The 137,397-nt window shown below is 35.7% G+C and overlaps 10 protein-coding genes across 13 annotated transcripts; 7 read left to right on the top strand and 3 right to left on the bottom strand.

The window, feature by feature from the left end:
• Window positions 1-9,427: 9,427 nt before the first annotated feature.
• On the bottom strand, window positions 9,428-13,140 carry LOC136815552 (uncharacterized). Its single transcript, XM_067072005.1, has 3 exons — window positions 13,012-13,140; window positions 10,695-10,743; window positions 9,428-10,275 (listed from the first exon to the last, which is right to left on the bottom strand). Exons 1-3 carry the CDS (start codon window positions 13,087-13,089, stop codon window positions 9,806-9,808), a joined length of 597 nt encoding a protein of 198 aa, XP_066928106.1. The 5' UTR covers window positions 13,090-13,140; the 3' UTR covers window positions 9,428-9,805.
• Window positions 13,141-21,055: 7,915 nt separating this feature from the next.
• Window positions 21,056-22,845, top strand: LOC136815566 (tripartite motif-containing protein 3-like). Its single transcript, XM_067072019.1, has 2 exons — window positions 21,056-21,344; window positions 21,839-22,845. Exons 1-2 carry the CDS (start codon window positions 21,064-21,066, stop codon window positions 22,620-22,622), a joined length of 1,065 nt encoding a protein of 354 aa, XP_066928120.1. The 5' UTR covers window positions 21,056-21,063; the 3' UTR covers window positions 22,623-22,845.
• Window positions 22,846-23,062: 217 nt separating this feature from the next.
• LOC136815565 (axoneme-associated protein mst101(2)-like) lies at window positions 23,063-34,962 on the bottom strand. 2 transcript variants are annotated; one of them, XM_067072017.1, is made up of 12 exons: window positions 34,797-34,961; window positions 33,933-34,265; window positions 33,228-33,440; window positions 32,611-32,688; window positions 31,627-31,817; window positions 30,962-31,135; window positions 30,424-30,637; window positions 29,998-30,102; window positions 29,285-29,694; window positions 26,279-27,467; window positions 25,150-25,319; window positions 23,063-24,700 (listed from the first exon to the last, which is right to left on the bottom strand). In XM_067072017.1, exons 2-12 carry the CDS (start codon window positions 34,249-34,251, stop codon window positions 23,450-23,452), a joined length of 4,314 nt encoding a protein of 1,437 aa, XP_066928118.1. In that variant the 5' UTR covers window positions 34,252-34,265; window positions 34,797-34,961; the 3' UTR covers window positions 23,063-23,449. The 2 variants fall into 2 exon arrangements, with proteins under 2 accessions (XP_066928118.1, XP_066928119.1); XM_067072018.1 differs by lacking the exon at window positions 33,228-33,440 and having other exon boundaries at window positions 34,797-34,962.
• A 7,248-nt stretch (window positions 34,963-42,210) lies between these two features.
• Window positions 42,211-48,042, top strand: LOC136815564 (calmodulin-like). Of its 2 annotated transcripts, none has more exons than XM_067072016.1 (5): window positions 42,211-42,480; window positions 45,145-45,261; window positions 45,862-46,011; window positions 46,290-46,446; window positions 47,670-48,042. In XM_067072016.1, exons 1-5 carry the CDS (start codon window positions 42,478-42,480, stop codon window positions 47,699-47,701), a joined length of 459 nt encoding a protein of 152 aa, XP_066928117.1. In that variant the 5' UTR covers window positions 42,211-42,477; the 3' UTR covers window positions 47,702-48,042. The 2 variants fall into 2 exon arrangements, with proteins under 2 accessions (XP_066928117.1, XP_066928116.1); XM_067072015.1 differs by lacking the exon at window positions 42,211-42,480 and adding an exon at window positions 44,762-44,866.
• A 2,894-nt stretch (window positions 48,043-50,936) lies between these two features.
• On the top strand, window positions 50,937-53,665 carry LOC136815563 (asparagine-rich protein-like). The gene is made up of 2 exons (XM_067072014.1): window positions 50,937-51,115; window positions 51,387-53,665. The coding sequence occupies exons 1-2, from the start codon at window positions 50,979-50,981 to the stop codon at window positions 53,473-53,475; spliced, it is 2,226 nt and encodes a 741-aa protein (XP_066928115.1). The 5' UTR covers window positions 50,937-50,978; the 3' UTR covers window positions 53,476-53,665.
• A 5,280-nt stretch (window positions 53,666-58,945) lies between these two features.
• On the top strand, window positions 58,946-62,014 carry LOC136815562 (uncharacterized). Its single transcript, XM_067072013.1, has 4 exons — window positions 58,946-59,141; window positions 60,354-60,434; window positions 61,102-61,242; window positions 61,614-62,014. Exons 1-4 carry the CDS (start codon window positions 59,012-59,014, stop codon window positions 61,805-61,807), a joined length of 546 nt encoding a protein of 181 aa, XP_066928114.1. The 5' UTR covers window positions 58,946-59,011; the 3' UTR covers window positions 61,808-62,014.
• A 7,387-nt stretch (window positions 62,015-69,401) lies between these two features.
• LOC136815560 (uncharacterized) lies at window positions 69,402-71,198 on the top strand. Its single transcript, XM_067072012.1, has 4 exons — window positions 69,402-69,617; window positions 70,062-70,169; window positions 70,510-70,650; window positions 70,902-71,198. The coding sequence occupies exons 1-4, from the start codon at window positions 69,470-69,472 to the stop codon at window positions 71,081-71,083; spliced, it is 579 nt and encodes a 192-aa protein (XP_066928113.1). The 5' UTR covers window positions 69,402-69,469; the 3' UTR covers window positions 71,084-71,198.
• Window positions 71,199-75,162: 3,964 nt separating this feature from the next.
• Window positions 75,163-78,746, bottom strand: LOC136815557 (uncharacterized). Its single transcript, XM_067072007.1, has 6 exons — window positions 78,519-78,746; window positions 78,268-78,333; window positions 77,963-78,048; window positions 77,583-77,700; window positions 75,815-75,873; window positions 75,163-75,527 (listed from the first exon to the last, which is right to left on the bottom strand). The coding sequence occupies exons 1-6, from the start codon at window positions 78,720-78,722 to the stop codon at window positions 75,422-75,424; spliced, it is 639 nt and encodes a 212-aa protein (XP_066928108.1). The 5' UTR covers window positions 78,723-78,746; the 3' UTR covers window positions 75,163-75,421.
• A 4,408-nt stretch (window positions 78,747-83,154) lies between these two features.
• LOC136815616 (uncharacterized) lies at window positions 83,155-89,223 on the top strand. The gene has a single exon (XM_067072070.1). It carries the CDS (start codon window positions 83,155-83,157, stop codon window positions 89,221-89,223), a length of 6,069 nt encoding a protein of 2,022 aa, XP_066928171.1.
• Window positions 89,224-92,213: 2,990 nt separating this feature from the next.
• On the top strand, window positions 92,214-133,188 carry LOC136815559 (eukaryotic translation initiation factor 4 gamma 3-like). 2 transcript variants are annotated; one of them, XM_067072011.1, is made up of 25 exons: window positions 92,214-92,290; window positions 92,437-92,500; window positions 96,114-96,151; window positions 105,736-106,045; window positions 109,062-109,504; window positions 117,298-117,742; window positions 119,203-119,372; window positions 120,106-120,214; window positions 120,874-121,027; window positions 121,316-121,553; window positions 121,979-122,179; window positions 124,781-124,915; window positions 125,370-125,477; window positions 125,738-125,878; window positions 126,240-126,486; window positions 126,693-126,814; window positions 127,124-127,323; window positions 127,536-127,824; window positions 127,988-128,160; window positions 128,349-128,559; window positions 129,020-129,118; window positions 129,350-129,475; window positions 129,749-129,836; window positions 130,141-130,281; window positions 132,068-133,188. In XM_067072011.1, the coding sequence occupies exons 2-25, from the start codon at window positions 92,494-92,496 to the stop codon at window positions 132,265-132,267; spliced, it is 4,395 nt and encodes a 1,464-aa protein (XP_066928112.1). In that variant the 5' UTR covers window positions 92,214-92,290; window positions 92,437-92,493; the 3' UTR covers window positions 132,268-133,188. The 2 variants fall into 2 exon arrangements, with proteins under 2 accessions (XP_066928112.1, XP_066928111.1); XM_067072010.1 differs by having other exon boundaries at window positions 120,868-121,027.
• The last annotated feature ends 4,209 nt before the right edge of the window (window positions 133,189-137,397 follow it).

The raw sequence follows: 137,397 nt of genomic DNA, 5'->3' as shown, positions 1-137,397 counted from the left end.
AACAAATATATGAATGTTGGGATTTTAAAGCCGCCCGTCGTGCAAGGCACTGAAAGGCAACGGGTGCCAAAAAGAAGGGTCGTTTGAAATGTGGCAACCTCATTGGTGGAAATTTGATAAACAGCTGCATAGGAGCGCTGGGAAGCAATCAGTAGAAGAGACCACTTTCGTTTTTATTGCAGATTTCTATAAAAACTTCTCTCGGGATTACTTGTCAATGTGTTGTGTCGACATAGCGTCAGCCCCCCCCGCTAGTTGTGGGTGGGGGTTACACCCTAAATCTTGGCTAAAAAAGGAGGGGGCTGGAAGAACACCACTTTTTTGGGGGGACCTATGTAATTGGGGGGAGCTAAAATCTCATCACTTAACATGGGGGCTAAAATAATTCAGCTTAATAGTTGGCTTCAATTACCCAAATTGAAGCTCATGAATCCGAAAAAATTTTGTCTGCGGCGCAATATTTTTATAAAAAGTGTGCAAAATATTTTATCTTTAACTTTGAACTGAATGCAAATTACACTGGAAAACTTTAATGGATCAATTTTTTGAAAGTGTCAAAAGTCCTGGGGCTGACAAAAAATTCATAAATCTTTGGGGGAACTTAAAACTCAGGGGGGACCTAATTTTTGCCTGGGACCTAAACCAAGGCTGACGCTATGGTTGACTTGTCAGCATTGTATTGTTGTAAAGGAAAAAGTAAAAGAGGTAAGGCTAGCCTAGTTTCTAATCCTGATATAGGAGTTTAAGTTTAGACTGTCACTTCCTCGTTTTTTCTCTTCGCTCCGTAACGGTCCGTCCAATCGCGCGCGTTCGTATTCAATACATCAGATACGCGTTGGACAGAGATGTAGTAGTACTACCGTGAAATCGGGTAACTTGCATCAGTGGAGGCTAACATCCATAGCCCTCAAATTAATGACCAATCAAAACAGCAAAATTTCAAAACAAATGAACTAAGCGCAGCTCTGCTCACAGCTCTATTCTACAATTTTTGTTTTGATTTAACTTTGTATTTTAAGGACCAGACAGGTCATTCATTTGAGGGCTATGCATGTTAGCCTCCACTGATGCAAGTTACCCACCTTCACGGTACATGAACCATGTCCAGTACATCTAATATTTATTGAGGCTATAATGTGCGTGATTCGCGGCTGAAGACGGTATTGCTCCACAACAGTGTTTTTTTTCCGAGTGCTCATTTCTAAAATGCCGTTATTTCTAATATTGTGTTGTTTTTATTGGCTTTATTTCTAATTTTGTATTGTTTTTATTTAGCCATTCCTACGCCCCAAACCCCCAGCTCAATCAGTTACATCAATATGCCTTCTTACCTGTCTTTGAAAATATAAATAAAAGTAATCACGGAAAAGGACGCGAAAAAAAAAGACATAAGTGTGAGAACAGAGTAATCAAACTCGTTAGAAAAAGTACCATTAGAAGTCATAAAAAATCAATCTGAATAAATGCAATCGAAATTCCAGAGAACTTCATAATTCCCCAAACAACATTACATTACTATGTCAAACTCCCATCACGTAAATTTTACAATTACGTCAGAGTAGACTATGCTCGCCACCGAAGAGGTTTATTTGGAAAGGGTAATTATATTTTATTGCTCGCTTCTTTTTTAAAGATTTGCCGGGTTGGAAGAGTATGAATTTCTTTCAGTTAGCCACACTAGCGTCCCGCCAAAATACGTATCAAAGATTAATGCTGCGAAAGCGCTATATCGTTTACTTGACTCCCAAGCAAAAAAATGCACCGCAAAACTTCTAAAGGGATTCATGAAAAAATAACCCGGCGCTTTTTAATGAAATTAACATTTTCAAAAACTTTGAGAAATTGCCTAAAATTTGAGCCATAGATGAAAAAATTTGAGCCAAGCCAACCTTGAAAACTAATTTGAAGATCAACTTACCAAGAAAAAGATCTACGGGGGAGGCGGAACCCACCTAGATCCGTGCACTACCGGATAGGCTATCTCCCGGAAATTTTGCCGGACCTCAAACAATGACCCATTTACATGTGCGTAATTGTTTTTACTTTAGCGTATAAACAAGGCCTTAAAAATCGAAGCGCTGTCTCGGGAATTGAATGACAAATTTTGGTTGGTTGATTTTGGCTGCTGCACGTTTTATTTTGTTTCCAACTTTCAAGTTTTAATTAATATTGTCTTGCGAACTTGATTCAGGTAACTCTCATCCTTGTTGTTGAAATGTATCCTGTAGATGACTGATGTTTTTTTTTCTGAAAGCTAGATTTCCTAGTGTGACTAACTGTCTTTGTACATATTTTACCAACCCAAATATTTAGGAGGCTGAGTTTTAAACGAATCGTCAAGTTGAAACGAACGATAAATGTATCAAAGTCTGTTTTATTTACCCCCTGTTGACTTAACAAAAGAGACTTAACTCGATGTTACAATACAATTATTGAAAGTTTGTGTCGGCCTTTTTATAATGAGCGAGACATACGTTCTCTGATTACGCAATTTCCATATTGACATTTTCGAGGCATTTTGTCAATTTTTCTCAGTCTCTCCACTCCAGTTAGTTAGCTAATTATATCTGTTTTGTACATGGCCCTAACACAAACCACCGTACAAATGCCATCTTGTAGCAAAATGGTCTATTCATGATATGCACCACTGGATGGAGAGTCTTGTGAGAACTTTTAAAATTTTCCACCCAATACGTCACTTAAATAATAGAAAAAGCGACATATTGGGTGGAACAAACACAGAAAAGTCAGTCAGGCATGCACATCCTGGCAAATGAACGGGGTATTTTTCACTTGCGACCATTGGCAAATGAACGGGGTCAAAAACGAAAATGACGTAATAGCGCCAAATACCCAGTTTAATTGAGCCGGGTTGGAAATATTTTGCTTCATTTCAAAGAACTGCATAGATGAAATTTTTTTTCCATGGGTCAATTTTGTCTTCGAAGATTGAAGAAACTTTTAACGAAAAAATAAAGTTCCCAGTTTTCTTCCTTTTTCCCCTATTTCAGTTTGAAGTTAATTTTTATACATTTTCGCGCTTTTAGCCTGAGACGTCCTATCTCATTTACACTGGGTGACGAATACCCCATGCAAATGCTCACCCTGTTCATTTGCCAGGATGTGCCTGACTGAAAGTTGCATAATATCGCGAAGTCATTGCAGTGGTGCATATACTGAACTGAATTTGTGATTTTTGGTTTTTGTTCCATTTGCCATTTGCTGTTTGAACTTTTTCCCATTTGGCCCATTGCATTGACACTGTCTCAAAACTTCCTCTTTATAAAAATCAAACCTGTTGTAAAAGTTATGTTTGTTCATCTTTTTCTGTCAGTAGTGATCAAAACAAAGCAACCCTAGCAAAACCAAAAATATTTTAATTTTCAAACTATTTCTGTGGTGACGCTCTGTGGTGTTATTGTCCACCATATTGAATCGCTCCGTCTTGGTCTCAGCAAAAAAAAAATTCAAAAATAAAAATTCCGAGAATAAAAATACAGGGGGTTAAAAGTGATAATTGTTAGATTAAAATTCGAAATTGCTTCATTTAGAATTCTAAAATTCTAAATTGTTTTGCTTTTAAAAATGACATTGAAATAATTGAAAATCAAAAAATTCTTATTAAAATCTTTAATTTTTATACTTGTACTTCTTATTGATTTAACTAATTCTACATTGAGCCCCCGGCATAACATCGAGTTCTAAAATTAAACTTTCCAAAAATTGCGCGGGAAAAAGAAGACAAAATTAATTGCCACCGCAGTGGAGTTTCAAATCACCACAGAGTTACCTTCGGTTGTATCATGGATTTATTCATGATTTGATAGAGACTCTGGATAAACATCGAATGAAACGGTGGAGAGCGAAGTATTGTACTTCCATTGTTTCAGAAAACAATCGATGTACAGGCTTTGTTCGCAAATGACATCTGCCATGGCGGCTCGAAGGACTCTGATTTTGGAAAATGATTAATACTCTTATTTCTAAAAAGTTTCTCTATTCGTACTTTTGCTGGCCAAAAGTTTGAAAATGAATTCTAGAATACCAAACAAATACATTTATGAAATCTGGTGTGAGAACAAAATCATCAGAGGAGTAAGATCAAACAAAATGCTTATAATGACAGGAAATTTTGAATTGGGAATATCTTTCCAATATTTCTCTGAGAAGTGCTGACATTGACATATGTTAGACGTTGAGACGTGACTCTAATAGCTTTACTGTGGTATGAAAATCTTTTGGTGGCACGTGGTGGCACGGGTGGTTTTTTTAAGGTTGAAGTTTGAAAATTTCTGGTGTCAATATTCAATTTGCATGTTTTTGCATTATTCTCGCAATATAAAACGTTATAACGACATATCATTAGCAATTAACTAGCTGAGTTTGAATCTCAGAGGAAAGCTTAAAGTCTCTTTTGGGAATTGGATAAGTGCTCTTTGATGAGGAACTGCAAAAAAATCATTTAATGGTGGAAGGAGGGTGAACAATATTGTCATTACTGCGGACAAGGCTTGTACACGAGAAATTGGCAAAAATCAGCTAGTTGTTTTTCCAGTGTCTATAATAATTCCTTGGTTGTATCAAGTGCATCTTATACCTTTTCCTTCTTCATATGAGTATGAGTGAGATTAATCACAGACCGGCGGGCATGTCTACCATGGAAAGGTATGAATTTCGAGACTCTTTTGAGAGGGGCCCCACCATAAATTTTAAAAAATGTTGTGACTACTAAATCAAAACAAAAAGAAGGAAGAAGAAAAAAGTTCGAAGATAACAGTGATGGGTTTTATCTTTTTTGTTTATATACAGTGAGACTTTTAGAAAACCAGTTATTGTTAGCTGCAAATTGAGATTAATCTACTATGATGAGTAAATAGACTTAGCATACTTTCGTCAACGACAAAGAACAAAGGTAAGATATTTCATTTTTACTGCAGAATGCCCCCTCCCCCTGAAGCTAGATGTCGTGCTTTGGCTGAAAAGTGTGCCGTAGTTAGGAGTAGGAAATCTTACCTAGGTCACGTGACATTGCAATAAAATTTCAGTGCTTGACCAATCAGAAGCTTCAAGGGTTTTCGAAAACAATAACAAACTACCGTGAAAAGCACAGGTCGATAACATATATTGTCCTGTGCCGACGAATCCAGATTCTATTCAGTAACCATGACGACCAACCAAGATCTTGGATGATTTTCAAAGTTAGTTTTTTTTCCGTCGTTGAAAACACAACTAAAAAATGTCCTTAATGCTTTTTAAAACGAGTCAGTGATAGAGAATCATAACATAAAGTCTGCCTATTATTTCGATTCAATTAAATTGACATTTCCATGATTAAAAGTTATAAATTTGGGGATCATGTAAAAGATTTCTTTTCGAAAGAAACTCACTTCAATTACACTTGGACTTGGAGGTTTCTGGGGAATTCCTAAATAGTAAAATGCATACTGATACAGTCTGCTACATATTAATATGGAAATATTTGCTCTTCATCTTTGATTATTTCTACAGTGATTAGTGTGACACATGCGCGATAAAATTTATATCTTTGGTCTTCAGAGGTTAATATATTCTTTGAAAACTTAACCTCTGATACTCAGTGTAATAACAAACAGCAATATTTTCTGCGATATTCACTTTTTTGCTTGGCAGAGCTTAAACTAAAGCGAGGCTGAAAGAGGCCCCCCAGCGGACCCAAAATTCACGCCATTACGCCAATTTTTTTCGATTTCACGCCATCATGCCTGAAAAATTTGATTTTCACGACATTACGCCTAGAAAATTTTTTCAATGTTCTCACGCTTATATTCTCTGGATAAATTCAGTTTTATCATGATTTTCCTATCAGAAACACCCGAAAAATCTGAAAGGAATTTGACCTCTGTTTTTCTATTTTTAGTAATACACAGTTTTTAAATTCCGGTTTTTTCGGGTGTTTCCGATAGGAAAAATGACGTAATCTTGACTTATGCATATCCAAAAATTGTTTGACAGCTGCGGTGGGTCACATCAAAGGGCACCGGTTTGAGGGCTGAGGTATATTTGAGTAAAATGACAAAGCCCACTATGGTTGGGCAACGGAGAAAGTTTTTGAATTTTGAAGGGTTCAAAGTGCTATTTTAGGACCCATTTCAATTCAATTTGAAAAATAATTCATGCATGTCAAAATCATATATTTACGCTGTGCCGACGAATCGAGATTCTATTCATCGCGCAATCAGCGAAGACAAAAGTAACCATGACGACCATCCAAGATCTTGGATGAGCGTCATAGTCGATATTTTTATTCCCGTCGTTGAAAACACAACTTACAAAAAGTCATCAATGCTTTGTAAAAAGAGTCAGTGATAGAGAATCATAACATAAAGTCTGTCTATTATTTCGATTCAATTAAAGTGACATTTCCATAATTAAAAGTTTAGTAATTACATATTACATTAGGGGATCATGTAAAAGATTTCTTTCGAAATAAACTCATTTCAACTACACTTGGAGGTTTCTGGGGAATTCGTAAATAGTAAACTGCATACTGATACAGTCTGCTAGACATTAATATGGTAATATTTGCTCTTCATCTTTGATTTTTTCTACAGTGATTAGATTGACACATGCGCGATAAAATTTCTATTATTTTCTTTGAAAACTTAACCTCTGATACTCAGGGTAGAACGAGGGGGCGCGACCATGGTTTGCGCCGACGGGAGAAATTTCCAATTTAGTATGGCTAAAATCGCCCTCATTTACTCTCTTTTTTCCAAAATATGGTTTAAACATCACAGGGTTCCTTTGATCAATACCAATCTGCTCAAAATTACACCTCATAATAGACCTGTTGCTTCTTTCTGTTTAAGGCTTTGCTACAAATATAAATTTTCCTGAAATAAAGGACCTGATGTCTTGGATTTATCTAAGAATAAGCATCTAAGAAAGAGAGGAAAATGTTAGTTACGGAGGAAGCGCAACCTTGGTTTGCGACAACGGGAGAAATTTTCGATTTTCGATCCTCTCATAGCATTCGACTTTATTTTGAAGACTAGCTAGCAACTGCTAAAGACAATTGGAAATTGCCAAGGATAAATGGCAGATGAATAAAACTGTTTGCACCGTTTCTTTTATGTTTTAAAATGAGGACGCCGACCAAGAAAATTTTGAAATTTAAACCCTCTAAATTGGCTAAAATGGACATGGAATTACGATTCAAGTAATAAATATAATTTTCACGATCACGCTGAACTGCAAATTTCACGCCATCACGCCTAAAAAACTCGATTTCACGATCACGCCGGCACTTCATTTTCACGCCATCACGCCGTTTTTTTCAAAATTTCTTTCCATCACGCCACGAAAAACCCCCCATCACGCCATCACGCCAGCCGCTGGGGGGGGCTCTTTAAAGCACGACATCTAGTAAGCTTCTGCTCATCCTCTAGCGAAAAAAGTTTCTTGTATAGGAAGTATATCTATAGAGGTCTGCAATTCAGACTAGACATCTAGCCCTTCCGGACTTTATCTAGCCCGTATGCGTATCGTATATAAAATTCTTTGCCGTTTTGAGTTTTAGAAACTTGGATTAACTTGATTAGTAAGTCTTCAAGAGAGAGATCTTCAAATTTCATTAAATTTTAATCAAAGATTAATGTTAATACAATTATTAGATTTCTAAAGCTTTTAAAGAAAATTGGAACAGGTTACCCCCGGAAAAGAAAATGCCCGCGCAGCAGATGGCGGATACGGTCGAAAAGGTGTATTGAATTATCATATCACATAATACTTTCATAAATTTTACTATCTTGATGATTACCGTAATTTCTCTAATTTAATACGTCCTCTAATTAATGCGAGGAAATTATTTTCGTCATTTTGAACTAATTTAAATCCGCTAATTATTAGTGCGAGCACCCATTTACCTACTTTTGATTTTCCTCTAATTTAATACGGTAAAGTTCAAATTTTCCTCTAATTATAGTACGAACTGATGACCTGCCTAAAGGAGGAATGGAAATTCCCGCAAGCTTTATTTTTAAGACTGAGAACGCTGATCTTTTCGCCCAAATGAGGCAGATGACACGTGAAAAGTTGGAAGAGTTTGAAAAGAGAAGAAAATATGGGTTAGAAAAAAGCTTAAAAAAGAAAGAAACAAAAAACAAAAAACAAAAAACAGAAAATAAAAAAAATTGTCTTTTTTATTTTTCCTCCAATTTAGCGCGCCTTTACAAAGTTTTTCCTCTAATTATTAGTACGATAAAAAGATTCCAGATTCAGAGCAATTTATATCCTCCTATTATTAGTGCGACACCTCCAAAATAATTATTTTTTTGGTCGTATTAAATTAGAGAAATTACGGTATGAACATCTTATGAGAACAAAGTATATAAGAACATAAGGCTTCAATGGCCAAAATATTAATAACAAAAAAACTAACCGATTTCTAGGAAAATGAGCAAAAATACTAACAAAATGGTGAAAATAAGAACATTTTAAGAACAGTCTTAAGGCTTAAAACAAAAAAAAGTTAAGATCATCTGAAGGCTTCAAAAACTTTTGATGTTCTTATAAAAAAACATGTAAAGGATGTTTCTATTCGCGAGGAAATTAATTGTTTGGAAATACATGGTCGGGCTTCGAATTTAAGATTAGAGTTTCCACAGTCACAACGGCAACCGCAACGGCAAAGTAAAAATGTGTGAAATGGCATATAAGTGTGAAAAAATATCAGCGTTCCTGTTGTGGCTCATTTTTGTTTCCGAAATTATTTCTCAACAGCAACGTCTACCATTTTTGAAAAGTAACGACAAATGGTCTTGAAAATCTTGAAGAAAATCTCGTAGCTTTTCTCTCCCAATAGAAACAAAAAATACTGTAATAGATTAGAATCATTTCGAAATATTGTTAGTAACAAACTATGCACAAATTTAGAATTAGGATTTCAAAAAATCAATACGTGAAACTTACACATCTTGTACAAGAAAAAAAGCTAATTGTTAGCTTAAAATATTCTGAAATATCTTTTTTCAAAACTGTCTTACTTTTTGTTTGACGTTGATTTTTATGTAGAAATATCACGTTGTCTGACAACGCCAAAATGAGTGATTTGCCGTCGGGCACGAGAAGAGAAAACGGCTAATTGGGGTTTACTCAGATTTTTGACAGCTTAAAGGTGTGAATTTAATATTTTCACGTTGCCGTTGCAGTTGCCTTTATGACTACCAGTCTGTGCCGCTAACTCGATCGGGAAGAATCTTCCAAAATTGGAAGATTCTTCCGAAATGGGAAGAATCCTCCCGAACGGGAAATTAACTTAACACCAAAACGAGTTAACGGACTTCCAGATCGGGAAGAAGCGAGAAACTAAGGAAAAATCGATCGGGTTAGAACTTGCCGTTTGGGAAGTTTACGCAGTTTTTTCACAATTTACTCTACGGTAAAAGTCTACTTTTCTTTCGGTGAAAAACCTTAAAATTTGATGCTTCTTCACCTCCAAAAAGTTTCAACTTTCGCCGGTCATCGTACAGCTTCGCCGAGATTCAGTCAATTTTCAACCTCCCAAAGAGGAAGAATCTTCCAAAACGGGCAGAAAAAAATAGAGTAAGTTCTTCCCGTTCGGGAAGGTTCTTCCCATTTCGGAAGAATCTTCCCGATCAAGTTAGTGGCACAGAAACTCTCTATTCTGTCAAGATTTGAGGATTAGGGTTAGTAAGGGTTACGTTTCGAGATTGGGGTACGGTACAGTTTGAAGCCGTCCTCCCTCCGTTACTAAGCTTGGAATGATGCAATTTTTTTAACAGTTATTTAGATTTTAAGATTAATTTTACAAAAAGTTTGTAACTTTCAGATAACTTATAACCCCCGTGCAGGATAATTGAGATGGAAATGGATGCCCTGCATAAACACCAACGTTGTAAAATTGAATAGCTTGTGTGTTCACTTCCGATGCAATCTGATCACCATTAACGATGATGGAATATTGGTATATTCCATTCCCTTTGTAGGATTGGTCGACTTCGACATCATACCATGTATTGGTTTGAAATGATGTTAACTTGTATCTGTTAGCGTTGCCACTAACTGCAGAAGCAACGATTAGCTTTGAAGTTTCAGTGTTAACAGAGATGGCTGGTGTGCGTGTACCGTAAACGTCACCATTCGACATTCTAAAGATGGCACAATATTTGGAATGTGGGACTGGGAAGCCAGTGATTAAAAATTTGATTTTGACGTTCCACTCAGCAGATAAAACTGGTAAACTAAGTTTTAGATCACCTGATGTTACTGGTTGTTCTAAGAAGTAAAACAAATACAAATGAATTCATGGTATTCATGACATAATATTTTATACGGGAAAAGACTGGATGTTTGCCACTAGATTTGAATGTTACAAAAATTAAACTAGTGGCAAACGTTCGGGCTATTTTCGGTGCCTCCGTATAAAACATAACGTTATGAATATCATGAATTGAAGCCCTCAAAAGTTTTCTAGAAATCCTACGACATATTACACTCTTTTTTGTTACTATGGGGAGACCATGTCAGTCTAATTGAACTAAATCTCTCGAAAGTGGTTTCCACATTCAAGCCAAAAAAATTAGTGCACACTTAAGCGAATGTAGAAAATAAACTTAATGTTTTTATATGAATTCGCTTTACCAAATAATGGTCAAATGGTTTTGAGAAAGCATGAATAGTTGAAGAACTTGTACCTTCCTTGATGACAGTGTGAGACGGAGCTCCATGGTGATTGTCAGGGACCTAAATTAATGAATTAGTGAGTGAAATTTATATTTTAGGGTGTTGAATGCTCGCCTGAGCACCCCTTGTATACAAAGATATACTGTACAGTTAGTTTCATAGTGTAGATTATACAAAACTCGAACCCAGCCCCTTAGAGTAAACGAATTATTTATGATTCTGACTGTTAGCGCTTACGAAGGTGGATTGTACCACGTCCATCAGTAAAATCAAAAAGTGAGATTATACAAAACTCGAGCCCAGCCCCTTAGAGTAAACGAAATTTTTTATGATTCTGACTGTTAGCGCTTACGAAGGTAGATTGTACCACGTCCATCAGTAAAATCAAAAAGTGGTGTATGTGGTTTTGTGTACGAAATTGATACTACACGTTTTTTTATAAGAACAAACTATATAAGAACATAAGACTTCGATGGCCAAAATATTAAGAACAAGTTTAGAACATTTTAAGACTTAACGGACTCGAAAAACAGCCAATTTCTCGGGAAAATTGGCAAAAATACTCAAAAAATGAACATTTAAAAAAAATGTTTACGCTTAAAACTCGAAAAGTTAAGAACATCCAAGGCTTAAAAACTTTTGGATGTTTTTATAAAAAAACGTGTATACGGACTACAGTATATATTTACGCTCCTTGTACGTTCTCTAGCTGAGTGAGAGAATAAGCTATTAGCGAGGTTAAGCAAGAAGCTATCTATTACGTACGGAATCTATTACGTGAGTTTTTCGCGAAGATGTAAGTGTAATAAAATAATCTTTGCTGACTTTTTTATCAAACCAAAACAAACTGAAGTTTCTTTCTGGTTCTTTTGTTTTTCTTCTCTTTTTTATCTTATGCTTTTTATATGCTCTCAAAGTCCAAATACATTCAAAGTAACCATTACAATGAACAGCATGTAACCATATTTCTTTTTCATGTTTTCAGTGTTTCTTTGGTGCCACCATCAAGTGCGAAGAAGCTTTAATGTCACCCACACCCAAAAAGCAACAAACACGAAAAAGACTGCTCTGCTAAGCTCAAATAAATTTACCCTTCCACCCGAAGCATAACAGAAGAAATCTTTATTTATTGTTCCAATTTCAACTGCTGCAACTAAGCAACGAGATTCAATTTCTGCTCTCCATCATCAACTATATATTGTACGTACAAATCAGCTTGAAATTATATAAAGCTCTATCTATCTTCTGGACAACCGCTACTGCTTTAAGTTCTCAATCCTTTACTGAAAAATGTTTATTGACTGGTCATCCTTCAACTTCTTCGACATTATAATGTTATAACGTTCCAGAAAGTTTGGTTGATTCTAAAGAGACATCTCCCTTCCTAAAAAGGTGATATTGATACCTTGGAATGTAAAGAAGCAGAAGAAGGAACACCTGCCATATATGAAACTCGAGACCTGGTTTGCACACTTTTTTATAAAAGTGTTTTTATTGGTAATGGTAATGGTGAAGCATTCATATAGAAATGCAGCTGAATAAGGATGACAGACTGTACACTATGCTCTTACAGATTATTGTTTTGTTTATAAATAAAACAGTAATTTTTGATTGGTACCTATGTAAACTAGGAATGAAATTATGAAATTATATATTTCTATTGCAATGTTAAGAATTCATTGAAATGATAAGTCATAGACATATTTTTTGTTTATAAAAATGTTGAATAAAAATAGTAAAAGTAATACAGAGAAAACTCTGACTATGCTTGCCTAGTTTTAATTTTTGTAAAAACATTTGTCTTGGGAAAAACTTAGTAGATTAAGATTGAAAGTAAGGGGATTTTATAGACCAAACCACCAACAAGAAAGCTGGAAAAGAAAATTTTATAAGTTGGGGCCGAAAGTGAGATACGGAAAAATAGACATTACGTCATACGTAATAGATCGCCTTTTTTGCTTAACCTCTTTTTTCTCTATTCCGTGAAGCTTTAGGAATCAGGCTAAAACGCCTCGGATCCAGTCTAAAGACTCACGTAATAGATTCCGTACGTAATAGATAGCTTCTTGCTTAACCTCGCTATTGATCAAATGATGAATAAAATTATAGTTTTCGAATGTGTTTATGAATTAGAAAATAAAAACCTTTTACGAGGGACATTTGAAACGCCTTTTCGGTGCCCTTTGTTTTTTCCGCCCTTTATCAAGAGGGCTCTGCTAGGAAGAAGGTCCTAGCCCTCTGGCTCTTTAGCTTACCCTGTCAAACACTTACATCTAGCGATAAGAATTCAATTGGAAAGAAATTTGTATGAAAAGTGAAAAAACTAACCTTCCTTTTGCATTTAGATGCGCCTACATATGACACTATTGTCAATAACGCAAGAACTAAAATTGATGAGAAATTCATTTTTTACATCTCAGACGTTATGCATTATTTCGAGAAAAACAAATGAAAATAAATTTTGACGAAGATAAAAAGATTACACCACAAATAGAGTCAATTCAATTTTTCATTCGCAACGTCATCATTCATAATTCATCATTTAAAAAGTAGAAGAGATTTTAAAACCTTGGTAACAAATATTCTTAAAGCAATTAAAAAGAAACCATGACTTTCGCAATTTTGTTCCCGAATTCACGCATTCATGGAATTTTTTTTCCAAATCGCACAATTTATATTCATGCAAAGTTTTCCAATTCACGCATTCACGCAAATTTAAAGATTTGAATTTTTTGTTTATTCCTTTTTAATCGTATAGAGGATGCTCTAACTTGAATTTTGATCTATCATACCATACTATGATCATACATTAGGTTTGAAAAAGTTGTTCAAAAATTATTTTTAAAAAACTGACTTTTTTTATGACAAAATTTCAAAATCAAAATCATCAAAAATAGCGAGCAAACTTTTCTCTTGCCACTTACCTTTTTTACACATAGAAATACCAAAAAATGCAACTGTGTTCATTAAAACTCGTTACGGAATTTAAAAATATGGTAAAACAATCTATTCCTATGTGGGATTATATTTTTGTAAAAGCTGAAATTTTTTTTTGGAAATCTCCAAGAGAGGTTTTGATGTTATGTGAGCCCCCCCCCCCAGCGGACCCTCAATTCACGCAATCACGCAATTTTTTTTCGAAATTCACGCATTCACACAAATTTTCCTCGAGTTTCACGCAATAACCCGATATTTCAGAAATCGGAAAAATCGGGAAAACTGCATATAATCGGTAGAAAAAAGGGAAAATTCACGTATTCACGCACAAGATAGCCCAGACTCATGCTTTCACGCAATCAAAAAGTGCATTTTCACGTTCAAGCAAGTTTTTTCAATTCACGCATTCACGCATTTTTTTTACAATTTTCACGCATTCACGCAACCAAAAATGCACGCAAACCGCTGGGGGGGCCCTTATGTGTGTGCTCGTGTTGGAGATAAGATGGAGAAACTGTTGGCAAAATATAAAAAAGAAAAAAAAAAGAATCAAAAAACAATAAAATTGTGTTTTTGTTTATTTTTTCTTATTTATAGCGTGATTGCTGTTTTCAATGATTGTTTGAAATTTCGACATGGAGAAAAAGTCGGTTTTAACTTTCGAACTACTTTTTCTAATTTAATGTATGATAGCTCAAAATTCAAGTTAGAGCATCCTCTATACGATTAAGAAGGAATGAAAAAAAGATTCAAATCCTGAAGCTCACAATATCTCGACAAACTTGTATTTTTTTTTGGTACACCCGAAAGAAAGTTTCGGTTCCAAATGACAATTGAATCATAATCATGCTTGATGGTTTGATGGTGGGCATTGTTATCAATAATGTTTTTGTGTGAAAAAAACAAAGAAATATTAGGAAAAAGTCCAATGAAAATTTGCAAAAACGGCAATTTCCGGTATATTCTGTCGGAAAAATTTTTTATCAAAAATTGGACTATTTCGAGTATTTTGGCCGGAAGAAATTTTTAAGAGAAAATATAAAGTACAGCTCGAGAAATTCAAGAAAAACCGTTTTTCTGGCGATTCTCGGCTGTTCCGGGGATTTTTAGAAAGTTCCGGACGCAAAAATCAGCTTTATTGACAATTGAATTATGCTTGATGATATAACTTTTATGTTCAAATACCAAAATCAATTGTTCGACTATGGTCAGAACCCTTAAAGTGACGTGTGAACGGAAACCGTTTTAAACATAAAGATACTTCTAAAGTTACTTCATCGAAAAAAAAAATCTGTTCAACTCATCAATTCTTTGATTCTAGCGATAAACATACGAATGAACATAGGGTTTGACAAATCTTCGTAAGATAAAATAAAAGACCCATCGATTCGGAGTCTTGGTGACTCGCTAATGGAGTCAAAAACATGAAGGGTAAGCAGCTGACGAAAAACAAATCCACGTCTGGCGATCTGAGAACCTGTAAGATGTTCGATGATATTGATGTTTAGAACGCCAGGGTCAGGTTGTAGAAACATGTCCAAGAATTCAGCTTTCGAAAGAAAACGAGAGCTCATTATTTTGCTGCTTCTATTAGATTGAAAAAGATATTCGGCAAACCCACCAAATACAGAACGGTTATGGGTACGAAGAACAATCAACATCTCCATCTGAATATTGAAGAATGAGCTGAAAATACTCAAGAAGTAATCATACAGCGAACCGGATCCATAAAAACGTTGACGGATCGCAAACCGCAAAACAAGTTTGCTACTTCTATCCCTGTATTCATCAAGAGAACCATAGTCTTTATATCGATCATAATCGGAGTTCATCATCAAATCGTATAAAGCTTTCTGAACATAACGGTTTGCCCTTCTGCCTTGAAAAGTAATGAACCGATACCTTGGCATCCAACCAAAATAATCTTGATGGTTTTGCTGACATAAAGAAGTAATGCTTACGCACCAGACCACAACACTCGTATTTGGGACACCATCTATTTTTTTTAACAAAGAGGACGATTCAGTGTAATAGCATTCATTTAAGTGTATCCAAAAGAACTGTTCGATGACCAGAAGCGTCTGTATCTCTCTGCCAACCATCATTGAAAAGTCGCGTAGAAATTCAACAAATAAACTCCTGACTGGTGATGAAGTCATAATCTGCATTTCCGTAGTTAGAAATTGTTTATAATTATGTCTTTGTTGGCGAATCGAACGTGCTTGTAAAGGTGAATAAATCCAAACCATCACACATGGTGTATCCAGTAATGATTTCACCAGGATTGCTACAGGTTGTAGCATATCTGCATTTTGTTCCTGATACCGTGAAAACTCATTGTGAATATTGAGCAAGAGAGTTACATTTCTTATTTCGTCACATGTAAAGAATCCTTGTTTAACGCCGTCAAACATTCCCTTCACTGACATCGATGACCAAAGAAGAGTATTAATAATGAACATGTAGAAAAATGTTTGTTTCATTTTCGAGCTTGAAAAGAAGCTTTTTTTTCAAATTCATGATACGCACCACTGCAATGTCTTCTGACATTACATCACGGACCCAACAGCTGATTGTTTGTAAGTGACGTAAAATCAGTTAATACGTCACTTTCAACCAATCAGATGTTGGGTCCGAGGAAGACATTGCAATGGTGCATGTCATGAATATTCAAATTGAACGATAACTCCCTTATAAATTGAGGTGTTTTTTAAAGAGGGTAGTTCATCTTTCCTTACTTACAGAGAATATGGAGTTCTCTTGATGCAATACTTGCAATACGAGCGAAATATGACACTTCTACTATTTTGTTTATTTGCAAAAATGACACTTTGGCGAGTGCAGTGGTTGGAGAGCATTGTTATTGTTTTGAATTGATTTCAAATTAAGTAACTTCTTGTAAAGCTGATCACTTTTACCACTTAGCTGTATAGAGATGACTCTCGCTAATTCGAACTCAAACGAGGAATATTATTTGGTCGAATTACAGAGAGATTCGAATAATAGGGACCCTGGGGGGGGGTACTAGGGTTACGAGCTGACGGGGGGTGCCGCCCAACTTTCAAACTTTGGACCCTTACCGGGACTAAAATGGAGAAAACAAAGGAAAATTTTGGGAATTTTACGATCCTTAGTGGGACAAATTTGACCAAATTTCGATCTTTCTGGGGTAAAAAGTTGAAATTTTCCTATTTTTCCGACCCTTAGTGGGACTTTGGATGTCCAAAAAGGGTATCCCTAAGGGCGGCACATACCGTACCCTCCATTTGCCTGAGTACCCCCTCCCCTGGAGTTGGAATAAGCGAGAGCTTACTGTAATATAAAATTTGTAGTTTTTTGTAAAAATAAGTAAATCATATAAACTTAGTTTAGTTTAAGAAAGTATAATAACACCCCTGTCTGGACCCCAGCCCCACTAGAAAATTTGGCAAAAATTTCGTCCCCGGTGGGAAAATACCCTGGAATTCTAAATGTACAAATATGTATAGGATGTGAAATCCCATCCTAGTTACCAAATTTCGTGAGAATATTTACAGCTGATTTAGAAAATTTCATGATAATATGCTGATTACGTAAAAGAAGGAAGGTCTAAATAAAATAAAGTCAAGAAAGCCTCAAAGATTATTTTATTTTCATGCTGGGAAATACTTTGAATATTGAAATCGAATATCGCGTTTTTTATATAAGTTTAAAACTCCCAGAACCTCGCTATAGGTTGCGATTGAGAAGATCAAATTAAACTCTTTCCATGTTACGATTATCAAAATCACAAATATGAAGAAATAAGAAGACTGCCTGATTAAATATTAATCCTAATAAATTAAATTTGATTTTATGTATACTGGGACTAGTGTACCCATTTTCAAAGAAACTTGTCTAGCATAAGGAAGGAAAGGAGAAAAAGAAAAAAAACAGTAAAAGAAAAACTCACATCTAGTTACAGACATCCCTGATGAATTATCCGTGGTAATAATGGTTTAGAAAGATTGTTCTATCGCAAAGAAGAGACTTCATATAATAATAATGTTTGGGAAAATCAATGCGTATTGACGATTCCATACCATATCGACATCACAATATCAAATGTATCACGGACAAAAAGGAGTGGAAAGTTGCAAGATGAATCAATGTTACGCAATCATACCTTTTATCCTTTGGGCAGCTTTAATTCAAGTCGATTCCCAAAAAATAGAGCAACAACCTTTCCGAATTATTGGAATATACTCTCTATGCAACAAACGACCCTACATCAATCAAACATTTGATAACACCCGAGCTGAGATATTCCACCAATCTTTTTTATCATGGCTTCATATAGATATTCCGAGTCATTCCGAGTTATTCAAACTTTATCCAGGTGTAACTAGATTCGATGAACTTATAAACTACGAATATTACGATGTTTGTGACCATTCAGAATTATTATCCAAGGTTATCAGCGATGTTTTTCTTGATATCAAGTACAGTCAAAATATGACTAACAGTAACGTGTACCATGCTGCAGATACTAATATCGTACTCGTGTTATCTTACCTTGATCAAATAGAGGAAGTTCTGCTTGATGGTTTATTGGAAATGGAGCGTGTCTTTCCATTGGTGGTTTTAAACCCGACCAATCAACGACATCTCTTTGATTATCATCAAGAATCGGCTCAATCAATATCTATAATAAAATCCAATATAGAAAACCTCAAAAATCAGTTCGAATACTTTCAATGGAAGCATGTAGGTCTTATAGCTTTAATACAACATAAAGATTGTATATATTATGATTATTTTGAAGACTTTTTAAAGTATCTACATCAATCGAAAAATATTTGTTTCTTTGCTCAATATGTGAACACGTCTGCAGTGGGTTTCAATATGAGCACTGCGATACAGAATCTCAAACAGGAACTGGATGTCAACGTTACCATTTTATTTGGTCATCCGAACATGCAGTACCGATTCATTAAAGCTGTGACTGGCGATTCCCCGATCCAGGGAAATCGCAGGATTTGGGTGTCCCATGAAATCCCATATGTACCTCACGATTTCACCGATGTCAATTACTTTATATCCAACCTAAACAATGTGCGTAGAGAACGTTTTGCCAATTCACGGATCATCAAAACTTTTCCTTAATAATTCACACCTACAAAAAGCTGCAATATTTGAAATGCCACCGTATCGAAACGAAGATGAATCGGAGAAACGAAAGCGAGAAACCTATCAAGAAAGTATAGGGCTATTTAAACGAATCATGAAAGTTATTTATCAAAACAGACATGGCAGCAAGACCTTAAGACTGTATAAACGAGTTTGTCTCTTCTTGAGAAGTACAGTCTGGCAATATTATAGAACGCACCTATTGGTGAAAATTCAACGTTTTGAAAGTACATTTTCGGCACCTTCAGATCTTTACCATAACATTAATCCTGATAATGAAAATAACTTAGAACTGGCAAGTTTCAAACCTAGACTAAGAAGCCCTAAGTGTTACAGCATAGTCTGTCAACCAGGGAAAACCAAAGTATTTGGTCAAATTCTGAGACAGAGAACCAAATGGAGGTACCATTATGGATGGACTTGTGAGAAGTGCCCGAAAAACACAGTCAAATCAACTTTTGGAAACGGACCCTGTGTCTCTTGTCAGGGAAGATTGATTCCTTTAGGGGATCAGACAGGATGCTTCGATCCTTACAAAGAACTGCGTATGAAGTTGACCGATACTAAAGTCATGTTGAGTTTAGCATTTTCACTGGTTAGCCTTTTCTTGACAGTTTTCACTCTTTTCGTGTTGGTTTTACATCGAAACACACCTATAGGGCGAATAATTGATTTCAAAACTTCCATATCACAACTGGGAGTTATATCTATATTTTTATTGGTGTGCCTTTTGTATTGTTACTTGATCGTACACTTGAGATATGTATATTACGTATCTCGATCATCTGTCCGGTCTACACCGTAATCACTTCAATTATACTGATCAAATCTCAGAAAATTTTGACCGCTTTCAATGCGCGTGTACGCATCAGCAAACGAGAACATTTTGTGACTTCCATAAAGCAAGTTGCATTGGTTGCTTGTTTATCATCGGCAAGTTTTCTTATATTCGGTTTGGTGTTATTATTTGATTATCCTCGAATCGAAATGATAGCTTACGAAGCAGAATTATGTACTGAAAGACATTGCTTGAATATTCTACATGTGAGGTTTCAAGTGATATTTTTCATCTCAATCCATTTGGCATGTATTATCCCTGCTTATCGAGGACGAAACTTACCAAGCCTTTTCAATGAAGCCACACCCATTATCTACCTAAGTTTTATCTCCATAATGTCATTTTTTGTATTGCTGGGGATTGAACCATTTCAAATACATCAATATAGCAAGGATGTGACTTTATGGGTAGTAACAACGAATAACTGTATTTGTGTTTTGTTGCTTTTGTACGGGAAAAAGATTTATATTATATTTTTCAAACCAGAGAAAAACACGAAGGATTACTTGAAAAGTCAGACACTTGCTTCGATGGCGAAACGAACAAATAAGCGGATGGCTCGACGTGTTCTGATGTTGGGTAAAATAAATATGGCAAATAGAAAATAATATTAGATGGTATCCGGAAACATGCACCGAAAGACAGAATCGGAAAAATGTTAAGGGTTAATTTGAAGTTAATCTCTTTATTTCTAATTTTGCAAGTTTCCTAGAATCCTTTTGTCAAATGAAATCCCATTTCAAAGATTTTATATGTTTTAGTATCCGTTAAAAATAGAAGTATCATACCAACCGAGCAGAAATAGAAATTCATTTTTTCATTGCACATGCGCGTTGGTGGAGGAAAACAAAGTCAGAAAAATGTGATAAAACATTCACAATACATTCAATACATTTTATTCTTATAAGAAATCAAGATAAAATATCAGTTCAATGTTTCCAGAGAGAATCATTTGATTCAATGAATGGAAATCTTTCTATCAGTTCTGCATCGTGTAGTTATCAATCGGATTTCTTGATGAATGCAATGAATATACGCATAATGAAGATATAATACATCTGAAAGTTGAATTTGACAACTGGTGTAAATCAATTCAAAAGCAGTATGTGTAGGTGTAATGCTGTGTATGTTTCTATATTTTGCAAAGGATTTACTTTTTGTATAGCTGTTAAGTTTTTCTAAATATGACTAGACTAATTTGGAAAAAGGAAAAAGAAAAATAATTTCTTCAGTCTCGCGTACAAGCAGGCTGTGGTAACTTCCATTAGAGCTTGAATTTGATCTTCTTTCACCAGGCTCTTCATTTTAAATTTTTTATTTATTTGACTAAGTCGAAGGTAATAGATGATATATTAAGGAGAACGTTTTCTAAATTTATGCAAATAATGTTAAAGACGTTATGGGCGCGTTAAAAATCAAACTATAGATTTTTTATACAATTCTAGGCTTGTAAAAAAATGACGACTGAAGAATTACTGAATAAATTGGATCAAATATGCAAGTGTGGGGTATGTTTAGAGCGTTTCCATGAACCAAAACAGTTAGTATGTCAACATATATTCTGTCAACAATGTCTAATGCAGGCTTGTGTCACCAACAAGATGGGTCTTATGACGTTGTTTTGCCCGACATGTCGAGAACGTCAGCCGTTAGTTTATCGATCATTTGACGTGATGAAATTGAAGCCGTCATTCTTCGTGAATCAAATCTTAGAAGTATTGGTAGAATTTGCAGTTGGGTAAGAAATACTAAAGTCTTGCATCCAAACTTGTGTAGTTTTGTGAATTGCACTTTCATATAAAAGATGTCGGTTTTAAAAATGATTCAATCTGTTCAAACCATATACGTAAGGTATTCGAGGTAAATTTTCCATATCACCACATAACTTCCAATAGCTTAGAACACCCCTGCCTCACAGCCCTGGTGGAACTTTTTCCTCAGTGGGAAATCTCAATGGGGATAGAAATTTTATTGTTCCAAGGTTAAAAAATCCAGTAGAGATGGTTTTGGAGTGCAATTTTTAAACATTAGATCTAGAATGGGGATGACATCAAAGTCAAATTCCCAGTGGGGCTGAAATTCCAGGGTATTTTCCCACCGGGGACGAAATTTTTGCCAAACTTTCTAGGGGGCTGGGGTCCCAGCGGGTCTGTGACATAGGGGTGTCTTAGAGCAGTCGTAACATTTTTTATACGTCATTGATTTGCTGAGATTGTTTCCATTGATTTTCAGGAACGGCAAACTGTTACCACACTCCCTGTCGACACCACAGAAACTTCTCAACACCAAGATCACCAGCGTTTACAAATCCATCAATACTGATACTTTGGAACACATGACTCAAATCAGAACGGACGAATTCGGTGTCCGAGATTTGAAAGTCCAAGAACTCGAAGAGCAAGTACAACGCTCGAAAGAAATCAATTCTCAACTACTTATTGATAATTATATTATGAAAGCTAAACTTGGTGAGCCATTAGATCAGTCTTCAGACTCGAACTTAAAACAAGCTTCACGCGAAGTGTCCATAAAGAAGAATATATCACAAGATAGTGAATCAGTATCGAATACAAAATGCAAACAATTACAAATTAGTGATATTGAAAAAACACAAGGTACCAGTCATATTGAAGCAAAATTGAACCGATATTTACGAAAAAAGGCTTTGAACAATATTCAAAGAGAGGTTGACGATCAGAAATGTGACCAGGAAAAATCTAAAATTACTGAAAATGAAAATGTTATTCCAATTAAAAAAGATACTAAACCTAAGGGCAAGAAACACATAGAGAAGGATAAAGTTGAAACACGAAAGGAATCAAATGTCGAAGAGTCACCAAGAGATTTTTGTTGGCGATGTCTGAGACGTGGTCACACAGGAGTTGAATGCAAGGAAAATAAAACAATACTAGGTCGATACATTTGCAGCAAATGTGATAAAGTTGGACATAACTCAAATCATTGTCAGTTAACGGCTGGTCATTCGATCGTTGATTCAGTGTCTAGTACTGGATAATTTGTATATTGTTCTTCATTGTTCTTATGGTTTACAAGCTGAAAATTTATTAGCAGATTGCAGTAGCGTAGACAGGAGGGGCGCAAATTTGCTGTAGGAGAGCAGATTTTTATGACACTGTAATTATCTATTCATATCACAAATTGATAATTACTGTGTCATAAAAATCTGCTCTCCTACACACATTTGCGTCCCTCCTGTCTACGCTACTGGATTGAACTAAAGCTAGACCTGGTGATGTTCGTTTCTATGTGTAGTTTCCCTCACCTTGAAATTGGACTTTTCAATCAAATCAATTCAACTAAATTATGGAGCAATACAGTTCTTCAGTGTGATTAAAACAGATGAATGACAAAATCGAAATAATAGCAGCAGGGCCAGATTTTATAAAACTCGCATTATTGTCGGGTCCCTACGCATCAACAAATGATGAATAAAAATAAGCTTTCTTCGTTTTTTCTGGAATTCTTACGAATAATAAATGTATGATCTATATATCACTATTTACAATCTATAAATTGATAAAATTTCTATTTGTTAGCAAAGTATTGGTATACATAGAACTCTAAAATTATTTGTTTTAAAGGTCCCGAAGCTCCAATATACAAGTGTTCTCTTCGCACTTTTAATTGCAATGCTACAGTAGAATATTCAACTACAAGGCGTCCCTGATGTAACACCAAAGAAGCCTAAACGGATTCTTGGGATTGGAAATGATAGTTTTCCTACTCTTCTTTCTCTAATTGTTTTTCTTGCGTAAACCATTGTCTGTCAGGGGGTCTTGCTAGCCTCTTTCCTCTATCAAGAGTCTTAAGCTCGTTTCCATTCTACCCAACAAGAATAGCACATACTAAGAATCCATTATTTCCAGATCTAACAGAGAGCTGGTGATCACCGGGTCGAATGTCTTTTGCTATATATTTGATGGTGGTTCCTTCCAAGAATCTTTTCCCTGTTTCTATGGTCTGAGTTGGTTCTGCATCAAATTGAATATTTGCACTTCTGTTATCGGTGAAAGACATGATTCCAAGTCTTCTGTAGGGTTGGATTCCACCTCCAGGATGTGGGGGTAGGTGGATAGTATAGCTGACGTGTTGATCGTTATCTTGCGTATTCATACCTGCTATCTTATCTGAACGCACTTTGAACGCGCGGACAACTACACTTTTGAATGAACCACTTGCGGATGTATCAAGCTGTAGAGTATTGTTGGGCATTTTATCATCAGTCAGCATGTAAGTGTAACAGAGAGGTTTCCATGTAACTGTATCACGGAATAACGGGCGTGGCACATAGACAGAATGTGGGATTTGTAGACGTGTGACGGCATCTTCAATATTCGTCGTTCTCATTTTGACCAGATTCTTCAGGAACTCTGTTCGGATGTAATCAATGAGAAGATATGCGACTTGTGCATGCCCTTGGATTGACGGATGGAATTTATCTTCTGAGAATAGCCTATCTCTTGTGAAGAGAGGTGATCCAGATTGTAGTTCAGGGCAAACCATGTTTCGCCAGCTGAGACTTGTGATTTTGTAGTATTTAGCAATATCGTCTCCTCCTTCGTCTTCGAAGTTACGACAATGAGCGGCCATATCGGCGTCCCAATCCAAGTTTGCGAAAAAGTTGACGAATATTAAGGATGGTTTAGCACGGTACGAGATGACGTTTCTAACGAACTGTTCCAAAGGTTGAGTTCTACTTTTCCCAGATTCTTCAAATCGTTTCATATCATTTGCCGATAATTCCCAAAGGACAATATTGGTTAATTTATCGTCGGGTAAATGACTTCTTAAGCAGTATGAATAATAATCAGTTGCGATACCCCCAATGGAGCAATCCCGGACAATCAAGGAGGAGCCAGTGACCGGACGAATGATCTTATTCCAGTAATCCTCAATAGCATAAAAATATGATTTCAAAATGTAATCAATTCCTTTTTCACTGAAAGGACCTCCTTTTGAGATCGAACCACCGACAATTGCAAGACCGACATCTTCGCCTCGTAGTGCTCGATCTAAAGCTCTTCTCAAACTTAACCCGGATAATGATCCTAAGTTGGCATATGCATTGTGGACCTGTAAGAAAATGGAGAATCATTTTTTATATAATTGTTCTCGGCGCTCAAGTATATATTTCCTGTGCAGGGAAGGAGTATGCATGTGCTTAAGAAGAAAAGTATGTCTTCTTTTGCCGCTGAAGTATAAACTAATGGAATATTTCTTTTCCATTCATGCTTTGAAGCTAATGGTGTAAAAGTGAAACTGACTTAATCCTGATTTCACATTCTTGAACTGTGACAAATTTGACACATCCTCATCCTCAGGTGTGGCACTCTAGGTAAAAGACTGGTCGTGTGTGCGGTCCTTAAGGCTGCGTTTTCAAGCTTCACAAAGTGCATTGTGTTAATTTTAAAACAAGTGCCCCCCTCAGGGGCCTTATAGCTTGCTTGAAATTGCACATAGGTCTAAAAATTTTTGTTAAAATACAGCCTTAATTTCTAAATTAACAATTTAAACTTAAAAACCTTTTCGTTGTCTAATCCAAGAGATTCTGCATTTTGGAATTGATCTTTGTATGACCATACTTCAGTGATATCTCTTTCCAATGCATCGATCAATGTGTTGACAGGCTCTGCTCCAGCCATTGGTTTTGTTTGATCTGGATCGAAATCAGGTTCTGGTGTTTCGGCTTTGGCTGGAAAGAAATGATAAAAAGATTTGTTAGTATTTCAATTCTTGTTATGATCTTGTAACGGTCATCAAATGTCCAATAAGGTGCATAAAACGTTAGATGAACGTTGAGAAAACATTAAATGCATTCAAATCTCAGAGAAAAAACATCAATTTCCAGACCATTTTTGCAACTCGACCATCGAACGCAAAAGATAATACTGCACTATAAACTTTCACTTTGACATACTATCATATTTGTATAATATAACAATAGCGTTCAGTTTGAGGTCGTTGTTGTTATTTTCTGCCCGCACAGTTTGATTAATAGCCCGAGAGTGTCATTTGGGCCCGACGCGAAGCGGAGGGCGCAAATGGCACTAGAGGGCTAATAATCAAACTGCAAGGGCAGAGTTAATGACAACAACGAACGATAGCTTAACGCTATTACTATTATTATCTATATCGGAAATTCAAACAATGTTTTTTTCTAGCATCAGCCAAGTCTTTTCGCTTCAATGCAATGACTTCAACAAGTTTTAAGTACCCTTGCGAGCGGGCCGCAAATGACCAAAAAGTGTTTTTTTTCTGACGTCGGTTTAGTCTCACCGCTTCAATGCAACGACTTCAATAAAGTTCCGAGCGGGCCACAAATGACGTTATTGCCCTATAACCAGGGCGGTTAATGATATTTCAGCCCTCTGAAGCACGACGCCTTAGTTTTCTCAGCGCGGGTATGACTATTTGAGTCATAGAACCTTTCAATACCGCCCGCCGTTCGAATCTTTAATGGCTTACTTAATGACCGCTATATGGATAATAATTTTGGTTGGTGAAAAACCTTAAAAGAATTACATCATGGATTTGCCGTGGATTTGCTACCGCGATCTACACAGTAGTTGGTAATCAATTGTCGGATCAAAACAGGGATATTTCAAACATCACTTATTTATTAATCAAGAATTGAATGTATGATTCTCTTACCTAAAGCTTGAGCTTGGTAAGGAGATTTGGGCAACAAAAGAGATTCTCCAGGTCTCGGTTTGAATGCTTGGACAAATGAGGATGGTACTTGAACGGCTTGACCTGCTGGGTTCATCCCTTGGATTTGGTGAAGTTGATCATAACTTTGTTGTCCTTGCCCTTGTTGTTGTTGAGGCTTCTGCATGAAGCCACCATGCTGGAAAACCTTACCAAGTTTTGAGTTTAGGGAAGTTAATAGAGATTTCATTTTACTGCTTTGGCTTCCGACAAGTGATACGTTGCTGGATTTGATTCTGGTCAAAGCATTCTTGGCAGCCTGCAGAGTCATTGATTGTTGGAGTAAATCATTGTGTGGTGAGGTAGCCGAAAGTAGGGTTTGAGCTTGGTTCAAAACTTCTTTTAAACCTTTATGTGTAACAGGTGCTGGAGCGAAACCATTAGTAGCAGCCTTAGTAGCTTTCATGACTTTCTTGTGGTATGATTTCGCATTTTTGATTCTATGTTTCAGCAGGTTACCCAACTCCTTGATCTCCGGTGCTAATTTTTTAAACGCATTTTTATCCAGGTTTCCATTCTTCAAAAACCCTTTCAATTTCTTTTGAACCATTTTTCGGATATCATTCAATTGTGGATCTGGCTTTCCAGTCTTCTTCTTCTTCAATCGTTTAATTTCAGCTTTCAGTAATTGTTGAATTTCTTTCAATTTGTTGTTTCCTCCTTTCGATTTTCCAGCAGCTTTGGTTTGCTTAGTATCGTCTTCAGAAGAAAAACCTAACGTTTCATCAGGAATTGTTTCAGAATCACTCTTAGCGAATTGACCAAAAGCTTTCTGGTCATGGTTGGCAGCTTCAGCTTGCTTGTGTTGATTCTTCAATCTGCCTTCCAGTTCGCTGACAACCTTCAAATCTTTCTCCAACACTGATCTAGCTTCGGTCAGATCACCAGCCCCTTTAGCTTTAAAACCATACTGTTTCTGCAATTTACTGATTTTCTTGATCTCGCTGAGAATTTGTGTTTTGAATTTCAGTAATTTCTTCATATTGGCTCCATGAGATGCATCTTTGACATTTGAGATGAGTTCATTTGCAGTCTTTGTCAATGCATGGTGATTCAAAGAGATTTCGTTGGCTTTTCCACTCATCACGTTGTTCACAACGTTTGAAAATGCTTTCTCAGCACTTGCTGCTACCTATAAGATACAAATGACAATGCAATCTTAATAACATAGGCAGTTTTTCTTCCAACAAAGTTTATAAACTCAACTTTCATCATACTATAGTACATGCCCTTTTCTTAGAATACTTGATAAAGACAACCGTCGAAACGTCGCACACACTACTGTGTTTTTAATGTTCACTTTTAATTTTTGACACAAATATACATTGACTTTTACGTTCCCTTTTCTTAGAATATACTAGTACAGTGGCTGAAAAGTCATTTCACCCACTGGTGCGACCGCCCTGAAAATTTGATTAAACTCATTTTGATTTTTATAATTATCTTTCCACCCGTCTGTTTGATTTTTGAGATTAAAAATTTGCAAACTAAGTAAAGTTGCTTAAAATACCAATTGATCAAACCGGAAGAATCTCACATTTTGTTAACTTAAGCAGTCAATTAATTACTCAATAGTTCTTTGTTTACTTCATAATAACTAATTACCGAAAGGTAAATTGCCTTTAATCAAGAGTTATTGATTTGATTCTTATAAAGTAGATGCTTATAAGAAAAATAAATATGCTCATATTTTTCGCCATCCTTTGTTTACTTTGTAAAAACTAATTACCGAAAGGTAAATTGCCTTTAAGCAAGAGTTTTTGATTTGATTCTTATAAAGTAGATGCTTATAATAAAAATAAAAATGCTCATATTTTTCACCATCCTTTGTTTACTTTATAATAACTAATTACCGAAAGGTAAATTGTTTTCAATCAAAAGTAATTAGATACCCGAGAGTATTACACGTTAAAAACTATTGAGTGACTTGCAAAAGTTCTTTCCCGCGTTTTATTAAATTTGGTCACGCGGTTAATATATTACGGAGGTAATCGAAATTGTTATTATCTCCTCAGTATTGCACTCATATGCGACAATTGGCCTACCGATTTCGAGCAAATGAGATTTTTCACCGTATACAAAACTGGTGGGACCGCCTTCAGGGCGGTCGATAATATATCCATAGGTTCCGATCCTATCCTTTAATCAACGATGTAAAAATAATAGATAACCAACTTGCCTTGATTCTCGAAAAACATCCGTGTTACGGTTGTAAAAATATTAATGACATTTTGCATCGTAAAAAGTGCAATTAAATAAAAACTTCCTTCATTTGCAACCTTCTATTGGACAGAATCGATCACGTGATGTATATTTTTCCAAAATTTGGGTTAGAAAAAGTGTATTTTCCTATAGGCAGCCTCACAGAAGGAATTTTTTAATTAGATATTATTGTTCTATACACATTCATCTGTTTATTTTGTATCAGGCAACCTTCATGCACTTTTCATTCGTGAGGTATCGCACTTCAAATCACACATATATTTTTCAGATAACAGCATTTTATGAGCGTTTATTTATCCAGATGATTAAGTGGTATCAGGCCGATCCGTAGTCAATTTGTCTAAAGATTGGTACCTTTATCTTTTGAAAACAATTCCAAAATTTGCAGTAAATAACAATTCAAATTTTCTATCAATTCAGTGGATGTCAAAAAGTGTGTCAAAATCTAGCTAAAAGCATAACACGCACTGCACACAGAGCTTTTTAAAGGAGTGCTCATTTCAATAGGAAAACAATGGTTGTTCTCTTGGGAGAAGTGCCTTCTAGAGGTAGTTGGTTATCTATTATTTTTACATCGTTGCTTTAATCCTTCTTCTACTCGTTGGTTGTGGACCATATAGGGGCCAAACTATATATCGCATGGAGTCTCGCATGCTGAAGTTTCATCAAAAAACGCACGAAAACTTCTTCTGTCCGGAAATAATTAAGAAAAAATATTTTCTATACCTCTTTTACATCTTTTTCTTGCGATTTTTTCAATTTCTGTACATGTGCGGATGTGGTGACCGTATCAACAACTTTGGTAAATGCATCGTCAGCACTTTTGGTGATATCACTGGCTTCTTCAGCTCCTTCGTTTTCTACATCTCCACCTTCTTCGTCAACTCCCTCCATCAACGGATTCTTCAATTTCCGGACAAGTTTTTGTTTTTCTTCTTTCCAACTCCTTGTGGTGCCTTCATCAGATTCGACATCCACATCTTCGCTTTTCTTGTTTTCTTGCCATTTCTTGATGTGTTTACCGACTTCTTCTAATGACATGTCTTTGGTTGGCTTTGGAGCAAATTGTTTGGTCGATTCAGATTTTTTCAATGTAGCTGCTTCTCCGTTTTCACTTGGCTCTTGAGCATTCGTGGCTGAATGAAGGAAATTGTCAATATTTTGAGTATAGATTTAACTTCATATTGGATCGATATCATCTAAGCTATGCTACTTTGATTTTATGATTTTCGTTTTAATCTGCACGTTTTTATAAGCAGTTCGCCGATTTTTGACTTAGGGCTGGAGTTAGCATTTAACCTTATTGGGTCAGAGGCTGTCCTTTTCTGCATATCTAACAGGCTTTTCATTTTCAAAGATAGTTATTGGCTTGTCTCAGGGCTGGTTTGGTTGTTAATAAGGAAAAAAATAGTATTTACGTATTATTACGATTCCCTTACCAGCTGAAAGTGAGCTGTTCTTAAAGTCTGGGTGGACATTATTTCCAAGTTTTTCTGTATTTTCCTCAGTTGTAAGTTTTGAACCAATCAATCCAGCATTCTCTCCTAAAGAGGGAAAAATAAGAAATTGAAGATTCGTTTCCAGTCTTCCGTTTACTTCATTGCATCTCCCCACTGGATAAAGCGGCCAAATAATTGAGAGTTTGAGAGAAAAATACCTTAAAAATTCTTCTCCAGAACTACACTGACTTCACATTCCAACCAAGAACGCAATTTTTACCAAAAAAACCTTGGTCTTTGACAAGAGAGGTGGCAACCTTATTCCTTTACCGTTAACATAAAACTTCTTTATTAAATCCTAACTAACTAAAAAATCCTCATAGGAGCCACTGATACAGAGATGTTATTTGTTAAAATGTTTGTAACCTTTGACATCGTTTTTCTTATCCGTCGCCATCATCATCGGTGCAGTTTCAACATGTCCCGATCCCGACGTATCATCTTCATCATCATCGTCATCATCATCTCCTTCCGATGTTGAGTCATTCTCTTTCTCTTCTTCTTGTATTTTCTTCTTCAATTGATTGACCAAAGCTGGTGGTGCTTTAACGTCCTTCAAATGTGCTAATGTACTGCTCACCTATGTAGAAGAAATTACTGTTTGATCGAATTTGAGTAGTTCAGCTGGTAAAAACCCTTTAAAGTATATGAAAAAGTGATTCGAAGGTTTTCGCTTTCACTTTTGGCTTTGAATGAGTTGGTCCTAGCAAAGGTACATTCACTTGTAATTCTCACAGTCATACGGTAACATTATAAGGGGATTTCACATTCCAGTCAAAAAAAAAACGAACGCAAATGGTACAAATTAACTGGCAATGTTTTTTCCCGGCCATATAGTCCAGTTCCATTAGTGGCCTACCATATTTAGCTCTAGATAAAAATTTTTATGATCAATCTTATATACCTTAGTCTTAGCTTCGGTTCCCTCATGTCGTTTATTTTCACTGGTTTTCTCGACATCTTTTTCGTCATCCTCGTCATCATCATTATCATCATCACCATCATTATCGTTGTCTGCTTGGACACCTCCTGTCACCTTCGATAGCTTGTTGTTGTTGGATGTAATAGTTGGCGATACCTATGAGAGGAGAAAAAGACGTTTTCCATGAGTGAAGATATTTACTACGTGTACAAACTTGTATATATGATTCAATGAAGAGTTTTGGTTGGGAAAAATATGAGCAGGCTGGCGTAATTGACCCCGTCTTCAAAGAAGACACAAGTAGCCAGATCGTCTGTCTTCATTCGCTTTTTACCAAATCATGACATTGAAGATATAGGCAGACAGCTACTGGCAGTCACTGAAGTTTCTTTCTAGTTGAGGCTAAAAGGGGTAAATTATGAAAATGTGTAACCATAGATTGTGATATAGATTTAGGATGCCCTAGTTTTAAGCATTTTAGGTTTTCAAGGTTGACAAAATAGCTACAGTTGACGCTCTATAATTTGATCTTCAAGGGGAATTGGATTTTCATCGAATAAGGGAGTGTATCGAATAGGAGAACGTAGAATTAGAGAGCGTCAACTGTAGTTGACAAATACGATTTTGCAGCAAAGCGAGCACAATACCTTATTAGCGCGAACGATACTTCTTTTGTCCGCAGGTTCTTCTTCTTCTTTTGTCGAGTTTAATGTTTTGGTAGGTGTGTCAGATTTCTTTGATGACGTAGTTGATGTTTCGACTTTGGATTTCTTTTTCTTGGTTTTTGGAATTCCATTGATGTTAACATTGACTGTGACGTCAATCTTCTCTTTGTCTCCTGAAAAACAAATCAGATTGATCATTCATCGGAACAAAGATTAAATGCATATTTTGCTTTGCATAACTATATTCTTTAAAGGAAGAAATTTCATCAAACTAGAAAAAACAACAAAAACCAACAAAACCTCTCTTTAAGAAAGGTTCTTGAGTGAAGATATTTGGATAAAAATCTATGAGTTGAGTTTCACCATGAAACCATGTTTAGATAGGATGGTTGTACTATTTAATTAAAGATCTTTATGCATCGCCAGAGCTTTGTTTTAACTTAGTTGACAAACATTAATTGCTCTATCAACTGTGTCAACTGTTAACCCTTTAAGCATGCTTATTTTTATATAACTGCAAAATCCGGGGGGGGGGGTACTTAGGTAAAAATGTATGATGGGTATGTGCGGACGGTAAGGGTCGGTTTTTTCACCTTTCAAAGTTTCTCTAAGGGTCGGAAAAATCAGAAAGTTTTAAATTAGTCTCTCTAAGGGTCGGAAAATTCAGGATTTTTAGGAAATTTTTTGATTTCCAGAGAAAGAATTGTAATAAACTCTCTCTAAGGGTATGACTTTTTTCAAAAATCGTAAAAAGAAATTCAAAAAGTCTCTCTAAGGGTCACCTTTTCAGCAAAAATCAGTCTCTCTAAGGGTCGGTTTTCGGAGGTCCCGTCCGCACATACCCCTTATTCGCCAACCCTAGTACCCCCCCCCCCGGGCTGCAAAATCAGTATACATATTCTCTGTGAACCACATCTTATACATCTTCAATTCTAACACATTATCAAAATATCCAAATATCCTTACCTTTGGCTTTGGAGATGATTGGTTTGATGTCATCTTTCTTGGAGCCATCGAGGTCCATCAAATCGTCATCTCCAGTATCTGAAAGAGAAAATGAAATGAAAACATTGAAATATCTGCACCAGGATTTGCAACCTCGTTCGATTTACCTTTCATTGTCAGTCACAATAACCTTTGCTGTTTTTTTTCTCAGTAATTCTCAAATGATAACATGGATGGTTCAAACAGATGACCTTTCATTCGTTTTGTTCTATTGGTTTCAAATCCCCCTATACCACAAACACGTCAGCCCTTTTTCACGTTTTAACGAATTATTATCTTACTGTTCAGCTTGTAACTGTTCTTATTTCTAAGAATTAGATAGACGATGTTATCTTCCGTTACAGTGATAGCAAAGGCGGGAAAATATGGCGGCATGGCGTTATGGCGGTTTACGGAAAAAACTCTTTTCGGCAAAATGCCCGTTTGCGAATTTTCTTCGGCTTTGGGCCTATTTCTTAGATAGTGAAGTGATTTGTCTTAGACTATATAGCATAGTCTAAGAATTAGATTAATAATGTAGTCCGGAAAACAAGACAAAGCTCGGATTTTTTTATTGCATGAAGAATAATTTAAATTACGTGGTCTTTTGTGTTTCTTCCCTTTGAAGTCATATAATAAACCGATCAAATTTTTCGTCACTTGAAGATTCTGGTCTTTGTCGGATACTTTGGAGTCGTACGGATCGGTATTGTCGTTATTTGTCGTTAATTTATTAGCAGTGTCGTCAAGATGTCGTGTAATTTTGTCACGTACTGTCAATAAGTCACGGTTGATGTTGGCCAGTTTCATTCCTGGAGATGAAAATATGTTAGTTACATATATTGTTTTTGTAAGTGGTTAAAATCTAAAAGTTTTTGTAGATTTTGTCACGATGATGAAATTTCTCCGTCTCTCTGTTCACTGCAAAAGTTGAGATTATCAGTCTTGATAGGTTTTGTTAAAAGGAGGAATTCTCCCATCCGAATGGGATATCGGGTTAGTGTAGAATTTCAATCTATCGAGATATATCAAAATTAATGCGGATATTTATTCAAAATAAAATGATAGTTTCAAACAATATTTACTCTTCAATATGTATCCCCTCAATAACACCGCATTATCAATTTGATGTGAAAGCATAAGGACACAGAAATAAAACCATGTGGCTTAACGTTGAAGTATCCTGGCAAAATTTTTGAAAATAAGGTGGTATCCGCATTGACTTTTATGCTTTTCACGAAAGTTTTGATGAATTTCACACGATGAAGTAGTCTGATATTTCAATTTCTGAACATTTTGCTTACCTGTGAACAGATTATCATCTTCATCAACCGATTCGATTTTACTTTTCTTCTCCTCTTTCGCCTTCTCCATTTCACCATCCATCATTCCTGGTGATTCCTCATTAGAGGATGTTTCTTTCTCGTTGTGTCCAACAGAATCGAATTCCGATTCATCACCATCATCGAATTCCGTGTGAGGGTCCATAAGGTAAGAGACAACGTCATCTAAATAAGGTATTGATTGCACTCCTTCACTGTGCTGTCGATTATCTTCGATTTGAATGCATGCGATGCATGGTATCAGAATCACCAGTAATGCAAGTCCTTGCAGTGTGTACATGTTTAACGTCAATCCTGTTTAATGAAATCATGAAACAAGTTGAGATAATGGGCTTTTTCAAGGAAAAACACTGTGTAATACCTTTAAAGAAGGCACCCCTGTGTCACAGACCCGCTGGGACCCCAGATCAAATGGAAAACTTGGCAAAATCTTTGTCCCCGATGGGAAAATACCCTGGAATTTCAACCCCAACGGGTTGAACGGGTTTTGAACGGGTTTCCACTCGAAATTCAATGTTTAAAAGTTGCACTCCAAAATCAGTCCAATGGATTTTTAAACAATAGAATTTTTATCCTCACTAAGGAAAAAACTGGAGGTTTGAGACAGGGATGTAAGAAGACAACCTTTAGCATTAACCTAGACAAGAAGGGTCCAAAATTTGTGTGGGAGAGTAGATTTTTATGACACTATTATTATCCACTCATAAGATAATTCATGAAGTTTTACTCTCCAGTATGAATTTTTGTCTACGTTTAGTGACCCATTGTCAAAACAATATCCCCTCTAGAATTCCAGACTTTACTGAATTTCAACTTTGAGTTTACCTTAGATCAATTTTCAACAGTTCATTATAATAATTATTGTATCTATCCACCTCGTATCTTTCCACATGCAGCAGTAAACAAAAACAAATCAATACAGTAATCAAATACTATGATTTTCAATTTCAAAAAAGAAAATCTTAAATTTTCATCAAAATTTTGAAAAAAAATTCTAGCCGAGATTTTCAGTATGATAAAACATTGTTTAGATTTGTTTATAATTAAAACTCATAAATACAATAGCAAAATGAACAGAAAAATGCTCAATGTGAGATCAAGCAAAACAACTAATTCTTCCCGCCCGTTAATGGGCGTTTTTATGGTGCTCTTTCTATGCACATGCGTATTTCCAAGTTTACACTGTCTGAGAGGGAGGTGCTCGTTTGCCTGTTTATTTGTCTCGTTCAGTAGTTAGGGGGGGGGGGCGTACGGGATATCGGTACATCGGTATTGGCCTTTTTTTAGATCGGTAAATCGGTATTACAGGAAAAAAATGATCGGTACTCAGTATTTCAAAATCATCTCGGTATCGGTAAAAGACCCATTTTTATGTCGGTATTTCGGTATTTTCGGTCAACCATCGGTATCAAAGATCATGAGCCATTGCGCCCCAAAACCAAATTATGTGAGATAAATTTTAAAATCTTGCAATTTTTTTCGCTCGCTTCGCTCGCAATAAAGTTCTTTCACAATCTTCCAATACATTCTTTTCGAGATGCATAAATAAGCATTGCAGGCCTCGTTTTCAAATATTGTTGCCTAAGTAACTCAACGTCATTTGACATGTAAATTTAATGTTGAATAATTATTCTGCTTGCGAACGAGGCCAGCAATGCTTTCTCGAGAAGAGTGTATTTGGCGAACAAAAAATTTAAAACAAAAAAATTTAATTTTTTTTCTCGCTTCGCTCGCACTAGCTTCTTCGATATCTTCTTGATAAGTATCAAATTCATGGCGTTTTTAGAGTTTATGTTATTTGGTTGACTTTCAAAAATTTTCTATTTGGCCATAGCCTCCTTTACTATTCGATTATATGAACGATATGTTCTGAGCGCTGATCTACTAAATAATCCCTCCCTTATACGTAAATTAGTACAAATTAAGGAACACTCAGGGGCGGCGATTTGAAAAATCATTGCTGCAATTTTGATAAGGCAAGAGGCTCTGCCAGGGGTCTGCTTGACACGTGAATGACCATTTTTCTGCCTTGAATACAGTTGACGCTCTCTAAATTGACGTTCTACTCTTTGATAAGCCCCCATTTTCGATCCATTGGCGTTTTGACAGGGGGCCACGCCTCCCCAAGTTGAGCTTTTTTGAACGCCAAAATCTTGAAATTACCCTAAACTGTAATTGATCGCCCCCACCAAAGAAACAAATAATTGACCAAAAAGGTCAAAGTTTTCCCAACAGAATGTGCCTTTTTCTGGCTACCTTTGACCTTTTTAAGGCCTCCTTTAAGCTGTTTGATATTTCTTAGATCAAAATTTTCGCCTTCGGCACCAAGATTACAAAGCAAACTCTCTGCGACATGAAATTTTATGCTTTCTTCACTTTTTGTGACCTTATTCTCGCTAACTTTGAGCTTGCTTAGAGCAAAAATTTACTCTGAAAAAACTTTCTCTGAAAATTTCCCCTAAAAAAGGTCAAACTTTTTCCAATCTCCGGGGGACGAGTACCTAAAAAATGGGGAAAAATTGATCGGTATCGGTATTTGAACGAAAAAATTATCGGTATATCGGTAATTGAGAGAAAAAGTGATCGGTATATCGGTATTACGAAGTCCCGTACGCCCCCCACTAGTTATAAACCTAGCCGGATCGAAAATAAATCTAGCAATTCTAGAGACTGTCTTGACCAAAATTGCGAAATCAAATCCACCAGAATTTCTCAAAAACGTACTTTTTGCGCAAAACCTCTCTAGATCTTCATCAGCTGCTGTTTTTTTAAGGTCTGTTGGAATGTCAAACTCAAGAGATATCTTTTACAATCTGTCTCGAATGGAGGAATGGCTCAGTTGGACAGGCTCTGTTAGGGGAAAAGCACGAGTTCAGAGAAATTGTCTCAAGTTCGCCATGTTTAGACGTCACGGTTTCGCTTTGCTCCGGTATGGTATTTGTCACAAATAAGAAGCGTCCGCATTGGTTTCGGAACGTTTCGGGGCAACGAAACGAAGCAGTTCCGTTTTAATGAAATTAGTGGAGCAAAAACCGTTACGATCTGTTTTTGCTTTGTAATGTCTTTTTTGACAGTTGGTAGCATGGTGATTCGGAACCGTTCGGTTTAGAACGACGTCTGAAAATGGTCTTAATGCTTAGGAGCATAAAATTCTAGGCTGAATTCAAATAACACTGATTTTAAGCTGGTTTGGATTATGAAGTAATTCACATGTTCATCAAGCGGTTTTAGTACTTCTTAAGTTTGCATTACTAATATCTGAGTGATTTATTGACCTTATTAAGAATTGAGATTCTTCTAAGATGAATTTTGATTCTTTTGCTTTTGCGTTAAGTCCTGACTTTCGTATGAAATCAAACTATACTGTAAGGGTCAGAGAGGTTCGGTAAAATGTACTGTAAGGGTAAATTTTCACTGCTTAAGGGCTGCACTGTAAGGGTCCTATTTTGAATGTCATTTTTTTGGCGGCACATGCAGTCGTTTAGAAATTGAGTGCCTACTCCCCCCCTCCGGGAAATTACAGTCTTAAAAGTATTACCGAACCCAAACGTTCCATTGGCTTTGAGAGAGTCTATAAGATGGACACACCTTACAAAGATATCTTTGACAAGAAGTTGGTAGTCATTGTCTTCTTTGGAGATATTGAAAATGAAATGCTACTTCACGTGTCACACAATAGAATTTCTTTCATATCCAGTCTAGCAAGCTAGACGACTACTTAATTGAAATAAAAGTAATGGAGGGAACAATTTTATACAAACTAAATCCCGTAACAATGACTGTACCATATAACGCCTATATATACTACTGTATTACACGCATTATAAACGTCTAAAGGTGAGAAGAAGACAAGAAGAGTGCGGACTCAACACTTACTACTTGATAGCCGGTAGTATGCCTTTCGAAATACTATTATCTTCTGAATGTGGGGGTAGGGTGTATATAGCGTCAGTGAAAACCGTATTGGTGACAAGGCTTGCCGAATGTGTAGCTAATAGTATCCCAGAGGCTTAATACATTATTCTGATCAAAATTTGATTGGTTCTTACCATTCAGCTCCTGTGTACCATCGAAGCGTTTATATGCCAAGTGTCATGAACGATGGTATTGTCTTAATGTATGCTATCTTCATCTTAATAATAGTCCTCGTTGTTGTTTCCTCATCGTCAATTCTTAACAAAAGAAAGAACTTTTCCAGTGTTTAGCTGGACATTAATAACATGGTCATTTTATATCTCATCTACGGTCCACAGGCTATCCAAATGCTTGTCTATCCGTAAGCAAAAACTAGTCAGTATTTTCTGGAGGAGATAATGAGAGAAAGAAGACAAGTTATCTCTCAAACACTTCAACAAAAAGGACCTTTATCTTCTCCCAGATAAATAGAAACGACGGAGTTACACTTGAAAACACTTGCTTAAAATTAGCTTAAAGTCCATTCGCTTTAAGTAAGAACTCTATTTTGGTGAAAAGCCACGTCAGTGTAACTAGACTAATTCTATTTAGAGTGGTTTTTTCATGATAGCAATTTTTAAGCATTGTTTTAACTATACAAGAAGCTGGGCCAAAACAATCTGACTCATCTAATTCTTTTTCATACTTCATCATCATCACTTTCGACCACGGTCGAGATGATTGATTCCACCCTCTCGCGCCAAGAATCGCAGTCGCGTATGGCATTGCGTAAGCGCAGTGTCCCTGCTAACTGCATTAGTGAAAGTTAATTTCCTTTGAACCAGATGCTTGGCTTCCAGAGCAAGAAAGAGATTACTTCTGTGGACGCACGAAGGCAATGACCAGCAAATTGAATGCGCCTAGCCCTTAAGATGGTAGAGATAAGCTTAAGCAATCCATAGATGGTGTTTTTGGTATTTCTAAGTAGGGGAAGCATTGACCATTGCTATGATAATTGCTATGACCTTAAAATTTTGAACGGTGGTAAATATGGATAATTTGAGATCATTTGCAAAGTTCTAGTTCGGCCACTTGTGTGGTTTATATACAGGTTTGTACAGGCTAGAATATAAATTAAGTATTTTGACCATTTTAGGACAATTGGCTCGACAAGCCAGATAGGCCGAAAAGTTGGCGAGATTGAAAAGTTATGGGCGTTTTAGTGGTCCAAAAAGAAGGAAATGAGGAATTTCAAGTTTGGACAATGACCGGTCCATTAAAATTTGAGGCCCTAAAATATTTTTCTGGAAACGCAAAAATAAACATCAGAAAAATGCCAATTTTACGCAAATAAGTCTGTGGTATTCATCAAATCACCCTTGGAAATATAAAGTAAGTTACAGACATGTCATTTTAAGGAGTACGATGTGACAAAAGAAAGATATTTGTTGAATATCAGGTTGATATGAATGGAGTGTCGCATATGGATGACCATTTTGTCATCTATCAGAATGTACGAATCCCTATATCAATATCAATCATAAGCAGAGGGAGTCGTTAAAACAAAAATTAATCAAAAAGTTTCCTCTTATCTAAACAAATTGTCAGAACAACAAGAAAAATAGCCTTAAACTTTTATTTGTGATGTTTGACCTTTTTGGGGTTCGATAATCTACTGTAACGAGATATGGATTATAAGATGTAAACATTACACGTAATGAAATATATTATTTTTCAACCCTTTTACTCCCCTGCTTTTGGTCCAGTTCAAATTGGATTTCGATTGTTTCGTGTGTAACTATAAGGGGATGAGCTTCTAACTTGTGAAGGGATAAAAAAGGTTTAAAAAGGTCAACAAGCTTAAGTAATGGAAAAATATTGGAAAACTTTTGGAACAATTTTTGTTTTTTAGTTCTCAAGAAAGAGATCGTGACTGGGAAATCAATTGGCTGAAATAAGGAAATTGATTGGATTTGATTAGTTTGGAGGCCCTCTTTCATTTAGTTTTTAGACTAAATTATTTTCTTAGCCTTGTTTGGAAGGTTTGGCTCGAGTCTTGTTATTTTTTTGCTGATTGTTTGTTGTTCAGTTTCTATGTGTTGTCCTGTTAATAATATTTTCATCTCTGTCATCGCTTGGTGAAAATAAAGTAGACAAACTCCTCCTCTTATTGATTTCATTTCAAACTTTATGAATTTTGGTTTGCATGGATTGTAAAGAGATTGACTTTGAAACTTCCTTGTGATGAACACCATGATTTTGCCAAGCTCCTGAGTTGACGAGTGACAAAGGAAGAATTTCACCAATCTTGTCTTGATTGTTTTAATTGACCAAATCTTGTAAACCGTTAAAATATTCCGAACTTATTTGAATTTGCTTAAAAATTGTTGAAACAAGAATAAGTTGTCAGCTCTTTTGTCAAGTCAAGTTTTTGAGATTCCTTTTTGTGAAAATTTAGATAATCAGAAGAAAATTTTTGATCTATGTGAATAATTAATGTTCCAGGATCTTTTACCACTGGGATCACATCAAGATTATTTTATTGGAGTTCTATGATAATACTATAAGAAGGGGAAAGATCATAATTAGCTTTTTCTTGGATTTTGGTTTCGACTCATTTCACTTTTTGTTGTCTGGTTATTTTCAGATATATTCGGGATATATTTTTCAAAAACATTTCCTCTTTAGAATTTCATGCTGTCCTTTACTTTTTTTCTCAAAAAGGAAGAAGGACGAATACTCATCCTGAAGGATAGGGCGTGACATCATCTTCGCTAGAGATATGTTCAAGAGTTCATCTCATGGACTAAAAAGTAGGTTTCGTAGAGTATAAGAATAATCAGGGAAATAAAAATTCGAATCTTACAGCATCATATGAAGTCCTTAGTTTATTATTTTCGCTAATTAAGGAGTTTTTTTTAGGTTCTTACATTCTCCTCGAGGGTTACTTACAACGATTTGAAGATCTATAATGTAAGGTTATCACATCAACTTAAATCTAGTAATCTAATTAATAATTTTACTTATAAATGTTAGTTTTTTATCACCAGTTGTTTTTCGTCCAACTTTCTACACCACGCTAACGCACTGCGTGATCAAGCAACGTCTTTTGTGAATGACCGGAAGAGCTCATGATCACACAGAGATTTGATTTCTTTCGAGACTCATTTTTTTTGAGTCCATTGATTGCAGTATGATAGATTCAGAACAGAGTTTTTGACTTCTTGACAGTGGAAGATATATTTATGAATTTAAGATTTTTATTTAGATTTTCATCAATTTCGGTTTCATACAGTATTAGGAATTCTATAAAAAATTTTCGTTAGATGACTTGTAAACCCGATGAATCTCATTCCGACCAGAAGCATTTTAGAAAGTTCCAGCGAGATCATTTTTCTAGTGTGTATATAGTAATAACGAGGTTAAGCACGAGTTTATTTTGACCGTAAAGTGCGATACCGTAGGCCTGTACATAACTTGCCAAAGCAAATCATACAAGTGAAATCTTTTATGTACAGGCCTACGATATCACATTGAACAGTCTAAATAAACACTTGCTTAATCTCGCTAATACCCATGGAGAAATTATTTTTTGGGCATAGGCGGTTTTAGACCATGTCGAGCTCATCAGGGGAAGGGATTTGTAATTGTAATTTTATTGTTTTTTAACGAGCGTTGCACTCCTTCACATGTTTCCGACGTACTTGCTCTATTGTCTTAAATCCGCCAGTGAAGGGAGGCCTACTGAGACAGGGATGTAAGTTGAAAGATGTATCACATTATACTTTGCTTTTTTATTAAAAATGGTTACAAGAAATTTTTCGTCTGATTTCATGGGTTCTTCTTTTTATCCATATTTTTTTAAACCGACGTCTTCCTCACACCTAGAGTTTTGTGTATCCACGAAAAGAAAGACGCCTTTATAGTTTTAACCGCATGAAATCTCTTGATTAAAAATTCATTATTCCAAACGAAAAAATATCAAATATTTTCGAGAGTTCTGGAGAAAAAAGAAGGAAAAAACCCAGAAAAAATTCATATGTTTTTCGATGATTTTCACTGCGTTTTTTCACCTCGGTTTTTCGATTTTCTTTTTTATGATTATAACACTATATGATTTTTTTCTGTGTTTATATATTATTTTTCATCAAACTATCTACTTTTTTTTCGCATATTTAATTTTATCATGTTGTAATTTTTCCCATGGATTTCTTTCTTCCATATCGAGCATTTGAGCTCCTTTACCTGTTTGCGATACAGTATAAAACCGAAAGATAATTTTGATAAATCTTTATCTATTGTATTGGTTTTGTATTTTAATAATAGGTGATATATACAAAAAAAACAAAGCTAAATGCACCATTTTGGCAGTATAGAAAATTGTGAAATTTTCTCGTGTAGATACAGTTGATCACAATTAGACGTCAGGAAAATTACTTCTGAGATTTCTCATAACTACTTTGGAATTTTTTGAAATACAAACATTCAATTATTTTGTCTGTCGGCATACAACACGGAAGATTGCATCTTTGACAAAAAAAAATATTACATCCGATGCTATATTAATGGTCATTTTGATTTCGTGCTGAAAACTTGTGACGATTTTTAAAAGATGGTAAGAAATATTATTAATTTATTGGAAGGCAAAAATTATCCAATATTCCAATACAGCAATAGCTTTTTTGGGCGTTTCTCTATCGCGAAAGCGCCAAATAAAGGCTTGGGGACACGAGAAGTTTTTTTCACGTTGGTGCAATGCAACATGCTCCGTTCCACCAACACACAAAAAAAGTGCGTGTCCCATGGTTTGTTTTTTTGTTTCATTGGACAAAAAGTGAGAGGAATACCCAAAAGACAGGCTGATTTTGTCCCTGGGACACTTTTATTGGTAGAAAGAAAAATGGGATGGTGACACAAGAAAGTGTTTTAGGTTGGTGGGATGGAGCATGTTGCATTGCAATAAGGCGAAAAAAACTTCTCGTGTCCCCAAGCCTTTATTCTTACTTTTGGTACCATAATATGATAATCATCTCTCCTAGCTCCCGTCGAGGTACACGTTTTCTATAAGAACAAACTATATAAGAACATAAGGCTGCGATGACCAAAAGTTAAGAACAATAAGTTTAAAACATTTTAAGGCTTTGGAGACTCTAAAACATCCGATTTCTTAGGAAAATAGACCAAAATGCTCACAAAATGGCTTAAAATTCAAAAAGTTAAGATTCCAAGGAACTTGAATAAAAAGTTTCTTGATCATCCGAAGGCTTCAAAAATTGATTTATTCATCTTATGAAAAACATGTAACACGAAAACAGATTGTTATTGTTATTGTCTCAGGTTGAAGTGCTGAAAGGGTGTAATGTGGCGGAATATGGGCACTATTGGTAGGGAAGGAGCATGAATCCAAACTCTACCCAGAAAAAGTCATCTTTAACATTTTTAAGGTGCAGGTTCCTTAATAATCATGCGCATTTTTGACTGGACACTATTCTACAGACTCTGCTACCCTATCTCGTACACACAGAGCTCCTCAGATACATTGAAATAAGCATTTCTAAGTGATCCATTTACTCGTCATCTTTATTTTTCTTCTTCGATTTTTGATTTTATATAAATCTTTTATTTTTTAGCATAGTCCGTATAAAAAACTCTGGAAGCCTTTTGTTTATTTCCATTGTTTCTTACTTGAACTACGTAAGTTCAAGTTCAAATTAGTTTGTTTTGCTCACTTTTTGATCATGTGATTAAATCTTAAACCAATCCCAAGAGGAGTACTTGGTAACGTGATCAAAAACTGAGCAAATCGATTTTCATCTTTTGATGATAGCAAAGGAAGAAATAACAAAAATTTAAAACAATAAACTTCCAGACCAGTGTTTTTTATATGGACTATGCTTTTAGATAATTCTAGACAAGAATTGCTTGAAATTGAGTAATTCCAAGCTCAGCATTTTCTTTTAGAAATTCTTCTTATTTTTTTGGCGATTTTGAGCCTCATTGTTCTTATAAAAAATAAGTGTAGTTAGAAATAGACACCCATATTCCAATGATATCCAAATTTGATTGAAATGATCCGCATAAAAGTTTTTTTATAAGAATATTAGCTAAAATTTGGTCTTAAACTAACATCAAACTAAAAACTAAGAATTATTAATTAAGAAACCCTTTATCTTTTATCATTTTTTAAGGAAGGATCCTAAGAACATACACTGAAATATTCCGTGAAACCTGATGAAACTAAGAATCGCCTAATGAGTCCAAAACTTACTTGATTCTTATAAAGAAATGCACGCTTAATCGTGTTTCAGAAAACAATATACGTTAAGATTGATAGTTTAGATATATAGTCTCTCAATCTCAATCAAACATTGTCGGATATACTTTTTTCGCCATATCAAGTACATAGAGAATAATAAATCAGCAAAATATCAATTTTTATTTTATTATTGTATAAATATTGAGTTGCCTCCATCCCTACCAGGCGTGGTTTAAAGTGATTGCATAAATTTTGATGAAGGGTGGTCTCTTTTGTTCCATACATAGTCCTTATATAGAAAATTTACGCTCCCCCGCAAATTATAAAAGCTACTCTACATGTATCCCTTCCTAGATCAAAACCTTTTTATAAGCATGATGTTTTTAAAACAGGGGTATCGTACAATATATCTTTTGTTAAAAAGACAATATTTCGGGGCAGAACGAGGTCGACATACTTGATTCTTATAAAAAGAGATCAATCTTTAAACATCTGTTAATGGATGGTCGTTGTCTCCACTCTGAAATCTAACTATCAGGTTCTTTTGGGCGTCTACCAGCGAAAGTAATTTTTGAACAATATTGAAACTGTTTTGCTCTCGAGAAGAACGACTGTTTTAGTCTCAGTGGGGTAGATTTTTGAGAAAATGTCCGTTATGGATTTGTATGAAATTGTTAAATTAGAAAGATTGATGAAAAATCTGTTACGAAAATCAAAAAGAATTCCAGTCACTAAATCTGACGATGTAAGTCATAATTCAAGAGTAGTTTATCATGCTGAAAGGAAAACAAGGGATTGCGCGAATTAGGCAGCTTTGCTTTTTCCAGGTGGCTAGTGTGCTGGATTTCATTTTGTACAAGATTTTACTTTTATCCGGCGGTGGCGACCCATACAAAGAAGCCCGTAAAGGAAAAAACTGTCTAAAACATCAGAAGATGAGCTCCCAGACCCCTTATTTTTTGGCAATATTTTACGAGTATGAGATTAAAAACTATAGCCCCTCTTCTTCTTTTTGTGTTTCAGGTTGACCATTCAGATTTGACGGATGATCAGATCGCGGAATTTCGTGAAGCGTTCGCCTTATTTGACAAAGATGGTGATGGAACCATTTCATCCACTGAACTTGAAACTATTTTAAAGGTGCGTTCTGATATACTATTTTGTGACACGAGGTTCAATTAAACTTCCAGAGCAAATTACCAACAACGATACAAGCCTCAGATTCTAAAACGTTAAAGCTAAGAAAAAGCCTCTCCAGTCCGAATGATCTCTTGTTCAGTCCATATGAAAAATATGAAAGGATAATAAGAACAGCCCATGGGATGACGTACAGAACATACAGGTAACAACATTGTAACAACGATAGATTCAAAGTGCTACGTGGCTGTTGGTGCGAGTTTTTTCAGATAGCTTTTAGTCACAGTGTATTCCATTACCAGATAAAAGAGGATTGGGTAAATAATGAGAGAACTCCGTCACGGGAATATTTTTTTAGACGTTTATCTTCTGGATCACGGCTTTCATTCAGCTTGAAATGAAATATTAAACCTTTAAAGTTACTAAAATATTTCTTAGTAGAACTGTCGATCTTATCCCAGCTAGCACACAACGTTGTTTTAACGTTCATCTAACGTTATATGGACGTTGTGAACGTTAGATAAAAGTTGACACAACGTTGTGTGTCAGCTGGGATGGGCCAAGATTATACATTTATGCAATGTTCTTACATTTTTTCTCCAGAGCTTAGGACAGAAGCCAACACAATCAGAGTTGAGAGATATGATCAATGAGGTGGATGCTGATGGAAATGGAACAGTGGATTTCAGTGAATTCTTAACCATGATGGCTACCAAGAATAAAGGATCCAGTGCTGATGATGAAATTAAAGAGGTTTGTATGTCCAATCTAAGATAAATGATTCGTCATATCCTTAATTTAAACAATAAAATTAATGGCAAAAGCCCGAGCTTTTTTGAGTGCTTTCACTAAAACATTACGACACGAGCATTAACAAAACATTAAAAAAAATTCTCGGAAAATTGTGGGTTTGCTAAGTCTTTTCTGACGTCACTATCTATCTGCGGCAAAAAGATTTTACCATTTTTTCATTAATAACTCGTCATCTAAAATAGATAATTTGAATTCCTTTTCAACACTATTATTCACAGGCGTTCAGTATTTTTGACAAAGACGGTAACGGCAAGATCAGTGCAGACGAGTTGAAGAATGTGATGATAAATCTTGGTGAGAAATTAACCGATGAAGAACTGGATGAAATGATTAGAGAAGCAGACATCGATGGTGATGGAGAGGTCAACTATGAAGGTCAGTATTCTTGAATTCGTGTGAAAAGATGTTGAGGTCATCAAACATCAGAGCTAGTCAGGAAAAATTCATAACTAACTAATTGACTCCCTCAAAGGGTCATAAATTATTGAAATTTGGACTAAAACTTGAAAACTTTGCCTGAAACTTTGGGGAAAAAGTCTCTTTAAGGGTGAAAAAAACGTTAAAAAATGGACAGACTTTTCTATAGGTTTCTCTAAGGGTCGATTTTAGGAATATGACGTACCCGTCATCTCGAAAACCTAGTAACCCCCTCCCAGGAAAGATGCTGCCCAGCTGGCACAGAAACGTTGTTTTAACATTCATCAAATTTTACATGAGCGTTAAGCTAAGGCTACACTGATAGATAGTTTTTTCAGGCAGCTGCAATGCAATTAACGTTGCGTTGCAAGCGCGCGAAAATTGCAAAATGTAGCACGTCAATTTTTTCTCCAATTGCTCTGCAACGCAATAAAAATATTGCAGAACATATTGCAAGTGTCTGCAACAAAACTGTTTTTTTGACGTTTTTCCTGCTTCCTTTTTTTAGATGGCTAGAAAGCAACAATTTTCAGGCGGCTGCAATGCAACAATTGCATTGCAGCCGCCTGAAAAAACTATCACTGTAACCTTAGCTTTAGATGGACGTAGGTTGTTGTGACGTTCTGTGCCAGCTGGATGAGGGCTAGTCAGGAAAAGATCCTTGTAAAAACAGCACGATCACGAAAATATTTTGATATTGACTGAAAACTGCTAATTCTAAGGTGGTAAAAGGCATAGAAGCACCGAAATTTGTAAGAACGAACAAGATTCAGTACTTAAATACACAAGTCTGAAAATTTCCCTTAAATTTCTCTATTCTCGTGACCACTGAAGAATCTGGAAGATCCAATATTCCCCAATATAATGAATATGAAAGTGCTACCAAATGTCTAAACGTGTGTTGTGTGATTTGGACTATTTTTATTATAGTGCACACTGAAAAACTTTTGATGACTTTGGCGATAAAGGGTGGAGGCGTAAGAGTTTGCAGGGTTTTTACGTTTCATCAAATATCGAAAATTGATCGATCTGATTTGGATTGAGGGCATAAATATGACCATTTTTTAACAGAACTGAATGCTAGTCAGGTTTTTCTTTGAAAATTGCACGTATTACGATAAAATCACTAGGATTATCTTCAGCATCAACTTTATAAAGCCGTCTTTATTTTTTTAATTCAGAATTCGTCAAGATGATGTCTGCTGGGACTTAAAAGTGAAATGACATTTTAAAGAAAAGTATTCCAAATGTACATTTTTATATAATAATTCAACCAGCTATCAGTCGATATGACCAATTGGATTGACTGTACGGTCACTTCCTATTGATGTTAATCTGGAACAAAAAATCGCAGGGATCCAGATCTTGGCTTCGCGTATACAAGGAGGATTTGACATTGTCTTGGGTTATTATAAAGAACTTTTAGTTATTTTTAGTCTAACCATAATAATTTTGAAATAGTTGACATATTGTATATTTATTTCAAATAATATTTTGCAAATTGTAGAAATATGGTATTTGAATTGATCTATCAAAACAAAGTACCAAACCAAATTATCAAGGTGAAGCTACAATTTTCTTTTTTTTATTGAGAGTACATTGCATGCAACTTAGTCAAGCTTTATATGAGATTTTGAATTTAGTGTTGAACCTAAAACATATCATTTTTCTTCCAGCTTGTTGAAATTTCAATAAAATAAATTTTCCATGTCCATGTTTCAAAAACGTGCCGTCCCATTTATGTCATTTTTTGGATGAAAGAGCCAAAATTTTAAACCAATAAGGAAATAGTTTCAACTGTTCTCTTTGTTCTGAAAAGACTGGGAAATTTCATTTCATTTCAGATTTCATTTTCAAAAATCATACTGAATGTGCTCATGAAAATATTTTGATTCGAATGTCTCTTTTTTCGAACCTTTTTCAAAACAATAGTTTTTTATTGTTTTTATTGTTTTTTAAAACAATAGTTTACTTTGTTTTGATTGTTTGGAATGTTAAGGTTACTCCTTATGGTTCTCACGTGTAGACTTGCCAAATGGATATATTGTCAAAGATTCTGATGTTTCTGGCTATTGCTGCTCCTTTGTGTATGGAATGTAAAGGTTAGTTTTCAATTTTTTTGGAATTACACGCTTTTTTATGAGAAGCAGTAAATTTTGGACCAGGATTGGCTGTTCTTTATTTCTTGGAATCCAGGTTTAAATATTCTTACGATGTTCTTAATACGCTTACAATCATGGACAAAAGGTTGTAGACAAATGAAATTTCAGTGAAAAATGGTGAGAAATAGAGCAAAATGACTCTTCAATGCGTCTGAAAAAGGAGTGAAGTAAAAAAAAAACACTTTCGAAGTCGTTGCATTGCTTTTGAATTGCTTTTGAGGGAACCACAGGCAAAAAATCAGCGTTTTGCAAGCCCTTGTGGTCAGACTGCAGTGGGTGACTTTCAAAGACAGCTTTGGATGGGTTTGGATGGGTTTGGAAAGCACCCAGAACCTTTTGGGAACTTGTTTTTGATCGATATTGAAGTATTTTGCAAATATTGCAGAAGTCTACAAACCTTTTGCCCATGATTGTAGTTCTCTTTACATAAAACTTATCAAAATAGGTTTAATATACGTTAAAATCTAGTTAAAATCAATTCTTTCTAAGTGATATCTGGAATCTGAGGCTTAGGACTATTCTTAATTTGTTCTCATGTTTTTTCTGTTCTTATAAAATTGTTCTTATAAAAAAGTGTGTATTCAATTGTTCATGATATCAGATCAATAGCGTGAGAAGATGTAAGACCAACATTTTTGAAAAGACAGAATTGAAAAAAGGGGCCCTCCATTTGAAATTCATACTACCACAATTACAAACTGATCTTGTCGATGTTTGACTTTCAACCAATCAGCTGCTGGGCCTATGATGTAATGTCACAAAATGTTGAAGCATATCACGAATTGTATTTCTACCGTGTTGCGTTTATTCTTTCAGATTTTCATGATCGAATTAACCCTCGAATAATTGCAATAAAGAAGAATTTCAACTCGTATAAACGAAATCATACTGGTGGTTATCATGCGCATTTTCTCGACAGCTTTCGTTTGAGCAAGGTTAATGATAGGGCGATACAGAATCGCAATCTTAAACCATTTCATAGAACAGTGAAGAAGCAACAGAACCATGCATCTAAAAAACACTTGTTACCTCATCAGATTCTTTCAAACTTGAAGTCTCGCCACCAAAAGATTTTGACAGTCAATGGTGAGAAGCGAGATCATGGCTTCCAACAAAATTCAGATTCATCACCTACACATGCTAATGAAGTTTCTGCAATCCGAACTAAATTCGATTTTCCAAACGACACACCAATAGAGAAAGCACCGCCAAAATCATCGAAATCAAACTTCACCGCAAGCCATGACAATATTGTAAAGATTCCACAACCAACAAATCAAACAGATCCTAAAAGTCTACTCAATCTAACAATAGAGACACCGCAAACAGAATCCGCTCAAAAACGCCATCATCACCACCACCACCATTATGGGTACAGTCATTATTTCCACCCTGTACACCACTACCGGCACCATTTACATCGTATCGGACATCACCATGACTACGATGGTGATTTTGACGACGATGAGGATGATGACGAAGAATTTTTCCGTCCTTACATTTCTCACGTCGAGCCTATTGATGATGAAATTGACCCAATAAAACGTATTGGACCTATTGACCCAATCGACCCTATGGAGCCAATTGAAAGGTATTATAATTCAGACCACATTGCTTTCTGAGTCAATAAACAGGTCCTAATTGATCCAGAGATTTTCTTAGAATAGCACAGACATTCTTGATTCCTTATTATGATGCGAGTGTAAACTTCCGTTTCATTGTTACAAACTTTGCCCCTATTTTGACTATTTTGTTTGTTTTTGTGTCAATCCTTAAAGTGACAGGAACCACGTGTAAAACGAAACAATAAAAAAATATATCAAAACAAAATTCTAATAATCGGAATTTTTATTTCAACATTTCGATATTTCATTTATTTCGATTCGTGTCACGTTGCATACGCAGGTTGTTTTCAAAATTTGTAACTACGCAGTGAGCTCTCTCTAATTCGATCATCTTTCATTCAAATCTTTTTATAATTTGAACTACTTTTAGTCCTTGTAAAGGATAAAACAGTACAAAAACTTTCTATAATTCGAATCTCTCTATCCATAATTCGAACAAATAAGACTTCCCGTCGAGTTCGAATTCTTGATATACGTTAGTCAAGATTACGTCATTTGTCCCTATCGAAAATAGCAACACATGGGTCAAATTCCGGTTTTTCCGGGTGTTTCCGATATGAAAAAGACGTAATCTTGACTAACGCATTTCAAGAATTAGCGAAAGTTAACTACCGTATTTCTATGGCCCTTTAACCTTGAAACTTCCTTTTCAACCAGAATCGACGAGATTGAACCGATCGAACCGATCCAGAACATTGAATCGATGGAACCGATCGAACGAGCCGAACAAATGGAAGGATTAGTTCCCATGAGGTCTATCGAAGAAGAAGATGGTGCAAGGAAAAATCATATTCCACTCAAATATAACAAAACTGGTGCTGATAGAAAGATGAAATTAAGGTACCAATATTTCTCAAGACGTGAAATTGAATCAGGGCTCTATCTGCTATTCAAATTAACCCACATAGTTTAAACTTCAAGGCAATACTATGCAGGCGTTTGAAACGTCGAAACGATAACACGTGTCAGCTGAAATTTTCTTTTAAATGGAGATTGAAGCAATGAATTCTATAGTTCAAAGAGGGATTTAGTGGGACCATATATTTGAAAAACTATAAATAGGTACCTTAAGATTTTATCATCGATGTAAAGTCATTCTCCACTTTTTCAGTATGAATCACCGAAGACATTTATCAAAACACAATTTGACACGCCATCTTTACCATCTCGCACCACACGTGGAAGAAGCACCTTTAATACGAAATCCAAACGATCATCCCAATGTGACCAGTGACCGAGTCTTAATGTTACCAAGTGGTACCGCTGTCGTTAATCTAGATGGTTATCAACATCACAGGGCAATAGTGGGAGCACGTGGGGCCATGGGCGTGGACCATCCCGCGACAGGGGCAACTGGTGCAGAATATGCAGCCCTCGGGGCCATCGATAGCCGTATAGGGGTTGGTGATCCAGCTAAAGGGGTCATAGACCCAGCAACAGGTGTTACAGATCCTGCACAAGGTGTGACCAAGGAAGCCGTAAAAGCTGAAGGTGCAGGCCCTAACACCAAATTGGAACCAGGCGTAAAGTTGCCACTCAATGAAGGATTTAAGAAAGATCATGTCTGTAAAACGAATGATACTAAAAAAGGGGTGATGAAAAGTTTGAATGAGACTCTATGTCATTCAAACATGACTTTCAAGAAAAGCATTGAAAATAATAATGTGAATTTAAGTAATTCAACTTTGGGTGCGAAGGTCCAGAATTTCAAAAGTAAAGGAAATTTCACACACAAGAATGAACTCAAATCACTCGAGAGCGATGACATTCCAAACCACCAAGGAAAAACAACAGTACTGGATAGAGACTTTGGTAACAAAACAGTGAATGTTATGAGTGGAAATATGACCGATGTGAACAAGAATCAAACAATGAAACATCCTGTGACCTCGGAGAACATTTCAAAATCGAAAGCGTCCATCAAAATAACAAAAACGAAACAATTGAACAACGATAAGAACCAGACTTCAAGTTTAAAAGTCGAATTCCCCGGTAAAATTGAAATTGATAAAAATACAGCTTCAAACCAGACAGCTAAAGGAAGTGTTACTCTCCACGAGACTTCACAACCTGCAGATCATCTTAGCAATGTTGAAAATGTAGAGAATCAATACGTTTCGAGCCAGTCAACTAAAGAAAATGCAACCCTTGAGGTGACATCAAACCATACAAACCTCATCCCTTCAAACGTTACCACAAGCAGTGTAGATTCAAACCATACAAACCCCATCCCTTCAAACGTTACCACAAGCAGTGTAGATTCAAAGCTTTCTTCCTCGAATTTCAATACAACTATAACAAACAAAAAGAAAACTTCAAATTACTCTGCAAATGTAAATCACCACAACATATCGAAGATTGTGTCATCTAAAAACCATAACTCAACTAAGTATTTGAACTTCTTGAACGACCCTCTTTATAATGCCATCACCAACAATAAGACGGCATCTCTGCTATTTACAAACAATACAAGGAATAATATATCTTTGGTAAGAACCAACCGACATCCGACTAAAACGAATTCATCACATAATATTACAAACAATGGTCAAAATTCTGATCCACCCGACCAACTTGAGCTCCAAGACATCTCCTACCAAAGTTTGAAAATTCTAGAAAAAGCCTCAAATAACCCTTTGAATAAAACCTTGATCCAAAGCAAAATGAATTACAACTTAGACAATGATGAAGAGCGCAAATTGAATAAATCAAGGTCAGCTCCAACAACAGTCAAAAGCAAATCGACACAAAACCTTACTTTTGTTGAAAATAACATTTCAAATCAAACACAAGCCCAAGACAACGTTTCTGAAAATGCATCAACCAAGCAAAATAATCCAATCTACAATTCTACTGCAACCAATAATAATACTGAAAATTCAAGAACAAAAAGCATAGTAATTGGTGATCGAAGAGGTATAGTTGTCCCTAAAGACCCTATTCCTCCTATAAGCACTCTTATGGAGGATGTGGAATACCCAGATAAAATCCCTCCAATAAAAATGGACAAGAAGGATATACCTATGAAGGATAGTGGGAAAGATTCATTTGATAAAGCGCCCCCTATCGAACCTATCGATGTGGGTCGAATAAAGAGCCGACTACTCGAGGAAACAATTCAACCGAACGAACCGATTGAAATGCAAGACTCGATGATTGAATCAAACCCACCTATTGAGCCCATACCTCCAATAGAATGAGAGTCGACAAAATCATCCTAGGTCATTTCACGGTCGTAATAAATTATGGTTAATCAGGATTGATTGCGCCTTTGTAACGGCTTCCAGTTGGCTAGACGCAAAAACCTCCAAAATTTTGGACAAACAGAAAATCGTTAGGAGCGCGGTAGTCTGATCACCTATGATTCCTTTCGGCTGTAAAATGGTCTATGTTGATGTATCATCATTGTTTAAACCACAGTCGAGGTGATGGATTCGATGCGCTATGATGCAGTCCCACATGACACTTTCAAGATGTGAAAAGTTAGGTCCGATGTTTCTACCTACTGAGTCAGTACTAAAAGTAAATTTCTCGATCACATAGGTTTCCGGAGAAGGAGGCTCCCCTCCTTCGGCATAAAATGTCTTTACTCTTAACTGTACCAATGACTTTTGATTTTTGACATCATTCGAGAGTCCGTTGCAACCCAATTTCCTTTCTTCGACAAATGATTCAAATGTACAATAGGTGCATTCCTGTAATGACCCAATCTCCTGATAGATGTATCCCTGTCTATCACAAGTTTATCATCAGACCATCAGACGCTTCATCACTATCCACCTCTGAAACGCTTTGTCATCATGTCTATAGGTTATCGACAAGAAGATCTTGAAATCAAACAGTGCTTAATCGTTCATACTCTTTTTTATAAGGAGAATAATTTTAAGAACGATCCTCAGCATTGACTAATAAATGACTGAAAGTGAAAACAATTAAAGTGAGCTAAATATTAACTGAGAATTGAGTATAAGAACAGGACTCCTCGTGCCGTGGATCCGTTGGGACCCTACACCCTTTCCCTATTGGAAAACTACAATAAACTTTTCAATAATCTCTCATTGCAATTTTGGAAATTTTGGACCACAAATTGGTTTCCAAGTCCTCTTTTTTATTTTCAAAAAAAAATTCTATTGGAAAATGACAGCAATGCATATTTGAGGCATTGAATTTCAAGCCGGAGACCTAAAGGAAATTCATCAACCACTCATAAGCAAAAAGAAAGTGATGCCTTAAAATTTGCCCTATTGGGCTATTGAAGAAATAGTCTGTACTGTATTTTAAGGAGGTGTGACGTCCAGGGTGGTATGGAAAATAAAAAATCCAGGGGGTGTGGTTTTCAAGTAAAACAATCCAGGGTGTCAGTATCTGAGGTTGAAAATCCAGGGTGGTCCAAAAGAGGAGGAGAAAAATCCAGGGGGTCACTTTTCCCAAAAAGATCTCCTCAACGGGATAGCCCATTTCGGATGACAGTTTGAACCTAGCACTTGTTTTCGCGTTTTACATTTCTCGAATTCTCACGATGAATGAAACTTCTAATCCATCGTTTGTATCGGGCCGCAAAATCCTACATTAAGAGATTCGACTCTAGCCTCGGCTATACTTTATTGGTTTATCAATAATAAGAAGATCAGCAAAGCTACAGCAATAAATTACTTATTTTTATTAAAAGAGCACAGACTGAAAGAAACATTACAACTTTTCGTTTGTCTGAAAAATTGCTAACTTGTGTGATATGTGATATTTAATAAAGACACGCTTTTTTTATAAGAACCAGTAAATTTTGGCTCAGGCTTTGCTGTTCATAATCTTTTGAAATATTCATCAGGCTTAAATGTTCATACGATTCATAGTTTCTTTTTTTTTAAACAAACCTACTACTGGTAATTAGATTGATATAGATTACCCGTCTGCTTTCAGGATTTCTGTGTCGTGGGATAGATCTTCCCACACCGAAACCCTGGACAGTATAATAGTTATAAATAAGGAAGCTTTATAATTATACTAATGATGTCATCAAGGAAATCCAATAAAATTACATTACTTTCATTTTCTTTACTTATATCCTTTGTTTGTGAAAGGGATTTAAAAAAAGTCGTGTGTATTTTGTATGCGTATGCTAAACAACGCATCGTTTTGTTAATGCTTAATATATATCTTGCTTGCCATTATGAGCTTTAATTGTATAGTCTCATAATAAAGTTTGATGAAAGACATAATATAAAAGATAAAAGTGAAATAGGGTAGAGAGCTATTATAGAGAGATCAAGGCATTACAGATTTGATATGATGAAAAAAAATAGCTTTTTATGAAATGATTATGATGATAACTTTATGCTCATTTTTTATCATCAATATCTTAGTTAATGCTTTCTCTCTGGGTTTTAGGAAGTTTAGTAGAGAATTCAGTTTTTGTACCCTTGTTAGCATCAAGGTATGGTATGGTATTCATATGTTAAAAGTGGATAGTTGTCACGAAATCAATACAACAAAATTTGACAAAAAATATCGCGATTGATCAAAACGGTGTCCGTAAGTAAAGAATTTTCAATGCTGATGCTTAGAGGTTCCATATGTAATTTAACAGTGTCTGTCTGGTAAAGATTGAACATAATTATTCGTAGTGTGAAATCTACTATGAGGATTTTTTTAACATTTTAGCAAAGGTAAAAGCTTAAAACCACCTACTAAAATCTACCAACGTCGTTGGCGAAAAAATAAATAGTTGAGCGTAGTCAAACCTTCAAGGTATTTGGACATTGTCGACATTTTTGGCTATTTTTGAAGTGTTGTAAAATACATCATGTAATACACCTTCTGCCTATCTATATATAAAAATATGGCTAAGTCTCCCAAACGTTTCTTTCCTCTCTACAGCGCTTAAGCCCTGATAATAAATGTCAAAATGTTGGCTGTTGAAACGAAAATTCTTAATATTAAGACGGATAAAAGTAAATTATGCGCAAAGCTCTGTATAACAGAAAACTTCCAGAGAGCTTATTATGAAATATTTTCATAGTTCGTCCAAGTTCAAGGTCAGAAAATTTATTTTTGTTAAGATTTATCTTTTATCTCAAACCTGAAATATAACCTTTTGAAAGATTTTTCATAATCTCTGGATATTAGTACTTTATATTAGTAGTTGATGTGGCTACTACACGATTCATAATCTTTATATAGCCTATATATTGCTAAGACTTGATAAAGACAACTGTGGAAACGTCGTACACACCACTGTGTTTTTAATGTTCACTTTTAATTTTTGACACAAATAACCATCAACTTTTACGTTCACTTTATATGCTGTAATCTGGTTGAAAGCAAGTATGAAACATTTGAAATGTTTCACTTTCTTGATTAAAGAAATAGCAGGGCCAGCAAAACTTTGGAAATAGGGCAAGGAAGGAACAAAAGATGGTACTTCTGAGGATTCAATTATGATGGCTTATTACATGAATCTCATGTTACTAAAAACATTTTGCAACCTGTTTACTAGATAGACTTAAAATATAAACAGACTTACAATTTTGAGAAATTACAAAACTCAAATTTGAATTTTAAAAAAGCTCACGGAAAAAAGTATTGACAAAGACTGTAAAAATATTTTTGAACATGAAATTTTAAAATAGCTGAACAGCATGTAGTATATAGGCTAGTGGTTGGATTACACAGCAGGAGAACAGAGGCTAAATCTTTATTCTCAGTTTTATTTTCAGTAAGAATCGTTCGTCTGTTTGAGAGGCAGAGCAATCAAACCGTGAACAAAATGGATTTTTTTCAAGTTGTTTAATCATCTAAAAAAAATACTATTCGACTTAAAAAACCAAGTTATTTTCTTCTCAACACTTTAGCTTTCAAAACCACAACTATTTTAGAAATTCAAAAATTTAAAACAACGTTTTCTTTAAAACTTTAAATTATAGAATTAGGTAAAACAAATTCTCTTACGATGGCTTTCTGGAAGATTTTATCAGTGATGGAGATCATTCTTCATGGCCAATAATTTGGTGATGTGGTATTTCTAAACAAAAGCAACAGGTTTACATTAAAGGTTTTGTTTTTACATAAATGTTCCCGTTTCATATCAGACACATATTTCATATCAGGACAGTGTCTTGCTATTGTTATGCTGATATAAGCAAAAAATATCTTTCTTTTCCTCTTTCTGACCAATGTTGCACCACATTTGTATCAATTCAATGTGAAAAAGCTTGTGAATCAAAACTGATGAGTAAGCAAACGATATCACTCTTATTTAAAAACAAAACCTTTAAGAAAATTGTGCTCGGGCGACATAATAAGATGCAAAGATTTGAAAATAAGAAGATATTGTGATTGACAGAGATTCTGATAGGCCGATTTTTGTCAACAGTCAAATTGACATACTAATTCCTCAAATAAGTGAGTTTGATTGTGTAAAAGTATGGATAAACAATATAGTGATATTTTCTTCTTTTAGGTTCTCCTTTTTACGACGAATGAGATGCTAACAGGAATACGAAAATATACACCTTCCTGTTACTTCTGAGTAGGGATTCAAAATCATATTGTCTACAGCTTACATAACTAAAAAGGTTATCTTAATTTCGATAGGAATATATACATTGGGGTGGGGATAAAAGAACAGTGTTTTCCAATGGGCAATATATTGAAAACTCGGCAAATTGAGCTTACTTTTCCAGTTCATGGAGATCCCACCGGGTCTATGGCTGTTGCAGGGGAGTTATTTTAATTGATTTTGATGACAGAGTTTGAATATATGGTATAAAACCTTGAGGGTACCTCCAACCATAGCACTCTGATTTGAATACAAGGAACTACAGTAGTGAGATATATGATTGTCCGGAGGGGGGGGTACTAGGGCAAAATGGGTTACGGGGATGCTCCGCTGGTCAGGGTACCTTTTTTAACCTCCACGAGTCCCAGGTAGGGTCGCAAAAACACCAAAATAGAAAAATCAGTCCCTCGTAAGGTGCCTATTTCTGGAAAATTTGGGGAAAAAGTAGAAAATTTTGGAATTTCAGTCCCATTCAGGGTCACTTTTTTCGCAAATTTCGAGTCCCACGTAGGATCCATTTTTCGAACTTCAGCGGAGCACCCCCGTCGGTCGACAAGGGTAGTACCCCCCCCGGGATGATTGTTTGGCATAAATAATTTTGACCTAGAAAGTCCAACAGTTTGTTTACCTATTCATATCAAGTCAATATCAGGAAGAACTTTCAATAATTAATGAAATTTTCCATAATGTTTTCTCCCATTGAAGAAACTTAATGTTATTTTCCTTTCGGGATTATTTGTGTGGTTAAGTTAAATTTGTGGTATTTTATCAACAGCGTAATCGAATTTTTTAATACTGTTTTTCTTTATAATTTTTCATAGCTCTGGGTTGGAAAAATATTAACATTAATTGTTGAGGTAGATATTGACCTAGTTTTCTAAAGAGATATAAGTCCAATCACTTTAATGGCTTGAGGAAAGCGAAAACAAACTTCTCGTGTCCCCAATCCTTAAGTGTGAATTGTATTTTGCTACTAATCATGTGGAACCACTCTCAAGAGAATTAGACGAACTTCGCTGACATGGTTTCTATATTGTGGTAAAAAAGAGTGCAGAGAATGGATTTAAAAATTTTTTAAATCGATATTCCTGAAAAGTTTTTTTTATTTTGCAATATAATCATCTAACACGACAAAATGTCTTACAAATTATAGCAAGAACGATTACACAAATTCAAAAAAAATGTCTTGCTTTCGAGCAGTACGATACTCGGTGGCTGTTCTGGTTGTACTGACACTTGGCTTGTTCGTGGCGGCTGGTGTGCTAGATTATTGGTGGGTCAAAAAAATATTCAGTTCAGAATATAGAAATGGTATGAGCTTTCTTTATTTTTTTTTCATATTTTGTAAGTAATCTTGTCTTGTGACCGCGTTTGACGGCCGCCACCCAAAGACTCAGAGAGGCATGAATTACCAGGAGTCTTTGATATGGTCCAGGGATTGTACTCACAACCTTGTGCACCCAGGGAGGGTCAGTAATAAAATCTAGGACATCATGATGTTTAGTGACGTGGTGGTATACCCAAAAAAACATAAAAATCCTTTTCGTACCATGGGATACTAAAATACCAAAAAGGTGGTATCCAAAATTTGAGAATTTCTTTGGTAAATTGGTACTAAATTAGTGATTTTCATCATTTTTCATCAACCTTTTTCAGAATTTTTCGTGATTTTCCAAAAAATTTAAATAAATTTTTCTCACGTTCATTTCCCAAGTTCAATTATCTTTGCATTCAGTCAAGTGTTTAATGTTTGCCTAATTCTTAAAGCAGCATTATTTAAAAGTATCAATTTTTGTTAAAAATGAATATTATGTTGCAAAAATCAACACTCTTGAGAAAAATGATCCGGAGAAGACAAAATTTGTCCTGAAAGGACCAAAATTGGGTGATCTCTGTGTGTTAAAAATGTCCCCAAAAATTTTAGTACTAAAATAGGTACTAAAATACTGCATTTCTAAAAAAGGGTGGTGGTATGCAATAAGTTCTCAAAAATCCTTTTAGTATTCATATATGTCTGAGATTTTAGTACCAACCCTCCCCCCTGGCGCACCATAGCCGAATGTTCTGCTTTTACGCTACGGATAATATTTTCTTAATACTACTTCAGTGACACTTTCTTGTCTGATTCCTAAGCAGTTGCGAACGAAATACCATTGCTATTGAGCTCAAAATCCCGAATGTCCTGGATGATAGGAAATGAAGCCACTTATTTCCCATCTGAAACGCGTGACCCACGTGATTTTTACACAAACGCCGGGTTGAAGGTGAAATCCATTACCCGATGGATGCATGATATCGTCTAGCATGAAAACAAAGAAAACCCTAGATTAAAACCATCCTTTTGAAAGCGGCGCTATTCTCAAGGCTTCATTCATTTTTGCTTGAGAAAGATTTCTCTCTAGGCCTTCGGGCTTCGAACTAAATAAATCAAAATCTAGGCTCTTTGTATAAGATTGTATTAGGGTTTGTTTCACAAATATTCTCTAAAACAATAATATAAGTGTAATTTTGATTTACTTTAAGGTTTATGGCGTAATTGTAATCCATTAACTGGATGTAAAGTCCGAAAGAATTTGATGAAACTGAAAGATGGAATTGATTTGAGTAAGTGCTTCACTAGGAAGTGTTTTTTGTTTTGATTTGGAATTCCTCCAAGCCAACCTGCAAGTTTTTGGTACCCTCCTTGGTAAGGGGACTTTTGAGCTCTTGAACCTTCCAGATACCTGGAAAAGTTCATCTATAATGATTGTCTCACTTTTTACACCCGAGGTCTTCATCTTTAAAGATCAAGGGGGTCCAGATTTTAAGTATAAAGTTCCAGATGATAAGGTTGTGTACGACAGAGGTGGGTTTTCAGATGGGTTCCCAGGTTCTTGGTAGAGAAGGAACCTTTTTTGCTAGGGGGAAATACCGGGGTAATAAGCCAAATAGGATGATATCCTGTATCTCTGTATCCAATAGTCAAAAATCTTTAGGGTCAAGTCCCACAAAAATGACTTTATCAATGACCCCATATTTTTTGAAGACATTGAATTGTAGAGTTTTATAGAGAACGTTTTTCAATCATTGAGATTGCTATCCTGGATGCATGAGTCTTTGAGTATGAGATTATTTCAAAACTCGTTTTCTTTACTCAAACCAGTAACGCCATACAAAATTTCCTCTGAAATAGTCCATTTATCAAAAGTGGAAAAACATATATTAGTCAAGCTTTGCCCTCTATCTCTAGTTGTGCATGTATTTTCTCAAAACGATTGTGTCATCTTTCTAGATTTGGACATCATCATTCTAGCGTTAGCTGGAGGTGCTCTTGGTGCCTTGATTCATCTTATTCTCATCTTGAGGACCATGTGTCAAGGAAAACCATCAAAGAAATCGATATTGGTTGGGTCTATCTTCCTTTTTATCGGAGGTAAGGCTTACACAAAAAAAAGAAAATTCGTGGTCGGCTTTTGTCTTGAGACAAAACAAAATGTCCCAATGCGCTTGTAAAGTTTTGATTTATTTCTGACTTCTTTTTTAATACAAACTTCAATGTTGCACCAAAGCTTGTAGCATGGGAACCTAATTTCGTACCCTTTTTAAAAATATTAGGTTTTTGCCCATCTTAAAGCAGTCAGGAGCTATGGCCATTAGTTTGGGACTTGGCACTATGATCACTGAGAAGCATATATTTTTCAAATTCAGAAAATAGATGTCCTGATTAAAATTTGAACTTAACATCACTTCTTAAAACTCTCTCAGCATTTCACTTTTTGTAAAGATAAATACCCTCTTTTTCAGTTGGATCAGGAATTTTCGGATTGGTTTGGGCTTTACTAAAAGTAAGCGACAAAGATCAAAGTTATGCAATGTTTTGTTTGTATGGTGCTAATGGTTTAGGATTGATTACCTTCGTCCTATCATGTGTTCTCTTATGCACACGCGTCACCCGCTCAAGTTATAACGATGACGAGATTGCAATGCTACAACGCTGATCACAACTAAATTTCCAGTAATTTAAAATGATTGTAGTAGTAGATATGTGTATTATAAATCATCTTTGGATATACATTATTATTGTGTTGTATACAAGCTCACAGGCCCGAGGTGGACCTCTACACCGTATACATGGTGATACAATTCAGCTCATCTGCCATCCACCCCGGCCCACGATCAATGTTGCTATTATATGAAACGCTCGTAGGTTGTTCTTATTCAACCAACACTGCCTTTTAGGAGGATGGGATGGGAAAAACCTCACGAAGTCTTTCAGATGATTGTAAGTTCAAAATCAATCAAACTAAAAAAGTTTTCAACGTTTTTAAGGCCAACAGAACCTGATCTATTAGCTATGAATGAGGAGGGACATATTATTCGTTATGCATGATTATTGACTGAGGATGCTCATAATTTTATCTATTTCTATTTTATATAATCAAAATTATGAAGAAGTACTTTTCCCAGCAATTAAGGCTACAATTACATGTCGCTTTGTTAATTGAAACATTCTTCTCTTCTCGAGGTATATTTAGACACCTCTGCTCATTGGGCACCAATGAATTTTCTTCATGACCAGGTGTATCATTTTGCCTTCTTATTTGAATCTACGATCATTAATTTTGAAATCGTCGAATTAGTTTCTCGGAGTTGCATTTTATATTTTAAAAGAAAAACGAGTAAAAATATTTATAATAATTAATTTTTTGCATTGCTTTGTTTAGATAATTTTTGTTTTTTTCTACGTTTCTATAACATTTTTTTTGTTTGTTTTTCTTTTGTTTTCTGGTGATAACTAATGTAAATATGTATTTTATGAATAGAAAGATAAAGAAAACAAAGACCCTAAATTTATATTGATTGTTATTGATTGATTGATTGATTGATTAATTGTTATTGATTGATTGATTGATTGATTGATTGATTGTTTGATTGATTGATTGATTGATTGATTGATTGATTGATTGATTGATTGATTGATTGATTGATTGATTGATTGATTGATATTATAAATTGAATCAGATTGAATGATTCATTATCATTATTATTTTACACTTTCAATCGATTATTTTAATAATGAAGAACAAAGAATCTGAAGACAAAGTGAACTTAAGTCAAGTTACTGATAACAAAGGAAAAATATTTAGTCTTGGAATGTTTTGAAAGAGCTTAAAAAGAGGGATAAATAAGTAAAACTAAGAAGGTGTTATTTAATAAAAACGTTCTGTGGTTCTGATTCCCTTCCAATTCATTGTGAAGGCGAATAAAAAAATATTATTAAAAGCCACAAAATTGTTATCATATATATTTATCATCACATACTTTCCCTCTCCCTTGCTCTCCTTTCCCTCTTATCTTTATTGAGTTGACTTTGACCAAGTCTTCTTATGATGTATAATATATTTTGATTTTTATCATTATGATCATGCAGTTTTGTCTAAGTTTTGCTATCAAATCATCCCAGTGTCGTTATACTGGTTGGGCAAAAAATCTCATGGAAAACTACCAAGGGGTTTTAAATAGCTTTAGAGCCCCATGACTACTAGTCACCTATCAAGTTTAACGTAACAAGGGGGCTGAGCTCGAATTATGATTGCTGGTAATAACTTCGGCAAATGTTTCTAGAAGCGAACCAATGCAACGACTTTCAACATTGGTTATCATTCCAGCATGCAATCGAGTCCAGTCACCTTTTCATGTAGGTTTGAATTGATAGCATAGTTCGGACCCCCGGGGACCCCCCCTTTCTTAAGGGGGATGACAACTTCCGAAGAAATGAAGAAGGGGGGGGGGTCAAAAATTTTCATGAAAAAGGGGGATAGCAAGGAAGGGGGAGATAGTTTAAGAAGGGGGTGGGCTTACATATACTATAGCTTATTTTCAAGCACTGCTATGAAATTTGGTCTTCATGAAAGGAAGTTTTCTGTGAGTAGTCTGAGTCAAAAAGAAGAAAGAAGTTTATTATTTCGCTTCCTCTCTCTAAAGATATTTCACATATATTTGTTAGCTATTTTTTGTCCAAAACCTTTGAGAATAGGCATTTTTAAAGGTTGGGGGATGCCAAGAGGGGGATCATTTAAGAACGGGGATCAGGCCCCTTTCCGCACTATGGATAGATGTATCCATGTGGTCAATAGGTGGACTCACCCAGTGCAATTGGTCCTGATATTTGATTTCACTCGGGTTTACTAGAGTATTAAACTTATAGACCTAATCATCTTTCATGTAGCTCTTGGTGCATAGGCTTTTTGGTGTATTAATTTCATTGAAATCGAAAACTGATGGGTAGCTGCGTAAAATTACCAAATCGTAATGAGACTTTTATTAAAAAACAACCCGAATTTTCAATAGTATGAAATAGCAGTTGTAGTTGTACCCAGCAAAACACCTCCGCAAGCTCTAATTCTCCATCTCACTTTTTCTGACATGACTGTAGTTTATTTTATGTGTCATCCCAAACACTTTCTAAAATAACTCTTTCGAAGCGAGTTGAAAAAAGTTTGTTTTCAAAATAAATTTCAATCCTAGAAAACTTCCTATGTAAACATTATCGATGAAATTGAAAAGGGCTCACCAAGGGATTTATTTTCTGCAGGTTTTAAATCAATGAATCAGCTCGTACGTGACCATGATTTTTGTATATTAAACAGTAGCAGGTAGGTTTCAAATTTGGGGATTGGTAGCCCTAATGAGTGCACCGATACACAGAAAGTTGCGACAGTTTAAAAGCTTGACATGCTTCTCTTTACTACTTTTTGCATCAGTTTATATACCACTGTGTCACAAACCCGCTGGATTCAGGGGGGAATGGGTTTTGAGGTCAAAAGGACGTATAGGGGGGAAAGAACTTTTTTTGAAGCCAGGGGGGGGGAAACGAGGGGGGATGGAAAATTTTCATTCTAGGCATGGGGGGAACTCACCAAAATCAATTCAAAATTGAAAAACATCTGGTTTTATGAGATGATATAGCATAATGCTTAGTTTTATTAATATTATGGTTTAAAAACACCATCCTTTCCATTTCTTCTTGAATTAGAACTACCTTAGGGAAAACAATAAGCGTTAAGTTCATCAAATTACAGCTTCTTAATTTTTTGCTTGAGGGGGGGGACAGAGAAATTTTTGGAGGCAGGGTGGGAAAAAATGAGGGGGGGGGAATGGAAAATTTTCATTCTAGGCATGGGGGGAAGAGACCCTGAAGGACACTATGATACCACTGTGTCACAGACCCGCTGGGAGCCCAGCCCCACTGGAAAGATTGATCAAAATTTCGTCCCCGGTGGGAAAATACCTTAAAATTTCAGCCCCACTTGGAAATTAACTTTCATTTCATCACCATTCGAAATTCAATGTTTGAAAATTGCCCTTCACAACCGAAACAAAGGAATTTCTATCCCCATTGGGATCGTTTCAATAGGAATTTTTATCCCCACTGAGAAAAGAAGTTCAACCGGGGCTGTGAGACAGGGGTGTATTTATTACTATAATCAATAGTCTTAGTCTTCTCATAAGAATTTATAGACATGATCAAGTCAACTATTTGGAAAACTAGCCACAATTTATATCCTATATTATCTACAAAGCTCATGATTTTACAATCTGTTTATATAGTGTAAAGTACTTGAAAAACTATCCTTAAAAATGTTTTAGTTCAAAAACTAGATATGTCAACCAATGATTGGGTTTGCTAATTTTGGGATGTCTTGAATCTTAGATGAAGATACAGTATTTATAAGTATAAATGTTTCTTTATAAACGGAATATCAATTTTTCTTAAGTATCTACAAAGATAGTGCGAATTAGGGCCTGGAAATGCCTTTTTGAATCTGGGAGAGTAGTGGGAGAGAGGATAGATGGTAGAATACCCAAAAGTTTAGTGAATGTTGCATGAAGATAATATCTGATCAACAAAAAGAGAAATTGGCATTGTTTTATAAGGATTATTCGGATAACTGGTACTGCTCCATTTGAAAAGTTGTTAAATACTGTTCATTTAACAATTCCACACCATCAAATACCGTACTAGAATACATGCGTAATTTTGTCGTGTAGTTATATAGCACAACAATATACAAAGAGCAATGCAAAACATTGGGGTACAGTACAGTAGTATCACTTTTATATGGTTAGGGATAGAGATGGCAAATTTTGTCGTTCTCTTTATCGTTCTATATTCGATATTTGTCGTTCTTTAGATGGTCTGCAATTAACTAGTAGTTCTGAACGACGAAAAACTTTCTTTTCTGTTAGTCGTACTTTCATGTACTATTAATCAATGACCAAGGGAAAGGTGTATTTTTAGAGAGGAAGGAAATGAATCGTCTTGTGATCATTTCAAAATTAAACTAAATTGACTTTTCAATAGTTTGTAATGTGTAAGGATTTCCGATTCATTAATTGGGGGGTTTTTCTCAAATGTCAGCATTTCTTTTCTTTTTTGTCGATATACTTGCATTGCATGCTGGTACCACTTATAGGTTTGTTTAATTAATTTATTGGTATTTTGAGGTTTGCTATGATGGGCTTGTAATTGTAATTTGTTTGTGGTTTTACTTCATTTTGCTCCCTCACTTTAAATACATACAACACGAATTATTGGTAAAATATGAGAAATTTTGTGGATGCCAGAAATTTAGAATTTTTTTGAAATATTAAATTTTGCTCATCGCTACAATTTATCCCTATTATGAAACCTTGAGACAAAGATTTAGCCGAAATTCATTTTAACACAATGGAAAATTGGGGACCTCACTGGAAAAGCTTTACATAGGTTCATAGGAATAATTGATGTTTTATCTACATATGTCTACGAATTTTCTAGTATAATGTATAATTCTTTGTCAACCATGTCCTCAATCTTTCATAACAAGCTTAAAATTTATACTCGACGCGAAAGAGGGCACCATGTCGACTTTACATAACATTTCACTTTAGACAGCCCACTTTCGATCCACTTTATGCCAACTTTAATTAGCAATTAGAATAGGCAGGGCTAAAAGTGGGCCGACTAAACCAGAGCTAACCTCTAAAATACTCATTTTTTTCAATACCATGAACAAAAATATAGGTATAAGAGAAAAAGTGATGGTTAAAATAAAGTAATACCTCGGCAAATAAATAGGCTAGAGAACGTATATAATCAAGTTAGTATGGAAATAAAAAAGTGGATAAAAGAAGGTTAATATGGATGTATATAGCTATTATCAATAAAGCAACCATAAAAATACTGGTGATACGTCAGTCATTTCAACTCGTATTGTTTTGACATAGTTAAGCTGATTAAAACCGGTGATAACGACACACACACATAAAAAATCATATGAAAATTTTTTTCTATCTGCTTATCATAGTGTTTAAACTTTTTTTTTGGTACTGAAATATACTTGTTTGAGAAATTCTCGATATATATTTTCTGTTATGCATGTGGAAGTTTTCTTGTGTTTTTTTTATTGGAAGAAGTTGCTTCCGTTGAACTACGTGGGCGTAAGGTAACATCACCAGATTTTACAAGTTATTACGTCAAAGACATAGTAGTGTGTGTGTGTGAGAGCATGCGACACAATACCACTTTTGGAGATTGCAGAAATAAAACCTATTGGTGAACTGTTCACATGACCTAGAAACAGATTCATATGGGTCTGATTTTTTTACTTCTCAAGCTCTGTTGAACATTCTAGATAATCAAATCTACCTAGTTGCAGAAGATTTTCGTAAATCGATAAGAGAGCTAGATTAAATCTTTCTTTAAGACCTTTAATAGGACACTCACGATATCAGATTTTATCTTGATCCTTTATAATCTCTAGAGATCTTGTTTCTTGATTCATTATAAGCCTCGATTGATTAATAAAGAAAGCAATTAGATAATGTGATCCAACAGTGTTTGGCTTGTAATAAAGTTACAGCATTCTAGCTTTAGCTGAAAATGGAAAGACTTAGATTCTGAACATATTGAGGGAACCATAGATTTATAAAGCCTGAAGGGCTAGATGGAGTGCTTTAAAACTCTTCCAAGCAAGCAAAATATTGCTGCTATTGTTTTCGAAAACCCACGAAGCTTCTGATTGGTCAAGCGCTGAAATTCTATTGTAATGTCACGTGACTTAGATAGGATTTCCCATAGGCCCCGTCAACAGGGAGAGGGGGCGGGGGGTCCATGCCCCCCACTTTTTGGTAGACCATGTCATACGTTTTTAAGAGTTACTAATTTAAGCTGGTTGGAGACCTTGGAGACCCTGTTTTGAGGGTGTAAAAAGTGAAAAGTTTTCTTCGTCGCCCAACCATGGCGGGCGACATTTTTTTTCCAAAATGCTGGCCCCCTCACTCAAAATGGCTCGCCGGGGCCCATGTTTCCTACCTAACCTCGGCACATTTTTCAGCAAAAGCACGATATCTAGCCCTTCGGGCTTTATAAATCTATGGAGGGAACCCCTTTGAGGGAATGGGGGGGGGAATGAAATTTTCAATCACTTTCTAGCCCTTGCCCCTTACATCTCAAAATCAAGAGTGTCGAACAAATCGGCTTCGATAAAAGTGACGTAGGCGCGCGTTTGCAAGAGCTTCAAATTTAGAACGCTATAATTTTGAAAGATCATCTTATAACTGCTGACAAGCGTACAGATGTTATTTTGTTCCATATCAATGGATATTTTATGAATATTTTACTACCGTATCAGCTCTTTTTAAACCGGTTTCTAATGGCGTTATTTTTTGGCCTATTTTTGCGGAATAAAAGCCGGTGTATAAAGGACCGGTATAAAATTGGTTGACATATGAACTTATTACATTACTAAATTTATGAGGATTGAAGCATGATCAAGTGAAGGCGCGTGATCAACCCTTTTCCTTTGCCTCCAAAATTTTCAACAGTTCATTATCCAAAATAAGACATCAATTCAAATCAAAATTTACTTTTTTTCAGCCTGTTTAGTGATATTTGGAGTTAAAATAAAGTGCCGATGAGGTATCAGAAATCGATTAAATTTAAGAAAAGTCCATGCAATACACCTTTTCGACGGTATTCGCGCGGTCAGGCGCATGCCATTTAATTATTTGATCAACCCCCTACTCTTGTCTCCCGAATAGACGTCCCCCCGCTAATTGTTAAATCAAAAAAAAATCCATCCCCCGCTCTTATTAAGACCCCCGCTAATTAAATTCTAATAATTTAATATTTTATTACAGTGTAGATAGACCTTAAGCTTGTTAAAATTTTCCTTTTTGTTAGTATTGGTTCTTATTTTACGTGTTCATTTTGTTAAAGTTTCTTTTTTGTTGTTTAAATTGATATCAGTTAGAAAAAATTCTGTCTTCGAATTACCCCCCCCCCTCTTATTCCATCCCCAGCTTAGTAGAATTTAGAAAATTTTCCTACCCCCTGCTTATTCCGACCCCCCTCTATTCGGGAGACAAGAGTAAGCTCGATCCAATCCTTTTTTGATACATTTTTTACTATCGTCTACAGATAGGTGTGAAAAAGGACCGGGACGGTTTTAGTGGGATAAAGCGGACAAAAAAATGCCCCCGCGGCAATTGGCGGCTACGGTCGAAAAGGTGTATAAGATAATATTTATGAGTTGTTCTTTCTAGGCTGATAAACAAAGGGCACACTGTAGAGTTGATTAAAATTGAATAAAAAAACAAACAAACATACCATTAGAATGCCTTGCTGTTACAATACAACTCGTTCATTCGTTCTATTCTTCTTACTGATTGGCTTAGTTGGTGTGGTGTTGGCTGGAGTTGTGGATTTCTGGTGGAAAAGCGATCTACAAGATAAATACGGTGATGCTGTTACTGAAGAAATGGGTAAGGGTCAACCTTTGTCTGCCATCAACGGACGTTAAACCGTGCAGTAAGTAAGTAAGTATCTCAGCCAGAAATAGACTTAAAACAACAAATTAGGCAAGACTCTTCGAATTTTGCAAAGTTACGTAAGAGCCTTTTAGTACCTCGCTGTGGCGGAAGACTTGTAAACTGATAAATATGTTGAACGGTGAAAAAGAATGCGGTTATTACATTTTGACTTTTTCCCGACATATTTCAGACTCGGTCCCTTCTCAAGGGAAACTGATAAATATTTATAGCCTATTGAAGAAATATCATTGAAAACGAAATCTCGAAGTGATAAAAATAGATTTCAAGCCCACAGATTGCATTCACACAATAACAGCCAAAGACACCAATTTTAATTTCTGAAAACTCGTCAGAAACGTCAGTAAATCTACTACGAATTTGTTTTTCTCATCTCAGGTTTATGGCGAACTTGTGGAGGTATTTCAATCATTTCAAATATCAAACATTCGTCCTGTATTCAACGTAAAAGTTTATTCAAATTCGAAGAAGATGTTCTTGATTTCAGTAAGTAAAATTTAACAACCATCATGAATCGTAAAGCGTGAATCAGGGGATCAATATTCATGATGAGCGTCCGTTATTCACACAATTTCAGTCCGCTCAGTTTTATAACTACAAAGATTTAGAACGCCTGCTACAACGAAAATGTCACTTCCAAAAAAAGCGTTTTGGAGAATCATTTAAAAACTAATTTCAAGACTTTTATACTCAACATTATAATGATCGAATGAAATTTTGCTGGACTGAACACAGTTCAAATGAACCTCCGAAATTTCAAAAAAAAAAATAAGAAAAAGGGAGAAATTTGTTTCAACAAAAACATAAACCTTGCCTTTTTCTTTAGATTTGGATCTCATCTTGACTGGATTAGTTGGCGGAGCATTCTTTACTTTTGTTTCACTTATAATGATCGCCATTTCCATGTGTCAGAAATATCCTTCCAAAGTTTTGATGGTTTTTCATCTTATCTTCTTATTGCTCGGAGGTAAGTGAGAACGACAGAATATTTATATTATTTTTCTTGGTATCTTTTACTGAAAAGGAGAAAACAGGTTTCTAATAAACGTTGCCTTGCTCTCAAAGTATTCTTTATCGTTAGGCTGATTGAATTTATTTACTGCACCTAACCTTTCCCAAATATCAATTTACAATCACGAAGAATTTGATTGAAAAAATGCGGAGTTAAAGAAGTAAATAATGTTTAATAATAATAATGTTTTTCTTATCCAATTTCAGCTGCAGGAGGTGTATTTGGACTTGTATGGGCATTGATTAAAGTTGAAGATCGCACGCAAGACTGGGCATTCTATGTCTTATACGGAGCTAATGGAAGTCTCGTGCTTTCCTTCGCTCTTTCGCTCATTCTTTTGTGCGCGCGGGCGCCTGGTTATTACTTAGTCAAACGTGATGACGATTAATGAAATCATGTAAAAACTTGTACGTGTGTCCACAGACCTTTATATAGAGGTGTAGAAATATTAGAAAATGTTGATGGTGTGGTCGTGTTTACTAAACAAGAACGAAATTCTTTAACGATTTCGTGAATGAAAAAAATTGAAAATGGAGCAAGAAGTGTTGCTATATGAACAACTCAAATTATTATTGGTTCAGATGGTTTTAAAACAAACACTATTGAAAAAGCCCACGTGACGTGGTATGGACAAGACATTTTTTGAGATTTCCACTTACTCTTAAAAATGCAGTTTCGTTGGTTTATAGCGTTGGTGTCGACGTGACGTAGCATTAGAACATTATTTTGAACTATCGAGATTTTCTATGATTTGAGTAATCGAGAAAATTAAAAATAAACGAATGTTTTATTAAAAGCAATGATGCTTTTAAGTAAAGCAATTTTCATTTAACACATACCAGGCTAAAACTAAAATGGTAGCGGTAAGGTACTGTAAAGTTCTTTTGAAAAGCAGAATTAATCTACCATTCCAATCATTATTTAAACCTTCAAGGATCCAATTATCGGTATATATCCACAATATTTTTAATGTGAGTCCTTTTTAATTTTTACTGACTGACTAGAGTTTTAGGTACCTATTTAACAGTACTCAAATGTTGAAGAGATTACAGTTTTTAGTAGACTTGCACCTTATCGAGTGGTAGTACCATTTAATTGAATTTTGTAAATTCTAAAATCAAATGTATAAAATATCTATATTGTATCTTAGACAAAAATATATAAATAAATTGAAATAAAAAATTCTTAACTAAAATCAAGTATTGGGGGGGGGGGGTGTAGTTAACTTTGAAGAACCAGGCATTTGCGCATAGTGTGTACGTACCTTAAGAGAAGAAATTTTGGTGCAATTTGGCGGAATTTATTTTGTTGATTTAATAAAATTAATAAATTTGGCGAGAATTAATTCTGGCGAACGACCCATTTTTGTTCAATATCTTAGCTGAAAAAAAGAGGAAAAAAGGGTTTTTAGCTTTAGGAGAAATAGAGACTGATTTGAAAGAAAATTAAATTCGGCGAGAACTTATTTTGGCGAATGACCTATAAACTTGAATTTCCTTCCGCCAAGATTCCTTATCTTAAGGTATTCATACTTACAATACCAGTGATTACATAATAATGCCGAAAATTCCAAAAAGGGGCGTTTAAAATCCAAAAGGTTTTGATAGCTAAAACGTTAAATAAAATATTTCATCACATAAATGATTTTAAAACATTATGGTGTGTTCCATATCTGTAATTAAACATCATGTCCTAATCCATACCATGAAGAAATGCTTCATTTAAACCAGTTCATGAGAAAGTGGTCACCACAGATATCTTATATAAAACACCAGATAGAGCTTTTCCTACCACTGACCTTTATATACCCTGGACCAAGCTTCTCAATGCCAGCCAAGCAAAATCTTTGATCGGAGTTTTTTGAAAATTGGTACCCTAATGGCGGCACTACTCGATAGCGGTGTAAATGCATCGAGAGCGCTAGGTCTACTTTTCCTCAAATTCTTTTGATGATGTAGCGGCGTTAGACGTCAATTTTTAACATTGCAATGGCTTCTCCTCGGGTACCAATTCCAAAAAAACTTTAATCAAAGATGGCAGATATTGCTTGGTCCAGGGTTATATAAAGGTCAGGTCAGTGTTTCCTACCTTATTTAACGCAAAATAATTCGCCATCTTGGATGAAGTGACGTAAGAATTTAGCTTGTGAAATCCTTAACATTTCGAAGTCATTGCAGTGTCAAAAAAAGTTTCAACAGTGAAAATAAAGGTTTCTACATACGCCATTTCGGAGTTCGCGACGCCATTTTGCAAACGGAGCAAAAAATGGCCGTGGAGGTGGACAGAGGCCGGTGGAGATTCCTTTGTAAACAAAAGAGAATCCCCTTTCTAAAAACTATTCTGCAATTTCCTGCAATTTCTTGGTGGATGGAAAATGGAAAATGAAGGCTGTCTTTTTGTATTTGTTCACTAAATTACCATAAAAATGTTTAATTACTGCTTTACCATAGTCTGGTTAGTTAGGCAGGTATAACCTTCTTTTCTGTGTGGTCACCATTTACACCTTGATTTGATTGTTAGAAGTTTTTTGTTGGTTTTGGTAACTCTACTAGCTAGCTATATGCTCTTCTCAGATATATCTTTTATACCTTTTGCTCTATTGGAATATGCACTAGTAGATATACACTAAGGTGCTGTGGTATAGTGGTGCCCATATGTCAAGCATTTCGTGTCATTTGTGTATGAACAGTATCAGGATGGTTTCACATTTTCCTTTTACTTATTTTAGAAAAAAAAATGACAGAATGAATGAATTTAGCAGAATTAGCAAACATGGTAGAGAGAAAACAAGCTTTTATCTATTTGGCCTTGTTGATGGTTGATGTTATCTGGTTTTTAGTAATAAAAGAGGAAGTGCTTTTATTGGCAGACAAATTACTCTCAAAGGAAATTTGATAGAATTTAGCTACAAGTGGCAACACAGACAAATTTTGTAGGACACATTTTTGTTGGAATACTCCTGATTTTGAACCTGTTCGTCAAAGATCAACCGATGGGTTCATGATATGATACGATGCTGTTATATACAATGCTTGGGGAATTTTTGAATATAAACTAAATCTTAGAGCGTGTTAATCATCAAGATTTCGTGAATGGGCTATCCGTTGAAAAAACCATATTTTATAGACAGTCAACGGTGTAAAATTATGGATTATGTACGGATGAAGTTAAAACAAATGATCGTGTTTTTTTTTCTTACAAAAATTTACTTCTGAATATACTCAAACTTATTCTTCCTTTTAGTTGAATTTCAAATATATCATCAAATTACTACTACAGCCATTGTTCTCCTAATTAATAGATCTTATTTTTTATATTTTTTATTGAGCTAATGGCAGTATTTAGCTAGAGATAATTTTGTTAGCCACAAATTCATGTTGAATATATAAAACTCTGTCCATCTAAACAAAACAATAACAAACTGAGGTGTATAATTAGCAAAAGTGTGTTCCATTATTTATAATTGCTTTGTTGCATGGGAATTTCCAATGGAAAAAAAGAATCAGAACAATTCTTTAGGAGACTCCTTTTGTTTGATTCCTGTTTTCTTTGATATGACCCCAGTCACAGCATTGTTTTTAGATGTGAACAATCAGGCAATGAAAAATAGAGGACTCTTGGTAAGCTAAAAAAGAGAAATATTTAGGTTTTGTGTAGTAACATCCGTGATAGATTTAGTTCTAAGTGGAAAATTATATCTTGACTGTTTGAGGATGAGTTTTAATCGAATTTTTTTAAAGGTTTGTTTACTTTTTGTGTAGACACGACGAGGGAGTGCTGGAGGAATCACCCCAAGGGGCTTGTCTTGCTCTGTCTCAGTCGGGTACAACTCGATAATAGTCCGAGATCGTAGCTTACGGCTTTCCGAAATGATTCTCTGGTTGAGGGCGACTGCACACCCGCCATTAGATTTGCTCGGAAAGAACTCTTGTCTATTGTTCGTTCCGACATCGACTTTGTATTTCTGCCTATCTTCTCTGAGGCTCTTTTCTGACTCCCTGGTGACTTTTCTAACTTATTTACTGTGTTTTCTGACTATTTTAAAGTGTTTTAACTGACCTTGAAATATCGACCCGACCGGGGTTCGAACTCACCAAATGAAAGAGTTTCTGATCAGAAACCCAGCGCGCTATCCGTTGAGCCACACTCGCACAGCAGAATATAAAATTTGGAAATACTTATAGAATGACAAAAAAGACGGGAGTAATGTTATTATAAAATGGGTAAAATTGCCCCTTTTTTAACCTGACTGAAATTCGAGCCGTTACTAGCAACCCTGCGGGGCCCAAGGCGCCGAGTATGCACCCAGCACAGTGACAAGCCGTTACTAGCAACCCTGACCTAAGCAATTCCAAAAAACAAAACCCCCGGAAAATTTAAAATGTCGGAACGAGCAATATACAAGAGTTTTTTCCGATTTGCTCCGCTTACAAAATGGCGTCGTGAACTCCGAAATGGCGTATTGACCTATTGTGAACTACTTTTAGCAAAGATGGCGAATTATTTTGCTTCACCTGCTAATGCTTGGGAAATACAGAGTAGCTCTATCTATGTTTTAAATCATTACCATAAATCATTATCCTCTAAGTCATCCCATTGATTCTTGATATCTTTTAAATATATCATTCAACAATTTATCCCACCTTCATTTCAAATTTACACCAACAGTAAAATCCATACACCATCCCCCAACACCTCCAATAAAAACAATTTTCTACAAACCATCTCATATAGGTAATGTCCTTCCCACAGTTTTTGTACATGCTGATGCAAAAAGTTTTGAGAAGAATTTCAACCCAGTAGTTCCACCTGGTATATAACTAAATATGTACCTAAAAATGAAAAAAAAAGGATTTTTTTAGATGGAATAAAATAAAACTTAGTTTACCTAACAAACATAAGACTGGAGCATATTATTACGTCCTACACTTTGATTAGATGACATCAATTTCTTAAAGCACATCCGAAATTCAATATTCAAAGTTAGTGATTGAGACAAAAAAATATCAAATAACTCCGTTACTTCTGTTTCTCTTACATATGTATTCTGAAATTTTAGAATATCAGAATATGTTTGTCGCTTACAAAAATGTCAATGAATCAGGGAAGAAGTTCTTACCATAATAATGCTGTAATTTGAAGAGCAGCAAATATAATTGTAAATACTGTACTTCTCCACTGAATAAAAAAGAAATACAATAAAAAAGGCATTATTTCATTGTTTATTCATCGAAAAAACTAATCTTAGACCATGATCGCACGTGACAGTTCGGTTCGTCACGTGTGAGCATAATCTTAATTTCAAATTTTAAGAAGAGTGGCAACTCATTTATCAATGATAATGCACTAACACAAATATTGCAACCCTTGGTCTGATAGTCTGAATCGCAGACCTCTACAAAACCACAGGTAGTATAGGTCTGCTTAATGATCTACCAACCGCTTTCCGGTTCGCAAAGGAAATCTTGGCGAGTAATTTGATTGACATTGATGTGCGCGCAAAAACGATCGTTTCGAACGTTTTCAATGGAATGTTTACATTCGAATCCCAGACCAGAAAAACAAAACAGAAAAAAGATAAAAAACTATCTGATGCGCGCATTATGTACAGTCTGTAGATTTATTTTTGACTTTTGCTTCTATAAGATATCTGGTCTGTAAATTTATCAAAACTTTTCCATCAGCTCTTCGGTCGAAGCTCAAAAAATACAAATATGAACACAAAAGTAAAAGAAAACAACCAGAAACACTCCAATCTCTTCAAAGAATTGTATTTGAAGCTAAGTACCTGAAAAGATACAAAGGCCACACAGTATTAAAAAGTGAAATGCCAAAGCTGAAGAGAAGTTCTTTGTTTGTTTTAACATTTAAAGGCCCTTGTTGAAAGAACAACAACACTCCCTTTTGTAGAATCATAAAGAAGTAATGTCAGAAATATTCAATATGACCCCCAAAATGTACTGTATATACATAACTAGAATACCTTGAAATAATCTGCAACATATCTGTAGAACTGACAAAAAAATTATCTGGAGCCAAAGTGATCAACGAATCCAGTGTGATAAAAAATTATACACTCATGCAAGTCCAAATTAAAGCATCAAAATGTAGTTTTATGAAGCAAAATTTTGTTGGTGCACACAGAAGATACATCAGGGCACTTAAATTCAATAAATCTAATTTCTCATCTTTTACAAAATCTCCACATTAAACAAGAAAGGAGGAAGAAAAACAAGCAAACTTCCTTCCGCCTACTTTTTTTTCAAAATCCAAATATATTTTCCAATCTATGATTTGGTGCCTCACAGAAAATTTAAACATTACGTAATGTTATATTTGTAGACACTCGCCAGCTAAAAATGTCTTTAGCCGTATATCGGCTAAAGGCGGCAAATCTCTGGACAAAGGAAATATAGCTTATTAAGCATCCTCTATAAGGAGCACGAATCCGTTAGTGGATGCCAGCAGTCTATTGGTCTGATAGATCATTATATCTATTATTCATTCTTAACTCCTTGCTTCAATGCATTCGCAAAGCAATTACTTTCGATTCGATTTACAAGGAGATTTGAATGACGTCAAATATCTCTGTAGAGGTTCCCAATGTTCCTAAACCTCGTGGGACACTCCCTTGCAAAGGATTAGAACCATTGAAGACCAGCGAAGGAAGTAGAACCGAATTTTCACTAAAATAGCTTAAAAACGCTTAAGAAGCTCTATAAGCGATTTAGACCCAGAGTTGAATGATGTCAAATATTTGTATCTGTATACAACTCAACGGAGTGACTTTATATATTTGAAATGGTTAGACCATAAACTGCAATCATGTTCTTTCCTGACAGCATTTAGTACTAAAGTTAACAGGTGTATTGTTTTTTTATTCTTACCCATAATGCAGAATAGAGAGTACCAATCATTGTTCCAAAGTAAGCAGCAGTAAATGGTAAACGTTGGTATGAAAAGATGTGCTTCATGTGGTTGTAAGGGCCCCATAACACTGCAAAACTGAAATCAAACATGATCTATACTATGTTACCTAACTTTCAACATCTTTTAGTGATGAAGAGATAGGGTTAGACTTGGTCTAAAGCACAAGATATTCATATTTACATTATACCAAACAAATACCACCAAGAAAATAGTAATTGAAGTGTGTTTTTACAACAACTTTTCTTCGTTTAATTCAGTCCTTTTAGTAGCGTATAAAATACAATCAATGAATTCAAAAACTTAACGATTAAAAATGAAAGGTTAAAGCTTCATTTACCTCCCGATAGTGAACAGACTTCCCATGGTATATAAAAGAACAAATTTCCTTGCTTTTAAAATAATAAGCGGTGCATAAAAACCAGCCTATAAATCAAAATCGAGAGAATGTTTGATGCAAGTATAAATTCTTAATAAGAGCAGCAAATAATAATCTTTGATAACAAAACATTGATCCATTCCCCGTTAATGTTTATAAAGTGAAGGGTAAGTATTAGGGTAGGGAAGATTTTCAGAAAGCAAAGGTTCTCTCAGAAGCCCATTTCAATGCTTATTAGAGAAAGACGTCTAAATTTTATGACATACCAATACAAAACAAAAGATGCCAAGCGAAAGCATTGTAAAGAAACCAACAATACGTTGAGTTTTACTCTAGAACGAAAAAAATGATACGTCAAATGAAAAAACAGAAAACACATGTTTGTTCTTCATTCACCAGTTATTGTGTAAGTAAATTCAATTCTAAAACCAGGATTTAGTAATTCGACCAACAAACTGTGACTGTGTCTAATTACAAACAATTAACTCAATCATAGAAACAAAAGAAGAAAACATACCATATTTGGAAGCCATGGGTCAGGAGCTGGTTCTTCTGGTGTTTCTCCTTCATTACCTCCAAACCAATAACTTTTAGAGAACATCTCGGCTGATGAGTCCTCCGTTAAAGTTTCTTGCTGTCCTAAATTATCATCTGATGTTCTATCAAGTCGCTCTTTTTGAAGAGAAACCTTTCCGCTTATATAATTTTGAAGTTTTTTCATTAAAAATTTTTTCTGTATTTTTGACTGTTAAAAAAAAGAAAATTTCTTGTTAATGACCAATTAAATAGGAGCGTCCCATCAAACTGGTAAAGACTACAAGACTATATGACACAACATGTCATGTTGAATATAATCAAAAACTCCATTGACTCCAGAATCAAAACAATGATAAGAAAATACTTATCAATTCCTTTGTTCTTTTAAATAGCTATGTATTCTAACAAAGACTTGTATTCACAGGTATTCAAGTAGTATGTTTTAGACGTGTTGAAAACAGCGCTAACATTTAAGTGACAAAGCATTATAATGAAGCATGTTAAATGGAGACAAATGATATTTTCAAATCTAAGACCGTAGAATTTTTTCACCCAAATTTTTAAAGATTTTTGTTTATAGGATTAGGTTTAATTAAACATACACCCAGTCAGAGTTTTGTATGAAAACACTGTTTTGGAAACATAAACATGAGAAATAATTCAACCAAAGAAAGCATTTAATCTTTATAATATGCAGAAGCTTTTTGCACAAAAAAATTTTCAGCCTCGATGAGGCCATTCTTTGCACGAAGTGAGTTGTTATGTTACTGTAGCTTTATCCTTTATTTAACACTCAACATCTTCTTTGTCAAGAGTTGGCAGCCTGGAAAAGGCTATTGTGAAGAAATACGACAGAGCAAATAAGAATACTTACAGAACCCCATTCGTGGACGAATTGCACAGGTCTAATATGGTCCGTTGTATCTGTCTCATTCTGTGCTATCTTCAACAGCAAGTCTCTCGCATTTTCAAACTATCATTTAATAATATCAAGTCTCTAAATTGTGGAAAAGAAACTACATCTTCTTTTGTGGCCTCACTTCCATGGTGACCAGCCTCGATTTGAGTTTTATAAATCCAATCCTTAAAGGATTTGGAAGTGTTTCGATTCTCTGTTGGAGGTTTTCATCGTGGAAACAACATCTTATCACCTTTTTCACCATGAGAAATACCATTACAAGGTTTTACTCCCACAAAAATTCATCCCATAAAGAAACAATGCAGTTTTTCAATGAAGGGTTCTGTGCCAGTTAAATTGTTAACCTTCTTTTTGTACTTTGGTTTTAGGTCAGTTTTTTTGGTTTGTACTGTCTGGATAGACCTTTTCGCCTTTCCATCCACCATCTTAAATTGTATGCAAAGATACAGGAACGAAAAAGCCGTGGTTGGATTTAGTTGGAAAATATGCAAAACATATGCAAGTTTTCACAAAGATTAAAAAGCCAACAAAGCATTATATAAAGAAAGTCACATTCAGCCTGAATCAGCGGGTTCAATGTTTTGATTTGTTCGTTTGGCAGTTCTATTCCCAAGAAAATAATTTACTGTCAGCCAAATAAGGTTTATTTTTGTACCTTTCCCTGGTGACTTTATGTCTAATGTTAATATGTTATGGTTTTTTGAAGTGCTTATTCCAAGACATGAGCAAATTCTATCAAAATTTCTAGTTTTCAAAAGAAGCAAATTTAATCTTTTTTCTACAAGATTACACTTTGATATAATAGTGGGGTTGTCTAGCATAATTTAAGGGAAAAAAATAAGATCCAGCTGAAACTTTCTCCAGACCTTCTCTATAGGATGGTTATGCCTCAGGAAAAAATCCCCTAAATTCCCACAGTGGAACATCCTTTTTTGGGGACATTTCTTTTTTCCCCAGGCAAAACCCTAAGGGCAACATTTTTTTTAAATTTCAAACTCATTTTCAGACAATATCAAGTATACCAATCGAAAGCTCTCGAAAAACTATATAGAAGACTTTTAAACGGGTATAGCCGATTTCATTACCTAGCTCAAGATAATTCACGCAGAAGATGCTATATATGGTCAATTTTAGACCAAAATGTGGCAAAAGTGGAACTTTTGCAAGTAAAAGGAAAAATATCTATTCAAATACTGAATTTGAAAGATCTTTTTATATGTGGCGTTTTTTCGCAAACTTCAAAAAACTGATTTTTGTCCGCCTTTGCAGGACTTCGGCTTTAGTGCATGCGTGCAGCAAAGGGTAAAAAGTCCAAACATGCGTTTCCCATAATTTTTGTATGAAGAGTTAGGTCTATCTATACTGGTCGGTTATCGAAGATGACCCTGCCGGTGCACCCAACAGTCGGTTTTTTTTGGGTGCTGAGATTTCTAAATTTGCAAAAACACCCGACAAATAGTGCACCCGACAATTGGGTGCTTAAATTCCTAACTTAGTGAGAACACCCGATGATCAACTCCCGAAACCACCTGATGGGCATTTGGCAGGGGGGGGGTCTACAACCAAAATCTTCCTGAAAAAGGCTGGGGGCTGGATTTTTTTTCAATTTCAGGGGGTACCTATGATCTCTGGGGGTATCTAACTTTTATGCAGTAAGGTCTGGGGGCTTGGGAACTAAATTTTATCTTGCTTTTATCTAACTATCATTATTCTTTTTAATTGTAAAAATATACAATTTTTTTCATTTCTTGACATATACTCAAGTCACAGGGGGTACCAATCACAGGGGGTACCTACTAACATCTGTTCTTTGGGGGTACCTAAAATTCAGGGGGTACCTATTTTCTTAGAGGGTACCTAAACCCCTGGTCCATGCCGTGACTATTTCCCACCATCTTTGCCGATGGGCTTCAGTTTGCCGGCGTGCAAATCGGATCAGCGACCGAAACTATCTAGGGTTAGTTTTGTTGTTCCATTATCACCCCATGAATAAAAAAAAAAGAAAACGTTAATCCGTGAACTCCACCCGCCCGTTACATGTCGGGTGCTGTTAAGAGCGCCCAAGATATAGCACCCAACAAAGTGCAGGGTGTTAAAATTTCTAACTTTGAGCACCCAACAACAGCACCCAACTGTCGGGGAATAAATGCAATCGAAATTCCAGAGAACTTCATGATTCCCCAAACAACATTACATTACTATGTCAAACTCCCATCACATAAATTTTACAATTATGTCAGAGTAGACTACGCTCGCCACCGAAGAGGTTTATTTGGAAAGGGTAATTATATTTTATTGTTCGCTTCTTTTTTAAAGATTCGCCGGGTTGGAAAGTATGAATTTCTTTGTACATATTTTACCTACCCCAGATATTTAGGAGGCTGAGTTTTAAACGAATCGTCAAGTTGAAACGAACGATAAATGCGAACGATAAATGTATCAAGGTCTGTTTTATTTACCCCCTGGTGACTTAACAAAAGAGACTTAACTCGATGTTACAATCCAATTATTGAAAGTTTGTCTCAGCCTTTTTATAATGAGCGAGACATACGTTCTCTGATTACGCAATTTTCATATTGACATTTTCGAGGCATTTTGATGTAACTGTCAAAGTTATCGAAAGTAATCAATAATAATCAAAGTACTCGAACGGTTATTGAGTCTTCGAAGGGTTGTTCGAAAAGTGATCGAATACTCACAATATTTTTGAAATTTTGATTGATAATGATCGATAATAATATCGATTCCTTTCTCTTCTTTGTTTTCTTTTCCAGACGGTGTCAATCGAACAACTTCGAACAAAAATTGCAATCGAACCAATCGAACGTAATCGAACGCGATCGAATAATTGCATTTCAATTGTCGAACGTAATCGAATCTCAATCGAACGGCCGATTCCTGGGTAATATTCGATTGTGTTCGATTGTGTTCGAGTACAGTCTGGGAAATCCTCTATGTCGAGTGAGTAAACGTAATTATCGATGAAACCCAAATTCTCAAGGGAAAGTAATTACGAACTTGTTGCTCTCCATGGGAGAGCCTCGATAAAAATTTAATGACTTTCATTTGGAGATCAAGTTAATGACCATACGATGGAGAAAGCTATTAATTTTTTGTAGGCGTCAGATTCTTTTTATACTTTAGAACGGAATCTTTTTTGCAACTTTTGAGATAAGGTTGTTGAGAGTTGACGATGTCAACATTTTTTGTCTTTGATTTTATGTTTGATGAACAATATTGATAACTTTTCACTGTCACCTTGAAATTGTGGTGTAGTGTTCTTGAGACGTTTTATACACAGCATTTTATGCAGTCGCACGCTGGTAAGATAATATTTCATTTTATTAAGTTTGATATTTTTGCCCTATTTTCTAGACTTAGAATATTTGGCTTGTCAAACAATATTTTCTATTTCACTGAGATTTGTGAATATTTATTTTATCAGATTGAGGACAATTCTTGATTTGATTTTGTACAAATTTTGATAAGATTTGTGACCAAAGAATTTTCTTTTGTTCTTAGTTTGAACGCACTGTTACAAACACGTCACGTACTGACTCGTCTCAATTCGCTGTTCCCACAACATTCAAACAGCAGACCGTATGATATAAATGAACAAAAGAGCAGCCGCTAAACGAATCGATTATAGCGCCCTGCATAACACAGGCAAACGTGTGCCCTTACCGAACCGTCAACTATGGCAGACGAAAAACAAGAAGATGGCAAACAACCCATCGACCCGGTGGACTTATTCGTTGAAGTGGAAGTCCTGAAAGATGATATTGGAGATTTTGTGGACGAGATGTCATTTGATGTAACTCCAGCACGTGAGATAATCGCCACATTAAAGGAATTGAGGTCCGAGTTTAGGACCAAGCACACCAAGATAAAATTATTAATTGGCACTCCCAGGTACAATACTGATTACAAACGAGAATTCGATGACGTCATCCAGAAGATCAAAACTGGTATCGAAATGTCCAAGGAAGCTCAATCAAAGGAAGCAGCAACCCAGAAGACCATTCTCAACCACCAGGAGAAGTCGAAGCTTTTCCAAGTCAACACAACCCTCAGGATTGCAACAGAGCTCGAGTCCGAATGGTGTGAGTCCACCATTCCACAACTGACTGATGACCAACTCTTGAAGCTACAGGATAACCAGAAGGTGTCGGCAAAGAAATTGGAAACTGTGACCCAGAACTACCAAGAAATCCTGAAATACCCTGCTGCATCTGGTGCAATGAAGAAAGCAGTAGAAGAACTTGGTAAGAAATATGATTTTATTATTTCTAAGAAGACTGACTTTCTGAAGGACCTGGAGAAAGAAGTGGATCAAAGGGAGCTCAACAAGAGGGATCTAATCAAGGAGGGGAAGCTGAATATCAATTTGGCAAAATTTTCTGGGTACGATTCACCTTTGGACATCTATACCTTCCAAACTGAGTTCGAGAAGCTTTATGTTCGTACTACAACTAAGAGAATGCTACCGGACCTTTTGATTAATAACCATCTATCAGAGCCAGCATTGTCTCTGGTTAAGCATGTTGATAAAATCTCTGAGATCTGGGAACGATTGAAAGCAACTTATGGGGACACCAGATTTCTTTTGGCCAGGAAGGTTGCCAAATTAGACAATATCTCTCAGCTGGGGAAAACCAAGGACCCTGAGAAGTTGATTGCCGGAATCAGTCAGATCATTAGCCTGATGAGGGATCTCTTAAATTTGGCTTCCAAGCACAACATTGAAAAAAACCTATTTTACGGGGAAGGTTTGGAAAAAATCTATCGTTTAATGGGGAATGCTCGTATGACCCAGTGGCTGAAGGAATCCTGTGAGTTAGAGGCAAATGAGAAAGTCCTATGGAACCAACTTCTACTTTTTCTCGAGAAGGAGCTTAAAGTTGAGCAACAGAGGCTGAGATTCTGTGGGAACAATGAAAAATCACCCCCAGGTCCAAAGGGCGGAAAAGGCTCGTGTGCATTTTTTGGGGAAAAGCAAGAATGCAAGAAATGTTTATTGTGTGGGGCAAAGGATGGGGAACATGATCATGTTTCCACTGGATCAATTGGATCCAAAGTAATCCAATACTTTTCCTGTCGTGCTTTTGCTGAAAAAACACCCTCCCAACGATTCTCGATGTTACGAAGGAAGGGATTTTGCTTCCAATGTCTCTACCCTGGGGCTGACTGGAACAAAGGGAAACATGCCAAAGGGGAATGTCAAGCTGAATTTATATGTCCACACCCTTCACACAATTCTTATCCCAAAAAGAAGCACGTCTTACTCTGTGACGAGCATAAAAATTCCAAGGATAACGAGGAATTACTGGAACGATATAAGGCAAAATGCATGAGAAATCCTAGCTTACCGTCCTTTTCCAGAGAAATTAAATTATCATTTCACGCGAGCAGCGCAATCCTTACCTCTGAAATCCATCAGCCAGTTGCTGAGAAAAATGTCCTGCAACCGAATGTTCCTGTGCAGAACTTTGTAGAATCAAACGTTGCTGATTCAGAGGAAGATATCAAAGATCGTGGAATCTATATGCTCCAACAGATCAAGCTTCATAGCGAACTGTTCAACATATTCTTCGATTCAGGCTGCAGTGATTTCCTGATTACCGAGGATGCAGTTAATCGTCTTGGTTCCAGTGCTACAATGCTGTCAAAAGTTCCTGTTTCCGTTGGAGGAATTGCTGGATCAAAAACAATATCAGATCATGGCTTGTACCGGATTAAATTACCGTTATCTACCGGGAAACATGCGCAGTTATCCGGACTCTGCTTACCGAAACTGACCGATGAATTTCCGCGATATTCACTATGTGATGCGGAGAAGAGTCTTTTCGATGCAGCGGGCGCAATAGCGAAAATATTCCCAAAATTACCAAAATCTGCCGGTGGCAAAGTCGATATGATGATCGGCATTTCCTACTTTCGCTATTTCCCAAAACTTATATTCCAATCACCAACGGGTTTATCCATATTCAAATCAGTTTTCAGAAGTTCTGATGGAACCACCGGTGTCCTTGGCGGTCCACATGAATCATTTTCCCGTACTTTCGATGCTCATCTGTCAGCAACTTTCTATACGGAACTCGCCCGTATCCGCGAACTCTCGATTGTGGAATCCCCAACTATCCAAAATTCCACTCCTTTGATTGATCATACAGCTTATCGATCAAACATTCTGAAATCTTTTGAATCTGCCGAGAACGCAGGTTCACAGATAACGTATCGTTGTACAACGTGCCGAAATTGCAAAGATTGCAAATCCCATGAATCGATTGAGGCTATTAGCATAAAAGAGGAAGCTGAGCAAGCCATAATTAATTCATCCGTATCGATTGATACAAATACGTGCACGACCACTGCCAGGCTACCGTTAATGTTCGATCCAGTAAAGCGCCTCGCACCCAATAAATCGGTCGCTTTGAAAGTATACAGCCAGCAGATAAAAAAGCTTAACAATCCCACGAATGCCCAAGATAAGTCGGATGTGTTAGAATCAGAAGCAAAGTTGCAGAAACTTGGATTCGTTGATTATGTGAAAAATCTCCCTGCTGATGTCCAAGTTGATCTGAGAAACAATCCTGTCCAAAATTTTATCCCGTGGAGGGCAGTGTGGAAACCCACATCTATCTCAACCCCTTGCCGTATAGTCTTTGATGCATCTATGGTTACATCATCAGGCTACAGTCTTAATGATATTCTCGCTAAAGGAAAGAATGGTTTGAACAAATTGCAGGAGATCGCCATTCGTTGGTCAACACACCAAGTTGGTATTCACTCAGATATCAGCAAAATGTACAATACCATTCGGCTCGACCAAAGAGATTGGTGCTTGCAAAGATATATCTGGCATGAGAATCTCGACCCCACAAAAATCCCTGACGAAAAGGTGATCAAAACACTTATTTATGGAGTGAAGCCAAGTGGGAATCAAGCTGAATATGGGCTTAGAAAGATTGCTGACATGTCGAAAAATGAATTTCCTGAAACCAGTAGAATCATCAAGAAGGACATATACGTTGATGATTGCATTAGTGGTGCAGCCTCACTCGAAATGGCTAGTCAAAGAGCTGATGAAATGGAGTTAATCGTCAATCGTGGTGGTTACAAACTGAAAGGCATTACTTTATCCGGTGAGAATCCAAATGAGAACTTGTCTGATGATGGCAAGTCACTGGTTGTTGCTGGACTCAAATGGTTTCCAAAAGACGATGTGATATTGTTGAACATTGGAGAATTGAATTTTGCCAAACGCAAACGTGGGAGGAAACCACCTGTCAGTGATAATTCAATTCCAGAACGATTAACCAAACGCCATTGTGCCTCCAAGGTAGGAGAGATATACGACCTTCTTGGAAAGATGACGCCAATTTCAGCAGGATTCAAATTAGACCTTCATGACTTAGTCATCCACAAGCTTGACTGGGATGATGCTATTCCAAAGGAGCTGAGACCAACTTGGATAAACAACTTCCAAATGATGCAAGAGATGAAAACAGTTTACTTCAAGAGATGTGTTGTACCTGAGGATGCCGAATCATTATCGATTGAAACGATTGACACAGGTGATGCCAGTTCAAGTATTGCCTGCTCAGCCATCTATTCAAGGATCAAAAGGCGTAGTGGTGATTACTGCTGTCAACTTCTGTTTGCCAGGTCAAAAATCCTTCCTGATCATACCTCCCAACCAAGAGCTGAGATGATTGCAGCTCTACTCAACATTCACACCAGTGAGGTCGTAAAGAGATCACTTGGAGATCTTCATAAGTCGTCTATGAAACTTTGTGACAGCCAAGTTGTACTGCACTGGATTGGCAATGATAAAAAACCACTCAAACAATGGGTTAGGGACAGAGTGATTGAGATTCGTCGTTTCTCCCAACCATCTGACTGGTACTATGTATCATCCAAGAACATGATTGCTGACTTGGGAACCAGAAGAGGATGCTCAATTGAGGATATATCAATGGATTCTGATTGGATTAACGGATATGAATGGATGTCGAAAGATCAATCTGAATTTCCAGTCACTCCAATCAACAGCTTGAAGCTTGATGCATCCCAGATAACAGAAGCCAACAAAGAAACATATCCTCAGGAATCAACGTTCTTGAGTAACCAATCAGTACCTTCTGAAGTTAAGAAACACTTCGATTTTTTACAGTATATCATTGATCCAAACAAACACTCATACAGCAAAGTAATCAGGCTAATGACAATGGTTATGAAGTTCATCCGCAAGATCCTTTCACGTAAAGTTAATCCTTCCAAACTGAAGTCCCACCCATGGTGCAAAGTTGTATCGACATCTGACACTGACAAAGCCAAATCTTACTACTTCAAGAAATGCACGGCAGAGATTCAACACTTTCTGCCAAAGAAAAAGTATGAGAAGATTTCAAGGATGAAAGATGGAGTTCTCATTTACACCGGAAGAGTCTTAACATGTGATGACATCACTGTTACCGGAAGATTTACAAAGGCAATGAAAGATCTCTCATCCACAAGCTTCTGCGTCCCCTTGGTTGATAAACACTCACCTGTTGCATACGCCATTGTTAATGACGTACACTGGAATGACCAGAATGCTTCTCATCGGGGAATAGAAACAACTTTGAGAGCCGTACTCAGACATGCTTACATATTGGAAGTTAGATCAATCATCAAAGCTATCAAACGATCGTGTCCTAGATGCAGGTACCTTGAGAAGAAAACTATCGAAGTTGCTATGGGTCCAATTCCAAGCTCAAGACTCACTGTTGCTCCTGCGTTTTACATGTGTCAAGTTGATCTATCGGGTCCATACAAAGCATTCTCTCCACACAACAAACGAGCCACGATCAAAATCTGGCTTGTAGTATTTTGCTGCTCAACTACCTCGTCAACTTCAATTAAAGTCATGGACGATTATTCTACACCTGCTTTCTTACAAGCCTTCATTCGTTTCGCCAGTGATGCAGGCTTTCCAAAAACCCTCTACTGTGACGAAGGAAGTCAATTGCTCAAGGGTTGCAAAGATATGAGACTGAAATTCAAGGATACTGTGAATCAGCTACATCAAGATGTGGAAGTCGAATTCAACTCATGTCCAGTAGGTGGCCATAATTTCCATGGGAAAGTGGAAAGACGAATTCAAGAAATCAACAAGTCATTAGAACGAAGCATCTCCAATGAACGTTTATCATTGCTTCAATGGGAGACTTTGTCCTCTCAGATTGCCAATTGCATCAACAATCAACCTATTGGGATCAGAAATGAAGTTTCAGATTTCGAGTCGATGGATCTACTCACCCCAAACAGACTTCGCTTAGGACGAAACAATGAGCGAAGCCCTGAAGGAGAGATGCTAACAACAATTCACCCAAACAAAATCTTGGATGCCAACCAACAATGTTTCGACGCATGGTTTGAAGTTTGGCTGTCAACTCATGTACCCAAGCTTTTGTCACAGGAGAAGTGGTTCACTTCAGACGGACAACCATCAAAAGGAGATATCGTGCTATTTCTCAAGCACGAATCCAACATCAACAACACCTATCAATATGGGATGATTGACAGTGTCCACAAGGGCAAAGATGATGTCATCAGACAAGCAACTGTCAAGTACAAAAACCATCAGGAACAAGCATTTCGACTCACCAAACGCGCCATTCGTTCACTCGTTCTCATCAGATCGTTTGATGAGATTGACATTATGAAAGAGCTCGGTACAATGGCTGCACTCGCTGACTCTCGTTTCCACTGGAGCAACTGATGATTTCGTCGTTGCAGCTATTCCAGGTGATGTATTACTTATTTTCATTACTGTACATACTACTGATACTACTCGTGTTCGTGATTTCTACAAGATGACGTCGACGCTTCACATCGACGTTACAAGGCATTCAAATTTGACATCGGTGATGTTACAATATCGTTGACTGAGCAAAGCCAACGTTATGCATGAAGTCTCTATGTTGAGAACCTATGATAACTTCTCTGAAGCTGAGTTTATTTAGATTCATTGGTGATCAACTCGTTCAATTTCGTGATGTGCAACACTCGTTCAATTTCGTGATGTGCAACACTCGTTCAATTTCGTGATGTGCAACACTCGTTCAATTTCGTGATGTGCAACACTCGTTCAATTTCGTGATGTGCAACACTCGTTCAATTTCGTGATGTGCAACACTCGTTCAATTTCGTGATGTACAACACTCGTTCAATTTCGTGATGTACAACACTCGTTCAATTTCGTGATGTACAACACTCGTTCAATTTCGTGATGTACAACACTCGTTCAATTTCGTGATGTGCAACACTCGTTCAATTTCGTGATGTACAACACTCGTTCAATTTCGTGATGTGCAACACTCGTTCAATTTCGTGATGTGCAACACTCGTTCAATTTCGTGATGTGCAACACTCGTTCAATTTCGTGATGTGCAACACTCGTTCAATTTCGTGATGTGCAACACTCGTTCAATTTCGTGATGTGCAACACTCGTTCAATTTCGTGATGTGCAACACTCGTTCAATTCCATGATGTGCAACACTCGTTCAATTTCGTGATCTGCGACACTCGTTCAATTTCGTGACGATCAACATTCATTTCAATTTGGTGATGTTCGACAACTGGGTTCTGACGATGTCAGAGTTACTTATGTATTGAGAAAATTGTTGTTGTTTTGACACACCCTTTCGAACTTTGATTGTTTCATGGTGGGGAGTGTCGAGTGAGTAAACGTAATTATCGATGAAACCCAAATTCTCAAGGGAAAGTAATTACGAACTTGTTGCTCTCCATGGGAGAGCCTCGATAAAAATTTAATGACTTTCATTTGGAGATCAAGTTAATGACCATACGATGGAGAAAGCTATTAATTTTTTGTAGGCGTCAGATTCTTTTTATACTTTAGAACGGAATCTTTTTTGCAACTTTTGAGATAAGGTTGTTGAGAGTTGACGATGTCAACATTTTTTGTCTTTGATTTTATGTTTGATGAACAATATTGATAACTTTTCACTGTCACCTTGAAATTGTGGTGTAGTGTTCTTGAGACGTTTTATACACAGCATTTTATGCAGTCGCACGCTGGTAAGATAATATTTCATTTTATTAAGTTTGATATTTTTGCCCTATTTTCTAGACTTAGAATATTTGGCTTGTCAAACAATATTTTCTATTTCACTGAGATTTGTGAATATTTATTTTATCAGATTGGAGGGCAATTCTTGATTTGATTTTGTACAAATTTTGATAAGATTTGTGACCAAAGAATTTTCTTTTGTTCTTAGTTTGAACGCACTGTTACAAACACGTCACGTACTGACTCGTCTCAATTCGCTGTTCCCACAACACTCTATGGATTGCCCGTTAAACCATGCTTTCGCCCGAATTAGAGAATTCTGAACCCCTTGAAATCCCTAAGCAATTTCAACCGGGGCGGGAGCGGGCGTAAATTATAACCATGCAATTGCGCGCTTACGCCCTCGGAACATAAGCGTGCAATTGAGAGGATTTCCCAGACTGGAGTAACGTTAGATTGGTCCGATTAATAGTAGACTAGGTTTTATTGCATAGCTGTCAACTTCGCCTCACAAAAATGCGGGAGAGCTCCAAGTCGGAAAAAATTCCCCGATAATCCGATTTTTCAAAATCGGAAAATCGGGAAATCGGGGAAGGTTTTTTCGTAAAATCCGATTTTATTGGAAATTTTTTTCGGGAAATTGGGGAATTTTTCGTTCCGATCTTTCAAAATCCAGAAATTTCGCCGTTTGGTTTTTCCAAAATCGGAAAATTTTTGGAAATGCGGGAGATGCGGGAGAAAATCCCAAAAATGCGGGAGATTTGGCAAAATTTTCTTCAGGCGGGAGAAATCGTTGACATGCGGGCGGGAGTCTCCCGCTCAATGCGGGAGAGTTGACAGCTATGTTATTGGTTCGATTACGATTATGTTTAATGAGTTTGATTGCGATTAAATTAAATTGGATCACTCTGTTAGAGCTTTTTAGCGCAGGCGGCCAAGCGCTTTAAGTATCGTACGAAAGCGAATAAAATCTAAATCAATAATCGAACGTAATCGAAGCAATCAAACGTAATCGAACGGCAAATCCTGGGTAATATTCGGTTGCAATTCGATTGCGTTCGACAATCGAATTGCAACTCTAATTCGGGCAAAGGCATGGTTTAACGGGCAATCCATTTTTACGGAATCTTCTTCTACGATAAATTTTGAGTAAAACTGCCCTAGGCTTTTGAAATTCAACAGAGCTTTCGGAAGGAATTACGTGTCAAAAATATAGGAAATTTTAAAGCGTGCAATTACACGCTTACCGCAAAAGCCGTCACCCATCAATCTTGCTTAACACTTACCGCCCGTTTCAGAACAATTTCGATCGATAAGCGTGTAATTACACGCTTAAAAATTCTGCCATTTTGATAACCGTGCAATTGCGCGCTTACGGCCTCGGAACATAAGCGTGCAATTGAGAGGATTTCCCAGACTGAATTATTCGATTGTGTTCAATTGCGTTCAATTGATTCGACGTTCGATTCGTTCGATTGACACCGTCTGGTCTTTTCTCCCTGCTGGACTTGGCTTGATTTTCGAATTTTTAAAATTTGTTTTTACACGATGTTGATCATATCAATGTAGGTACGTTAGAATACAAATAGCTTATAGCATGTAAAGCGTACAAAACTTCTGGAGATGCACCAATAAAAAATATGGACGCTATGTTATCAAAAGGAAAATATACTACCCTCAGGTAAGCTAATCAAAATCGTGAAGACATTACGTCATCATATCTGAAAGAACACTCTCCTGACCGGCAGGGAGGTAAGATCCGCCATTTGTAATTGTCACAAAATACTTTCTATCTCAAAATATCTTTGTAATATTTGGTTATTCTAGCTGATTTTGATGGTTAACTTGGAAATTATTCTTTGGTCTTTGATAACTTTCTTTGATTTTACCCTTTTAAGGAAAATGGCGATGTCTACATAAATGGAAACTCAACTAACTAAGAGACACTCCATACAATGCAAGGTCAGAATTTAACGAATTAAACCCAAATTGTCTTTAGTCTGTCTGTTGTATACCACTGTTCAAGTAGCAGCTTGACATAAGAGAAGATAAGGTTCTATTTAATGGACACTATATAACTTCCTATTATGTTTCCAGGAAGGATTTTATTGCATCAAAGACCAGGAAACCTTCTTAGAAACATTACCATATCATAGTGTCTGATCTGATGAGAATGTGGTTACTTCCAAAAAGTGTAGTAGACTAGGAGACTCATCTGGACTGTTTGATCTAGGGACCAATTTTTCACACATAAAGTAGTAGCTGATGATTGTCAGGACCCTGCCGACGCACCGGACTTAACGAACACCGGACACGCAAAAGTCCGGTGTAAAAATGATAATTTTTTTTCCACCGGACAATCTCTACACCGGACTTAAGGAAGTTGAATGTCCGGTGTCGGAGAAGGACATTTTTTTCCACCGGACAATCAAAACACGGGACATGACCAGTCCGGTGTGTCTGGTGCTTCTTAATTTTTTGTTTTATAAATGTCCGGCGTCCAAAATTCCATGTATGCAACACCGGACTGACACCGGACTTATTGCGTCCGGTGTAGTGAAAGGATACTTTTTACCACCGGACAAATACACCGGACAGTCCGGTGCGTCGGCAGGGTCCTTGATTGTCTTAAACTAAAGACATGAATCTTAGCGTAGAAATGTTGTTTTCTTCTTTTGATGGTTATTATGATTGCGATTGGTGAATGGGATAGTCTATATTATTATGCTGATTCTATTTGACTTGAATTTGACACTCCTGATCATCAGCACATAGCTGTTCCCCTCAGGCAAAATCGTCAATTCTGTAGAGGTCAAGAAATTGCCGAGTACAGACGTCGAAAAAAAAATTCAAAATGGCTGCCGAGCGAGCACTAGCAAGCACTGACAAAAACAAAAAATCAGGAGTTTTCAATTGCCTACTACAGCAGAATGAGACAGAGAAATGCAGTAAAATAAAAAGTAAACAAACCTTGAACCTTTTGTTTGTCAAAATAAACAAAATATTCTAGCTGCAGTAATGTTTATATTCAGAGATGAATCCATTTTCCACCAGACTTACAACAACCACCAAGCTTTCAAACCACGCTGCGGCATTACTGGCAATGAATTCTGACTTAAAAAATGTTGATCCAGTTCCCTGGAAAGGGTATGATTACACTTCCAAATGACTTTTCTTTACAATAACTTTTGTCACAACCCTCGACATGGCCCGAGAATTCTCGGGCCATGTTCGGGCCGAGAGACCCTATCAATTCTTTTGGCCCTGAACATGACCCGAGTCATTCGGGCCATGTTCGGGCCATGTTAAATGTTAAATTGATTCAGCATATCCAGTCAAACAAAATAGTACAAAATAAGATTTGTCTGTCAGAAACAAGTTGTTGTTTTGCTTGCTTGAACTCGAGGCTGAAATTCTTACGACAACCGAAAAAAATATAAACAAACGGCGGGGACCGCACCATCGTCTGCTTTAGTCTGCTTTAGTTAACTCATCATATAAAATTTACAGGAAGTGCATATTTGGAACCTGATTAAGACTTAATTCAGCCTTTGTTTTGAAATTTAAAGCCCAACTTCATTTAGTAATTTTAATTTCCGCCTAGGCTTGGCCGCTCCTTTGTTTTTCTCTTTTCTTTTGTTTGAAATGTTTTGGAATGTATTTAAGATTCGTATTTATTAATGCCATTCGAGTTCAGCAGATTTTTAACATAATTTAAAATATCTTCAACCTATCAGCTCTGCCCCCATTTCTATTACACAACACTCAGCCGTTACCTAGCAAGCTAGCCCCAAGTATTTTTTGAAAAATACAGCCCCCAATCAAGCAAAACTGATTTAGCCCCCCCCTAAGCTTGGGGGGGGGTTGCATTCTATGCAAAATTTATGATAATAATGATAATAATAGATATTTTAACTAACAAGCTCCAAAAAATTTAAAAGCTTTTAGACAGCTAAGGAATTGTTCCTACAAAGAGCCACTAAACAGAATAGTTTATGACAGAACAAATTAGAACTATCGTAATCGAACCAATGCTCACACAGCCAATTTGATTGACTTCAAAATTTGCCACACTCACCAACTTTGCCAAATCCACCAACTTTGCCCAATCAAGACAATTTCAATGTCTAAAGATCACAGTTTTGTGGCAAAATCTTACACCGCTACTCCGCCATTTTGATTTCCGTTTTGTGATGCTTTATCAGTAGTTTTCTGTCGGCATTTGCAGACCGCGAAGTGTTTATACAGGCTGACAATTGTTTTTAAAAACTAATTAAATTGCCGATCAGCATTGTTTTACTTTAGCATTGGAAGGTTTCTTCTATGTTTCAAAATCTTTGCTAAAAGTGGCAAAATTTGAGTTTGAAAAGCGAAAAGAACACAGGTCTCATGGAAACAGTGTTACGGAGGTAAGTTCCAAAAATGCTAAGAATGCCAGATTCTTTTTATTCAAATCTTTTTATTTGGCATTTTTGTTTGAAAAATTTTGCCACATTTGCCAAATTTTTGTCATTCAAATGCAAAATAATTGGCAATCAGGGCAAAAATTGGCATATTTAGAAGTCAATCAAATTGGCTGACAATGATCAAACACTTCTAAGAATTTTGCCAGGATCAATAGCATCACTAGATAGTAACTAGCTCAGAAATTTTATTTCCAAAGCTAGAAAAAATAGTGCAGAGAAGGCAGAATATAGAGAAACCTTTTTTAGTACAAACAGGACAAATAATAGAAAATAATAATAGTAATACATGTCTGAGATTTTAGTACTGACCCCTCCCTGAAAGCATTGAATTTTAAAGCTTTTGCTCCAGGGCTTTTTAATATTTTTTGAAACTTGGGCAAAACAAAACTAATTGATCTTATTGAAGTTTTTGATTTTTCTAAAAAAGCAATGCATTGTGGGATTGTTTCGGGAGTATTACAATAGAAATCTCTTAGGAATTCCTCCAGGGAATTCTATTATAATACTCCCGAAACAATCCAACAATACATCGCTTTTTTAGAAAAATCAAAAACTTTAAGGTCTATTGAGAAGATCCTTGGACTCAAGCAAAGCTCTTCTCAATTTGGAAAAATCTTCCTGTTCAGGATAGGGGTGTCTAAGGGGTGTTGACTGCCATTCAGGCAAATCATTATCATCAAATTATAAAACATTTATAGCCAGGCTCCTTCTATACTCAAGATTGGAAGCTCTGAACAATATCTTCAATTATGAAGGGCTTAATCAATAAACAATGGTTGAGAGCCCATCAAAGTTTATTGAAGGGATATCTATTGCACAGATTTGAATCCATTATGCCACATTACACTTCAAAGACTTTCAGTCCCTATTCCTGTCTCCTTTAGTTAGTAGAATTTTTCCAGATTTTTCTGATCATATAGTAAATAGACCTGCTACCAAAATTCTTTTCTCTTGTCAGAGTGAAAATGGGCTATGCCTAAATAGATCTTTATTTGACCCAATAACAAATTAACAGTCAAATTGCCTCGTTAAAATCCCTGTTCACTTGATTACACTCAGTTTCGGTAGTATTTGTCAACATTATAAAATTGATTATGATCTTTTTGTAGATAAACCAATCCGAGGATCATATCAACCCAGACCCCAGGTATGTTTTTCTTATTTTGTTTTTTAATGTTATTTTTTATTCCTTGACTTCCAAATTATATTTTCCCAATCACTATAGCCCGGGCCACTTATAGCTTTTTGATAAACTGGATTGTGCTGATAAATAAGTGGCCTGGTGTAATTTGGCTGATCTGATTTTTGGACCTACCCCGGTGGGGTGGAGGTCCTATAAATTAACCCATGTTCGTTCGTTAGTTAGTGTGTTAGTTACCAGCTTTTCTCGAGATTGGCTCATTAGTTTTTTCTGATTTTTGGCACAAAGGTGCATGACCATAAACCCTCGAATGTGACGGAGCCCGATTTTCGAAGAATAAAAATTTTTGGGCAAATTTGGGCCAAAAAACAGCTTAAAAAAGGGTTTTTCGGACTTTATGAAAAATTGGATCATTAATTTTTTCTGATTTTAGCATGAAAGTTAAAGGATGGCTCAAGCAGATTTTTGCAAAAAAAAATTTTTTGGCTCAAAAATCGCATTTTTATCTAAAAGAACCACTTTTAATAAGAATACATCAATGTTCTTAGCCATATTATTATTATTATTTTTATTAGTTTTTTTACGATGAAAATGTCACGTTGGAGGGTAATGATTTGAGTTTTCTGTAAACACTTATTATTTTTTTGGCTGATAAACGAATCTTTATCTATAAGAATCACTATTTATGAGCATAGATCAATGTTATTAGCCAAATTGTTTTTTGGACCTACCCCGGTGGGGTGAAGGTCCTATAAATTAACCTGTGTTCGTTAGTTAGTTCGTTCGTTCGTTCGTTCGTTCGTTCGTTAGTTACCAACTTTTCTCGAGATTGGCTCATTCAATTTTTCTGATTTTTTGCACAAAGGTGCATTACTATAAACCCTCGAATGTGACGGAGCCCGATTTTCGAAAAAACAAATTTAGGGGTAAATTTCAGCTTTTCCGGCCGGTAGAACCGGAAATGTCCCGAAAAAAGCGGTTTTTTGAGATTTTCTCAAGATTTTATCATTAGTTTTTTGCGATTTTTTGCACATAGATGCACATTAGTACTGCCGAAAAGGTGTCGAAAACCGTTTGCCAAAAAAAAATTTTTCCGGTCTGTAGAACCGGAAATGTGCCGGAAATCGTCGTTTTTTCACATTTCCGTCACATTTTTTCAACTTATTTAATTGTTTTGTTTACAGAAAAATGTTCTTTATGATGATGCCCAAAACTTAGCATCTTTTGATTTCCAAAAAAATCATCCTTTGAATCCGGAACTCCTTAAAAATCGCCGGAACAGCCGAAAACCGGCGTAAAACGGTTTTCCTTCATTTTTTCAACTTATACTCGACAGATTTTCATGATTTTTTGCACAATGATGTAAAATGGCAATGCCCAAAATGTGACAGAGCCAGACAGAGCCCAATTTTCGAAATAAAATGTCCCGAAAAAAGCGTTTTTTTGAGATTTTCTCAAGATTTTATCATTAGCTTTTTGCGATTTTTTGCACATAGATGCACATTAGTACTGCCGAAAAGGTGTCGAAAACCGTTTGCCGAAAAAAATTTTTTTCCGGTCTGTAGAACCGGAAATGTGCCGGAAATAGTCGTTTTTTCACATTTCCGTCACATTTTTTCAACTTATTTAATTGTTTCTTTACAGAAAAATGTTCTTTATGATGATGCCCAAAACTTAGCATCGTTTGATTTCCAAAAAAATCATCCTTTGAATCTGGAACTCCTTAAAAATCGCCGGAACAGCCGAAAACCGGCGTAAAAAACGGTTTTCCCTCATTTTTTTCAACTTATACTCGACAGATTTTCATGATTTTTTGCACAATGATGTAAATGGCAATGCTCAAAATGTGACAGAGCCCAATTTTCGAAAAAGAAATTTTTCCGGCCGCTAGAACCGGAAATGTCCCGAAAAAAGCGGTTTTTTGAGATTTTCTCGAGATTTTCTCATTAGTTTTTTGCGATTTTTTGCACATAGATGCACATTAGTACTGCCGAAAAGGTATTTCTTAATTGCTTTCTCCGTTCCAATAGATATATAATTCGAAATTTAAAATTATACATTACTTCCATTAAATTCTAATTATTCGTTTTATAAATAGGTAGGTCCATTAAAGTATTGCTTGTTTTAACTAGATTACCCAGGTGTTTCTCTTTTTTTTCCCTGAATGTCTTTTATTCGTAATTGAATAATCGAGATGTGAAAAATGACTATATTGTAATCTGTTTTCAATGAATAATCTAAAATGTACTGGAGATGACATGTAGGCGTTAACAATGTGCGCGCGCTCTTTCGCGAGCGTGCGTGATGCGTGAAGGAGGGCGGTCGTTTCAGTGTGGTTTAGATCCACACTGACCTAGTAAGCATACATCAATGTTCTTAAAATTACTGAATTCTTTGATGAGATATGTTTTTTTGCTCTCGAAGTATTGAATTTGAAAGAATATTTCAAGAGCATGAAATTTTGGTTTCTAAACGTGTTTTTTTATAAGAAACAAACGACTAATTTTAATAGATCGTCACTATTTGTGTTCTGAATGATTGTTTAATCGTCACGCTTATGTAGATATCAATTATATATGTGTTAAATGCATAACCAGGTAGGTCCATAAAAGTATCACTTGTTTATTATTATTTTTTCTAACAGAAGAAAATGCCACGGTAGAGTGCGACAGTTTGAGTTTTCTGGAAACCTTATTTATATTAAGCTGTGCATTTTTCTGATAGTGGTTTTTATAAAGAAAAGCGCTTAATAGCTTTTTTTTTCTTTTTCAAAAATCTTTTTCAATAGTGTTGATAGTTTCTCTCAATAGACATGCTTTCATTTTCTTTATTTTTTTGTATTTTGACCAGTTATGTCTTATGTGTTTCATTGTTTCAATGTTCACTGATTAGTTTGATAACCAGGTAGGTCCATAAAAGTATCGCTTGTTTCACTTTGTTTGAGCTGGTAGCAAATCCAGACAACTAGATCCAGTCCCCTTTTGTTGAAAACAAACAGAAAACTATGACCAAGTGATTCTGAGTGATTAATTATTGTTTTCAAGGTTTCCAAAGCTTGCTGGTATTTTTTGTATTTTTTATTGTTTCATAAACTTTGATGGGATTTTTGAACATGTCTTTTTATTTTTTTCATTTTTTTCATATAACATTTGAAAACGAGAGTGAAAAAATTCAAGTTAGCAATATCATCTTCTCTACTTTGCTTTTATTCATGTAGTGATTCTTCAAAGAAAAGTGCCCTATCAAAAAATATTAACTATCCCTTAAAATTTTATTTCAGTACGTATCAGATTCAAATCAAATGATGCAGGCTGGTACTGCGCCTGTTAGAGGTGGATTGTATAATTTTCCAAATAATACTATGCAAATTAGAGGAGGTTACTCAAATGGACCTCGAATGCAATATCAAAATCAACAATATGTACAAATGCAACAGCAAGATGTAATGCACCAACAAGGTTATATCCAAAATTACAATCAAAATGTTTATGGAAGCAGTCCAAACTATCACCCTCAACAATTCCAACAAGTTTATCGTCCACAGCAGCCTGGCTATCCGCCAGCCCCACAAGTTTACGTCTTACAACAAGGTATGATTGAATAACAAAAATAGAATTTTCAGGTTTCTGCCCTATTTTCAGGTTTCTGCCCTATTTTGGACACATTTCTTTATTTTCCTAGGAATTTTGAAAATCTTACGATAAAAAATGGCCGTATTTGTGGTGCTAATTGCGGTTTTGCTGAAAAACTGAGAAAATAGCAAAGATCAGGTTTGGTGAAAATTTGTGACACCCTAAAAAAGTGATTCCTTGTAGATCAGACCAGTCTTGGTACAGTATTATGAGCAGTCTAGTAACAATCAAATTTTTGGCCTTCAGACCTTCTAGAAATTTTATCTAAAATTGTCCTGCTTGCTTGTAAGTGCTAACATTCACTTGTAGAAGCTCATGGCTGTTCATTTGACCAGTCTTTACCTTCGCTAGTGTTTGTTAGTAACGATTACATCAAAAAATTCTTATAAAAGGATTTTAACCAGAAATGTGACTCTGCAAGGTTTTAAATTTAAGTACCTGAAAATCTAACTTTAGTCAGTCTCTTAAGGGTCAGCAAGTGATTGTAAAAATTAGCAAAAAGGTGACTAAGAGTCCAGTTAATTTTAAATTAAAAAGTGAAGACGAAAAATATAAACTTTTTGCATTTTTTGATGTTTTGATGACTTCTTTTCATCAAGATCACAATACTATATGAAAAAATATTTTCCACAACTTCGAAAGTAGCACAAATTTATGATAAATCACAGCAATATGGCAACAATAATGTATATTTTTATTTAAAGTTTTTTAGCCCAGTAAGAGATTTTTCCAGTTAATTTAGCAGCCATTTTAAGAGCGTAATTTTAACAACTCAATTAATTAAAAACCTTTTAAATCAGTTTTTGGACCTACCTGGAGATCTTATAAATTAACCGTTGTCCGTCCGTCCGTTCGTCTGTTACCAGCTTTTCTCAAGATTTTATCATTAAAGAAATATGATGCAAGCGTTTTTGCAGATTTTCATTGCACTTCTTCCTCATACTTCTTTGTTTTTTTTTCACACCAAAACATTATTAATAATAATGCCCACCAGGCAAACCCTAAAAAAATTTTTGTTCCCGGTCCACCGGGTGACGAAAAAAACACTCAACCTGCCGGCCGCAAAATAATTTTTTTTGCTAAATTTCGATCCCAAAACTCGATTTTTTAAAGCACTCGTAGAAGTTAAAATGATGGTCTTCTTTACCTTAAATCTGTAGTAACTTGACACCGCTACAGGCTTCGGCATAAGAAAAATTCATGCGTGATCATCGCACGCCTAGATTTTGATTTATAGTGGTCTAGGCATTCGATTATTCAAATACTTGATTTTCGTTTATATTTTCAATTGTGTTACAATATCTCTAAGAACTGGACACTCTCTTTCATTTTGAATATTTATCTTCAATTGCTAAAGGCTCCAAACTGTGATTATGAAGGTAACTTTTTTGAGAAAAAAGTAGAGTGAGAGAAACATTTCCCCTATTTTTGAAATCCTCACTTTGTGAATGTTTCTTTTTATTTTACTCACAAGTCAGCATGATTCCTTTTATAAAAACAAAGCTGTCTACTTACTGAAAAGTCCCCACTTTGTGAATGTTTCTATTTATTTTACTCACAAATCAGCATGATGCTTTTATAAAAACCAAGTTGTATATTAAAAAAAAACATTCTTAAAAGTTGAGTTACGCCTCAAAAACTGATTCACAAAAGTTTTTCAAACAAACTAACCCTAACCCTAACGATGATGTATGAAAAAAAATGCAGCCGGGTGATGGCAAAATATCTTTTCACCCGGCCGGTGGACCGAAAACAAAATTTTTGATTTTCAATTGTCAATAAAATCGATTTTTGCAACCAGAACTTTCTATTTTTTTCCCTACTCCCCTCCCCTCTCCTCCAATTAACAATCAATGATAAAATTTAATGCGTTATGCAATTTCGCTGAACGATATATTTTCTGACTGATTGTTTTCATTTTCTCCTTATTGCTATCTAGCTTTCATCATCAGGTAGGTCCATTCAGCATCTAGCTTGTTTTCATGTAATTGTTATTATAATAAACACTAACACACGTCCAGGACTGGTCTAACATGCAGTCAGGACCAGTCCAACTTCTGCTTTTTGATAATAGCTTGAGTTTTTGGACCTACCCCGGTGGAGGTCCTATAAATTAACCTATGTTTGTTTGTCCGTCCGTTCGTCTGTCCGTTCGTCTGTTACCAACTTTTCTCAGGATTGAATCATAGGAATCTTTTGATTTTTGGTATGAAGGTGCAAAATGGTGGTGGCCAAAATGTGATGGAGCCCGATTTTCGGGAAAAAAATTTTTTGGGGCAAATTTGGGTCAAAAAACGGCTAAAAAACGGGTTTTTTGTACTTTGTGAAAAATTGGATCATTAATTTTTTCTGAATTTTTGCATGAAAGTAGGGTACCATCATAGGTAAAAGCTAAAGCAGATTTTTGCAAAAAAAATTTGTTGGCTCAAAAAACGCATGTTTATTTATAAGAATCACTATTAATAAGCATACAACAATGTTCTTATTCAAATTACTCAATTTTTTATGAGATAGATGTTTTTTTTTGCTCACAAGGGCTTACTTTTGAAAAATATGTGTGTTTAAACATGCAATTTTGGTTGCTTGGCGTGTTTTTATAGAAAAACTGGCCAAATTCGATATTTTTTATAAGCACATTATCAATTACTTAGGTATTAGCTTTTCTCGAGATTAGCTCATTCATTCTTTATGATTTTTTGCACAAAGATGCATAACTATAAACCCTGGAATGTGTCGGAGCCCGATTTTCGGGAAAAAAAATTTTGGTCAAATTTGAGCCAAAAAAACGGCTAAAAGATGGCTCAAGCAGATTTTTGTAAAAAAAGAATTTTTTAGCTAAAAAAAACGCATGTTTATCTATAAGAATCGCTATTAATAAGGATACATCAATGTTCTTAGCCAAATTACGGTCAGGTGACGCGAAGATATTTGTGATTGCCGTCTAACCTAAGGCGTCAATCACATATAAGTTGTGTTCGCGTCATTTCCAGCCCCAAAAAGTGAGTCGGTCGGTCGGCACTAAAATCGTCGGAAAAGTGCGCTCTGAACCTACCTAGGCAGTCGGTCAGCACTAGAATCATCGGGAGATGGATGTATTTCTTGCTCACGAAGTCTTGAATATGAAAGAATATTTCAAGGGCTCTAAACGTTTTTTATAAGAAACAAACGAGTAATTTTAATAGATCGTCACTATTTGTGTTCTGAATGATTGTTTAACGGTCATGCTCACGTAGATATCAATTATATGTGTTAAATGCATAACTAGGTAGGTCCATAAAAGTATCACTTGTTGGACCTACCCCGGTGGGGTGGAGGTCCTATAAATTAACCCGTGTTCGTTAGTTCGTTCGTTAGTTACCAACTTTTCTCGAGATTGGCTCATTCAATTTTTCTGATTTTTTGCACAAAGGTGCATTACTATAAACCCTCGAATGTGACGGAGCCCGATTTTCGAAAAAAAATTTTTTCCGGCCGGTAGAACCGGAAATGTCCCGAAAAAAGCGGTTTTTTGAGATTTTCTCGAGATTTTATCATTAGTTTTTTGCGATTTTTTGCACATAGATGCACATTAGTACTGCCGAAAAGGTGTCGAAAACCGTTTGCCGAAAAAAAAATTTTTTCCGGTCTGTAGACCGGAAATGTGCCGAAATCGTCGTTTTTTCACACATTTCCTCACATTTTTTCAACTTATTAATTGTTTCTTTACAGAAAAATGTTCTTTATGATGATGCCCAGAACTTAGCATCGTTTGATTTCCAAAAAAATCATCATTTGAATCCGGAACTCCTTAAAAATCGCCGGAACAGCCGAAAACCGGCGTAAAACGGTTTTCCTTCGTTTTTTCAACTTATACTCGACAGATTTTCATGATTTTTTGCACAATGATGTAAAATGGCAATGCCCAAAATGTGACACAGCCCAATTTTCGAAAAAAAAATTTTTCCGGCGGGAGAAACCGGAAATGTCCCGAAAAAAGCGGTTTTTGAGATTTTCTCGAGATTTTCATATTAGTTTTTTGCGATTTTTTGCACATAGATGCACATTAGTACTGCCGAAAAGGTGTCGAAAACCGTTTGGCCGAAAAAAAAATTTTTTTCCGGTCTGTAGAACCGAAATGTGCCGGAAATCGTCGTTTTTTTTCACATTTCCGTCACATATTTTTCAACTTATTTAATTGTTTCTTTACAGAAAAAGGTTCTTTATGATGATGCCCAAAACTAGCATCGTTTGATTCCAAAAAAATCAATCCTTTGAATCCGGAACTCCTTAAAAATCGCCGGAACACAGCCGAAAACCGGCGTAAAACACGGTTTTCCTTCATTTTTTTCCAACGTATACTCGACAGATTTTCATGATTTTTTGCACAATGATGTAAAATGGCATGCCCAAAATGTGACAGAGCCCAATTTTCGAAAAAGAAATTTTTCGGCCGCTAGAACCGGAATGTCCCGTTAAACATCGATGCGTNGCCGGAAATATGCCGGAAAAACCGGTTTTTTTTGGCATTTTCTCGAGATTTCATCATAGTTTTTTCTGATTTTTTGCACAAAGATGCGTATTAGCAATGCTAAAACAGGGATTAGTCCGATTTTTGAGAAAAATTCTATTCCGGCTGAAATGCCGGAAATATCCCGGAAATCGCCGTTTTTGCAGATTTTCATTGGACTTTTTCCTTATATTTCGTTGGTTTTTTCACACAAAAACATTATTGTAGCAATGCCCACCATCAAGCATGGTTTAATTGTCAATAAAAGTGATTTTTGAAGCCGGAACTTTCTAAAAATCGCCGGAACAGCCTATTTTCGCCGGAAAAACGGTATTTCTTGAATTTCTCGGCTGTACTTTATATTTTTTCATGAAATTTTGCACACTGATGCAAAATGGCAATACCTAAAATATGACAGAGCCTGATTTTCAATTAACGTACTTTTCCGGCCGAAAATGCCGGAAATATGCCGGAAAAACCGTTTTTTGGCATTTTCTCGAGATTTCATCATTAGTTTTTTCTGATTTTTTGCACAAAGATGCGTATTAACAATGTCTAAAACATGGCCTAGTCCGATTTTTGAGAAAAATTCTATTCCGGCTGAAAATGCCGGAAATAATCCCGGAAATCGCCGTTTTTGCAGATTTCATCACATGGACTTTTCCTTATATTCGTTGTTTTTTTACACAAAAACATTATTTGTAGCAATGCCCACCATCAAGCATGGTTTAATTGTCAATAAAAGTGATTTTTGAAGCCGGAACTTTCTAAAAATCGCCGGAACAGCCTATTTCGCCGGAAAAATGGTATTTCTTGAATTTCCTCGAGCTGTACTTTATATTTTTTCATGAAATTTTGCACACTGATGCAAAATGACAATACCTGAAATGTGACGGAGCCCGATTTTCGAAAAATATTTTTTCCCGCCGAAAATGCCAGAAATATGCCGGAAAACCGTTTTTTTTTTTACATTTTCTCGAATTTTCATCTTTAGCTCTTTCTGATTTTTTGCAGAAAGAATGCGTATTTGCAATGCTCAAAACATGGCCGAGTTCGATTTTGAGAAAAAATTTTTTCCGGTTGAAAATGCCGGAAATCGCCGTCTTTGCAGATTTTCATTATATGTTTTCCTTGTATTTCTATGTTCTTCACACAAAAACATTATTGATAACAATGCTCACCATCAAGCATGATTCAATTGTCAATAAAACTGATTTTTGCGACCAGAACTTTCTATTAATTTTTCTCTACAACCCTTCCCTCTCCCCCCATCAACAATCAATGATGAATTTATTGCGTTATGCATTTTCGCTAAACGATATATTTTCTGACTGATTTTTTTCTCCTCGCATTGCTATCTAACTTTCATCATCAGGTAGGTCCATTCAGCATCTAGCTTGTTCATTTAGTGATTCTTCAAAGAAAAGTGCCCTATCAAAAAATTTTAACTATCCCTTAAAATTTTATTTCAGTACGTATCAGATTCAAACCAAATGATGCAGGCTGGTACTGCGCCTGTTAGAGGTGGATTGTATAATTTTCCAAATAATACTATGCAAATTAGAGGAGGTTATTCAAATGGACCTCGAATGCAATATCAAAATCAACAATATGTACAAATGCAACAGCAAGATGTAATGCACCAACAAGGTTATATCCAAAATTACAATCAAAATGTTTATGGAAGCAGTCCAAACTATCACCCTCAACAATTCCAACAAGTTTATCGTCCACAGCAGCCTGGCTATCCGCCAGCCCCACAAGTTTACGTCTTACAACAAGGTATGATTGAATAACAAAAATAGAATTTACAGGTTTCTGCCCTATTTTCAGGTTTCTGCCCTATTTTGGACACATTTAATTTTGAAAATCTTGTGGTGCTAATTGCGGTTTTGCTGAAAAACTGAGCAAATAGCAAAGATCAGGTTTGGTGAAAATTTGTGACACCCTAAGTGATTCCTTGTAGATCAGACCAGTCTTGGTACAGTATTACGAGCAGTCTAGTAACAATCAAATTTTTGGCCTTACGACCTTCTAGAAATTTTATCTTAAATTGTCCTGCTTGCTTGTAAGTGCTAACAGTCAATTGTAGACGCTCATGGCTGTTCATTTGACCAGTCTTTACCTTCGCTAGTGTTTGTTAGTAACGATTAAATCAAAAAAATTCTTATAAAAGGATTTTAACCAGAAATGTGACTCTGCAAGATTTTAAATTTAAGTACCTGAAAATCTAACTTTAGTCAGTCTCTTAAGGGTTAGTAAGTGATGGTAAAAAATAGCAAAAAGGTGACTAAGAGTCCTGTTAATTTTGAATAAAAAAGTGAAGACGAAAAATATAAACTTTTTGCACTTTTTGATGTTTTGATGACTTCTTTTCATCAAGATCACAATAATATATGAAAAAATATTTTCCACAACTTCGAAAGTAGCACAAATTTATGTAAAAAAGTAAGTATATTCATCTGGTGGCTGTCGGCGGAGCCGGGAGTGAGGGAGTCTATCCCCTTTTCTATTTGCGCTAGACCTGGGAGATCGAATGCTGAGGTGGAGCGCCACACCTACTCTCAGCTCCCAGTAACTTACCGCCTAGATCAGATTACCCAATCTAAGCTACTCATCCGCTGAGTTGGCGGTGACCGGGGATCGAACCCACAACCCTTAAATTGTAAGGCGAATGCTCTACCGACTGAGCCACCCGGTCACTATAATTTATGATAAATCACAGCAATATGGCAATAATAATGTATATTTTTATTTAAAGTTTTTTAGCCCAGTAAGAGTTTTTTCCAGTTAATTTAGCAGCCATTTTAAGAGCGTCATTTTAACCACTCAATTAATTAAAAACCTTTTAAATCAGTTTTTGGACCTACCTGGAGATCTTATAAATTAACCGTTGTCCGTCCGTCCGTTCGTCTGTTACCAGCTTTTCTTGAGATTTTATCATTAAAGAAATATGATGCAAGCGTTTTTGCAGATTTTCATTGCACTTCTTCCTCATACTTCTTTGTTTTTTTTTCACACCAAAACATTGATAATAATGCCCACCAGGCGAACCCAAAAGATTTTTTTGTTCCCGGTCCACCGGGTGACGAAAAAAACACTCAACCTGCCGGCCGCAAAATAATTTTTTGGACCTACCTCCGGGTGCCCCGGTGGAGGTCCTATGAATTAACCTCTGTCTGTTCGTTCGTTCGTTCGTTCGTCTGTTACCAGCTTTTCTCGAGATTGGCTCATTAGTTTTTTCTGATTTTTTGCACAAAGATGCAAAATGGCAATGGCCAAAATGTGACGGAGCCCGATTTTCGAAAAAAAATCATTTCCGGCCGAAAATGCCGGAAATATGCCGGAAAAACCGGTTTTTTGGCATTTTCTCAAGATTTCATCATTAGTTTTTTCTGATTTTTTTGCACAAGATGCGTATTAGCAATGCTCAAAACAAAACTTGGCCGAGTCCGATTTTTGAGAAAAAAAATTTTTCCGGCCGGAAATGCCGGAAATATGCCGGAAATCGCCGTTTTTCTTTCTGGATTTTCATTGGACTTTTTCCATATAATTGGTTGTTTTTTCATTCAAAAAACATTAATTATAGCAATGCCCACCATCAAGCATGTTTCAATTTTCAATAAAATAGATTTTTGAAGCCGGAACTTTCTAAAAATCGCCGGAACAGCCGATTTTCGCCGGAAAAACGGTATTTCTTGAATTTCTTGAGCTGTACTTTATATTTTTCATGAAATTTTGCACACTGATGCAAAATGTCAATACCTAAATTGTGACGGAGCCCAATTTTCGAAAAACATCTTTTTCCGGCCGAAAATGCCGGAAATATGCCGGAAAAGCTGTTTTTTTGGCACTTTCTCGAGATTTTATCATTAGTTTTTTCTGATTTTTTGCTCAAAGATGCGTATTAACAATGCCCTAAACATGGCTGAGTCCGATTTTTGAGAAAATTTTTTTTCCGGTGGAAAATGCCTGAAATATGCCGGAAATCGCCGTTTTTTTCTAGATTTTCATTGGACTTTTTCCTTATAATTGGTTGTTTTTTTTCATTCAAAACATTATTAATAGCATGCCCACCATCAAGCATGTTTCAATTTTCAATAAAATTGATTTTTGAAGCCGGAAAACTATTTTTAAAAGTCGCCGGAACAACCTTTTTTTTTCGCCGGAAAGACAGTATTTCTTGAATTTCTTTATTTTTGCAGATTTTCATTGGATTTTTTCTTTATATTTCTATATTTTTCACACAAAAACATTATTGATAACAATGCTCACCATCAAGCATGATTCAATTGTCAATAAAACTGAATTTTGCGACCATAACTTCCTATTTATTTTTTCCCTACAACCCTTCCCTCTCCCCCCATCAACAATCAATGATTAATTTATTGTGTTGTGTATTTTCGCTAAGCGCTATATTTTCTGACTGATTTTTTTTCATTTTTCTTTTCGCATTGCTATCTAACTTTCATCATCAGGTAGGTCCATTCAGCATATAGCTTGTTTTGCTAAATTTCGATCCCAAAACTCAATTTTTTAAAGCACTCGTAGAATTTAAAATGATGGTCTTCTTTACCTTAAATCTGTAGTAACTTGACACCGCTACAGGTGTTTTCATTTTCTCCTTATTGCTATCTAGCTTTCATCATCAGGTAGGTCCATTCAGCATCTAGCTTGTTTTTATGTAATTGTTATTATGATAAACACTAACACACGTCCAGGACTGGTCTAACATGCAGTCAGGACCAGTCCAACTTCTGCTTTTTGATAATAGCTTGAGTTTTTATTCTTTTCTTAGGTGCAACCCCTTTTCAACCTCAAGTTCAACTTCAAGCACAACAAATGCAACAAAATGCACAACAAAATATTCCGCAACAGCACCCGCAGCATCAACAACAAAGGAATGTCTATCAAACAATCCAGCCACAACAGGCCCATCATTCAACAATTCAACAAACTCAATCTCATCAAACTCCAGAAAGTGTCCCAAAAAAGCGTACTGTTATAAAAATTGTTGACCCAAATTCGGGCAAGGACTTGACTAGTGAAATTCAAAGCCGCAAAAAAACTGAAAAACAGACTACTCCACTAAGGTCATCTACTCAAGTTAAAATTTCTGCTCCCGCAACTCCCATACCTGTATCACAATCAATACCAGTTGATAGTGATGAAAAACTGAAACAGAATAAGGCTAATGCAGAGTTTGCGGCAAAAGTTGCTGCCCAAGTTGCTGCGAGACAGGTAAGAACGATTTTTTTGTTTTTATTTAGTACACTCTAAATTTGAATTTAGATTGATCTGATAAAGCTTGAAGGAATGGTTCAGTAAAAATTTCTATTGTCTCTCCTATCTAATTCTCCTTTGAAAAAGACACAAAGATATAAACTTTTTAACCAATTGATTATTCGTTTTCTTTATAACGCAACTCACTTTCATATGCCTTTTAACAAGACCTTCTGCTTACATCACAGAAAGTAAAGATAAAGAGTAGTTTTAAAATTATGATAAATTTGTGCTATAATTTTTGGACCTACCTGGAGTTCCTATAAATTAACTGTTGTCTGTCTGTTTGTTCGTCTGTTACCAGCTTTTCTCGAGATTTGCTCATTACTTTTTGCTGAAGTTTGGCACAAAGATGGAAAATGGCAATGCCAGAGTCCAATTTTTTCAAAAAAAATTGTTTTCCAGCCGAAAATGCTGGAAATATGCCGGAAAACTCGTTTTTTTACATTTTCTCGAGATTTCATCATTAGTTTTTTCTGATTTTTGCAGAAAGATGTGTACTTAAAATGCTCACAGTCAAGCATGATTCAATTGTCAACAAAACTGATTTTTGCGACCAGAACTTTCTATTTATTTTTTCCCTACAACCCTTCCCTCTCCCCCCATCAACAATCAATGATGAATTCATTGCGTTAGGGACCGTGTACAAATATTGTTTTAATCGTTTGAGAAAAAATCGTATAGTGAAAAGGTATGAAACGATTTAGTAGCCAAAAATTTGAAGAAAAATCGTTTTCTAAACGATGACTGATAAACTATGAAAAGGAATTCGTTTTCATTCGTATTAAATTTTGAAAATCGTTTACAACCGTTTTAAATATCCAGATTTCGTTTAAGTGTACTCAAAATCGTTTTGGTGTTCTCAAAATCGTTTTGGTGTTCTCAAAATCGTTTTGGTGTTCTCCAAATCGTTTTGGTGTTCTCAAAATCGTTTGGTGTTCTCAAAATCGTTTTGGTGCTCTCAAAATCGTTTTGGTGTTCTCAAAATCGTTTTTGTGTACTCAAAATCGTTTTGGTGTTCTCAAAATCGTTTTAGGTTTATATAGATCGTTCCTTTAAATAGAAAAACGTTCCGTCTGAAAGCAAAACGTTTCAATAAAATTAGATCGTTTTTGCCCCATTAAAATTCATCAAAAATCAGTCAGTGTACCAGACATGGCCAAATAAAGGTACAAGAGTGGAGAGACAATGCATTGGTCCATATATAAAATATGTGGACTCTTAATTGTCGGTGTGAAAGTCCATGCTACTTTGATTCCCCTACCCCTTAGCTTTCCAAAAATATATAACGAGTGCTTTGACTTTTTTAGAGGGGCTAAGAAACTGGTTTTAGTTTCCCCACACAGGGGAGCAAGATAATATTATCACACCCCTGTCTCAGTGACCCAGTGAGAATTTATTAGCCAGTGAGGATAAAATGGAGGAGCTTAAAGTCAACAAGGTAGAAAATCCCTTGCTTATTATGGTTGGGGATTTGAAAAGCCTTGGCTATTAGCTAGTAATCGTTGAATAGTTTAGATTTTCGTTTATTATTTCAGATACTTGTTTAATATAGATATTCGTTTACTAGTTTAGATATTCGTTTTAGAGGTAACATATTCGTTTTAGAGGTAAGATATTCGTTTTAGAGGTAAGAAATTCGTTTCGATAGTTTCAAATTCGCTTTGATAGTTTCAAGTTCGTTTAATTGATTAGGAAATCGTTTGAACTTGAAGACTTTCTTTTCAAATCGTTTTACCACTTTTTGTTCAAAGAAAAACGTTTAAAATCGTTTCATAACGTTTCAGCCTGACATCGCTTTAAATTGGTACGATTCATAAACGATTAAAATCATTTGGGAAACAAAAGAAATCGTGTAAATTCGTTGAAAAGTGGAACAATATTTGTACACGGTCCCTTATGCATTTTCGCTAAACGCTATATTTTCTGACTGATTTTTTTTTTCATTTTTCTCCTCGCATTGCTATCTAACTTTCATCATCAGGTAGGTCCATTCTGCATCTAGCTGCGTTTTTAATACTTGGGCAAAAGGCCGGTAAATTATGTATTCTGATATATTCAAGCTACGAAAAATATGATATAGGTGGAAATGAGTTAGATTCTGAGAGAAAGAATGATTCTGAGAGAGAGAGCATGGAGTAAGCAAGAGATATGGATCACCTCATTAACAAGCTGAAGACATTTAATCCCCATCTCTATGAGCCTGAACGAGAAGTAATGAGTACAATCGAGAGTGACACTTTTTCATCCAAAGACGAAAGTTACTAATGAAACTTGTTCTGAAGCTTGTAGAAGCAGCAGTTTAGATTGGTGTGAGTGTGAGGGCTACGAAATCGAAACAAGGGAAATTGATTGTTTCAATGAAAAATTTGATCAGGGAGACTTTCAGTCCATTATTGACAACAATTCTCAAAAGATCCCAAAATTTAGGGAATAATGTACAAACAAATTCGGTATAGCGTCTTCCTTCAGTAGTCTATGCGGCGCAAGTCCAATGATGAGTTTGTGCTAAAAATGAACCAGCTTTTGGTGGGGTTTTTTTCCCTTTGTATTTTGCACAATTCTCTTGAGTGTTTCGTCTTTAGGTAACTTGTACAAAGATACTTTCACTCTTCCTGGTACGTGAGTTGTTAGTACAGTTCACTGCTCCAAGGCACAGTGACACCCCCTTCTCACAAACCAAATGGGATTTTTCAATCAGTGGGGATAGAAAAATAAACTTAAACTCAACAGGGATTGATATTTCCATAGTTTTTATGGCTAGGGATTTCAATTCTTTTGTTTTCAAGTCAGAAAATTCAGTGGGAATTGGAAAAATAGCATAATATTTTGCAGCAAGGATTGGTTTATTTGATGGTTTGATTGGTTTATAACTCAGTGTGGACAAAAATTGAGAGATAATTTTCCACTGGGGACGACATTCTGGCCAATATTTCCAGTGGGAAGGGGTCCCAGTGGGTCTGTTAGAAAAGGGGGTGTATGATGGGAAGAAAAATAGATTTTACGTGTCTGAATCCTAAAACCAACTTCAACCAACTATAAAATTGGGATAAAATTAATTTAATCTATAATAATCTTGTATATAATAAATAGTTGACACAATATCTTTGTTTCAAACTCAGAGTTTCATGGTGCACAGGCACCAATCTTCAGTGAAATGAGATAACGTTAGAAAATAAAATACAATATGTTGTCTTCAAAAAATATTTATGACGTCACATTTGAACGTCATCAGCTGAAATTTTCGTCTGTGTCTACATTTGGCAATATTTTCTGATCTCTTATTCAGTAAGTTCTTGCCAGGATAGTTCGCAATCTCGAATTTCTCGGCAAGACACAAATTGCATCGTTTGGTATCTGGAGTAAATGCTTTGGAATTGCGAATGGTTCGCCAGGATACGGTTGGTTCGCCGTTTAGGTCTTTGATACGCCATACTTCAGCGGATAAAGCTGTGTTGTTGCGGTATCTTTCTAGGTTGAAGTTTGACTTGTGGCTGGTGAATCTTTTTTTAAACGTACTTTCACAAAGTCCAATGTATTTCCTCTCTCCGTAGTTTAGTAAATCGCTGGTGACTGTTGCTTCGTAAACCAGGCAGTTCTGCTGCATGGGACATAGCTGTCTCTGTGTACAGTCGTTTGTGTTTTTGTTGGTAGACAAAACTTTTTTGTTATGCATGTTGATTATCGATTTCATATTTGGCATACAACTGTAGCTGACCTTTATACTGTTCTTGTTAAAGATTCTATTGAATTTGTGACCTCTGGGGAAGTGCTTTTTGACAAGATTCAGGAATTGTCGACCGATATCTGTTGCAACGTTGTTATTGAACGGTTGATTGAACCATATGATGTTTCTTTTTCTGTTTTTACGTCGGCGATTGTTGTTTTGTTTTGTTTAGGCGTGTATTTCTCTTTTTTCTCAATTTTCTCTCAAAAGCCTCCATTATGTCACATACACAAATGGACTACATTAAATAAAAATCATTCTTTTTGTTGAATCAAGTATCCCTGATTCATTAAAACCAATAAAAAAACGAGGAGTCAAACTTTTACCGAACCATTCCTTTAATATCATAATACTACATGGTCACACTGGGTCACACTTTCTCTAAAGAAGTCTCACTTACATATTCACTTCAGGTAAGGCTTTAAACAAAATCAAATCCTTTTTGAATTGTGGCGTTGGGTTTTGTTGGCTGGGAGGTAAATCTGATGAAAGGTTTTTCGGTTTTTCACCTGATTCATTCAAAAAAGTTTGAAGGTTAAAATTTTCATTTTTAAGAGTGTGGTTACTAGTTTGAGCCCCAAAACAATAGTATTTTCAATACTATTTACAATACTACTACTGATAATACTATTTTCAATACTCTTTATCCAGAAAAAAGGCAAAGAAAAACCAAAAAAATAAGCAAAAAGAAATCAAAAATTGTTTTAATTTCTGACGTCAAAAATGAACTTTTCCTTTAAAAAACTGACGTTACAATGAATTATCTTAACCATAGGCAACTCTGTGAAATGTAGTTCCCTTGCATGGGAAAAGAACCAATTGCATTGTGCAAAATTGTTCCCTAAAGTCTGTGTCTATAATTTGCAGCGGAGACGAAAAAATTCGAATTAGATAGTGGTTTTGTGCTCGTCGAAAAAGATCATCTAGAGTGGAATATCATTTAAAAAAGAAAAAAAATTAAAAAATGGAAAAACAAAGTTAAAAAATGAAGAAGAAGAAAATGAACTTCTTGTAGAAAAATGCTATGATTTTCATTTTTATATCAGAAATTCTTCAATCTTGGAACGTCCTAAATGTGAAAAAAAATCGAAAAACATTCATTCAGTCAAAAAATACAGCTTAAACTTTGCCCTGGTTGACTTAAAAAGGGCTCTTTTTTGTTAATTTTCAATGGTTTTTTAAAGTCAATCAATGATGACCTTTGTACTATATCTTTTGATGGAGTAAATTTCTTAGAAGAATGTTTTCACATTATTAATCAACCAGTCACTTGTGTGAAAATGATGATTATATCACAATTATTGAAAAGGTTGATTTTCTTCTTCCTCATTTTCTTATCTTTTTTGAATGTTTTCTTTTTATCTTGATATTCCACTCCTGTTTCTTTTCAACAAGCACAAAACCGCTATCTAATTTGAATTTTATCAAAAGTTATAGCTTTTATTGTCTCCACTGCAAATTATATAGAGATAGACTTTAGCCGGTCATCTTTCAAATGAAATAAAAGATTTCAGATGATTATTAAATTGCTGCTGCATCATCAAAAATATTGATATTCTTCAGGTATATGGTTGTGATATATTTTGGAATCTTTGGAAGAATATCTTTCATTTGAGCCATAATAGAGCTTCTAATTTTCAATTTCATTTTCAAGCCCCAGCGAAAGTGATGATATCACATGGGAACAAGCAAAAAAATTTCCCAGCACTCATTTTTTGGGTCAGTTGCAAACGTTGGGTACCCAATTTAGCATCCAAATTTGGCTACCTTCTTGGATACTAGAATAGTGGTGAATCAGCACTTAAAATATTGTAATTTTCACACACAGAAAAATTTTGGATTGAGAAATCCAGAAAATATCAATAAATGTGACTCCCCAAGCGATTTGAAATACACAAAAGTTCGATCGGCTCAAGCGGGTAAAAGACCAGTCTCATAGCGGGCAAAGTGAAATTTCAAGCGGCCTAACATTTTAGCATGAAGCGGCCAATGGAATTTTTCCAAGAACAACCTCAAGGCCTCTATTAGAGACTCTTTCTTGATCGAGAAACCGACCAAGCGGCCAGAGAGGCCTTTGAGCGGTTGAAAGACCATTATAAATGTTTGCCGGTGACCGACAAAAACAAAAATAAACAGAAAAGTATATTTTGCAGAACAATTTAACCACAAGAATGAAGGAAGCAATCTAGAATTCGGTTCATTCCTAAAATTATCTTTTTACAATTCTGCTGATTGTTGCAAAAAAAACATTAACCAAATCGGTAAGTACATATTGCAGATCGACCCATTTTTCAATTCAACCATGGAAAAGAAGAATTCGGCTTATTCCTGAAAATATCACCAGCTTGAAGAAGGAAAGTTTTAAAGTAAGAAGTTTCTTTTTCAAGCATGAGTGAAATGGAGGAAGACGTCCCTGCTGTCTGTACCTGACACCCTGGCTGAAAAAATCTTTCTTTGTTCCAAATGTACTTGAAAATGTAAGTAAATTGAAAAACAAAACTAATGGCTGCTAAGGGTTGCTGTTAGCGGCTTAAAGCTTACTATGTGGCCGCTTCACTGTGGCCGCTTTTAATAAGCAGCCTCGCATCAGCCTTCTTCAATATCCAAGCAGCCCAAACGGGTCAAAGACCGAGTAGAGGCCAAAAAAGAACGGTCTTTTTACCGATCGGACTTTTATGTACTTCAAATCGCTTGGGGAGTCACAAATATACACTAGGTACCAAAATTGACTTAAAATAAAGGAGTTCTTTAACTAAAATTTACAGGAGATTCCCCCTGTTCGCCCTGGGCTGACTTAGATCCATGATGCTTTGTGGCCTTGAAAATTAACGGACTGAAATCGCTGACCACTAACTACTGTGTAAAGGAAAATGATATCTTGTGATTAATAATTACAAACTTCAGCAAACTCACCCCTCAAAATTGTAATGGTAAATGTGACTTTTAATTCAAAGAATTGGGTCAATTAAGCTGAAAGTGTGCTTTTTTTTACTCGGAATGTTGATTGGAAGGGTAGACTGGGAATCCAGTCGCTTATAACGTTTTTGTTGAAAGCGGGAAATTTTTATGTCGGGATATGGTTAAAATAAACGACTGGGCTAAGGTGGTTTCCGTAGCTTACGGGAGTTCCAGCAGGGCCCGCAGATTTCTGCGGGGTGAGAAAACAATCATATACAAAAAAATATATAAACAAATAAAAATTTCAGCCAATGAGAATTTCTAAGTGAAAGAAAATAAACAAAAACAAATCAAACCAACAAGACCCCCTGAAAATGTTATCCAAAAACATGAAAAAAGAGAATTTTTACGAAAAGTTTGTTGTGCACAAAATATTCTAGACGACTATATTGATGCTCCTGTCAAGTTTTCTACTTCCTATTTTTTACTGAGTTAAGTCGTCTAGCATGCTAGACTATTGGAAGGGCAAATATTTTCATTTAAGCTTCCAAATTGTTGAAAAAGCTGTATAAAATGTTGTCTGTAAAATATTTTTGAGGTCAAAACAATCTCTCTCGAAAAGTTTTTTATAATGACTGGACAATGAATACTAGCAACTATGTGCTACTTACTTTGAAAAGTATTGGAAACACAAAAATTTCACCATACCATCTTTGTGCAGAATTTTCTCCAAGAGATGTTTAAAAGAAGGTGACATACACAAATTCACTCTTAAACAAGACTCTGACAGCCCAAGCTGCTCAATCACAAAAAAGAAAAATACGATCGCTTTGTTTCTTTTGTAAATTAAAAGGATAACTTTAACACCAGAACACCAAAAGGAACAGAAAATGCTTATTAGTAAATTACTTTCATTCCTCAATGATGACACATTTTATCTTTGCTTCTCAAGGAAAAAGACTCGCTGTCTGAGAGGTTTGTTATTTACATCTAAAAGAAATGGTTGTACCAAACCAATAGGAGCCTTGATAAAATCTTACTTTGACAGTTGATTTCTTGAAGATTTTTTATATACCGTTTTCTTTTTCAACCATTTTTCCTATTAAATATCTGTTTTATGTTTTAGCAACAAACTGAATCACCTGAGAAGAAACAAGACAAAACTGAGGAGACTCCTGTACAGAAAGTTGAAATAAAGTCTGCACCTGTTGATCAGGTTGATAGTACTCCAAAAGAAAAAGACATTAAACAAGAAACTAGTGAAGTATCAAGCACGCAGGAAGTGCAAGATACTAAAAAAGAAGTTCAGAAACCAGTTGAAGAAAAAACTGAATCTAATGAACCCATATCAGAGACAAAAATTGAAGAGACAGTTCCTGAAACGACAGTTCCTGAAACTCCAAAAACAGAAGAGGTTAAAACAGAAGCCTCAGAAATAAAGACTGAAGCAAAGGTAGAACCTGTACAAGAGCCAGTTAAAAAGATTGAAGCATCTCTCAATAACACTGAACCAGAAGCAACAGATGAACCTATCGTCAATGGTCACGATGAAAATAAATCTGCTTTTCAAGGTGAGTTGATTATCGATTTCAATTTAGTCCTCAATCTCTTTTAGAAAATACTATGTATTAACAATTCTTGGAAATGCTCTCTCAAAAGCTTATCATAATTCTTACCAAATAACACTTTTAGGTTCCAAATAAACAGGGGGAGGGGTTTGAGTAAACAGGGGAGGCCTAATTACCAGGGGGGTTGGAAATTGTACTTGGAAAAACCCAAAAATCAGGCTATTTAGAGCAGAATAAGGGACCTTCTCTTTGAAAGCTGAAAAAATTATCAAAAAGCTTTAAGTGGACCCCAGGCTAGGGGGGTTGGAAAATTTTCGAGAAATTAGCAAGCGGGGGGGGGGCATTTATTTGTAACCTATGAGTAAACAGGAATCTGGAATAAATGGGATAGTTAGAAAAGAAAAGAAAGAATTAACTTTCAAAAGAAATTCAAAAAATTAGTATGAAGTGCATGTTTTAAAGTCACTGATGAGGTATATCAGGGTGGTACTTCTGCCTACCGACCTTGCCACTTCTTGTGGCTTTATTAAGGTCCTAAAATTTGAATGATTGTTTGCTCTTGTGTTTAATTTTGTTTTTTGTTGTCCACTTGAAAGATTAAATCATTTTTATTAGCTCCTGGTGGCTGGGTTTTCATATAAAATTGTCATTTGTCATTATCATATATGGTTTGATGTAAAAAGGACTGTCTAGAAGTGGTTGATGTTGAAGTCAATAATCTCCAGCTTGTAATAAATTACTTCCATTCCTCAATGATGACACATTTTATCTTTGCTTCTCAAGGAAAAAGACTCGCTGTCTGAGAGGTTAATTAGTTAATTCTGAAAAAAAAAAACGATGTAGGACAACGCTCATAATAAGAAGCTAAATATTGATCAGGAAATGATGAGAAGTTGATTCCAAATTTTAAAAACATTTAACTTATAAATCAAAAGCTTGAATTATAACATTTCTTGGTTTTGCTCTTGATCAGGAAGAAAATAAACAAACAAGCTTTTCAAAGGTTGTCTTCGTGAGTTTACATTTCAGTGAAATATTTAAACGTTATTTGTATTTATATTATCCTTTCAATGTTTTGGTTTGATCTGATTAATCTGAGGTTAATAACAACAGAAAGGAATTTTGTTATCATAGTCCACAAAACGACAGCTATTTCAAACATGAGCATTTCATAGCTTTCCTTTTTTTCTTACATAATTTAAAAAAGCACACTCATCATGTTAAGTAGAAAAGTATGGTCAATTTTTAAAAGTGTTTTTATTTTTGTTGAAGTAATTGTGTTTGGTTGGTGAGTAAGGATGTTTCTTATGTTATTAATTTTCTTAATAATTCAAGTATTCTATTTAAGACTTCTCTATCCTAGGAATAACTCAGATGCCCTAAAGCAAAGCTATTTTAAAAGGTAATGTTTCATATAGATTTAAGACTTTCGTAATGATAAACTCTGAATTTCTACCATACAGTGGCCAAGAAGAAGAGCAACAAGAAGAGGCTAAAAGAATTGGATGCAAAACAAGATAGCACTGATATTCTCAGCGCTTTCACTGATGCTCCAAAGAAAGAAGATCCGCAGCCTGTGGTTGAGCCACCAGCACCTCAGCAACCCAAAGAAGACCCTACATGGGAAGATAAGGTACTTACACCACTATTTCCATTAAGATGGATAACTGTTTCTACATTATCAAGCGAAATGATGACAATTTTTTTCTTTGTTTCTCAAGGAAAAAGACTCTCTGTCTGATGGTTTGGGATTTGCAAATCCTTCAGCTTTTTATGTTGATATGGTTGACTTGATGTCTGTCCGAGATCTTTATGAATGATGATCTGATTTTGAATGAGAAATATACTTATATAGTATATATAGTGAAAATTCCGAATGAATGTCACTATGAGAGTGGGGTTTTCAGGGCATTGGTATGAAAAATGTTTAATATTGCTCACTCTTGTAGGGACTTTAAAGCCATTGGAAAACTTTAATTTAAAGAAAAGCTCGAGTGGAATTAAGGACATTTAGATAACTTAAGATTGAGATGTAAATATTTTGTTTTAAAAACACTTGACATTGCAAAATGAAGGATCTACTTCCTACTTGGAAATAGACATGAGGTCGTTGTTATAATTTATCAAGGGAGGGGTAAAAAAGTGTTTTAAATGTTTTAATTTTGAGCAAATGATGACAATTTTTGTCTTTGTTTTTCAAGGAAAAAGACTCGCTGTCTGATGTGATTTTCTTTTATATGGATATGGTACTCATAAAGGCTGGATGTAAAATGTTAGTTTACCATCACCCAACCCTAAGGTGGGTTGGTTGGATGGCCAAAGAGATTAAACATATTTATAAACACTAAATATAATCTTTTTTACAGGAGAAGACGATCGAAAAAGAGGTGATTCGTAATGAAGACAGTGAAGAACCAGAAGCTATTAAACCTCAACAACCAAGAGTTGAAAAAACCACCATCGTTTCCACCGAAGGTATGTTGGAGTTTAAAAGAAAATGTCGTGCTTAATTTTAGTGTTTTTGTATTAAACCCATTGAAACTCATTGAAAAGTAATGTACAAAACACTTGACATTGCAAAATGAAGGATCTACTTCCTACTTGGAAATAGACATGAGGTCGTTGTTATAATTTATCAAGGGAGGGGTAAAAAAGTGTTTTAAATTTTTTCTATCGTTTGGCTTCAAAGGAAAAGCTTCTGAAAAGAAAAGGTAACAAAGGTTTAACCTTTTCTTATGTTATTTGTAAAGTTTGAAAAAACATTGCATAATTTAATGACCTTTGAGCAACCTTTAAATCTCCGGAATCTCGTGCTAATCAGTTACATCTATTGTACAAGGGCAACTTAAGAAAAATAAGAACCTCAGCCTCAAATAGGTCATTTTTACTCGAAACCAATTCCTTATTCCTTTTTCAAAGGAAAGCAGACATCTAGTATTTGTCCCTGTGTCCCATCTTATTGCGGTTTCAAGGGATTTCGAACAATAATTATCTTCTCTGACTTTTGACTAAATCCCTCCAGCATCCTTTCAGAATTAAAAATAATTTAAAATCTGTACAATGATTCTATTATGTTTGTAATAGCTAAGTACTAAATTTACAAAGTCCAAATTTGCAATCATTTTTAGGCGAAGACGAAGACGAAGAAAAGTTACAATACGATCGAGATTTCTTACTGAAATTCCAATTCAACCCAATTTGCACCTCAAAACCAGCCAACTTACCAAACATTGATATCGTTCTTGATACTGCTCATCAACCAACGAAACCTTTAGTTCCTGGTCAAAGGTATTTTTTTTCATGTTTAGAATGAATCCTACAAGCCTATGTTTTTTAGCAGTTACATTGTCTTGAATGCCTGAATGATGTAAACGGTGCTTTTACGAGATATCGTCTCCATCTTGTTCTCATTTCTGCTTTCTTGGAATTTTTAAGTATAGAATGAATATTTTCGGATTGTGCTTTGTACACTGTCTTTAACTACCAACAATTAGTTAAAATATTTTATAGTTTGATTATTTTTTTAGACCATTGTCAACCTAAATGTTGGTTAATTGAGTTAAAATTTATTTTCAGGTTTACTAACAATGATTTTATGCCAAACTTTATGCGACAATCCAGTGGAGGTCGATCCTCTGGTGGTGGTCGTTCATCAAAGAGTGACAGAAGAGGTCCACCATCAATGGGAGGAAAACCTCAAAAGATCATTCAATTGCCACAATTTGAAAAACTGGAATTAAAGCGATCAGAAAATGCTTGGGTCCGACCTAGTGACCAAGACAAAGACTTACCTGAAGAATTGAAAGTTATGAAGGTCAGTGTTTACAATGATATTCTTTATGTATATTGATTATAAAGGCTGGTCACTTTTAGGATAATCAAATTGAAATTATTTTTCAGAAAATTTCTCAAATTTTGTTAACTGGCAATCTGCTCTTTAGCGTGCATTTAAAAAAGAGAATCGTACCTAAAAATTTTCGATACACTCTTGAGCTCTACAATAATATTGTATAATTTGTATAATTTTTTAAAGTCAAAATCTTTGTGCCTTTGCAAAGATAGGTTCCCGTCTGTCTGTCTGTCTGTTGTAAAGTCTTATTTAGAAAGGAGGAAACTGTAAGATAACCTTATAAGGGTGGCAAATATTTTTAACCAGCATTCAGAGATAGGAGGAGACTTGTCTAGTTTAAATGATTTTATTAATTCTGACTTAAATTAGCTGACTTTTTTATTTTTTAGGAATTGGAACGTAACGTCCGTGCCATTTTGAATAAATTAACCCCGCAGAAGTTCAAAGAGCTTGTCGACAAAATGACCAATTTGAAAATCGATTCAGTGTCCAAGCTACAAATGGCTATTGATCTTATCTTTGAGAAAGCCATCAGTGAACCTGGATTTAGTGTTGCTTATGCCAACATGTGCAGAGTCTTAACTGATGCTGTGAGTTGAACATATCCATAAAATTTATTTTCTAGAAACTAAATGATGACAAAATTTGTCTTTGTTTCTCAAGGAAAAAGACTCGCTGTCTGATGGTTACTTTAATTAAAACAAGACGACTTAAAGTCGAAAATTTCGCATAATATTTGAACATAAACGATCAGCATTATATATTTTGAATGAAGCGTTACACAAAAAATACACATTGTATTACAGGTCGTAAATACCCTGTTTTCTTATGAAAAATCTCAATCCATTAAGAACAAAAAGATTCCTAAAAAAATGCGACTAAAAAATTCCTTTTTATATATAAGCGTAAAAAAAATTTTCAATTCAGAAGAATAATTCAGAGAACTGTAATAAACTTGAGAAAATGAATTTTAAAATTCTTTGAAAATGAAGAAGAAAAAAAGAACTTTTCATTCTTTGATGCCAGAAACTTCATTTTGTGCTTCACTTGGGCAAAGTTTATATCAACTTCTTTCTATAAACAGTAGAATTTTCTAAAATTGAGAAAATGGCTTGTCAGAAAAATCTGTTCCAAAGTATACTATCTTCACTTTTTGATATGAATGATGGCGCACCACCATCAAAATCATAGGCAAAAAACAGTTGAGTTGTTGAGCTCCAGCTTCTGGACTAGAAAATGGCAGGGTAAAAACTAGCCAACTTTATAAGCTTTAAAGAAATGATACTACTTGAGATTAAAATTTGGCTATTTTTGCCAAAAATTTCCAAAATCTCAATGCAATAATCCATACTGTATGAAAATATATTAAGAAAAGCTTGTAACTTAAGGATACAGACTTTGGTCGAGATTTATTTACCACTGTCACTCAAATTTTCCCACCAGATACAAATTGACTTAAACATCACTTATAAAGTAATACATTTATTCTTCTGATGATGTAATAGACCTTTAAGATTATTTATTTAACTATTTCTAGGTTGACTGTAAACCTTACAAAATCATAAAATAAATGTGTACACACAAGTGAAAGTAGTATATACGTGCTAAAAACAGTAAAAGAATCAATATTATACGTAATCGATTAATGGCCCTTCAAGCAAATCACAACAATGACTCCTTTGTACCGTCAACTGCTCTAACTTGGGACGATTGGTCGAAACATGGGACTGTTGCATATCTGGTCTGTATTTTCACTTACTGTAAAATCGAAAGAGAAATCCTGTATTTTTTAATACGCAGTTCCTTAACTCAAATCAAATGACTTTGGAGGTTTGGTGAAATGGTGGCTAAATTGCTGTACCATGTTTTGTCAGATAGTCCTAAGTTAGAGCAGTTGACGGTAACTATTTAAACTGCATCCCATTAAACAAACCCTCCCCAATCTCTTGCTGGTTATCCCGTGAAAAATATATAGGGGAAAGATTCCAGAAAAGCAACAAGAATCTTAGTACCGAAATGGGAATCTTATACAAAACAACGGTACCACTGGAGTTTTTTATATATCAAAATGAAAATCCAGATTAGCAAAAGGTGTATCAAGATCAGTGAAGTTTAATTGCAGCTCGATTAGTTTGATTTGTTACCTTGTTGCTAATTCTTTTTACATTCCGACGATTGATTAGCAGACGCCCACGCTAAGCCATAAAGAGCAGGCTAATATCTATCATCCTATTGGGGAGGAAAAGCTAGAAAAACTCACTTACCAAACCCATCGAACACCAATCAAACTTCATCGGACACCAATATGACAGTTCGATTACGAAAATGATCGCTGAATTTCAATTAACTTGATTTCTAAAAAATACTTCCTAAAACTGACTGTTTGTCACAAGTGGTTTCACTATTAACACATTACTATCTGGTGAAAAAAGGAAAATAAGATCATACCTGCGCTGTTTGTAGTTTTAGTGAAGAAGAGGCAGGGTTTTATGTTGTTGTTGTGAAAAAGTAACTCTTTTTATTCTACTGAGCATTATCAATTTATTGGTGCATTCAGTAGCTACACAAACATAAAATACTTAGTAGTAAACGAATAATAAACCTCTTTAAATACTCTACAAAATATCAAAAGCAGCCATTTTTAATGATTAAAAAGTTTTCACGATGAATGTTTACAAAAATGTAGAAAGTTATGGAGCCGCACGCTCCAAACTGTGGAGCTAATAATACAGTCGTCAAAAAGCCTTGATGTAATTTATTATCTCCTCAGTTATCAGACCACTATAAAAACGCGCGAAAATCGTCCGTGGCTAAACGAACGTGTAAAGTGTAAGTTAAATTTAGTAAGTTCGTCCACCGTATCGAGTACTTTCGTTTTCTAATTTTTTTTCCGATGACACCGCCGCCGCCGCAGAAAGGCTATCGTAATACTTTCGCTAAGCGAAATTAAAAAACGTTGCCTTTATTATGATCTATTCTTTAAAATATGTTCAAGCTGATTCAAGATATACTATTCAAGTTCGATCCTTCCCTTCCACCATCTAAGGGAGCTCTTTCAATTAAGGATTTTTACATGCAAGGTTTGATAACTGTATTTTCAAATGCCATTACTAAGAGAATTATATCAGCACTTTTTTCCACTTTAATCATACCTATTTCTGAATTTATTTCTTATCCTCACTTTACACTAGTTCAAATCCGTTCCTGGTGACAAATCCAACACAAATTTCCGAAAGATTCTTCTCAATAAATGTCAAAAAGAATTTGAAAAAGAAAAACAAGACGATATACAGATGGAACAAGACAGAAGCAAAACATTCGATACCGTAAGTTCATCCAGAGGGGGTAATAAAACTTTTGAAGAAAATTTTTTTTTAGAAAAGTCCATACCAAATAAAATCTTTGTCATAATAAAAAAATTGTGAATGTTCTTTAATACAAAAATAAACTTATTTATCTTGAAAAGCAGCAAATTGCCAATTCTATTGGACGAGGATCCCGTCAATACTATTTGCTTACATTTGATTTCAAATAAAGCTACTAGTGGTATCCGAGAATTTCCTTTTTCAATTCAAATTTAGACAGATGATGTATAAAACTGAAAATTTTCCTGGCAATATAATTCTTTTTTTTTATTATTATCATTCTTCTCTTTTTTTTGTGTGTGTGTCGCCATAAAACAAATTTGATAATTTTTCATAATAATTTTGAACTCGATTATCTACTACTAAATGCTTGTTTTGCTTGTAACTGATGATGGTATTTTAATTACATAACTAGGAAAAAGAAATGAAAGAATGGAAAGAAGAATTAGATTATAAAGAAATGATAAATCGTAGACGTACTCTTGGAAACATTCGTTTTATTGGTGAATTATTTAAACTCAAGGTAAGAAAGTTTCAGCCGAAAAAGTAAGTAAGGAGGAGAAGCGGAAAATGGATGTTACTCAACCTACTCGTATCTGTTTTGAACTCCAAGTGAAATATCTGAAGTGGTAGTAGCTTTCTGGTACAACACTTAACTCTTATTTCGTTTAGCTAAATCTCGCCCTGATATTTTGTCTAAAAACCTTGAGCATCCTGGAGGCTTTAAAGTCTTAAAATTGCACCTTAATGGTTGAGAAAATATTATTCCCTCTTTCCTTTTAGATGATTTCTGAGAAAATCATGCACGAATGTATTTTGAAACTGATCAGAGTTTCTAAACCTGATTCAATGGAGGACCATTTAGAATGTCTTTGTAAATTACTTAGTACTGTTGGAAAACAACTTGATCACGAAGAAGCTAAGGTAAATATATTTAATTTTTTTTCCATTTTGGAGCCTTCCTGGTTTTAATTTTATGCATCTATTGTAATACTTGTTCAAAAATCTCTTAGATCGCTTTATACTTTTTGGCATCATAGCATGGAACATTTTGACGCTCGTAGAATATTCACATTACTCCACTTTTGCACATATAACACATTAATTCCTTCCCTTATCATTTTGTCACTTTCATAATGAAATCTTATACCAGATATTTATCATATATTTCGCGGATTTATCAAAAAACCGCGAAAATATGTTCCGCTAAAATTTCTTCCCTTAAGGCACTAAATTAAAATGTGAATAGAAATATTGATCGTTCTTTTTTTTTTTACCTTTTCAGCCACGTATGGACCAATACTTCCAACAAATAGAGAAAATCATCGAAAAGAAAAAGATCTCATCTAGGATAAAATTCGCATTGAAAGATGTCATCGATCTCAGGGCGAACCACTGGGTACCACGAAGAGATGAAGGAAATCCAAAAACTATTGATCAAATTGCCCGTGAAGCACAACAAAAAGCCAAAGAAGAAGAAATGTATAGACAACAAGAAAAATTGAAACCAAGAGAACCACGCGGCCGTGTTGGTACGTATCTGTTTCAATCAGTTCTGATGCCATAGCCTTCCACCGAAAACATGCAATATTTCTGTCAACTTTTTACTGCCGGTATTCTCAGGGAATTTTGATTACATTTGTACAGTAATTAGTTGCGCTGAATTTCCTGTTTGACTTTTTCCACGATCTCAACTAGTCATCAAACCTCTTCTATCTTGATTCAATCTATATTCCAGGAGGACGTGACAGCCCATCTGTGCGCAATCCTACCTCCGCTGATGGGTGGACTAATGTACCTTCAAAAGCCACAAGAGGTTTCGGACCAACAGTTGATGCTAGCAAATTCAAAATTCAAAAGGTTAAAAATTACAAATTGTTACAGATTGTTATGAATATTTTGAACACCTTGCATTGAAAGTTGAAGTTGTTGCATTGTGTTTTTGAATTTAACGTATGTACGGTTTTATTCCTTCGAATTGAAAGAAAATAGCAGAAGATGGCAGGTATCGTTGGGTTTGTCGTTTCCTATCTAACAAGCGCAAACCAACAGGTAAATGGTGTTTTTATCAGGGACATGTCTGCAGACAACTTGCACATTTATATCATATGTATCACATTGATATCTCTCATTGATAAGACTTGTTGAAATTGTTTCTTCTTTATTTAGAAAAATGATTCGAGTGATATTTCCTTGGGACCTGGCGGCCGACCAGGAGCTTGGTCTAAAGGAGCCAGTGGTGGGTCGTCAAGCCGATCAGGTTCTGGATCGAACACACCTACAAACGAAATTGAACAAAAAGGAAACCGATTCGATTTACTTTCTGGTTCATCAGACACTCCAGCACCTTTGGATAACAGACGAGGAGGGTAAGCCTCAATTGTACTTTGTTTGTTTTAAAGTCTTTTACAACTTCATCTGCTTTGTCAATGGTCACGTAGATTTAATCTGTTTTCCATACCATCACTCAACTATGTATTACTATCCAAAAACGGATATTCATGCTGACTTTTAATTCTATATAATTCAAATCTAGGCTGCGTGAACTTCTTTCAAAAACGACTACAATTCATTTTTTCAGTTCTAGGCCGAACTCTGGAATGAGAAAGACTAGCCAAGGAACCGGTAGACGAGGTGACGAAAGAAACGCTGCTTTACGTGCTGTTCGGGACTTGACTTCAGGTAGCAACAGCCGCAACCAATCACCGAGTAGAGCTGGCGATTCTGCTATCAATAGCCCTGTCTCAGGATCACAAACACCTGTTGAAGCTTCTCTCTCACCAACTTCGCCACCTGCAGTTGATGAAGATAAGATGAGGAAGAAAACCAAATCGACTATCGAGGAATTCTTTGGTGTTCTCGATTACAAGGTATACTAGTAGTTTATAAATAACTGTAGACAAGTGAACCTCTAGCAACGCAGATCACATTCTTTTAACGCGAGGTTTATCCAAAAAATTGTTTTGATCTATACAAACTACAGGTCGCTATTAGTCATTCTAATTTAGTTTTTGTTCTCTCTTATGTAATCAGGAAGCAATGTTGTGCCTCAAGGAATTGGATGCTCCGCACCTTCACTGGGCTTTTGTCGAAGAGGCTATTGTTATTGCATCTGAAATGAAACCGCAAAACAGAGTCAATGCTGGAAAACTCTTCTGTAGAATGGTTAAGGACAACCTCATCAAATTCGCCGAATTTCAGAAAGGGTAAGCCTTATCTGAATTACCTTCACGCAGTTACATTTTACTTTCGTTCTTGATGTTTGTCCCTCCTTTGATTACCAACTGAGTGGTCATCACTATCTGTTTCTACATAAGGAAATATACCAGCGCTGCAGAATGCCCACATGGATAATAGAACCAAAGCTAGTTACTTATTATTTTTCTAACTTTAGAATGAGTTCAGTTATTGAAATAGCACCTGATATGGCTGTCGATATTCCACGATTTTATGCTTATATGGGTGAAATTCTTGGCCCTATGATCGCTGAACCTTCTGTTTTACCCCTTCAAGAGATGAAGAAATTGCTGGAACCTCTGGTCTATAACAGCAAAGCTGGTGTTATTCTTGCTGAAGCTTTGAATACTGGTTGTAAAGAAATTGCGGTAATTTGATAGATTCTCCTTTTTCTTTAATTTGAAACGAGTTGCTCAATAAGTTAATCACCAGTTATCTAGGTTGCATTGCATTCCATTATCTGATATTCCGATGATGGATTGGCGGCCCGCCCACGCTAAAGCTCTAAAGGAGCGGCCCAATTTTCTATCGGAGAGGAATGATAGTCGGCCTTTGATGTGCCGCACCCTCAGTCGGGCTCAACAGCCCTTGGGCGTAAACCTATAAATATTTCGGTTTGACCCGCCAATCCCTGAAAACGAGGGCTGGGTTACCAGACCTCCCGCTGCAAAATTCTTGACGCGGTCTCGCAAAATTACGTAATGTAAACCTTCCAGATGTTGAAAATTTTCCCGACCTTCAGAGCTTTATAGCGTGTCGGATGAAAATTTCTCCATCTGGGTGCCAGATAATGCATTCCATTGATTTTGTCTTTAATTTCTGTTTCAGGACGAGCAAACGATTGCTGGAATCTGGAAAGAATCTGGTTTGTCTTGGAGCTCATTATTAGAGTCTGGCAGAAATATCGATGAATTTGTTCAAGACCACGTATGTTTTTATTTTTATATTTTGAATATTTCTGTTACTCGTGTGTTTCGTGTGTTACAGACATATAAATATATCATATCAAAGGAAAGCGTTCACTTCAAAAGTGCACTATTACCCTGAATCAAGCCTTGATTCTTCATTCTTGGTTCTTGGCTGAAGTTTTCCTTTGAACCGCCTGGGCTTTGCACTATAATTTGGTTCACAGCGATGTAAAATTTAATTATGTTTTAGAAATTGCAATATTTGATGAAAACATCCTCGTCGTCTTCAACAAGTCATGCAAGTCAAATCCAACAAGAATTACTTCTAATGTTGAACACAAAGAACAATGAAGACAAAGTTATCGCCTTTATTGATGTATGTAATTAATACCCCCACCTTTTCTTTCGAGCTGGAACTTCTTGTAGCGACAGTATGAACATGGTCACTATCATCTCATGTTCATATTGATTAATATTTTTAATAAGCATATGGTCAGACCATTCGATTCGGAAAATCAATAGATTTATGCTTTTAGTGATAAAGACACATTTTGAATGTAGTACAGTCTAATGCCAGTATCAGTCGTACGATACTATATAGAAATGTATTTGCCGTGTTGCTATTTTATTTTGTAATTACTTTGTTTAGGAAAAAATCCCGTCCAAAGAACGTGCAACTCCAGAGTTCATTTGTACCTTGACAGATGCTGTTTGCAGGTCTTCTCTTACTGATGAAGGTATGTATGACGAGATGATTATCATGATTTAGTCTCTTCTGTTAACAGTGCCTCAATGTATTGTTAGATTCAAATGGGCTGTTAGTATATATGAGTTTAAACTGGTTTAAATGCAAGCATTAAGACAACAAAGATGACATCGTAGATTTGAGATAATACACCTGACCACGAATTAGAGAATGAATCAGAGATTCTTGTAAAGCTGAAGGTCTGTGAGTGGATCAATACTTTGGTTGTATCCTATGTGATACTGATTCTTGATGCAGAAATATTTAGATTATTTTATTTCTATCGTCTTTCACAGGATCTGAATGTAAGTGCAATAAGGAGGCGTTATCTGGTAAAAAGCGTATCTTACTCAAGTACATTGATGGAAACAAAATCTCGGAATTACACGCAGCTTTTGCCCTGCAAAGTTTGGCAACGGACTTGAACCATCCTAGAGGTAACTACCTTACAAACAGTATATACTGCTATCACATTATTTTTTGACATTCTTTATCGGTTTCAAATCGACCTTTTTTGGACCTACCCCGGTGGGGTAGAGGTCCTATAAATTAACCGATGTCCGTCCGTTCGTTCGTTCGTCTGTTCGTTCGTCCGTCTGTTACCAGCTTTTCTCAGGATTGGCTCATTAGTTTTTTTTGATTTTTGGCACAATGATGCAAAATGGTATTGCCCAAAATGTGACGGAGCCCGATTTTCGAAAAAAATTTATTTCCGGCCGAAAATGCCGGAAATATGCCGGAAAAACCGGTTTTTTGGCATTTTCTCAAGATTTCATCATTAGTTTTTTCTGATTTTTTGCACAAAGATGCGTATTAGCAATGCCCAAAACTTGGCCGAGTCCGATTTTTGAGAAAAAATTTTTTCCGATCGAAAATGCCGGAAATATGCCGGAAATCGCCATTTTTGCAGATTTTCATCGGACTTTTTCCTTATATTTCGTTGTTTTTTCACACAAAAACATTATTAATAGCAATGCCCACCATGAAGCATGGTTCAATCGTCAATAGAGCTGGGTTTTGAAGCCGGAACTTTCTAAAAATCGCCGGTGCAGCCCATTTTCGCCGGAAAAACGGTATTTCTTGATTTTCTCGAGCTGTACTTTAAATTTTTTTATGAAATTTTGCACACTGATGCAAAATGATAATACCTAAAATGTGACGGAGCCCTATTTTGGAAAATAAATTTTTCCGGCCGAAAATGCCGGAAATATGCCGGAAAAACAGGTTTTTTAGCATTTTCTCGAGATTTTATCATTAGTTTTTTTTGATTTTTTGCTCAAAGATGCGTATTAACAATGCCCAAAACATGGCCGTGTCCGATTTTTGAGAAAAAATTTTTTCCGGCCGAAAATACCGGAAATATGCCGGAAAAACTGTTTATTTGGCATTTTCTTGAGATTTTATCATTAGTTTTTTCTGATTTTTTGCTCAAAGATGCCTAATAACAATGCCCAAAACATGGCCGAGTCCGATTTTTGAGAAAAAATTTTTTCGGCCGAAAATGCCGAAAATGTGCCGGAAATCGCCGTTTTTACAGATTGGAATTGCTTTTTCCATACATTTCTTTGTTTTTTCACTTAAAAAAATTATTGATAACAATGCCACCATCAAGCATGATTCAAATGTCAATAAAACTTTTGCAATTTTGCAACCGGAACTTTCTATTTCTTTTTTCCCTAAATCCTCCCCCCCTCCATCAACAATCAATGATGACATTTAATGCATTTTCGCTAAGCGCTATATTTTCTTAATGATTGTTTTTCTCCTTATTGCTATCTAAGTTTCATCATCAGGTAGGTCCATTCAGCATGTTGCTTGTTTGTTTTGAAAGCATTATTTATAATCACGTGTTAAAAAACGGTCCCGTGACAATTAGGGACCATCCACATAGTACGCAGTGAAGGGGAGAGTGGGAGATTTAGCAAAAGCGTACGTCTATTGTTTGTATGACGTCATTTTCTATTGTTTTCTGTGTACAAGGGGAGGGATATCCAATATTTGGAAAAAATTTGTGTACGTACTATATGGATGTACAGTTGACGCTCTCTAATTCGATCTTCAAGGGGAATCGGATTTTCATCGAATAAGGGAGCGTCGTTTATGAGAGTTTCTTGTTGACGGGGAGTTTAAATTTCATCGAATAAGGGAGCCTATCGAATAGTAGAACGTTGAATTAGAGAGCGTCAACTGTATGTTAAATGTCTTCTCTTCCTTTACTTGCAGGATTATTATCGGCGTTTTTCGAGGAGTTTTATGACGCAGACCTAATATCGGAAGAGACATTTGACAGTTGGCAAATTAGTAAAGAATTGCCTGATGGAAAAGGGGTAGCATTAAGTGAAGTGAAGGATTTCTTGCATTGGTTGAAAAAAGCTGAAGAGGAGCAGAATGATGAAGAATCTGCTGCTCCCGTAACGAACTGATCATTTTCTGGAGATAACATTTGTTTGTTTTGTGCTTTTGACTACTTGGACGTCTAGGAAAGTTTTACAAGAAATTATTTTCACATGCTTTTATTTGAACAAAAAAATTCTTTAATAAATTTAATATTTTTATTGAATATTGTGTAGTTAGGAATTGATCATTAATGGCTGTTTGCTGTTTGCTATTCTACCGTTTCTCCGTTGGTCTACCAACACGAAGTTTTCCTGTCCATTTGGAAATGATTTATGATGATGATACTTCAAGGTGTCATAGACAAACCCTTTGCAATTTTTTCTATTGTAAATACAGTATTAATTATTATGAGATTTCAGCCAGTTGTCCAGTACCTTTCTTCTTTTCGACGAATCGGACATATCGTATCTTTTCTGTGCCTTTTTGTTTATTTGTTTATTTTTTTGTGCTCGTGTTTTTCCTTGTCAGAATTTTGCTCCTTTTTTGTTCGTTTTCTTGTTCCGTTTACAATAGCTTACAAAAAAGATTTCAGTTTTTTAAATTTATTTTTCGCATGCAAAATTTTTTAGAAAAGTTTAAATTAATTTGATAAACTATCATCAGTAGTGAAGGTCTTAGAAAAGTTCCGAATTATCGCAATGCTCCTTGCAAAATGAGTTTAATTTAGTCGTCTTGCTCATAGTTGCAGACCTATCATTCATGCCTTTGAATAGTCAGACTACATAACATATTTTATTTAAATATAGGTTTCTTTTCATGAGAACCATAGTATATTTATGGTATCATTATTATCATTTTTGCTCATGAAAACAACCAATGGGATATTGTATTTTTATAATATTTTCATCTCGATGAACGATTCACAAAAATCACGTATTTGCTGCGTGCTGTTGCGGCCCCATACGGTTAATCTATCTATGCGTGAATACATAATGCAGTACCATTTACACTTGATTCTGTTACTATTTTTATTTCTTGATTTTCCGTATATTTCACTCTTAAAAACTACCGTTTATACAGACAAAATCAGATCCTTACCGTGCAGATAGAATTTAGGTTTCCCAAATCATGGAATTATTATAAACACTGGATTAGCAACTGCCTGATTTTTTCCCGATTTCTCATGTTCAAGCCTTCCACCATAATGGTTAAAGTGATTTTTCATAGCATTTTAATTTTATTTCTCATCAAAACACACTTCCCGATTCCCAATTGAGACTTAAGTTCTCCTCCGAGATTCAAACTTATCTAGTCAATTACTTATTATACGTCGTTATGACGTTTTAAATTGCGAAAAAGATGCTATATAAGAAATTGAATATTGACACCAGGAAATTTTAAACTTGGACCTCAACAAATCCGACGTGCCACCAGAAGATTTTCATACCACAGTGAAGCTATGAGATTCGTAAGTACGTCTAATATAATATGTCAATCTCAGCTCTTCTCGGAGAAATATTAGAAAGATAATCCATCCCAATTAGCCTCCGTCTCAGAACGCGGTCAGAAAATTTTGCGGATAATTTCACAGCGAAAATGCATCCAGTGAAATGTGAGTAATGTATCATGATTCAAGTCGACTGACAAAATTATACACATAATACATGTTACAAGTTCTGCCTACGGATTCTCAAGCTCGGCTATAATAAAACTATTACATGTTAGTAGCAGACCCGACTGACCAATGCTATGTAGCAGGTTGAAACATGAGTTTCTGCTGGAAAGATGCAGTTTGTTTTCAAGTTAAATCTTCAAAATAAAACAAACTGTGTGGGTTTCTTTACTTCCAAACAACCTACCAATAGTTTTGGAACACTCCATAATAAAGGAAGATGGCTCTTCTTGTGGATTGGCTTTCTGATACCCCATATAAACACGATGTGACATGAAAGTGAAGAGACATGATTTGTTGGTTTTTGTTTGATTTGTTGACTCATATATCTCATGGCAAATGGGATAGCAAATGACTTTTCATGTATTGCTTGGCTCTACATATGATACCTCTAACTTTGAACACCTCCAGAATGTTGAAAAAAGCATTTTACGAGATAAGCTTCAATTATAATTTTCATGGAAATTTTTTTAATCAACAGATTTGGCTTGGCGTCAGTTTTGTTCAGTACTGGTTTTGTTTGGTTGATGTTTGGTATCGTGATCATTAAAAGCAATGAAATGCCACACAGTCACTCTACACATGATGCCTCCAACCATGATTGGTATCAGAATGTTGGGAAAAAAACATTTTACGGGAAATTGCTGATAGAAATTACATTGACTTGTTTTTACAATTTTGGCGGTGTGGGTTTAGTTGGTTGATAATGTTTACATGGGATGGTTTTCAAAAAACTGTTATATTGATTGTTGTTTGTTGGAATTGATTTCCAAAAAAAAAGAGAACCTTTTTTTGACAAATATACTTTATTTTTTTCATGAATCCAAAAAACCGTGTGGATAGTATGTCTTGTAGTAACCAATGCAGTGTCTGTTTTCAAATTTTGAAAGCTCTATACATACTGAATTGAAGCTCTGACTAGCTCTGTTTTTAAAATTTTGAGCCATGTTTTGTTCTTTGTTGCTATCAAAGATAGATTTTTAAATTGTCGTAATGTAAATTTATGGCAAAGTTTTAGTTTTTGAGTTTAGTTTATCAGTAGTACATACAGTAGTATTTTTTCAGTAATCCTTTCTTGTAAATATAGTAACATTTAACCAGACTCATTGCCCTCATTATATTCGAATTTGTATTTTTTTAGGACTGATTAGTACATATTTTTGAACACCAAAACAAAGCAAACAACATGCCAGTTCTTTTCTGGACAAATATATGTATACTTTATTGTGTGCTTTGAGTTCTATTTTAATCAACCCTCTCAACTGCTGATCTTTCAACCATCATTTAGGAGTATAGAATGGGCTTCCATAGTACCATTTTCTCCAAGAATTTTGTGCAAATTTTCAACAAATTAGACTTCTTGACTGTCCTTGTCCCTTATGTTAAAGTTGTTCTGATGGAGGACATTGCTATTTTTGGTAGCCTTCACATATCAATAAGGAGCTTTGGTGTAAATGTTTTTTCTGATGAAATCATACTAATCTGAAACTACTAGGCCTTTATGAACTTTCTAGAACAATAATCTTGCTCCAATCTTGAGAAACACTGGAAAAATAGGTTAGCATTCCCTGCCATAATTTCACAGATTCCCTCTGCTTTCTGCTTGAAAACGCTGTCGTATAGCCGAAAACGAAAGTGAAACTGTGAAAACGTCCGCAAATTCGGGCCCAGTCCTCTTCCGAGACGGAGGCTAATTTAGACTAGTAAACTAGTCGGTTATTACTTATAACCTTATAATAAAACTGTCAATCAAATAATGTAAACACTAATTAAATATTCAGCGCGCGTGAGAGAAAAGGAAAATAACCGACTAGAAGCTACTTCCAACGCCTTTTTTTCTTCACCTAAAATCGTAAGGAGAGACATACAGATTTCTGTATGTCTGACCCGTGCGGGATTGCATTTATTTTTCTTTCTGTTTATTGCGTTTTTAGAAATTCTCATTTATTTATATGTTCTCATGTTCAATGTTACTATGAAATATCATTTAGTCAAAAAAGTTGGATGGATTCTCAAAAACCTAAAAAAAGTTGTAAAATTAAACAACGTTTTTTGAGGGAAGTAGCTTCTAGTCGTTGAAATTCAGAAAAGAGACGCAACTTCACCCCTTCGATTCTTTTTATTTGGAGCTTGATTTTTTGTATATGGGTCTGTTTTCAACGACTAGTTTACTAGTCTAAGGCTAATTGAAAATTTCGGTCTGATGATGTTTTTCTCACACCAGATTTCAAATTGTATCTGCTTGGTATTCTAGCATTTATTTTCAAACTTTTGGCCAGCAAAAGTACAAATAGAAAAGTTTTTGACTCTTCGACGCACAACAAAGATTTTTGTTGTAGAGTTTTCCACAGGAAGACTACTTTCCTCAGATGGTTATTTTTAAGGGGCTTTAGAGGTTTACCGTACCCGTAAAAGAAAGGTATGTATGACCATTCAAGGATACTTTAAAAGCTAAAGTTTCAAGTCCGGAGGGTTAGAGAAGCAAAACTTTAACCCTTCCCAGGCAAGAGAAATTGAAGCTACTTATTTCCTATCCAGAACGCGCCGCAATCATGACGACGGACTGTATCTAGCGGTTCCTTTGTTTTGGGTTGGAGAACTACATTTTTTGAAATCTAGCGATAGATTGTAGTTTCAATCAAGCGTTTGTGTAGACGATGCTCTCGTCCGTTTAAAGGTCAGTAAACGCGGGAAAAAGTTCAGGCGTCAGGGTGGTTTACGGGAAAAAAGGGGTGGTAGAGTTTTGGAACACTGTAAACATCTCCGCCACTGCTTACTCCACCCGAATTTATCACGCCTCTTCTAAACTATTCCCTTTTTTAGTGATCTTGTGTAGACGATAGGATCATCTAGCATTTGTGTAAAAACACTACGTGAGGGCGTTTGATGGGAAATAAGTGGTTTTATTTCCCATCCAGGAGTCTCGCCCATTGAGTTTAAAGCCCGAAGGGCTAGAAGAGTTCAATCTCTAACCTTTCTCAGGCAAGAAAAAGTGAAGCCTTAAAAAATGCACTGCATTTTTGACGACAGATTGAAACTAGCAATTCCTTTGTTTACGATTGATATTTTTTTCGAAATTTACCGGTAAATTTTAGTTTCAATCTGTCATTTGTGTAAAAACCAAGGAGATTGACTTCTAGCCCTTCGGGCTTATACTTCATTGGTATATAAGTGGTTCTATTTCCCATCCAGGAGTCTCGCCTCTAGCCCATTGAGTTTCAAGCCGAAGGCTAGAGGTCAATCTCTTTGGTAGGATTTGAAGCCAACAAATCCTACCAAAGTTGCGCGGCCTTGAGCGACCCGCCTGGTTTTTACACAAATGACAGATTGATACTAAAACTTACCGCTTAATTTCGAAAAATATATCACTCGAAGACAAAGGAATTGCTAGATTCAATCCGTCATCAAAAATACGGCGCATATTTTAAGGCTTCAATTTTTCTTGCCTGAGAAAGGTTAGAGATTGACCTCTAGCCCTTCGGGCTAGAAACTCAATGCTCTAGCCCTTCGGGCTTTAAACTCAATGGTTCTGACCCTGCTAATC

Source organism: Clytia hemisphaerica, unplaced genomic scaffold, assembly GCF_902728285.1.
Source record: "Clytia hemisphaerica strain Z4C2 unplaced genomic scaffold, Clytia hemisphaerica genome assembly, whole genome shotgun sequence".
Lineage (NCBI taxonomy): Eukaryota > Metazoa > Cnidaria > Hydrozoa > Leptothecata > Clytiidae > Clytia > Clytia hemisphaerica.
The sequence above is the reverse complement of the archived record's forward strand: the minus strand, read 5'-3'. Positions and strand labels throughout refer to the sequence as shown.

Coding starts and splice junctions, on each gene's coding strand:
- LOC136815552 (XM_067072005.1), bottom strand. CDS start 13,089: ATGAATTTCTCATCAATTTTAGTTCTTGCGTTATTGACAATAGTGTCA. Junction 10,744..13,011: donor CATCTAAATGCAAAAGGAAG/GTTAGTTTTTTC, acceptor TCATTAATTTAG/GTCCCTGACAATCACCATGG. Junction 10,276..10,694: donor TCACACTGTCATCAAGGAAG/GTACAAGTTCTT, acceptor TTTACTTCTTAG/AACAACCAGTAACATCAGGT.
- LOC136815566 (XM_067072019.1), top strand. CDS start 21,064: ATGACGACTGAAGAATTACTGAATAAATTGGATCAAATATGCAAGTGT. Junction 21,345..21,838: donor TTGGTAGAATTTGCAGTTGG/GTAAGAAATACT, acceptor ATTGATTTTCAG/GAACGGCAAACTGTTACCAC.
- LOC136815565 (XM_067072017.1), bottom strand. CDS start 34,251: ATGTACACACTGCAAGGACTTGCATTACTGGTGATTCTGATACCATGC. Junction 33,441..33,932: donor AGATGATAATCTGTTCACAG/GTAAGCAAAATG, acceptor TTTCATCTCCAG/GAATGAAACTGGCCAACATC. Junction 32,689..33,227: donor GAAGAAACACAAAAGACCAC/GTAATTTAAATT, acceptor TTTCTCTTTCAG/ATACTGGAGATGACGATTTG.
- LOC136815564 (XM_067072015.1), top strand. CDS start 44,768: ATGTCCGTTATGGATTTGTATGAAATTGTTAAATTAGAAAGATTGATG. Junction 45,262..45,861: donor AACTTGAAACTATTTTAAAG/GTGCGTTCTGAT, acceptor TTTTTTCTCCAG/AGCTTAGGACAGAAGCCAAC. Junction 46,012..46,289: donor CTGATGATGAAATTAAAGAG/GTTTGTATGTCC, acceptor TATTATTCACAG/GCGTTCAGTATTTTTGACAA.
- LOC136815563 (XM_067072014.1), top strand. CDS start 50,979: ATGGAACCGATCGAACGAGCCGAACAAATGGAAGGATTAGTTCCCATG. Junction 51,116..51,386: donor GATAGAAAGATGAAATTAAG/GTACCAATATTT, acceptor CCACTTTTTCAG/TATGAATCACCGAAGACATT.
- LOC136815562 (XM_067072013.1), top strand. CDS start 59,012: ATGTCTTGCTTTCGAGCAGTACGATACTCGGTGGCTGTTCTGGTTGTA. Junction 59,142..60,353: donor CAGTTCAGAATATAGAAATG/GTATGAGCTTTC, acceptor ATTTACTTTAAG/GTTTATGGCGTAATTGTAAT. Junction 61,243..61,613: donor TATCTTCCTTTTTATCGGAG/GTAAGGCTTACA, acceptor CCTCTTTTTCAG/TTGGATCAGGAATTTTCGGA.
- LOC136815560 (XM_067072012.1), top strand. CDS start 69,470: ATGCCTTGCTGTTACAATACAACTCGTTCATTCGTTCTATTCTTCTTA. Junction 69,618..70,061: donor TGCTGTTACTGAAGAAATGG/GTAAGGGTCAAC, acceptor TTCTCATCTCAG/GTTTATGGCGAACTTGTGGA. Junction 70,651..70,901: donor TATCTTCTTATTGCTCGGAG/GTAAGTGAGAAC, acceptor ATCCAATTTCAG/CTGCAGGAGGTGTATTTGGA.
- LOC136815557 (XM_067072007.1), bottom strand. CDS start 78,722: ATGAAAAAACTTCAAAATTATATAAGCGGAAAGGTTTCTCTTCAAAAA. Junction 78,334..78,518: donor ACCCATGGCTTCCAAATATG/GTATGTTTTCTT, acceptor TTTTCGTTCTAG/AGTAAAACTCAACGTATTGT. Junction 78,049..78,267: donor GCATCTTTTGTTTTGTATTG/GTATGTCATAAA, acceptor TTTGATTTATAG/GCTGGTTTTTATGCACCGCT.
- LOC136815616 (XM_067072070.1), top strand. CDS start 83,155: ATGGCAGACGAAAAACAAGAAGATGGCAAACAACCCATCGACCCGGTG.
- LOC136815559 (XM_067072010.1), top strand. Junction 109,505..117,297: donor CCCAAGTTGCTGCGAGACAG/GTAAGAACGATT, acceptor TTTATGTTTTAG/CAACAAACTGAATCACCTGA. Junction 125,879..126,239: donor TTGATCACGAAGAAGCTAAG/GTAAATATATTT, acceptor TTACCTTTTCAG/CCACGTATGGACCAATACTT.